Here is a 132,405-nt window from a genome sequence, read left to right as displayed (position 1 = left end):
TAAGGTGTTTTTGTTTTTTGTGAGCAAGAACCAGAGCAGCAATTCTGGCACATGCAGCACCAGGGATCAAACTCAGGGCCTCAGGCTTGTGAGTACAGAGCTCCACTGCTACGCCACCTCCAGGGCTGTAGGCATCTAGATGTTTCTATGCCCTTTGGCAGATGGGCCTGTCCTGCGGACACCTCCCCCCACCTCAAGCCAGGAAGCCAAGAAGCCAGGAAGAACTGTGTGAACCCCTATTCCTGGTCAGGAATTGCCAGGAAGAGGGGTGTGTTGGGTGAACTGACCCACCCCAGTGAACACTAACCTTTCTAGACCCTTCTGGAAACCAACTGAACTGGCAACAATGCCTTGGGTCCACTTGAGGAACAGGCTGAGACAAGACAGCCAGGACCCCAAGAACTTAAGGAGATCTGCCTGTGAGTCCAGGATGTGATCAAGGTTCCAACAGACCCACAACAACAGTAGAGGAAACTGCATGTTGGGATCTACTGGGGTCCACTCTGCACCCCAGGCAACCCCTCCACTCTCCGTATGAGACCTTGGAGAGGGTGGTCAGTGCTAGGGGTAGATGGTGGAGTGGGGCCTGGGCTTGCACCCCTCTCACACCATATGCAGGTCCCAGGTGGGGCCCTTGAAACCCCTGGGGTTCCCAGGAGCACTTATCATGGCCTCATCCCTGCCCCAGAGCCTCTGGATTCATGGCCCTGGGTGCCTGGCATTGAGTGACACAGGGACCCAGGGTCACACCCAGGTCCCAGCTCTGTCTCTCTGAGACCTAGCCCCAAAGGCCACCCTACACCCCCTGTAGCCAAGGACCAATCCAGCCGCCTCCTCTAGGGACATGGGAACAGGAGGGAGGGCAGTCCCAGAAGGCAGCATAGGGGCTAAGAGAGGTGCAGGCGACCCTGCCCCCACCCCAGGTCTGCAGCCCCAAAGCAGAGGCAATATGGCTTCCTGTTTCCTGCGTCTGTGGGTGAATGAGCCCTTCCTACCACCAGCAACACTTTGTCCTGCCTCATTCATCTACTCAGAGCTCAGCCTCTGGGTAGGCCCTTCTCTGGGAGGGCATTCCTGGCATGCACCCCCCCACACACACACAAAACACTACACACACTGGATCCAGCCCCCCAGTGGTCCAGTGTAGAAGGGTGTGGAGGGGGGACTCTCCTGGTGAAGCTCCAACTGAGGAGGTCTAGGCAGGAGAGGAGGAGGCAGTGCAAGGCCAGCCCCACAGGGGAGGTGGGGCTGAGGGGGCTTGGGTTCATTCGTAGGGGGGAGTGCAAAGATACTCCCCACCTTTCTGAACAGCCACTCAGCATGCTTCTGTTCAGAGGATGTGTCCATCAGCTCTCCCCATATAAGGGTCCTGGGATCCCTTTTCAGAGCCCCAAGAGGAATGGTAATACACACACACACGCACACACGCACATGCACACACATACACACAAACACACACCCTCAGTCACATTCAGAGCTCCTGACCCATCCTTCAGAGCCCTGCTGTCCTGTCATGCTGAACAGGGGGTTCAGGGTTTCCCTAGAGCAAGTCCACCTATGAGACAGGGACCAGAACACAGGGTTTTTCAACAGCCTGTAAAGGGGACACCTGGGACTTGGGATTTAGGGGCTTCTAGAGCCCCACAGTGTCAGCAGACCACAGGCCCAGGCTGATTCTCTCTTGCACTGTCTGAGACCTCCTGGAGGGAGCAGGGCAGTGGGAGGGGGGAGGGCAGTGTGGACAGGAAGACATGTCTGGCTGACCTTGGCCTCTGACTGGGCTTCAAAACAGATGTGTTTCACATAGAGACCTGTGAGTCTTTAGGGGCCTCTGGCACAGAACAGCTGCTTCACTGGAAGCACCTCATCTGTTCCCCCACCCCCACCTTATTCCAATTCCTTGGGTTACTTATCCTGGGAAGCCAGCCATACATCCAGCCTCTCAGTGAAAGTCTGCCCACCTCATCTGGCAGCCCTCTAGGTGGTTGTCACAGGCATGTTCAGAGGACTCCACGGAACCCTTCTTCTAATAACTCAGGGACTGACAGCCACAAACACAACCCCTCAGCCTTCAGACATCTCAGGCAGTCAGCAACCCTCAGGTTACCATGTCCCCCCATGCTGTAGGGCAGGGTTATTGATGGGGATCGGTGCCTGCACCACAAATCCTCTGCTCCTGGAGACCATTTTTTCCCCTCTTATTGCCCTTGTTGTTTTATCATTGTTGTGGTTATTATTATTGTTGTTATTGCTGTTGTTGGATAGGACAGATAGAAATCGAGAGAGGAGGGGAGACAGAGGGGGGAGAGAAAGACAGACACCTGCAGACCTGCTTCACCTGCTTGAAGCAACTCCCCTGCAGGTGGGGAGCCGGGGGCTCAAATCGGGATCGTTATGCTGGTCCTTGCACTTCGCGCCACATGTGCTTAACCCATTGCACTACCGCCCAACTCTCATCCCTCCTGTTTCTATTAATAATTCTGAGGAGTCTAGGTGGTGCTGCACCTGGTTACCAAGCACAAGGACCTGGGTTCAAGCTCCCACTCCCCACCTGCAGGGGTAATAGTTCCTAAACAGTGAAGCAGGTCTGCAGGTGTCTGTTTCTCCCCCTCTATCTCCCCTCCCCTCTCAGTTTCTATTGTCCTGTCTAATAAAAACAAAAAGGAAAAAATGGCCTCCAAGAGCAGTGGATTCGTAGTGTTGGCACTGAACCTCAGTGATAACATTGGTGCCAATAAAATAATTCTGAGGTACTGACATACCCCACTGAAGGGCCAAATAATCCAGGAGACTCAGTTGACCCTCACACCCCAGTGTGACTTATTTGGAAGGTTCCTTTCACCCCAAAATGCAGATGTTTCTGTTATGAGTGCCAAGCTCCAGACAGACTGCTCTTACCACAGTCTGGCCATGTCCACAGTTGCTGTTAATCCCCAATAGCCCTCCCTCCACACACACATGGCTCACAGGGATGGGTCACCAGCTTCCTCTGCTCAGAGATGCTGGGGGCTCAAGGGCTCCCACAGACCTTCTGGCCTTCTTGTAAATACACAGAGGGACACGGTCTCCCCTCCTGTCCCCTTCACTTTGGTATGTGGCCGAACCTCCATCCCCACCCCGGGTCTCCCTGCTGTTTCAAGAATGTCCCTTGGGGGCACCAGGCAGTGGTGCATGGGGTTCAGTTTCCATAATTTGAAGTGAAGGACCCAGGCAAGGATCCGGGTTCGAGCTCCTGGCTCCCCATCTGCAGGGGTGTTGCTTCACAAGCAGTGAAGCAGATTTGCGGGTGTCTATCTTTCTCCCTCTCTGTCTTCCCTTCCTCTCTCAATTTCTGTCAGTCCTATCCAACAACAACAACAGCAACAACAATAACAGCAACAACAACAACAATGGGAAAAAGATGGCCGCCAGGAGCAGTGGATTTGTAGACAGGTACCAATCCCCAGCAATAACCCTGGAGGCAAAAAAGAAAGAAAGAAAGAAAGAGAGAGAGAGAGAGAGAGAGAGAGAGAGAGAGAGAAAGAAAGAAAGAAAGAAAGAAAGAGAAAGGAAAGGAAAGGAAAGGAAGGGAAGGGAAGGGAAGGGAAGGGAAAGGAAAGGAAAGGAAAGGAAAGGAAAGGAAAGGAAAGGAAAGGAAAGGAAAGGAAAGGAAGGAAAGGAAAGGAAAGGAAAGGAAAGGAAAGGAAAGGAAAGGAAAGGAAAGGAAAGGAAAGGAAAGGAAAGGAAAGGAAAGGAAAGGAAAGGAAAGGAAAAGGAATATCCCTTGGTGTCTCACTTTCTGTGGCACCATGGCAAGAACTAAGGACCTTGTCTTTGTGCCATCCTGCTGAGCAGCCTCTCTGACCCCATATTTTTATCTAAATTTTAATATACCTTCTTGGGCCAGCAAAATTGCCCACTTGGATAGACTACTGCTTCAAGATCCAGGTTTGAACCTGGCTCCTAGTGTACTGGAAGAAGCTTTGTGCTGTTCTTTCTTTACCTTTCTCTGTCTTGCTGTGTCTCCACCTAACTTTAAAAAATTATTTTATTTTTGCCACAGGAGCTTTACACCATAACTCCTGGTGGACATTTTTACTTCCAGTTAGAGGGTGAGAGAAGAGAGAGACTACAAGTTCTACTGCCTGTAGGGAGTTCCGTTCCCTCCCACTCCTACCACCACCATGCAGTGTCTGGGGGTGGGAGGGGCTCAAACCCAGGTCATCATGCATAGTAGTGTGTACTCTACCCAGTGAGCTATCTCCTAGCCACTGTGATGTGTAATTTCCTATGTCCACTTGGCTGGGCCATGGAGTCCCCAAATGTTGACGAAACACTATTCTAAGTGTGTAGCCAAAGATGTTTCTAGGTGAGATTAACACCTGGCTCAGTGGTTATGACGGCAGGTGATTTTGCTCCCCAGCCCAGCCTTGGATCCTCAAGGCCCCCCACCTCCTGAGAAGCACCCCTTATTGGAGCCTCAAGTAGACCTATCTGACTTATTTCATTTAACATGAATTTTTCAAGGTCCATCCAAGATCGGCTGAAAATGGTGAAGTCACCATTTTTTATAGCTGAGTAGTATTCCATTGTGTATATATACCACAACTTACTCAGCCACTCGTCTGTTGTTGGACACCTGGGTTGCTTCCAGGTTTTGGCTATTACAAATTGTGATGCTAAGAACATATGTGTACACAGATCTTTTTGGATGGGTTTGTTGGGTTCCTTAGGATATATCCCCAGGAGAGGAATTGTAGGATCATAGGGTAGGTCCCATCCCCTCCCTTGATAGTTTTCCTATTCTTTAACCCTCTGGGAACATGGACCCAGGGTCATTATGGGGTGCAGAAGGTTGAAGGTCTGGCTTCTGTAATTGCTTCCCCACTGAACATGGGCATTGACAGATCGATCCATAGTCCCAGCCTCTCTCTCTATCTCTCTTTTTCTAGTGGGGCAGAGCTCTGGGGAAGTGGGGCTCCAGAACACATTGGTGGAGTCATCTGCCCAGGGAAGTCCGGTTGGTATCAAGGTAGCATCTGGAACCTGGTGGCTGAAAAAAGAGTTACCATATAAAGCCAAACAAGCTGTTGACTAATCATGAACCTAAAGGCTGGAATATTGCAGGTGAAGAGTTGGGGTCCCTGTTTTGAAGATAGCTACTAAGCCTATTTTAGTTATATTCAAAAGGGCCCATGACTATATCAGTTTTTTCCTGAGCCTGATATCTGATATGCTGTTGGACCTAAGTTATTGTCTGGGGAGATGATGTCATGGCTGGAAAAAGGGCTAGAAAGCTGGATCAGGGAAGAGAGTAGCTCCTAAATATGGGAAAGGTGTATAAATATGGTTGACTGTAAATCCCATAGATTTGATCTGGGCCCATATTCAGCTTAGGAGGCTATGTGACTTCTGCATCCCTGTAGGTCTGAGCTTGCATTCTGTGGTCATGAGTAGGAACGTTCCAAGCTGCCTTAATTTCAGGACCTGTCTTCCTCAGATGGTAGATAGAATATGTTATCTAGCCTCCCTTTGGAGGATGGAACATTCTCTACCATTGTTTATCCACATTGAGGGCAAGGCCCTATGGGGGCCCACAAAGGGGTCCACTATGTTGTTCCTAATGAAGATGACTAGTGACAATGGAGAGAGGGCTCTATTTGAGGTCTAGGCCCATCATGTCAGTGTGGGAATCTCAGGGATTTTCAAAGTAAACCCAATTGCCCAATAATTTGATTATGACAATAATTATCTATTGCCTTCTTAAACTCTAAAACAGCAGGAACCTCCCGCTTCCTCTATAAAGCCCATAGTTCCCCCAGTCTTGGAACCTCTGGGGGGGGGGCTCACTTTCCTGCATGCTTCTCTCAGTTCATACCAAATGATACTGCATCTGCTGATCACAGCCTAATCAATGCAACAAGTACCACCTTGGTATGCTTCATTTCAGACTATGTCCAGAGACATCAGGCATGGAATGTCAACCCTTCAGCCTCATTACTCGGATGAGACCTTTCCTTTCTCATAGGATTCTCTAATTCCATTTCAGGTGGTTCACTTCCTAACAAAGTTCCAAGACCTAGATATAGACCAGGTTCCATGCGATAGAGCATATGTTCACATGTATCCATAAATCAGGGCAAAATATAGACCTGAAAGCAAAAGTGCACAATAGTTTGCAGTGAGTCAATAAATGAAGCAAGCAAGTAGAAAGACCTAAAAAGACACCATAAAGTTCCTAATGAAATAGTTTCTACATGGACTTAGATACCCTCCTCACCTACTTCCTATTATACCTCCCTCAGTCACTCCAAAGCTAACCTTATCAAAGTAAGGACTGCAAAAGCTGAATAAGGGCAAGAGACTGGCATACTTTAATGATGACTCTTTAGTCACTACCAGGCCACCCCATCATCTCCCTAGTTGGGAAGTCCTGAGATTCCCATGCAGACATTTTTTGTTTGTTTGTTTGTTTGTTTGTTTTTCCTGCCTCCAGGATTATTGCTGGGGCTCAGTACCAACACTATGAATGCACTGCTCCTTGCAGTCATTTTTTTCCATTTTTTTATACGATAGGCTAGAGATAAATTGTGAAAGGAGGGGAAGATAGATGTGGGAGAAAAAGAAAGACACCTGCAGACTTGCTTCACTACTTGGTAAGTGACCCCCCCACAGGTGGGGAACTGGGGGCTCTAACTGGGATACTTGTGTGTGCCCTTACCTTATTCTTCATACTATGTGTGCTTAACCCAGTGTGCTATTGCCCTGTCCCCACCCCCATTTTTTTTTAACCAAAGAACCACTCAACTCTGACTTATGGTAGTGCTGAGGATTGAACCTGGGAGCTCAGAGTCTCAGATATAAAAGTTACTTACATAACCACTATGCTGTCCCCTAGCCTGAAGATTGTTCTTTTAGATAGAGGGTGAGAGGCAGAAAGAGACAACGAGGTGGAGAGAGAGAGAGAGTGAAAGGAGAGAGACCACAGAACTGCTCCACTGCTCATGAAGCTTCCTCCCTGCAAGTGCTCCCATGTGGGGGCCCAGAGCTCAAACTTGGATCTTTGCATGTGGAAATGTGTGAGTTCTACCAAGGTAAGCCACACCCCAGCACTCTAGTTACTTATTTTTATGAAGAAGAGAAAATCCAAAGCACTGCTCAGTTCTGACATGTAGGTGCTGGGGATTGAACCCGAGCACTGAGGGGTCTCAAGCATGCACATCCTGTGCTCCCTCACCCCCTCAGTGGTCTCCTGGTGGATCATGAGGGAGAGCCTTTTCTTTTTTTTAAATTTTTTTATTTATAAAAAGGAAACATTGACAAAACCATAGGATATGAGGGGGACAACTCCATACAATTCCCACCACCAGATCTCCGTATCCCATACCCTCCTCTCATAGCTTTCCTATTCTTTAACCCTCTGGGAGTATGGACCCAAGGTCATTGTGGGATACAGAAGGTGGAAGGTCTGGCTTCTGTAATTGCTTCCCCGCTGAACATGGGCGTTGACTGGTCGATCCATACTCCCAGCCCGCCTCTCTCTTTCCCTAGTAGGGCGGGGTTCTGGGTAGGTGGGGCTCCAGAACACACTGGGGACATCTGTCCAGGGAAGTCTGATTGGCATCATGCTAGCATCTGGAACCTGGAGGTTTAAAAGAGAGTTAACATATAAAGCCAAACAAATTGTTGACCAATCATGGACCTAAAGGCTGGAATAGTGCAGATGAAGAGTTGGCGGGGGGGGGGGGGGGGTCTCCGTTTTGTAGATAGCTAGTAGACATATTTTAGTTATATTCCAAAGGGTCTGTGGCTATATTAGTGCTTTGTTTGTTTGTTTTTGCCTGAGCTTGAGCCTGAGCCTGAAATCTGATATGCAGGTATCTGGGGATATGCAGATATCTGGGGAGATGATGTCATGGCTGGCTGAAGGACCAGAAAGATGGATCAGAGAAGAGAGTAGCTCCCATATATGGGAAAGGTATATAAATATTGTTGATTATATAGGGAGAGCCTTTTCTTTCCCCATCATTGCAAAAAGAACACATTTCAAAAATAGAATGAAAAAAAAATACAGGAAAGGAAAAGAGTCACCCACAGTCCTCTCAAATAGACCCAACTATTTTCACTGTGTGGGTTCCCTTTTCAGCCTGTTCACACATGAATATGGAGCCCACAGGGTGACGGCAAAGATCTGTTCTGCATTCTATCCCTTGTCTGCCCCCCAACAGGCTATGGCCAGCACTCTCCCGGCTGTACAGCTTGCCAGCTGTATTAATAGCTGCCTAATCATGCTCAAATTTGTTGCACCATAATTTGCCTAACAAATAAATGAGCTCATTTCCAACTTTTTTTTTCTTTTTCTTTCTTTTTTCTTTTTTTTTTTTTTTTTTGGCCATGTAGCTAATGCAGCAGTAAACAACCTTCTGGACAAAGTTTCGTGTTGATGGTTGTTGAAAAGGAGCTGGGACTTGGGTATCAGCTTGGGGCTGGCAGCTTGATCCTCCTCCCCTCTCCTGAGACCCCAGGGTACCAGTCAGATAAAAAGCTGCTGGGGACACACCCACTTAAGCAAACATATTAAAATGAACCCAGGTTCACGCCCCAGTTTCCCACCTGCAGCAGGCCACTTTGTGATTGGTGAAGCAGTTCGGCAGGTGTCTATCTTTCTTTCTTTTTTCTTTTTGCCTCCAGGGTTATCGCTGAGGCTCAGGGCTGGCACTATGAATCCACTGCTCTGGGTGGCCATTTTTTCTATCTTATTGGAAAGGACAGAGAGAAATTGAGACAGAGAGGGAGAGAACATGCAGACCCGCTTCACTGCTTGTAAAGTGTACCTCCTGCAAGTGGGGAGCTGGAGGCTCAAAACCGAATCCTTGCACGGGTCCTTGCAATTAGTACTATGTGCTCTTAATCAAGTGTGCCACTGCCCGTCCCCTTCAGATGCTTCTCTTTCTCTTTGTCTTCCCGCTCCTCTCTTAATTTCTGTCTTATACAATAAAATTAAAGATTTTTTACTAGTACAATGAGGTTCTTATTTTCTCTTTTTTATTAGTGATTTAATAATTATTGACAAGATTGTAGGATTACAGGGGTAAAATTCCATACAAGTCTCACTACCAGAGTTCATATCCCATTCCTTCCACTGTAAGTTTCTCTTTTCTTATCCCTCTGGGAGTATGGGCCAAAGATCTTTCTTTTAAATTTTTTTATTTATAAAAAGGAAACATTGACAAAACCATAGAATAAGAGGGGTACAACTCCACACAATGCCCACCACCAGATCTCCAAAGATCTTTATGTGCTGCAGAAAATGGAAGGTCTGGCTTCTGTCATTGCTTCTCCACTGGACATGGACACTGACAGGTCTATCCATACCCCAGCCTGTTTCTGTCTTTCCCTGGTGGGGCAGGGCTCTGGAGAGGTGGGGTTCCAGGACACACTGGTGGAGTCATCTGCCCAGGGAAGTCAGGTTGGAGTCATGGTAGCATCTGCAACTTGGTGGCTGAAAAACATTAAGATATAAAGCAGGACAAACTGTTTAATAATCAGGAACCTAATGTAAGAACATAGCAGATGATATTTGGGGTCTTTATGTTGGAAAAATCTAGGAAGTCTATTTTAGGTATATTCCGTGGGGCCCATGACTTTACTAATTTTTGTCTGAGCCCAACAGCTAATATGCAAGTGAGCTAAAAGTATTGTCTGGGAAGATTGTGTCAGAGTTGAGAATAGGACTAGAAAGCTGTGTCAGGGCAGAGAGTAGCTCCCAAATATGGGAAAAGTATATAGATAACATTAACTGTAAACTCCATTGATCTGATATAGGTCCATGTCTATTCATATTTAGCACAGAAGACGGTGTAACCTCTGCTTTCCTGTAGGTCTTAACTCACTTTTCATGGTCACATTTCATGGAACATTCTAGGCTGCACGCATTTCAAGATCACTCTTTATCGAGTGGCAGAGTATATTGACCCAGCCTCCCTTTGGAGAGTGGGGAAGTTTCTACCATTGCTGTTCTGCATTGAAGGCAAGGTCCTGGAGAGGCCCACAATAGGGTTTATGCTATTGCTCCTGATGGAGATAACCAGTAATGGTGGAGAGAGGGATCTGTTAGAGGTCTAGGCCCATTGTATCTACATAGGAATCCCAGGATTCCCTGAGTAGGGCCCCAGATGATGGGGTAACTTGGTAGTGACCAAAAGGGCCATCTTTAAAGTGTACCAGTCTCTTGCCCTTATAAAAGATAAAATTTTTTAAATAAAATTAAAATTAAAAAAGCTGCTGGATCTCTTGGCTGGCCACAAGTGGACCAGAAGTGGTGTGTACTCCTGGATGGATGACAGATCTGAGAAGTTGGGCTTGCAACAGTTGTGTTCACCTGCAGGAAGTGAGGCCTGTGGGCCATTGCCACTGATAGAACTGCCCACCCCTGTTGGGCATTATGCTAGTTCTCCCCTGCTCCATGCTGCAGTCTATTTACATAATCATTGTTTTGCCTGAGACCCACCCTGCCTGCAGGGTATTGGTTTAATCCCCACTGGTTAGAACCTTCACAACAGCTGCTATGGAAGCTTGCTACCTTCATGCTCTTTTTTCTCTCCACCCCCTGTCTTAGCTATTTCCTTTTCTGACCTGCCACTTCCATTTCATAAGATATAAATGCATTTTCTCTGATCAATAAAGGCATTGCATTGTGTTCCTGCTCAGCCATGAGTTCCTGGTTCCTCTCCCGCGTCGCTGAGTAAGCAGCAGCCCAGGTTGACTCCGGTAGAGTTCTCTCCCCCATGACGCAACCTGACACACCCCCACCCTTCAGCCTCCTGTCCCCCCTAGGCTGTGTCACACCTGGGGTATGACCATTCCCCCTCTATTGGCAACTTTTTAAGATGACAGGATGGCATTTCTCAGATCAAGGTGTGAGCACCTGCTTCAAGCCAGACAAGTGAGATGCTTCTGGAAGAATGCAATGCTGACTCAGTCTACCAGTGAGGTCTGAGGAAGCCATCCTTGGTGCCAGCTTCCCAAAGTCACAAGGGTGCTGTCCTCTTTGAGCCCAGCTCTGTCACCTATTCCTAACTCAGAGGACATGTGGCAGGCATTGCTACCCTCCATGTCTCCTTTTTTCCATACATGCTGGACCAAGCCTGCCTCACCACCTGTCAGCATAGAGCCCTTCTCCAGCTGCCCCAAAGACCACCACTCCAGACCAGCCTGTACCCCAGCAGTGAGACAGGAAGGCTGGACTTCCCAGGCCCACTCAGCCCAGCTGGCGTCTCCCCTCTATGTCATTCATCACTCTCGCCAAACACATCCTGACAAAGGGCGAGGCAGAGCATTCAATCTTGCTGAAATCAGACAGCTTCCCTGGCAGCCTCAGTCCCGGGTCCCACCTGAATTTCTGTACAGAGACTCTGGCTTCCGGGGAGTTGGGCCAGTATCAGGAGCTGCAGGCACTGTCTGAATCCTGAGCCTGGCACCAGTCTGAAGGGGGAAATGAGCAAGGGTCCAGAGAGCAGCTGGGTCCCAGCACCACCTCAAGCTCTTCCTTAGTTCTGGCTGTTCTCTGGACAATGAGCTCACTTTCCTGGGCTTTGTTTGATGTCTCATTTGCAAATGGGTGCAATCATTCCTATAGCTGAGGGCCTGGAAGAAAACTGAATTCCAGTACCTAAATGATTAACCGAGGAAATCAGAGCTGTGCCACAGAACACTGCTCCTGTGTTCCCAGGGTCTCTGCAGTGACACCCCCAGCCCACTATCACAGATGTGGCTTGTGAGCCTGGTACAGAGAAGATCGGCCAGCATGGCAAGTCCCCCTCCCTCCAACCTCTCCAAGAAGAAGGCCAGCATTTGTCTCCTCGAGTAGGAAATCTAGGGGTTCAGAGAAACCAGGGCCATTTCTATTTCCTGAGCTTCCTGGTTTATTAAAAGCAAGGAAGTTTGCATCAACTATAGTGCACACACACATACATACACACACACATACATACACACACTAGAATCCAATGTTTTTGTGTTATTCACAAGGTAGCTGCAGAGCTCAATCAGTTGCTTGTTTAACTCTAGCCCTGTGGTCACAAGGCTGTCACCAACTTCTGGAAATCTGTTGGGACTGCCCTTTTGGTGTCCTGGCTTCTAGAAAAAGACATCGCCCAACCCAGGGTGGAAACTTCCTTGGATCCCACTCAAAGGAAACAACAGGGGTGTGTGATCAGGGAACATTTGTAGATGTTGTCAGCATTTGAACAGGGTGAGATATGGGACAATTTCAAGGACAATTGTCGTTCAACACGCCTGTGGTGGTATAGGAGAATAGCTTGAAGAGTCAGGTGAGGAAAACACACAAGTAAAAGCGACCAAGTGTCAACCAAAGTTGAAACTAAAAGGTGGTTTGTGGGTGATTCATTGTTCTTTCATCTTTTTAAGTTGAGGTCAGATTCATTTCAGTTATTATATGGGTGTCAGATGAACACTATATTGCATTTTGGGATGCAGATCTTCACACCTTTACGAGTCAACTGTTCTTGGTGGACTTTTATTTTTTCTTTTTAGTCAAGATAGGCAGGGAATGAAAGACAAAAATAAATAAATAAAAAAGAGAGGGGGTTGAAAACCCTGACTTATAGTGTTTTCCAGGCTCCATATTTTCCTCTTTCTGTTTTCCCCTTTTACCAGAGGCCTGCTCAACTCTGGCTTATGATGGTGCTGGGTATCGAACCTGGGACTTCTTGGGCCTCAGGCATTTAAGTCTCTTTGTAAAACCATTATTCTGTCTCCTCTTGTTAAATTCTCTGGTTTTCCCTCCTGTGTTCTCATCTCAAACTAGCCTAGAGGCCCTGGGAAAGGGCTAGGGCTGCACACCCTGCGCGGCTCAGGACCCGGAGTCCAGTCCTCGTGCAAGCGGGCGGGAGCGTGCCGGGCGGCGCGCGCATGCGCAGGGGGCGGGGCTGCGCCACTGGCCTACACGTTGCCGCTCGTTCAGCGGGGGCGGGGCGGCGGCCGCCGCCGGCGACAATACTTTGTGCTCGTAGGACCCTCCCCCGGGCGCGTCTTCCTGGAGCCGCCGCCCCCCCTCCCCTCTCCTCTCCCTCCCAGTCCTCCACAGCCGCGGCCTCGCCAGGCCACCACGCTCGGCGGGAGCGGCCTCGGAGGATGGACGGGGCCGACCTGAAAGGCCCAGAGGAGACCAGCGCGCGCGGCCGGTCCCGCCGCCCTCGTCGAGGGGCCCGTGGGCGCGTGCCCGCCGGCGGAGCGCGCACGTGAGCCGCGGCGCCGAGAAGGGCCGTGCTCGTGTCCGGCCGCGCGCAGGTCGCGCGCGCACGCGCGCGCTCCCGCCACAGCGCCGGCCGCGCCCGCCCCACCTCTCGGCGCCGGCCCCGGGAGCCCGGTCCGCGAGCGGCGGCGGCGGCGGCGGCCGGGGCAGGATGGGCGGCGCGGGGCGCGCGGGGGCCCGGTTGGCCGCGCTGGCGCTGCTGACCTGCAGCCTGTGGCCGGCGCGGGCGGACAACGCGAGCCAGGAGTACTACACGGCGCTCATCAACGTGACGGTGCAGGAGCCCGGCCGCGGCGCCCCGCTCACCTTCCGCATCGACCGCGGGCGCTACGGGCTCGACTCGCCCAAGGCCGAGGTTCGCGGCCAGGTGCTGGCGCCGCTGCCCATCCACGGAGGTGAGCGGGGGGACCTGCTCCCCGCCGCCGTCCCCGGCTCCGGCTCCGGCTCCGGGCGGGCTGAGGCGCTTGTTTACCGGGGCGCAGACAAAGGCGGCGGGGGCTGGGGACGGCGGGCTCGAACCCGCAACCCGCAGACCGGCCGCTGCCTCGCGTCTCGGGTCCGGGGGAGCGGGGGGCGGGGTGGTGGCACGGATGACAGGCTGGTGCCCTGAGGTGCAGAGGGCGTTTCTCACAGGGGGTGGGGGGGACACTGGAGGGGGGGCAGGGGCGGCTTCTTCCCCGTTGCTTTGGGCTCCTCAGTCACCCGCGGTCACCTGACAGCGCCCTTCGTGGAGACTCGGTGCCAGATAGAGCTGGTGTCCACAGGGGACAGACAGACAAGACACTCGTCCCGTGTGAACCACCAGATCTGCCCAGCGTGGTGTGAAGGAAACTTTCCCCCAGCCGTGGAGCGAGAGATGGGGGTTGTCTGGCCTCCTGGGAACTTTTGGGGGGGGGGTCTGGTGGTTTCTCTGGTGTTTTCCACCCCCCCCCAAGAATACCTAGGGGGGTATTTTTAAGCAATTATTCACATTAAATGACCTAAACAGGGCAACCTAAATAGATATGGGTGTTTGTTTTTATACTCCAAGATGCTAAAGCTGCAGGTGCCCTCTGAATGTGTGTTGTGTGTGTGTGTCTGTCTGTCTGTCTGCCCGCCCGCCCGCCTGCCTGCCTGGTCTCTTCCCCTCTAGGGCAGTCTTTAAGAAACCCAGAAAGCTCTCTCTGTAGCTTGTCCCCCAGGGAGATGGGCCTTGAAAAACTTCACTCTGACACCAATAACCAGATGCCCAAGGTGCCTTTCCCATCTCTACTCTGCTCGGAAGAGAGGGACAGAGACAGAGACACCGGGACCAGCCTGCCAGGGGGAACTCCTTTGGTTTTTGATTCTTTAGGTAAATATTTGCAGTCAGCTCAGTGCCAGTCACTGTGGCGGGGTGCCCCATGTTGCCAAACTCCGGGCTAACAATGGCAGCTTATTCTCCCGGCAGAGACGAGGGGTCACATGAAAGGGTCGGAAGAGGAAGAGAGCCGCTGAGCAAGGCCAGCTGGTCTGGAGCAAGAGCCGGTCCCAGGCAGGGTTTTGAAATCTGTGGTTTGTCTTTGGGGCCTGGTTCCCCTGAGCACCCTGCATCCGAAGCCCTTCTCTTTAGATTCTTGCCTCCACAGCAATTCTAGGTGCTCTTTGAGCTGGTCTGTCACTTGGTGCCTGTCACCCCCAGCAAAGGCCCCATCTTGGGGCAATCGTGTGTGTGTGTGTGTGTGTGTGCGCGCGCGCGCGCGGGCAGGGAGGTGTTGGGACTGATGTGGGCTGCTGTGTGGCTGAGGCTCAGTCCTGCTCCCCTAGGGTCGCAGGGTCCGAGGGTGATTTGTGGTCCACATGCAGAACATGTGAGTATGTGTTTATGTACTGTTACCCAGGCCTCACACTAGGCGACACTAGGAAATCTGTCCTCTTGCCTTCCATTTCACAGAGGAAACGGAGTCAATTGTATCCTTCATCTGTGAAAAGGAGTGAAATGTAGACCCGACAGGCTTGTGGGAAGACTTAAACATTCCTGTGTACCTAGAAGATGAGACTGTCCCTGAAGGAGTCTCTAGGTTGGTGGGGTTCCAGACAAGGCAGCAGGGGCACATATGGGGAGGTGTGTGAATTATGGAGCCTGGAGATGCTTTTCCTGGGTGTCTGTCTTGTCTTCCCTTCCTGGGGGGTTCTAAGGACTGGGTTTGTGTGTACACAGAAGGAGGGTGCCCCCCATTTGTTGGGGGGGTAGTGGCAGCTGGTGCTGGAATCCTGTTGGTAGATTGGGGGTCCCCTTTGACCCAAGGGGTCAGCACACATGGGTTTTCAGTCCAGCAGGTAAGAGTTGGAACCCTTCTGTGTGCCAAGCACTATTCAAGGTACCAAGGAAATGGGTGACAGCAGTGAGTTAGAGATGGAAATCTCCCCTTTTCCAGAAGCTCACATTCTCGCAGGGGCTTTCTGAGGCAGTTTGCCTGTGATTACTTTCTAAACCTGCGGGCTCTCACGAGATCCAAGTTTTCCCAATTTTGCAGCAGGGATTTAGAAATGCATTTTTGCAGCAACGATGGCAGGAGTCTACTGAAGCTGTTTGTGTTTGTGGTGGAGTATGGGACTTGGACTTGGGTTTCCATCCCTGGCACTGCATCCCGGATTCCTTTCCTTATCTCGCTATCTCTCTTTCAAGCGTCTCCATCTCATATGCATTTAGTAAAAACACACACACACACACAATAAAAAAGTATTGACGTTTAAGCAAATGACTTGAAATTAGAAGAATGTTTGGGACTTCACATCATAGTAGCGTTGATTTAGCAAGTGTCAGAATTTTATGACTTTAGAAAAATGTGTTGCATTTCTTATGATTTTTGATGCTTATGACTTTTTATTGTTTTTAATTCAAAAGGTTTTTTTTTTTTTTTTTTTTTTTTTTTAGTTAGGGCCTCGTGCCTGCACTATCTCACTGTTTTCAGCCTTTTCATCCACTCAGAGAGACTGAGAGGAAAAGACACCACAACACCAGCCCTTCCTCAGGTGCCAAGGCACCTCCCATGTGGTATGAGGACTCAGACTTGGGCTTTGTGCCTATCTGAGCAGGAACTCGATCTGGTGAGCCATCTCTCTGGCCCCCTTTAAAAGAACTAACTTATGTTTACTATGGAAATGTTGATTTACTGTTGTCTCCATGGGTGCCATTTCACATCTCCCACAGATCTATGCCCATACACCTCAACTCCCCCTCCTACCAGAATGCCCTCTTCCTCCCCCACAGGGCATGGGGCTCCCAGGCACTAAGGGGACCTCATAACGTGGATTTTGAGGACTTAGCATGTTTGACACAAAGAGTAATAGTGAGTTATAAAATAAGGGATAAGAGAGAATCTTCCTAACAAAAAGCAGCTCTGGTCAATTGATATCAAACTGATGAAAAGCCATTTTGAGAATAAATGTTTTGGTGGAAGTGAACATAAAGACAGAGGAATGTTACAGTTTTCCCAGAGCTCAACCTGATGACTCATTTTAAATCTGTGACTTGGTTTGTGAAATGAGAAGCCTTCCTTGTTATTTTACAGGCCTGCATGAGTTATAGAATTCATTCACTGTCCTGAACCATAAAGTGAGCATATTCTTTCTTGGGTGTTTTGAAATTGTTTTTTTTTTAAAAAAGTATTTTGGAAAGCATGTCACTTTATAAAACACTAAATAATACTGTTTATTGATAAACATTGGTTTACAACCTTATAGGATTTAAGGGATATAGTTTCACATCTGATACACAGATGTGTGTATAGCTCACTGGGGCTTGATGCCTGCACCATTCCTGGCAGCCTTTTTCATCTTTTCCTTAATTTTTGATTAAAGGTGAGAGACACCTCCAGCACTGCTTAATCATTTGTGAAACTTGCTCCTTGCAAATGGGGACCCAGAATTTGAACCCTGGTCTTTGCTCATGTTCATGTTGATGTGCACTCTGCTGGCTGTGCCACCACCTAGCCCCTGAAAATACATTCTTTGTCATTAAATAAAATGCATTCATGAGTGAATATTCCTTTTTTTTAAATATTTTATTTCTTTTCTTTTAATGAGAGAAACAGAGAGACCAGAGCACTGCTCAGGTCTGGCTTACGGTGGTGCTGGGGATTGAACCTGGGACCTCAGAGCCTTAAGTCTGAAAACATGAAAGTCTTTGCAGAACTATTATCTCTCTCCCCAGCCTAAAGATTCCTTCTGTTTGGTACCAGTGAATTTCATATTTGAACAGATAGAGAATTCATTTGTTGAAATAGACTTTCAGAAGTGTATGCCTTGTGTTTATGCATAGGTCCTATTTGCTTTCTTCTTACTAACTTAAATGATAAGCTTAGAACTAGAAAGAAAATGTACCCTAGCTAGTACCTGACGGGATGCTAGCTGGTAAACATGTTTCATGCCTATGCACACTGACTTGGTGGGGGTGGGGGACACTGGGAGAGTAGACCCTGTGCTAGGGGATGTCATCTGAATGCAGATGTGCAGGTGGGAAGAATTTGGGACCAGCTACTTTTGTGTTGCCCAGAAATGTTCCCTATTGGATGTTACAGCCTTAGAGAACAATTTGAAGAAGTGATAGACCTTTACATTTAAATCTTTCTCTCTCCATTTTGCTGACTGTAGGGAAGCAGTAAATTAAAGATTAGATCTTAGGCTCTTATGCTTAAAAGGTGGCCCTGGGCAAGGGTGGCACGGCTCTACAGATGAAGCAGATGAAGCGTGTGTGAGGCTCTGAGTTCAGTCCCCAGCACCACAAAAGAACAGGACAAATAGCTGTGCGGTACTCTGGAGTCTGTCCTTTGTGAAAGGACATTTTTGAGGCATTTGTGAGTAAGGTGACTACAAACAGGTGATGAGAGTTGACTTTAAAAAGAGAAAGAAGCTGTGGAGGAGGAAGCTTGTTTTTTCCTGTGCCTTTGAGCCCTGTCTTTAGAGAAAGAGGAAGTGCGGTAGTGTTTGGGGCCTTGCTGACAACAGTGGATGGATGGCCCTCTCTCAAGTGGAGCAGCCTTGCTGTTTGTAGAGTGAAGTAGGCTTTCCAGGGTCATGAGCATCTGTTTATGTTCCTTAAAGCATTTTATGGACTAGGCATTTGCTGTTTTCCATAAATAATAAGTGTAGTTTTCTTGACTGTTGGAGGAAGTTACGAATCCTGCAGATATCAAATGGCATAGCCCACCCAGGGAAACCGAGGTGGCTCAATGGGCAGAGCAGGCATATCCTGTGTGCAAGGCCCTGCACCACGTTATGAGAGTACCATGGACAGCACCAAGTGCCAGGACCGGCAGGTGGAATTCAGCACTGGAATATGTGATCACTGTGTTTAATTCCCGGCGCTCAGCCTGGCCACAGAGCTGACAGCAGGCCGGGGATGAATGCCGGAGGCTTCTGTTACTGTGCTCAGTTGTAAATGGTATGGAGACCAGAACAGCAGAGTATCACTTGGATTTGTGGCCTAAAGAGGTTTTGTTGAAAATATGGAACTGCTCCCAACCATAATGGAGTAACTAGCTGCCAGGTTTACTTTCCCACCTGAGGGACTGGGAGAGCTGACAGTTATGAAATGGCAGCTTTAGAAATAGGTCATCAAACAGCACAGGACGGTAATGTCCCAGAGAAATGAAGCAAACAGAAATGTCCTGTCATGGGTCCAGCCTGCTGCCTGGAGAGCAGGGCAGGGGAGTTTCAGCAAGCCTAGGGTCTCCCTGAGTGAGCAGATAGGCCTCCAGGAAGCCAGGATGGCTTGCATGTGTCACATGAAACACCACAGAGGAGATCTCAGCAAGGAATCCCTCACGCCGTCGGCTGAGTGCTGATGTGCACATTGTATGTGAAAGTGCCAGAAGTGAGCAGGTAGAGATTTCCTGGGGTTCACGGGAGACTGGGGATAGTTTGTCTCTTCACTGATGAGAGCTGACAGACCTCCTAGAATCGGAGCATGGAGGAAGGCCAGATGGGCCCTGCAGGAAAGCCTGCCATGGACCCACCTCATCTGACTGGGATGCACACCTAAAAAGGTCAGAAAAATCCCAAGTGACAGACCAGGCTCCAGAACGAAGCCCATCAATATTTAAAAGAATACAGTGAAATCTGACTCCCCAAAGCATCCAATCCAAAACCAACATCCCATCAAAAATTACCAGGCAGGCAAAGAAGCAGGAGTCTATGAGCCAACACCAGACAAAAACCGATCAGACAGGCCCAGAAGCAGAACAAATGGGGTTGTAGATAAGGATGCCAAAGCAGAGATTATAAATACACTCAGTTTATTCAAGGGGACAAAAGCATGATGAAGAGCTGAATTGCGAGGTGGATATAAAAAGACACCTTCTATTTCTAAACAGTGAACTACAAACTGGGAAAACTAGGATTTACATTGGAGGTGAAGAGAAAAGAGTAAGCCAAGGGGCAGTGCTTCTGCTCTGGCCTTCTCAGTCTATCTCGAGCAGTGAGACAGTTGACCCTTACTTGGTACTTCCTGTGTGCTAAGAACTGTGCCAGGCATCGTGCAGGACTGAGCATTTCATCTTCACAACAGCCCATATTTTGTAGCTGGGAATTCAGAGCACTCCAGTCTTGTTGAGCGCCATTCCTCATTAGAGCTCTTAACATTGTCGGGAAGAACATTTTTTGTTTGCTTCGGGGGACAGAGGTACATGTCATCTGTTCTTGCACACTCAGTGCTCAGTAGGGGACCTGGAACACAGTGTGGAAATTTAAGAGAATGAGGTAAACCTTCCCCCACCCCCACATGTGTGGCACTGGGAGTTGGGTGGAGCTGGGACTTTATGGGGCTCTGTCTGACCACAGCGCCCATATTTTAACCACTTCTTTGTACTGCTTCTCAAGCGGGTTTAATAAATTATGACATATCCACTCAGTGGCATGTTACACGGCCATTAAAGAGATGGTTGTGAAAGCTGTGTATATGCTACAAAAGTAAATACAAAGTGATTAAATGGTGACTGAGTTAAATTTGTTTACAGTGGAAGGGACTCAAGGTAATAAACAAAAATAAAAACCATCGTGTTGTGTTACCTTGGTCAGATCGCAGGTGCCACTGGGCATTTGTTTTTCTTTTGCTTGTTTTTGAAGTTTGGGATTTTCTATTTTAAAAGGAGGAAGGCTTCATAGGGGCAAAGTCAGACTGGAAGGAAGAAGTGTATTCAGTAGATTTTCTTTTTTAATCTACTCCTAAGCTTCCAGAAGAATGGGATGAATACCAAGCAATGATTAGTATGAGCAGGGAGGGTGAGACAGTAATAGCTCACCCAGTAGAGTGAGAACCCAGGTTCAAGCCCCGGGCTGCCACATGGGAACACCTGCATGGGGGAAGCTTCAAGAGCAGTGGAGTGGTGCTTCAATCTCTCCTCTCCGTGTCGCTTATCCTCTGTCAGGAGGAACCATGTACCTGAGAAGTCCCGGCCATAATAGATAAACATGATGGCAAGGGAAAAAAAGATTAAAAAAAAAAAAAAAGAGTAGGAAACATGTAGATACTGGGAATCTGTTGAAATGGGCAAGCTTTTCCCTAACAAGAATAGACTGCTTGGTGTTGACACGAAGCCAGCTAAAATGTGTGGTTCTGAGTCGCCAGTGGAGCCCTGAGAGGGGAATGGAAGCACAGGACTCAGCTTTTGTGTGAAGAATGTTTTTATGGCGGGGAGATTAATGCTTCTCTCGGTTTTCACTGTTTAAAATCAACCTGCAGGTGGAGCACGGAAGACCTCACTGTAGTTACAGAACAGAAAGTAAACATTATCTGCCTTATGAAGGATATGAAATATGCCTTAAGGATATGAAACTATAAATAGATGAGAAATGGAGGAATGAAAAGAGAGTTTAGGAATAGTGGTGTGTGTGTGTGTGTGTGTGTGTGTGTGTGTGTGTGTGTGTGTGTGTATAGGGGAACCAGTGTCCTCATCTCATCTCCCAGCGCAAGTATGCATGAGACAGTCTGAAGCTGCAGACACTGGAGAGATCCCTACAGAGGAAGCACTGACATGACAGAATCAGGAGCCTAGTCTGACAGCATCAGTCCTGTAACGTCTGCAGCTGAGAACCTAGGAGCTGGTGGATGGTGTACAGAAGACCTCAGACAGACAGTTAGAGTGTGTCCCCTCCAGGTGCTGGATGTGCCAGGGTGAGGGGGGCAGGTGTCACCAGTGGGTGGATTCTCCTTTTTGTTTTTGTTTTTGATTGCCACCAGGGTTATTGCTAGGATGTGGTACCTACACAATGAATCCAACTCCAGGTGGCCTGTTTCTTTTATTTATTTATTTTCCCTTTTTGTTGCCCTTGTTTTTTTATTGTTGTAGTTGATGATGTCATCATTGTTAGATAGGACAAAGAGAAATTGAGAGAGGAGGGGAAGACAGAGAGGGAGAGAGAAAGATAGACACCTACAGACCTGTTTCACCACCACTTGTGAAGCAACTCCCTGCAGGTGAGAAGCCGGGGGCTCAACCAGGATCCTTCCGCCGGTTCTTGTACTTTGTACCACGTGCGCTTAAGCCACTGTGATACCGCCCAACTCCTGGCCTGCTTCTTTTGAAGTTTTCTATATTGGATAGGACAGAATGAAATTGAGAGGGGAGGGGAAGATAGAGAGGAAGAAAGACAGGGAGACACCTGCAGCACTGCTTCACTGCTTATGAAGCTGCCCCCCCTGCAGCTGGGGAGTAGGGGCTTGAACCTGGGTATGTAATGTGTGCATCCAACAGGTGCACCACCACCCAGCTCTTATGGAGTTTCTTTCCTTAATTTATTGCTGTGGCATCTAGGCATCATGCATGCACAAGTTCACCACTTCCAGGCCACTGTTTCATTCAGGTAGAAAGACAGACACCACCATGCTGGAGCTTCCTCCAGTACCATGGCACCTCTAATGTGGTGCTAGAGCTCAATCTTTGGCTTCACACAGGGCAGGGTGGGCACCCTACCCAGTGAGCTCTCTCTCTCGCCTTGGATTTTCTTTTTTTAATCCACAGCTACAGGTCGGTTCTCACTCCTTCCCCTCCACACCCCCTCAGGTGAGTTTCACCTCCTCTGTCTTTCCCATGAGGAAGCTCCCTCCTGGCCTGTTGCCAGGCCCCTTCTCTGCAGCCAGCAGCCTGCAGGACTCAGCAGAAACTGAGCCATGTCTCAGAATAACTCTCAGGAAACACCGGCATAGACTGTGACATCTGGTAGTAGGACCACTGAATTAAGGGCTTTACTTCATAAACATTGAGGAGAACCTGAGATCATGTCTCGAGGTAGCTCCCACATTGCCTGCCTAACCACTTTTCCCTCTCCTTGGGCAGATTCCATTATCCTCTCACTTGCGGTGATGACTTCCTGGCATCAAGTAAGTGAACTCAGTGTCTGTCACCTGGCCCCCCCCCTAGGCCCATTGGATGGTGTGCCCCATCCCAGCTTCTTGTGCCTTTTCGTGTTTGACATGACTCTGTGGATCTTTTTAACCATTGACTCCCTTTTTTCTCTGTCTCATTTTGTGGTCATTTAACAGAGTTTCAGTCTTGGGCAAATCATACAGCATCATCTTCTCTTAGCCACTCATTAGCAGCTAGCTAAAGTTGTTGGAGAGAATCTTAGAACCCATCTGGCTTGAGGTTTGACCTTATAACATTTAAGCAAAAGCTAATGGGCACTCAGAAATGTCCAGTGACCCTACACCGTTTTTGTTTTCTGAGACAACTGTTTTTCCCTCTCTCTGAGTGCCTCCGACCATCTCTCCGTGTATTTTCTCTTTGGGTGTGTCCTTTCTTCTGTGTACACCTGAGTCATACACATGACTACCTCCTTGGCATCCATGTCTTCAGCGATGCATTTCAAATTGATCAGCCCAAATAAACACATTACCTTCCCGTTTGCTTCCACTGCCCCCCACTCTCCTTCACAGGAAGTGGCACCACCCTCCATTTCTTTCCTTTAAACAAACCCAGGAGGCAACCTTTAGGACACCTCCTCCCAGTGATGGCTTGCTGTGTTCAGAGCTGCCATCTTAGTCCAGACCCCGTTACCTCTACTCCTTGGACTCTCTGCTTCTCTTGTCCTCCGTTGTCTTTTCACACTAGTCAAAACAGTCTTCCAGCTGCCCAGTCATGTCACTCCTTGCTTAAGCCCCTTAGGTAGCATCTCATGGTCCTCTCAGTGGGTAGCTGAACTCTGCTGAGGAAAAAGAGGTACTTCTTGCTCTGGCTCCAGCCACCTCCCTCCTCCTTCCCCACCGTCAGGCCTGAATCTCACCTTCTTGCCCTGCTGAAGCTGTTCTGAGATTCAGCAGCTCAGGGGGCTCTACATTTTCTATATAATGTGTACCTTCTGGCTGGCATCCCACCCACCTCCACCCCTTGCCCCCACCCTTCCCAGCAGTGTTAGCTGCACTGAAGAAGCTTTACAGTTCTCTGGTTCTGTGAGATGACCAGTTAATGAGGCAGAGAGACAGAAGAGAAGGGAGAGACTCTCAGAATGAAATAGCTATCAATGATTGCCTGGTCTAGCCACCCATCTGAGGTGCCACAGCTCAGGCTTGAACAAAGGCAGTGACAGGAAGCTGCCTCTGGCACTTCTGGAAGACAGTGTTAGGAAGCTCTTTTGTCAAGTGAGTTGTTTTCGGTATTTGTAGATGATACCAAACTTGCTTGCCTGACTCAGGTCCACTAGTCTTTAGGGTTATGAAGCCTAGTTCCCTGGACTAGTCTTAAGACTCTGGTGTCTTAACCCTTACCATGCATCTGTCAGAATAGACTTAGAGGAGAGAATTGAAGTGGTTCTCAAAAACCCATGTCCACTTGAAGTATCCAGATGTGACTTTATTTGGAAATGAGTTATTTGCAGATGTGAGTAGTTAAAGAGCAAGATGAACTCCTGCTAGTTGGTGGTAACTAAACCCAGTGACTGTGCAGAGAGAAAGGTCCTGGGAAGGTAGAGGTGGACAGAGACGAGTTCCACTGCCATAAACCAAAGGAGTGGTGAAGTCTGTTTGCAGCCAGCAGAATCTGGGAGCTAGGCATGGAGCTGCAAAGTGAAAATACCTTGTTACAAGCCACCACATTTGTGGTCATTCATTATGAGCAGCCTTAGGAAACAAGTCTAGAGAGAAATCCAAAACTGAGCATAGTATTGCAACCTGATTTCACCAGAAGAGAGTGGAGCTGCTTTCCTCTGTCCTTCTGGAGGACCCTGGAGTCATAGAATTTATTTATTTTTATTAGTGATTTAATAATGACTGACAAGATTGTGGTATAAGAGGGGTACAGTTCCATACATTTCTCACCACCAGAGTTCCATATCCTCTCCCTTCTGTTGGAAGTTTCCCTATTCTTTATCCCTCTGGGAGTATGAACCAAAGGTTTTTATGGGGTACAGAAGGTGGGAGGTCTGGCTTCTGTAATTTTTTCTACACTGGACATGGGTGTTTTCAGGTCGATTCACACCCCCAGCCTGTCTCTGTCTTTCCCTAGTGGGGCAGGGCTCTGGAGAGGTGGGGTTCCAGGTCACATTGGTGAGGTCATCTGCCCAGGGAAGTCAGGTTGGCATCATGGTAGCATCTGCAACTTGGTGGCTGAAAAGCATTAAAATACAAAGCTGAACAAATTTGGGGTCTTTATGTTGGAAGGAGCTAGGAAGTCTATTTTAGGTATATTCCAAGGGGCCCATAACTTTACTAATTTTAGAACTTATTTTAATGTTCCCTTCTCTGGTCATTCGTGAGCTTCCTGATGGTTAAGCTTTGTGAGTCTCTTATAGTGGCCATGCAAGTTTATCTTTACTAGATTCACCTGTTCCTTCCATCCCGCAAGAGAGCTCACCAATCTTGATTTGTCATTCTCCAGTTTTGTTCTTTCTGACAGCTTTGTGTCACTAGTGAATTTGACCCCCATCTTCTTCATCGAATTCAGTGGTTCCTAACTTTTAGCAGTTAGGATGCTGGTGGAAGCCGTTGAACTTTTCTGCCAAAAAAAGGAAAAAAGATACACATTTATGTAGATAAACATCAGTTTTTCAGTAAGGTTCAGGGGAAGAAGGCTTACCTCTTCAAGTCCTGAGTGGTTCCCAAGCCATACTCTAAGTTATTGACAAAAGCACTTAAGGATGTCAATGAGCAGACCCCTGTAGTGTGTTGCTAAAAGCCTTCTAAGATGATTGACATCCCATTAGTCATCAGTATAGAGGGCTGGGAATTTCACAGTTTTCTAATTCACCTTACTGACTGTGTGTTTAGTGTGTATGCCTGTGTCTTATGATATCATAAAATATCATAAGACAATTAAGTGCCTCTGGCAAAACCATAATGATATTTTATTTACTCTGGTCCTGATTTGCTAGCTCAGAAGCTATGGTAAGGAAAGAAAAGACAATCTCATATGACTTAACTGTAGTGTTAGTTTCTTGTTGCCACTGTAACAAACAACCACAAAGTCAGTGGCTTAAAACAACAGTTTTTATTATCCATTTCTGGAAGCCAGGAGTCTCATTGGGCCTAACATCACAGAGTTGGCAAGACTACACTTCTTTTTGAGGCCCTATGGAAGAATCAATTTTCTTGCCTGATTCAGCTTCTAGAGACTGCCCACATTCCTTGGCTTGCAGCCCCTTTCCCTACCTTCAGAAGCAGCAGTTAAATATCCTAAGAGCTCCCTGACTCTAAGGTTACTTCCACCTCTCTCCCCCACATTTAAAAGACATTGTCAACATTGGTCCTGTCCAAAACCTTAATTCTCCCTTGCCTTAGAGGAATGGGTGCATCTTGAACAGGAAAAAGAAAGGCATTATTCCACTTTGTACACATAGTGAACCTATGCTGACAGCCTAATAATTTAAGTTCCTCTTTTTACTGTCTATACGTTTTTCTTTTAATAATAATTTCTGGAAGTTTGTTAATGATTAATAGTATCCTAAGCTACTCATAATTTGCACAGTTCTCTCTTTTACAAATATTGGTGTGCTCTTTATGCAGGTTTGTCTTCTAATATCAGCCTTATGTGATTTCTCAAAGATCAGTGTGATGTATTGTGTCTCTGTCTCCCCCACCCCCCTTTTTCTACTGGTGCTGGAAATCGATTCCGGAGCCTCATATATGCATAGCATACACTGAGCTACATCTCTATTCTCTATTTTCTGTTTTGATGTTTCCAGAAAATCCAGATGTGGGACAACTGCAGACAAAGCTATTAAGCACCTGCCTGAGCAGTAGGGCAAACAGTGCCTGCACGCTGGTTGGTAGGGGAAGCAAAATGAACCAGCATGTGTGTGTTACCTAGTGGTGAAAACACACTAAATAAATAATGACACAAGTGGCAGACTAATAATGATTTTCAGAGAAGGTGTCAGTATGCTAAGAGAAATTGCTCAGTCTAGGATGGCCAAGGGACATTTCTCTGAAGAAATATGTTTGTGCTGAGACAAAAGCTTGAACAAATAAATTAAAGAAAGCACAGAAAGAATGACCATTCCAGGCCAAGGGGAGATATATAAAAAGACACACACACACACACACACACACACACACACACAGACGTGCTTGAGGACAAAGGGTGGGGAAGTGGTGTTTAGTTGAGGTGAAAGAAAGGTACAGGGTCAGTGCTTTCTTGAGTCTTAGGATTTTGGACTTTATCCCACAGGGAAGGGTTTTTTAATTTTTAATTGCAGTGAGATACGTGTAATTTACCATCTGAACCATTTTTAAGTGATAGAACTGCATTTACATTTTTCTGCATTCTCCAGGCATCTTTTCATCATGCAAAAGGGAGACAACTAACTCCCCCATCCATCACCCTCCAGGCTCTGGAAACTCCACTTCTCCTTTCTCTTCCTAATCTTGGAGAAGTGGAATCCGACTATATTCATCTTTTTGCTACTGGTTTACTTCACTTAGTGTCATATCCTCAGTATTCGTCCTTGCTGGAATGCATCTGAACGCAGTTAAGAGGGTTTAACCTAAAGAGTGAGATTAAACCAGACTTTGTAAAATTAACAAGCCTACTTACTGGCTATGACGTATACAGAAAATACACACTAATAAGTCTTCTATTGGATGAATGGCTGCAATGGACACACTGATGTAGCCATGGGCCTGGTGAAGAAATAGGGAGTTCCCCTGATTCTCCTCCAGCCACTCCTCCTTGCCACCCCCCTGCACAAAAGTAAACAGCTTCTTGACCTTGAATGCCACAGACCACAGAGAGTGTTTCAGAATTACATACGTGAAAGACTACATGCATATTAATGAGTAAAGTCATGCTGTTGCCTGCAGCTGTAGCTTTGTCACAGATCCAGTGCATGAATATATCACAGCTTCGTGTGTGGCTGTTACTTACAATGCTGTCATAAACATTTGGTATACATTTATAATGTTGTATTGGTCTGAGCTTAAGAGTGGAATTGTTCTCACCCTCTCATTCTTCTTTCAAGCCCAATGTGTCCTACACAGTTTATCTTCTTTTCTCCAAAAATATGTTCCACTGCCAGTGTTTGTTGTTTCATTCACCTGCACCACCATCTACCCAGTACACTGTGCCAGAAACTCAGGTATCACCTTCTTTAGACCCTACTCCCTGTATTTAGTTAAACTTTGTATTTAGTTAAAAGGGGGCCAGGTCATGGTGCACCCAGTTAAGCACACATAGTACTAAGTGCAAAGACCTGTGCAAGTATCTGGGTTCTAGCCCCTGACTCCCCCACCTGCAGCTTCATGAGCAGTGAAGCAGGTCTGCAGGTGTCTCTCTTACTCTCTTGCTCTCTCTCTCCCCTGTGCCTCTCAATTTTTCTCTGTCCTATCCAATAAAAAATGGGAAAAACGGCCACCAGGAGCAGTGGATTCAATAGTGCCCGGCACAGAGCCTCAGCAATAACCCTGGAGGCAAAAAAAAAAAAAATTTTTTAATGTCTATTTCTCTCCACATCCATTGTATCCTTCTCTAGTCTCTGTCTCTGTCTCTCTCTCTCTCTCTCTCTCTCTCTCTCTCTTTAAAGGTTTACTTATAATGCAAGAGACACAGAGCATCACTCTGACACACACAGTGCTGGAGATCAAACTTGAGACTTCATGCTTTTAAATCCAATGCTCTGGCTTCTGAGCCACCTACTGGGCCACCTTCTCTAGTCTGTCACCTAGACTGTGACTTCCTAGCTGGCTCTCCCACGCACTGGTGACCCCTCTAACCCACTCTCTGCAGTTAGGTTTATATGTGTGTCTCTAGTATATGCATTATACTCATAAATAAAAGCCATATCTTGGTTTTCTTTGATATAGAATCTTAAGATATAGCACTTAATTGTTATTAACAATTAACTTATTATTAATAATAGCTGTAATAGATCATTATTTCTAATAGTCTTTGTGTTAATTTCTAATATGGAGACATTCTGTTTCAAATGTGATTAGCAGGTTTGAGAGTTTATTGTTTTAAAAAGGGTTTGTACAGGAGAAATGTCAGCTCCACCAGATATTTGCTTTACTTTGCAGAGACTTTTTTTTTTTTTTTTTTTTTTTAGTGAGAGACAGTTTAGTTAAGTTAGATGGTGTTTTCTGTAAGTGAGTGTTACTGAATATGTATTGTATTTCGGTAAACTGAAAACACACATGTGAGGGAGTTGCTACCATCCTTTGTTACATCTGTGGGGTTCCACTCTTCATTCAGGATACCTCATACCCCATATGAGATACTCAGCCATAGCCATCTGGTGTGGGATGAGGAAAGCAGCAGTGTGCATCCACAATTAAACTACAGTAAGGCTTAGTTTCTTGTCACATCTCACAGTTATTTTTTAAAAAACATTCAGGTAAACTGGGTCCATACTCCCAGAGGGGTAAAGAATAGGAAAGCTATCAAGGGAGGGGATGGGATATGGAGTTCTGGTGGTGGGAATTGTGTGGAGTTGTATCCCTCCTATCCTATGTTTCTGTCAGTGTTTCCTTTTTATAAATAAAATAAAAATAAGAAAAAGAAAAGTCATTAGATACAAGATCAGTGGGCCCCCAAAATCAATTGTACCTTTTTCTACACCAGGAATTAGAAAAAAAAAAAAAGAAAGAAAAGAAAGAAAGAAAAGAAAAGAACCTTTAAATGGCATTTAAAATAGCATTGGCACTAAAAATGAAAAAAAAAAAAAGTCATGATGTGGGGCAGGGAAATATAGGTCCAAAAAGGATGCTAAAGGACCTAGTGGGGATTGTATTATTATATGGAAAACTGACAAATGTTATGCATGTACAAACTATTGTATTTACTGTCAAATGTAAAACATTAATTCCCCAATAAATAAATTTTTTAAAAAAGTCATGAAAAATTGTAAAAACTCTAGAGAAATGGACAGACTATGTTCATAGATTCAAGTCTTTTCTGTTGTTAAAATGGCAGTACTCCTGAGCTGATTTAATCCGATCTTAGGAAAATGCCAGCCACTTTCTGTATAGCTTGGCAAGCTGATCCAAAATTCACATGGGCTCAGAATTCTCAAGGTTTTCTTGACAAAGGAGGAGAGTTCACATTTCCTGAATTCAAGGACAGTATGATGCTGGCATAGACATAATAAATCAGTGGATGAGAACTGATATCCAGAAATAAACCCACACATTTATGGTCAGTTAATTTTTGACAAAGAAGCCAAGACAACTCAGTGGCATAAAATGATAGTCTTTTCAACAAAGAGTGCTGGGGTGACTGGATATGAGAATGAGAAGGAGGGAGGGAGGACAAATCAGTGTGCATTGTCTCAAAAAAGGCAGCAGTTAGCAGCTCCTGACACTGCCAAGGAGGGTGGCATGCCGAAAGCTAAAAACTATTCTTTGCTCTTGGTGAAGAAAGCAAAATGATGAGAAATTTTGAAGAAAACGTCAGCCTCTCTCTCTCTCTCTGTGTGTGTCTCCATCCACCTATAAATGAATCTGGGGCTTCACACACAGAAAAGCATCTACTCTGCCACTGAGCTCCATCCCCAGCCCCAACAGTGTCATTTTCAGGTTGGCATGTCTTGGGGCAGAAAAATCTAGATAGTTGAAGATTAACTTAATAGGGAAGAAAAGGCAAGAGATGAACAGCAGTCTTCCTGAGGTGGGGTCAAAGTGTGCCAGAGGAGCCTACAGTTTTTCCTCCTCTTCATTGGTTCTCAGGTTCTCTCAGACAGGTAAAAACGCCTGCCATTTTGTTGACCCTGTACAGATTTGTTTCTTTCCTGTTCTTGCTCCGGGAAAACACAAAGTCCTCTGGGAAGGGGAGAAAGAAGCCCCTTCACTTACAGCCTTGAGCTGTTTCCAGGCTTTTTAATTTGGGGGAAATTTCATGAATCTCCATCCTGCATTTGTCTTTATAGCTTTCCTACATGTCTTCTTTAAAGTTAGTCTTGTGCATTCTCACTGGTTTCTTTCCTCATCTTCTCAATCACCAAAAAGATAGATGATTACCCAGCTTTCTCTGCTGCCCTGGATTCTGCCTTCCAAGTAGTCAGTCATTTCAAATGCTGGGTGTGTGTTAGGATCTGGGAGCTTGGTAGACTGCACTTGGTAGCTCTGCTGAGACTTGGTAGACTACATTATTGCTGGCACTTAGGTGGGTTGGCTCTCAGCAAGGAAGGTAAACGACCAGTTCTCCCTTGCTAGTTCAAGGGACTCAACGATATAGGCAAGAGACACCAGAGAGAATTGGAACACTCTCGTTTATTGGAAGTTTGGCTTGGGTTTAAATAGGGATGCAGACAAAGGACATTTTTCAAATATGTCAGAAATTACAGGTTTCTTCTTAAAGGTCAGCTTGCCCCTATGGTAGGGGGCTGGTATGACAAGAATTGATGCAGATACATAAAGGTCTAGATAATTAGTCTCCTGATATAAGCATTTAATTACCCAAAGGCCTTTGAGAGGAGAATAGGGGTTAAACCAATTAAGGTGAGATAGAAGATAAGCAAGGTTTGATGCAAATTAAGGACATCAAAGGGCACTTGTTAGGAGTGTGTGATAAGGTGTGTTCTAAAAGTGAGGTGATTATGTGAACTCTGGGTGACTATGTGAACTCTGAGTGAACCTTAAAGCAGGCAGCCATGTGACCTGCAGTTGGTGGGGAGATACAGTGAGATCTCTGTGGGCTTGAGAGTCTGATAAGGGGAAACTGAGTCTGAGAGACTGTTTTCCCCTTTGCTCATCTCTGTGAGAGAGGCTAACAAGGGGGTGTCTTTCCCAGACCTCCATCCAGGGATGGGGGGAGTTTTCCCTAAGCTCTACCAAGCTTACACATAGTCCCACACATTATAGCTGCACTAGATTTCTCATTTCTGTGGACACTTGAAGCTCCTCTCAGTGCTCTGGCTTGTTTGCTCCTGTGATCTGTCAAGAACTTTCATTATCTACTCTGTTTGGTCAATTGGTCTTGATCTGTTAATGCTCATCAGGATCTTTTTGTCTCTCAGCCATGTCCTTGAGTGCTTTTGTTCATTTAGATGTCCCCAAATGACATACATTGTCTTGGTATAAAAAACCTGCTTCTCCTTTTTAACCTCTGTGCAGTAGAGATGTAGGTAGCATGTACCTTTCCACCACCCTGGGCCAGTCTTGAGACCCATCTCAACAGGTCTCAGTGATTACTTTGTATATTTTGGATAAACTGTAACATTTTTTCCTCTATTCATTAGTTTATGAACACCTTACTTTATGAAAGCTTTAGATCTCCTGCACTAATTTGTTGTCTCCTGAGTAGTCTCTTATGGTGTTATTATTTTTTCTAATTATCCTCCATTGGGACCAGTTACATGATTTGTTCTTGTGGTAGTTTTACTTTCTTCTCAGCCCAAGAACAGGCACTTCTTTGTTCATGTGAGCTACTGTGTTTCTAGCCCATCTCTTTTCCCCATAAAAATGAGTCATTTCTTTTAAGTCATTCAAAGACTAACAGCAATATCACACACTTACCTAGCACCTGTAAATGTTTGGAAGCAGGGAAACTGTATAAGAAATGTGAGGGGTGCTGGGCGGAGATGCACCTGGTTAAGTGCACACATTACCATGTGTAAGGACCTGTGTTCAAACCCCTGCTCCCCATCTACAGGGAGAAATCTTCACAAGTGGTAAAGCAGTTTTGCTGCTTGCTCGCTCTCTCTCTCTCCCTTTCTCTCTCTCTCTCCCTCCCTCCCTCCCTCCCTCTCTGTTCTCCTTCCATTTCAGTCATTTCAATTTATCTCTGTCCTGTCAAATAAAGTTTTTTAAAAATCTTTAAAATAAAACTCGTTAAAAATTTTGCATAAAATATTGACTCTAAGATGGATTTTTTTTTGGTCTTTCTGAGGCCTTTTCCATCTGTGCAATTTCAGTAGACTCCCCACCCCCACCCCCTTTAATTCTAGATAGGGACAGAGGGGAGAGGGTGAAGGAGTGCCACTCCACCCTTCAGGACATTCCATCTAGTGTAGTTCCCATGTGGTGCCAGGGGCATGAACTCAGGTCCTCATTCATGGCAAAGTGGACACTTTGTATATAGACTCTGTTGCGGTAACTTTGGCTTACATCATTGTGTAAGTTTCATGAGTGCCTTTTCACACTTGTTTAAAAATGTGTTGTCAGGGAACCAGGTGGTGGTGCACCCAGTTAAATGCACATATTACCATATGCAAGAACCTGGCTTCAAGCCCCTGCCCCCACCATCAGGGAGGACGCTTCACAAGAGGTGAAGCAGATCTGCAGGTGTTTATCTTTCTCTCTGTCTTTCCTTTCCCTCTTAGTTTCTCTCTATGTCCTAGCAAATGATAGAAATTTAAAAAAAAAAAAAAAAAAAAAGGAAAAATTGGTTACCAGGAGCCTTTTTCTTTCTGTTTTTGATTCATAGGGCTGGCACCAAACCCTAATAATAACCATGGTGGCAAAAAAAAAAAAAAAGCATGTTGTCACAAAACAACCCTCCCCCCCACCCCCGTGTACAACACTATTCTGATTACTATGGCTTTTACTTGTAAGACAAGTAAGTTCTGAAGACTTCATGTGTACCATGGTGATTACTATATTGAATACTTGAAATTTACTAGGAACATAGATCTTAGAGTTCTCACCACACAAAGCAAAATGAAGGTGATTCTGTGAAGGGATCACTAGACTGACTAGACTATGGTTGTCCTCCGCAATCCATATAGGTATAGAAGACCACTGTGTTGTGCCCCTTAGACATGCATGGTTTTCGTTTGTTGATTATCTCTCTGTGAAGCTGCTAGGGTAAAAGTTAAGACTTTCTGTTACTCCTGTGGCTCCTGGTGGCGGTGATACATCTCCATCTGCATCAATAGTCAGTGACTGTCCTGTCTCAGTGGGCCCATGGTTGCAGCCAAGAAAACTAAAGACTATGTACTGAGCTGGGTCTCCTTGTGCCACTCTCTTGCTTGTCAACAGAGATGTGAGAGCTGTGTTTGTAGGCAGCTGATGGTGCCGTTGGCCAGGTGTTTCACACAGGAAGATGACATTTGAGGGAGGAAGGCAGTGAGCTTGCGTTACTCAGCACTCATGAGGAACTGCCTAACAAGCAGCAGAGAATTAGATCTACTACTCAAGAGACATGGACATTGTTTATCTGAAGAAATGGGTGAAGCCATGGGACTAGGTGAGGCTTCCTGCTGAGAAAAGCAGACCTGGAACTTCTTACCTGTTAGGACCTCGTGAACCCTCCAGTAGTTGGTATTGTTGCTCGGATGTTTGCGGGAGGACCTGCCTGATTCTTAGTTACTTGGATTTATAGGTTCTCTCTTGCATGAAACCTCTTTTGTGTCAGTCATAATAGGGATTACTTCTGAACATGACTTTTCATGTGAAGTGATTTGTGTCAGCTGTCATTTGATTACTCTTAAGATGCTTTTTATTATGTCATGGAGAACATCCAGCAGATATATTTAAGTTGTAAGGATGTGAAAAATGATCAAAATCCATTTGAGATGTATAGTAACTAAGCATAGAAGACAAATGATAATGGATAGCTATTGACAATTAGACTTGCTGACAGTTCAGCTACGTATGACCCTTCTGGCAGCGCTGATTGATGTGTCTAGCACTCTGGGTGTACAGAAGATATTTTATGGTGCTGCCTTCCTAAAAAAAGTTCAATCCAAAGGGTGCAGATTTATTGATAGAGTGTAGCCAAAGAAATAAAAATTGCCCCCGGTTCGAACCCCGGCTCCCCACCTGCAGGGGAGTCGCTTCACAGGCGGTGAAGCAGGTCTGCAGGTGTCTATCTTTTTCTCCTCCTCTCTGTCTTCCCCTCCTCTCTCCATTTCTCTCTGTCCTATCCAACAACGACGACAACAACAATAATAACTACAACAATAAAACAACAAGGGCAACAAAAGGGAATAAATAAATAAAATAAAAATAATAAAAAAGAAATAAAAATTGCCAACTAGAAAAAAATTAATATGTTTAATTTACATCTTGTTCTTTAAGTGGGAGGGAGATGCAGAGCATTTGAGAGCCTTCACATTTAAAGTGGTTTGTTCAGCCTCTACCTGATTTGAGAAGCAGAAAACATCTTCAAAGTACTGAGGAGAAAACAACAACCTGCAATTTGTTGCCTAATTTAAGTTGTTATTCAAGAACAAGAGCAAAGAAAGGTATTAGACAAGTTTACCCTAATAAAATGTAAATTTACCATAACAGATCCTCACTAAAAGAATTGCTAATGGGTTCAAATAAGGAGAAAGAAATAATACACAAAAGGAGAAAAGTAGTGGTGAAGAGAGAACTGATGGTTACTTTTATGTGTCACCTTAACTGACTCATGGGATAGTCAAATATTCAGTCAGACATTATGCTGTGTGTTTCTATGAGGGTGTCTGGGGATGATAATTAGCATGGGTCATCAAATAGGGCAAGTTGCTCTGTCCACTCTGGAGGGCATCATCTGATCATTTGAAGGCCTGAATAAAACACAAGGGCTGGCTCTTCTTCCAAAAGAGAATTCTTCTTGACCTGACTGCCCTTAAACAGGGACACTGACTTCATTCTGCCTTAGTACTCAAACTGAAACTGTAGCTCTCTCTCCAGTTAGCTGCCTTGCCCTGCAGAGTATGGGACCTGTCAGCCTGTACAGATGAAAGAATCACCAGCTTTCAGTTAGTTTGGGGAAACTAAATTCCTCTGACCTCATGAATTCTCCCTACAAAGCCCTCAAAACCACTGACAAGTTGTCATTCTCCAGATTAAACTCTCTTTCCCCAAATAGCTACCGCTTCCCTCAAGTGAGGACACGACTCAGTGCTGTAGCGTCAGTGAACTTCTCCTGAAGGTTGGTCTTCCTGAGGAGCAAAGCCCCATGGCTGCAAGTCTCACGCACAATGCATGGAGATCTGACAGCAGGTCTTTGCCTAGATGACTTGCAGATGGAAGCTCTCTGTCCTATCTTAGAATGGGAGCCTCAAAGGTCACTCTCAAGGCCCAAGGGCTCACCACCCAGCTATGCCATCAGGGAGCTTGTCCCTTTTGATCACTCCCCCCCTTGCCATCCTAGCTTTAACTTCTTTCTCAGGTCACTCCCCTCTTTGTCTGAAGGTGACTGCCGGTGACTATAGTCACACATTTCCCTTCCTCACATCCATTTGGTGACAGAGAAAAGGCCACTCCATCAAAAGCAGCTGGAGATCTTGGCTTTGGTGGCTCCTCTGAGATCTCCTGTCTCTTCCCCCCAGAGATAGGACTCACTTGAATCCTGTGTCTGTGTGGAGGTGAGCTGCAGATGCCCAAAGTAAAAACAGCCTAGGCTTTGGGTTTTGGTTTTTGGGCAGCCAGCAGAGTTCAGTTCAGACCCCAAGGTGACCCATATCCCTCCCCAGAAGTGGAGTGGAACTGCTGAGAAGCAGGCAGACCTAGGTGACCACCCCACACCTGTCTGTAGCTTCAGTCCTGTAGCCCTTTGCGGGGCTGTGAGGGGAACTGCAAGGTCATCAAGGTCAGCAGCAGGAGGGAGCACGTCCCTCCCGTGTGTGTGTGTGTGTGTGTGTGTGTGTGTGTGTGTGTGTGAGAGAGAGAGATGCTCTGTGCTCCTCTCCTGAGGCTTCGTATGTTGCTATCCTGATTTATGATGTACTCTGGGAACTGGGCTTGTGTAATCAATACATGAAACTGGTTTCATGTATTGAAACCAAAGGGCTTCTGGGCAGGAGAAGCCAATAGGCATCACTGTTCTTCAGGAAAGCCTGTGCCATCAGCAGAGTTCTAGCTGGGAGAGCCTAGACCTGTGGGTACAGGGGTCCCACGTCAGGGAGCATCAACACTGAGGACTGGGTGATGGGAGAGGAGGCAGCACAGAGGATGAAGGAGGAGGCTCAGGGCTGAAGGGGGAGTCCCTGAGTGCTGGGGGAGGTGGGGGGGGGTGGCCTTGGCCAGGGCAGGTTGAAGGACAACAAAATGTGTCCTGGGATTTAGCGACACTGAAGTTACTGATTCCTCTTTGTCAGAGCCATTTCAGCAGTGGTTAGATGCAGAAAATAAAGTGAGGAGAGCTGACCCCAAGGAGGGGGGCAGCAGGTGCATGCAGCTCTAGAAAGAGTGTAGGAGAGGGAGTCTTTTGTCCTATCATCCTTTTTATTTTCTAATTTTAAAAATTTAGAGGCCAGGAGACTGTTCTGGTGGTGACAGGAATTGACCCTGAGGCCTCAGGTGTGAAAGCTTGGTGTGCTATCTACCTAGCCCTTTTACTCTTTAGTCTCCTAACAGAAGAGACCAGATGGTTCGAATGAGAGGAAAGTTTTTAAGAAGAAATGATCATGAATACAAGGTTCTTGAAAAGTCAAGAAAGGTTCAGTCCAGATCACTTTCACTGGCTGTTATAGCAAAGCAGAGAAATGTGACCAAAATAAAGGGGTGAAACAAAAATGAGAGGAATAAAGTTAAGAGAAAATGGAAACTTACAAATAAGTTGGCAGGGAACTGAGAATTTAAAGAATAAAACATTATCAATGATAATAAACAGTTGATGAAGATAAGTAATGTGAAGAAATATGTAATAAGAAGAAAAGAAGCAGTATTTTAAAAGATGTTCAATCTAGGGGCAGTGAAGAGAATATGTTATATCCTTGGAAGCATAGGTGAGAATTGTACCTTTTTCCTATGAACCATTGTTGTTTTCGATGGGTTATGTTGTTTTCGCCGGGCTAGCTTCACGGGCGGGTAACAGACGACCAGGGATTCATGGTTGAGCTGTAGGCAGTATCTCTTTATTCATGCAGGACACAGCACAATCTAAGCCGAGCTAAGCTAAACTAAAGTACAGTACTCTAAAACTCACAATGCTGTCTTTATATATACTTGCGAAGTAGGGTGGAAACAGGATGTGACATAGAGAGGGTGGAGAGAAAAGTGACTGGTGAAAATCAGAGTGTGACAAAGAGGGGGCAGAGCAGGCGAGAATCCTATCACTGAACCACCAATGCCCTGGAGGGAGGGTGGTACTTGTTAACAGCGGTTATGTAAATAGAATGAAGTGGTTATGAAAATAGATTAGTGTTAAGCAGGGGGGGATTTAAACCAAATGAAACAGAAGGGGTCTCATGCATACCAACAATTCCCCCTTTCTTTTTAACTAATGGCCATTGTGGGGTGAACAGAAACCTATATCGTACAGGCGTTTTCAAAAGAACTGGCATAAGACATGGAAAACAAAATAGGCGAGCAGCAATAACCAGTGTGATGCCAAGGGGAACGTTTCTTGCCTCAAAGGGCAAGGCCTAGCAGGCGAAAGGGCATTTCTTGCCTCTGGGAACGCTTCATGCCTCTGGAGGCATCTCTTGCCTCAAAGGGCGTTTCCTGCCTCTGTGGGCATCTCTTGCCTCTTGGGGTGCTTCATGCCTCTGTGGGCATAACCTAATAAGGAGGGGGAGTTTTCTGCCTCTGGGACAGAGCCTGCAGGCGAGGGGACATGGTCTATAAAGTCTCAAGGCAATTGGCTGAAGTTAGTCTTTGAGAAACACAGCAGCATGTACCAGTAAGTCCGATGGAAGTGTCAGTTCAAAGTAGATGACCACGGAAGAAAATGCCAAGGGATGAAACGCTGCATGTCTGTCTCGATGGGAAATGTCGGCCACCAGAATTCTGCTTTTCTGTAGAGAGTGATCTTTGGAGTCTGTGAATCTGTTTTTTCAGGTCGTGCCAGGTCTCATCATTGGTTTCTGGGGGTGTGTTGTAGTCATTCCATCTTGTGGGCGATGTCAGAGAACAGGGGTCCAAATGGATTTCCAGAAATTTTCATTTGAGTAGATGCTTTTTCATGTGAAGACTTTGACAGCTGAAATTCACTTACTTGTCAAACAAAACTTGTAGCAGATTAGAAGTTTACTATAATTGATAATTCCATTATAATTGGAAGTCCTTTCTAGTATGATTTTAAGGTTGTTTAAACAGTTTAAACTCAATAAAATGTGGAAAGGTAAACAGAAGAACCACAGTTAAAAGCCTCAGGCATGAGAATAATTAACATAATCATTGCACTATCTGCCCCACCCATAACTCATACCGTTTTGAGGATTAAACATTTCAGATTTATGCCAAGATAAAAAAAGAAATCAAAGGAGGAAAAAACAATTTTTTGGATTGTTTCTGGATGTCTCTAGAAATCATGGCTGCGTCCAGCATTTTCTTTTTTACGTCAATGTCAAACAAAAATTCAGTCATTCAAATCATTCTCTTATGAAACGCAACTTGAACTAGATTATCAAGATCTCACCATGTAGGATTAAGAATCCCCAGAGGGCGTCCTAGTTCAAAAAGGTCCTCGAAATTCCATTTAGGGTGCTTCTGACTGTTCTGGCTGGATTGCTTCAGGCACCCATTTTTAAAAGCGTCTTCCCATCGAAGAAAGAATCCAATCAGGAGAGTAGAACTATCCACGTGTCTCCATACTTGGGAACTGCCAGGGTACTGGAGAATGTTCTTCAAATTAGAGTAGTCCTTCTCCATGGGAAACATTCGAGAAGAAGTCCAGAAAGTCCCAGGGGAAATCCCCATGCATATCCCAAGGTCTACGATCATCGTCATAAAGAACCAAACTGTGGCCCGGAGCAAAATGTAGTCCTTTTCCTCAGGAAACATGGGAGAGGGAATCCAGAAAGTCCAAGGAGAAATCTCCGTGCATCTCCCAAGCTCTATGATCCCGGTCATAAGAAACCAAAGTTCCCGGTCAGGGAACCGAAGTGTGGCCCAGAGTAAAATGTTCCAGAGACAGAGTAACTGTCTCATGATGAAACAGTAGAGGCTTTGGCAAACCTCTTCATAAGTAGAAGAGAAGACCATAGTGCATAGGTAGGCAAAGTCTTCACTTATCTGGGAGTTGCGCAGGTCTGGTCCCACGTTGTGGCGCCATATGTTGTTTTCGACGGGCTATGTTGTTTTCGCCGGGCTAGCTTCACGGGCGGGTAACAGACGACCAGGGATTCATGGTTGAGCTGTAGGCAGTATCTCTTTATTCATGCAGGACACAGCACAATCTAAGCCGAGCTAAGCTAAAGTACAGTACTCTAAAACTCACAATGCTGTCTTTATATATACTTGCGAAGTAGGGTGGAAACAGGATGTGACATAGAGAGGGTGGAGAGAAAAGTGACTGGTGAAAATCAGAGTGTGACAAAGAGGGGGCAGAGCAGGCGAGAATCCTATCACTGAACCACCAATGCCCTGGAGGGAGGGTGGTACTTGTTAACAGCGGTTATGTAAATAGAATGAAGTGGTTATGAAAATAAAATAGTGTTAAGCAGGGGAGATTTAAACCAAATGAAACAGAAGTTGGTCTCATGCATACCAACAAACCATAAAATTTAGTGAATCATAAATAAAGCAGGATAGAAACCAGAAATCTAAAAATTATAGAGATTATGATCTGGAGCCAGATGGTAGCACACTTAGTAAAGTGCATATGTCGCCATACACCAGGACCTAGGTTCAAGCCCCGGTCCCCACTTGCCAGGGGGAAGCGTCACAAGCCATGAAACAGTGCTAGAGGTGTTTCTCTCTTTCTGTTACTCCATCCCCTCCAGTTTCTTTCTGTCTTTTTCATAAAAGGAAATAATAGCAACAATGGCCACCAGGACTGTGGATTCTTTATGTGCAGGCACCAAGCCCCAGCAATAACCATTGTGGCATTTTAAAAGTTATTTTCTTTTTTTATATATATTTATTTTATTTATTTATTCCCTTTTGTTGCCCTTGTTCTTTTATTGTTGTATTTATTATTGTTGTTGTCATTGTTGGATAGGACAGAGAGAAATGGAGAAAGGGAGGGGAAGACAGAGAGGAGGAGAGAAAGATAGACACCTGCAGACCTGCTTCACCGCCTGTGAAGCAACTCCCCTGCAGGTGGGGAGCCGGGGTTCGAACCGGGATCCTTATGCTGGTCTTTGTGCTTAAAAGTTATTTTCTTAAAAAAAGATTATGGGGGGCCAGGCTATAGTGCGGCGGGTTAAGCGCACATGGCGCCAAGGACTAGCATAAGGATCCCAGTTCAAGCCCCTGGACTCCCCACCTGCAGGGGGGGTCACTTCACAAGCGGTGAAATAGGTTTGCAAGTGTCTTGTCTTTCTCTCCCCCATCTTCCCCTCCTTTCTCGATTTCTCTCTGTCCTATCCATCAGCAGTAACAGCAAGGGCAACAAAAATGGAAAAAAGAAAAAACAGCCTCCAGGAGCAGTGGATTTATAGTGCAGGCACCAAGCCCCAGTGATAATCCTGGAGGCAAAAATAAATAAATATATGAGGCTTAAAAAAAAAGTTTATGATCTAATGTGGAAATAGGAAAGCTAGTAACCAGCACATATCTGACTATGGGAACTTCTAAATATAAGGTCACTAATTAGATTATCATTATTATTATTGTTATTATTATTATTATACTTCTTTTGTAAAAAGCAGTGGCTAGAGCATTACCCAAGTCAGAACATGAACCTACAAAAGAGTGGGGTCTTTGGCACAAGCATCTCCTCTACCCTTCTTCCTCCCTCCCTTCACCAAGTAAGCGAGCGAAGCATCTGCTGTGTGCCAGACATGTCGGGGAGACACTAGATCTTACACTCGGGAGAGACTGAATAAACAACCAGTCACTGATATAGTGGGAGGGTTGCTAAATCAGCTGTGCTCTCCGGGTGCCATGGAAACGCGAATAAAGAAGAGCACCAGCTCAGCCCGGGAGGCTGGCAGGGTGTTCTTGGAAGATGTTTTGGCAGAATCCTGAGACTCAGGAGGTGGACATCCAGGATCGACAAGGTTGTCATGATGGACAGAGGGAAGAAGCCACAGGCTCTGGGAGCAGAAGGCGCGCTGGGGTAGCAACCCTGAGCCCTCGAGCAGTTCGCCTCCCACCACAGGCTGACTCACAGCTCTCAGGCCAGGGGAAAACACCATCCACATGGTGGCAGTGATGACGATGCTGCCCCTTGGGAGATGGGGTGTTATAAAATGCAAAGAAAGCAATGAGTTTCAGGCTACTGGAAGAATAGAGAGTTTGGTTTTTTTTTTGTTTGTTTGTTTACTTATGCTCACAGGAACCCCCACCCCTGAAATATTGATATATTCTTTTTTAAAAAACTTTAATTTATTTATTCCTTTTTGTTTCCCTTGTTTTACTGTTGTAGTTATTATTGTTGTCGTTGTTGTTGGATAGGACTGAGAGAAATGGAGAGAGGGAGAGAGAAAGATAGACACCTGCAGACCTGCTTCACTGCCTGTGAAGCAACTCCCCTACAGGTGGGGAGCCAGGGGCTTGAACTGGGATCCTTATGCTGGTCCTTGCTCTTTGCACCACCTGCGCTTAACCCACTGCACTACAGACTCCCAATATTGATATATTCTTGGTCCCAGAATATTCTTCTCTTCCCAGTACCACTGGGAGCTTCTTTTCAAAAAGTGGTAACTTGAGGGCTGGGGAGATTGTGAAAGGACTTTCATGCTTGGAGTGCCCAAGGTTGCAGGTGCAGTCCCCAGCACCACCATAAGCCAGAACTGAGCTTATCATAAAAATAAACAAACAAGTTTGATAATTTGAGATGTGCGGAGTGCTGTAGCCTTGCTTGGGCACCATCACAAGTTGAACAGAAGCACTACATCTTCCTTCTGTGTTCTCTGCACCTCCTCCCCTTCTGCTTGAGCAGCTTCCGGGGGATCCTTTTCTAGAAGGGAACCTCACTGTGTTGCTCTACGCCTCTCTGAAATGCCTAAGAGTTCTTCATGGTAGCACTTTATGCCATCTTGTTGATATCTGTGTGTGACACACCTCCCCAATTCATTTAGAAGGTTTGTTTTTGTTTTATGATTCAAGACCAAGGTGTTTGGTTCCATTGTATCCCCCTGTGCAGAGTATGTAGTATGTTAACAGATGTTTAAATTAATATTCATTGAAGTGGAGATTCCATGATTATTCCTGTCAAGAATTGTTTTGACTTTTGTCAAGGAGTCAATGAAGTCTTGGGAGTACTCCTCGGCTTAACAGGAGAGGCTGTACAGGAAGAAAATTGAAGTCTTTCTGTAATGTTTTTTTCTGATTTGTTGAGTTATGGTTAAATAGCAATAAAATTGGGAGATGCTGTCATATGATTGTCTCATGTCATCTGAAATTTCACATTTCATTATAGCTTCTAGTTAGTTTTATCCTCCTAGCAATAAATGTAAAGAAGTCAAGAGGTGACATTCACTTCTGCTCTTGATAACTAAGAAAAATGGGTGTCAGTTTTTATAGAGTAGGCACAAAACTGCCTTTAACAAATTTTAATGATTGAAATTACACACATGGCTTGTGCCATGCTAGACGTCTTCGCTGAATAATCTGCCTCAAGTATAAACAACTGGATATTAGATTTTGAAGTAGTGCCACTTGAGCCAGTCATCAGTCCTCTGGGGAAGTTGATTTATAGCTGTTAAAGATTATTTTTGTTGTCCCTGGGTGTTTTTTTTTTTCAATTACAGGAAGGATTAACTAGACAAAATAAGCAAACCAGGGTATTAAACAACTATGAAAGACCTCTTATTTTCTTTTTTTCTGAATAATGGAAACAACTTCCTTGAATAGGAACTTAAGCTGCTGCTTCTTGCTCATTGTTTCACACACACTCTCCCTGGCACAGAAGCTCTCAGATCTCAGAAGCTTTGTGAAGATGGTGACTTGGGTGAATTTGGAAGAACAGGAACATCCTTTTGCTCTTATACAGTCTGTTGTTGGAATTTGTTTTGACAGTGCATTTGTTCAGAGAATCTGTTCTGAGTGGGCAGGGACTCCTTTAGGAGAATTTTCCATCCCTTCCTCGGAATGTCAGATAGTCATTGCTCTGTGGTCGCATCCCCTGCTGTATATGTTCAGTCTTCAGGCATCGTGGCTCTGACTGGACTAAGTGGACAGTGGTGCTGTCAGAGCAGTGGGAGAGAAATTCAGGCCTGGGAGTTGGAGCAGGGTGAAAGTCTTCACCGCTGCACAGTGAGTCCCCAGAGCAGCAAGCCAGAGGCCCAAGATAAGATAGAGGGACACCCATACAACCATACAAAGGGTTTCTTTCTCTCTTTTTCAGTCACTCTAGAGAAATTGTTATTGGATTTGTTTAAAACATACATTACCCTTGTGAGGTAAGAATGGTATCTGTCTTTAATAGAAAGTTTGAAGGTCAGAAATTTAAACCTGTGACAGTTGTTCAGCTAGGGAGCAACTGATCTAGAATTCGGCACCTGGGTGTTGCTGATGCCATAGCGGGCTTGTTCCTTTGCTGCCCTGTGAACACGCTGGAAATCAGCAGCTGCACAGACTAAGTCATGGGAAAATGAAGGGCTGTTGTGTTCAGACACTTCATTCTTTTTAAAGGCCTATTTACTGTTTACATGGAAGGGGAGAAATGAAAGAGCACAAACCAGAGCATCACTGTCATCTGAAGCACCGGAGGCTAAGCTCAGGACCTCACACCTGCAGGTTCTGTGCCTGCCCTGCCACCCCACCACCTCTCCAGCTGCTACTTCAGGTCACCCTGACACTGCATTCTCTTCCAGAGTGTGTGCAGCAGTATGTTTTGGGAAGGAAAAAAAAAACACTTAAAACCAATTCTCTGATTGCTCCCTGTTTGGATACAGAATTGGAAGTGTTCCCTAGACAATGAGGTTATCGTAACATGTTGCCTAAATGCTTACATTTTTAAACAGCATAATCATCTGTGAAACAGATAGAATTGAAAGTAAACAGTCTGCTTCAGGATTTTAGAGTTTCACAATGCCTTGTCTGTATCTTGCAATTGGTTGATGGCTAAAATTGTGACATGGGCTCTACCCTCCCATCCCTTCCCCTAGCCCCCCCCCCCCATTTTATTTGTTTGAGAAGGCACCAACATGCCATAGTGCAGAATTTAAGGAAAAGAGTAATAATAGACCACATTGGGCAGGGGGAGATAGCATAATGGCTATGCTAAAAGACTTCTTAATTTTATTTGATAGAATAGAGAGACTTGAGGATGGAAGAGAGGGGAAGATAGACATCTGTAGACCTGCTTCACCAATTGTGAAGCTTCCCACCTGCAGGAGAGGACTGGGGCTTTAAACCTGGATCTTTATGCATGGTAACATGTGCACTCAACCCAGTGCCCCATAAGCCCCACAGAAAATCTCTCAGGCCTGAGGCTTCAAAACCCAAGGTTCAGTTCCCTGCACTAACTACCATAAGCCAGAGCTGAACAGTGCTCTGGTAATAAAATATGTATTTTTTTTCTCCTTTTGTTGCCCTTGTTGTCTTTTTTTATTGTTGTTGTAGTTATTATTGTTGTTGTTATTGATGTGGTTGTTATTGGATAGGACAGAGAGAAATGGAGAGAGGAGGGGAAGACAGGGGGGAGAGAAAGATAGACACCTGCAGACCTGCTTCACCGCCTGTGAAGCGACTCCCCTGCAGGTGGGGAGCCGGGGGCTGGAACCCGGATCCTTACGCCGGTCCTTGCGCTTTGCGCCACCTGCGCTTAACCCACTGCGCTACCGCCCGACTCCCCAAAATATGTATTTTTAAATAGATAACACCAATCATGACCAATTATGAAATCATGTATTTCCAAATGAGGCCTCTTGTAGCAAATATGCTCAGATGGCAGTCAGTCCCTCCACATGGTGATAAGCGAATATGGGAGTAGATAATATTTATGTGTATGTGAGGAAGGGAAGGAGAAGAGTTGCTGATCAGAGCACACTTTGACATTTGTTCTGTTCTGTATTTATCTTTCTTGTTTTTGGTGGTGCTGGGAACTTACCCCAGGATCCCACTCAGCCGGGCATGCCAGGCTCCACCCTGAACCTTTCCTAGCCCTGGGGAAAGATAATATTTAAGTGGAAATAAAAGAAGTCCTACTTCTCTGCAGTTAGAGGCATCTCTGCATTTTACAGTTTAAGTGGTGAACATTTCAATTAGTTTGCTAAGTAGTGTACTTCTAGGGTTTGGCAAGCAAGAACTTCCCCGCTGGGAACTGGGCTGCAATCAGGCTTTACTCATTACTAATAATTAATATTCGTATTAGGTATTTGCTTCTAGTGTTACACTGCAGGGTCATGTGCCTGGTCCCTCTTTCTTCCCAGCCCCCGCTGGCAGTGGCTGCTCCCAAAAGGCCCAGCACCGCCCCCCTCAGGCACTGGGCATGACAGTGTTTGAACACACATTTCACAGCACCATCCACCTTCCTGGCAGCCCTTCCCTTTCATTATAACCTATTAAAATGTGAGCCAAGGGCATGGGAAGAGCATCCAGCACTGTGATGACTATATCCTGCATGATCAAAAATGGAGGGCATGGCTTACAAATTTGTGTTTACTTGGGTAACTGAAACAAACTTTCCCCCCAAAATCCAAAATTGTGGCCATGTGTACAGCAGTCCCAAGTCTTTAGTGCCTTTTTTGCAGTTTGATAGACAGGTGGATGGTGTGTGTGTGAGTGAGTGTGTGTGTGTGTGTGTGTGTGTGTCCTAATGTGGAATTGCAGGGTAATTATTACCAATAAATTGATATTAGGAGAATAGTCCGTTTGTTCTAATTAACTTTTTTTTTAATTTCAAAACTGGGCCAACTAACTTTTCTAGTTTCCTTAGACACTTAACTAAGAAATTGATACAAGGGCCAGGATTGTAGCTCAGTGAATGTTTTGAACCCTGGGTTTGATCCTGGCACATGTGTGTGCACGTGTATGCATACACACAAGTTTTTGCTCAGACATGCTTGAAGTAACAGTCAATAACAAAACCAAAGATTACTTGAGCTTTTTATTCACCTCAAGTGAAGTCAGTCTCCTGTTTTCTCATTGTGGTGGTGTATTGGAAGGTGACTAAGGGGATGGGTCACCTGACTTCTAGGCTTTTTTGTTTTAACCTTCTTCTCCTCCTTCCCAACCTGTACTAATTATTACCAGCCTTTTTGTAAATTTCTGTCAATCTACAAAGTTAAGCAGTATAAAGCTAATCTGTGGTAGGAAACTGGTTAACTCAGAGTCTCTCCCTCCCTGTGTGCTGTGGGCTGCTGGTCTCCATGCTGTGCTGTGGCTGTGCCCACAACTCTGCTGGCAGGGAGCCATGTGGCATTCAGGGAGCTGAGGACTGAGCAGGGTGATGACAGCATGGCCTGTTTCACTTGAGAAAGAAATTAACATGCGCCTGCTTTTCTTTTTCTGTCCAGTTGCTGATCACCTGGGATGTGACCCTCAGACACGGTTCTCTGTTCCTCCCAACATCAAGCAGTGGATCGCCTTGCTGCAGAGGGGGAACTGCACATTCAAGGAGAAGATATCACGGGCGGCCTTCCACAATGCAGCTGCTGTGGTCATCTACAATAATAAATCCAAAGAGGAGCCAGTCACCATGACTCATCCAGGTAATCAAAAAAGGTTTCGTAGATGTTGTCTTTCCACCTTGAGATCACTGCTTTATCAACTGGCATTCTCCCTCTGCTGTAACCACATCATCTGCGACATCACTCCCTAAGTACATTTACTGTTATCAATTGTTTTTGTTTAGTAGAATTTTTTTCCTTTTTTTTTTTTTTTTGTCTCCAGGGTTATTGCTGAGGCTCACTGCCTGCACTACGAATCCACTGCTCCTGGAGTCTATTTTTTCCCTTTTGTTGCCCTTGTTGTTTATCATTGTTGTTATTGCTGTCTTCGTCGTTGTTGGATAAGACAGAGAGAAGTGGAGAGAGGAAGGGAAGACAGAGAGGAGGAGAAAAAGATAGACACCTGCAGACCTGCTTCACTGCCTGTGAAGAGACCACCCTGCAGGTGGGGCGCTGGGGGCTTGAATCAGAATCCTTAACACAGGTCAGTGCACTTTGCACCATGTGTGCTTAACCTGCTGCGCTACCGCTGGCTCCTCTCTTTTTCTTAACTAATGATCACAAGAGCTTGTAAAGTTTGCATTTATTAAGTAACTGACTGTGGTTGACTCCTCCGTCATTTTGAATTTCTACATTGTTCATAATAACTTCAAAAGATAAAGTGTCTGGTTTCACATCATTCTTCCAGGTTGTGTCCTAGATGTTCAAGTATTACCTGTTTGATAAGAGTTGTTTTAAGGAAGAATTTTGACTATTTTATTTATTAGATAGAGACAGAAATCAAGAGTGGAGAGGGAAACAGAGAGGGAGAAGGAGAGAAACCTGCAGCCCTACTTCGTGAAACTTCCCTCAGCAGGTGGAAACCGGGGGCTTAAACCCTGGTTCTTGCTCATGGTAATGTGCTAAATTGGTTGCATCATCATTTGCCTCCCCCCCCCCCCATAAGATTGTTTTTTATCTTATCAGGATAGGTGTCAAAACTGATTAAGTAATTAGTATAAGTTACAATAGTGACTTTCACTTCTGTGGAAGCAGTTAGAATCCTGTCTTAACTATTAACAGTAGTTGCAATTTATTGATCACTTAATGTATACATACCAGGTATGGTGCTATGGACTTTTCTTGTTTTTTGCTTTAATAGATTTTATTTTTAGAGCAGTTTTAGAGTCCCAGAAAACCTGTGTAGGAAGTAAAGAGATTTTCCATTTTCCCCTGGCCTCGCCCATGTAGACTACTGCCATTTGTTATGATTGATGACCCTGAATTCATTCAAGGTCAGTACTCCAAAATCCATAGCTGACATTAACATCCACTCCTGGTGTTTTACATTCTGTTTATTTGTCTATTGTCTTGATATAATGATCTCTATCCATTGTTGTGGTATCATACAAAACTTTTAAAAGTTATATTTATTAATGAGAGACAAAGAGGAGGTGGGAGAGAACCAGAGCATCATTCTGGCACATTCTAAGCTAGGGATTGAACTCAGAACCTCATGCTTAAGAGTACAACACTTTAGTTGTTGTGCTATCTCCTGGAATGCAGGCAAAGTAGTTTTACTACCCCAAAAATCCTCTGGTCCCTGCCTGTTCATCAATCGCACTCCTCTCAACTTCCAACCCTTACCACACTGATGTTTTTGATATTTTTGCCAGAATGTCCTCTAGATGGAACCATACTGTATGTAGCCATAGAAAGCTGGTTTTACTTTGACTAACCAATGTTTTCCCAAGTTTATTTGACCATTTGACTTTTATCAGCTTCACATCTAACAACCAAAATAAAGAAATTTAAGACTAGAGTTTGAGAATATCGTCTTAAGAAATGAAACTTTTATAAGACAAGTGGAATGAAAAAATACAAATACATTAGAAAGTGCCTTTAAGGGAGTCGGGCAGTAGCTCAGCAGGTTAAGCGCAGGTGGCGGGAAGCACAAGGACTGGTGTAAGGACCCCGGTTCGAGCCCCCAGCTCCCCATCTGCAGGGGAGTCGCTTCACAGGCGGTGAAGCAGGTCTGCAGGTGTCTATCTTTCTCTCCCCCTCTGTTTTCTCCTCCTTTCTCCATTTCTCTCTGTCCTATTCAACAACAATAAAACAACAAGGGCAACAAAAAGGAAAATAAATAAATAAGAAAGTGGCTTTAGTGGTCCAGGAGGTGGCACAGTGGATAAAGCATTGGACTCTCAAGCATGACATCATGAGTTCAGTCCCAGGCAGCCTATGTACCATAGTAATGTCTGGTTCTTTCTCTCTTCCTGTCTTTCTCATCAATAAATAAATAAATTATTTTTAAAAAGTGTCTTGGGGGCTGGGCGGCAGCTCAGTGGGTTAAGTGCACATGGCACGAAGTGCAGGGACCAGTGTAAGGATCCTGGTTCAAGCTCCCCACCTGCAGAGGGGTCAATTCTCAAGAGAGGTGAAGCAGGTCTGCAAGTGTATCTTTCTCGCCCCCTGTCTGTCTTCCCCTCCTCTATCAATTTCTCTCTGTCCTTTCTAACAACAGCAGCAATAACAACAGTAACAATAACAACAAGGTCAACAAGGGCAACAAAAATGGGGAAAAAAATGGCCTCCGGGAGCAGTGGATTTGTAGTGCAGATAACCCTGGAAGCAAAAAAGAAAAGCTTTACATTGTCATCAGATACATAGAAAACTTTAAAAAAGAATCATGTGAGATGTGAGGAAAGTGAATTGGTATGATATTTTGGAGAGAAGTGTGGAATTGTCTAATATTGTTAGAGAGTTACATATGCATTGTAATACTGTAGTCTCACCTTGAAATGTATACTGTAGACTTCTTTTCAAGCTTTAGCAGGCATACATATCACCCGAGAATCTTGTTAAAATACAAATTCTGATTCAGGAGTCTGGGGCATAGCCTGAGATTCTATATCATTAGCAAGTGTCCAGGTGATGCTGATGCTGATGCTGATGCTAATGCTACAGGGCCAAGCCTGCCTTTGAGAAACAAGGAAGTAAAGGCAGTGGGCTGCGTGTCAGCCCTAGCTTTCCCACTGGCTCACTCTGGCAAGTGTGGGACGGCCTTATGTGACTCTGAATCTAGATTCCATGGAAGCCCACGACTCCTTATTGTGGAGAACAACCCCTTGTTCTTTCTGTGAGAACTCCCACGCTCCACCTCCGACAGGATAGAAGCCAATGGGAAGATTTTGTGTACTCACATTGCCCCTCTCTGTTCTTCTTAGTCTCCTGTTCTCTTGCATATTTGCAAGGATGCACACAAAAGAGTATTCATTGCAGTATTGTAACAGCAAATTATTGGACACACCCATGGGTTCATCACAGGAGATGGATTTATATATCAGCTAGCTGTCCATGATACAAAGACATAGGTATTCACATAAATCCATTAAGCACTACTGAGAACTCTGAGCATCCCCCAGACTTGGAATTTAGCAAGGACTATACAGCAAATAATGTGAACGTATTCTGAGAATTAAAGGAAATAGCATTTACAGTTAAAGGGAAGTGTAGCAACAATGAATCTCAGCAAGGAGAGGTTCTCAGTAGAGGATGTCAGCATTATGGAAAAGAGCAGAATGGAAAGGGTGGAACTGAAAGAGTACTTTGTGAGAAATGAAAATTTCATTCAAGGAATTCAACAGCAGATTCAAAATGTCAAGAGAGAAGTAAACCCGTGATTGAGTAAATGCCAAGGCACTGTGATATTGGTGCAAGAATAGGATGTAGCCCAGTTGATCAGAGCTGAGGATCTAGAAAAAAATACTGCATTTTTTATTTTCAGCAGTGGTGCCACAACAGTTAAGTTGGAGGAAAATTGTCTTTTCAATAAATGCTGGTAGAACAAGTACTAGTCGCAAGCCAAAAAGAAAGAAGTAAGAGCCTTATATTATCCTGTGTAAAGATTACCTCACAATGGCTATGAGACAAAATGTAAGAAGTACAACTACATAAACTCCTAGAAGAAATCATCAGAGAAAGTCTTTATGATTTTGCACAGAACTTCTCATATTTGGTTTCAAAATTATTGTGCACAAAAAAAAAAAAAATAGGGACTCGAGCAGTAGCACAGCAGGTTACGTGCACATGGCGCAAAGTGCAAGGACCTATGTAAGGATCCCTGTTCAAGCCCTCGGCTCCCTACCTGCTGGGGAGTCACTTCACAAGTGGTGAAGCAGGTCTTTCTCTCCTCCTCTCTGTCTTCCCCTACTCTCTCCATTTCTCTCTGTCCTAGCCAACAATGAAGACAGACAACAATAATAATTGCAACAATAAAAAAAAAGGGCAACAAAAGGGAATAAAAAAATGTTAGAGTTTATTAGAAGTTTTATTTTAAGGCCTTTGCACAGTTATTCTTTAAATTCAGCGGTACTAAAGTATAAATCCCACTGCAATAGACTCTGCCAAAGATGTTCAGAAAGCCCAAAACTTCTTTTTGCTGTGAAAAATATTGCTTCTGTAACATTTTCAAATGAGCCAAATTTTTCTTCTCCTCTCCAAATTTTTATACTTCTCTCTGGGAGGATGTATTCTGGGCAACAAAAACAGTTCAAAAATGAAAAATTCTGCTATTGAAATGAAGGAGGAAAATATAATCAAGAGCTACATATGATTCACATACACATTATGTTTATTTTTAAACTGAAACATATGTGACTGTGTGATCCATCTCTAATAACTCCATTTTAGAAACAACCATTATTTTAATTTATAACTGATCCCAAGGCACAAAAAATATGTAATTTTCACATAATTGTTTCAAAAGTATTCAGAACTATTCAAATAAAAATAGTTAAAGAACTATGCAGATGTATAATATTCATTAAATAGTGCTTATATGTAAAACAAGATTTTCTTAAAAAAAAAAAAAAACCCAGGCAGTAGTTATCAGAAGACACCATAAGAAAATGAAAAGATGGGAGTTGGGCATAGCACAGTGGGTTAAGCACACGTGGTGCAAAGCTCAAGGACCGGTGTAAGGATCCCGGTTCGAGCCCCCGGCTCCCCACCTGCAGGGGGGACCCTTCACAGGCAGTGAAGCAGGTCTGCAGGTGTCTCTTATCTTTCTCTTCTCCTCTCTCCATTTCTCTCTGTCCTATCCAAGAACACCGACATCAATAATAACAATAATAATAACTACAACAATAAAACAACAAGGGCAATATAAGGGAATAGATAAATAAATATTAAAAAAGAAAGAAAGAAAATGAAAAGACAAGTCACAAATTGAGAGAAAATGATCTTGAATTATCTATCTGATGTAGGATTTATGTCCAGAATATATGAAAATCTGATAAATCAGTGAAAGATTTCACAATGAGCAAAGGATTTAATGATGGGACATTTCATTAGCCATTAGAAAATGCAGTTGGGAGCCAGGCGGTGGTGCAGTGGGTTAAGTGCCCATGGCATGAAACACAAGGACTGGTGTAAGGATCCCAGTTTGAGCCCCCGGTTCCCCACCTGCAGGGGGGTCGATTCACAAGCGGTGAAGCAGGTCTTCAAGTGTCTGTCTTCCCTTCCTCTCTTGATTTCTCTCTGTCTTGTCCAACAACAACAACAGCAATGGCAACAAAACAATAATAACAGAAAAACAATAACAACAAGGGCAACAAAAATGGAAATAAATGGCCTCCAGAAGCAGTGGATGCATAGTGCAGGCACCAAGCCTCAGTGATAACCCTGGAGACCACGGGGGAGGAGGGGGGGGGCAGAGGAGAAAAGGAAAAAAAAAGAAAAAATGCAATCAAGGCACTGGGATATAGTTCCCCAGTAGAGTAGTGCACACATTACCACGTGAGAAGAGCTGGGTTCAAAGCCCAGTACACCACATGGAAGTACCTGCAACAGGGAAGCATCACCAGCATCCAAGTGGTGTTGCTGCATCAGTGTCTCCCATTCTCTATCTCTGTGTCCCTCTCTGTATCTTGCCCTCTATCTAAAAGGAAATAAATGGCCCGAACAGTGAGGTTGTGCAGGCACCGAGGCCCAGCAGTAACCCCCTGTGGCAAACAAGAAAAGGAAAAGAAAATACAGCCAGGGCGTTGAGATACTGTTTCCTACCCAGTAGAATGGCTACAGTTTAACGTTTCAGATAATAACAAGTTTTCTTAATGATGTGAATGAACTGAAACCCCCTTCCATGCCTGGAGAAGAAGGATCCGGGGGGGGCAAATGGTAGGAAAATTGGCTGGGTCAGAGGACTGCAAACAGGGATTTGGATTCTATACTCTCAGATGTTTTTTGAGCTCCTGTTAGGTCTTCAGATATAAATAGAATACACACAACAGTGAAGAAAAACATTGAGTCACATCATAACTGCCATAAGATTATGAAGAAGACTTAAGGGGTCAGTGGGGGCTGCCTTGAGGAAATGTCAGGAATTGAATCTGATAGAAACTGAAGAATCCCCATACAGGAGGACTCTGAGGTGGGGAAGAAGCAAGGAGTTTGGTGGCACTGCACAGGGAGTGACACCCTCTGTTCCAGCGCTCTGACATCCAGTGCCTGCTGCAGCTGAGGAAGTAGGCAGAGAGGGATGAGGGCCCAGAGAGTGAGTCCAATAAGACCTGGTCCCCACAGGTGAGGAATGGGTGCAGGACTGCCCTGGGAAATGGGCTTGCTGCCTGAGTCTTTTCATGAAAGCTGTGCTCAGGGTCAGAGAGACAGACAATGGTTTGAGAAAGATCCCTTTCAGTCAGGCCCAGCCTAACATTGAGTCTCCAGAGTCCTGGTCCTCCTCTAACTTTGCCCTGCTTTTCTGTTTGGACTGGCACTTGGGAGAAAGAGTCCAAATCCACAGAGGATCACTTGCTTTCCTGGCACGTGGATGTGCCACTTCATTCTCCCTGTGGGCAATGCCTCGCTCCCTGCCACCGCCTGCCACTCTCACCTCAGAGGGTGGGCCCGAGATCCATGTTTGCCTCTGCCTGTTCACATGGTGGTGGTGCCCCCTTCATTTTCAATAAAGAAACCTCTGTGTTTTGTACTGTCATACAGACTAGTAAGAGTGGGTAATAAAAACCCCTGCATTCCACTTTCTGTACCTTTTGATAGCCTCTATGTCAGTACTGTCCTTTTTTATGTGGTCATTAAATGCTCATTGACAGACTGGGTGGAAAAGAGTACAAGGTTCTTCTATATAAAATCTGTTCACTCTCTCATTCTCTGTAGTGCCCAGCAAACACCATTTAACCTAGCAAATAGGTGTATAAAAACTAGACAAATGGGAGTCGGGCAGTAGCGCAGTGGGTTAAGCGCACGTGGCACAGAGTGCAAGGACCGTCGGAAGGATCCCAGTTCGAGTCCCCGGCTCCCCACCTGCAGGGGAATCACAGGCAGTGAGGCAGGTCTGCAGGTGTCTGTCTTTCTCTCCTCCTCTCTGTCTTCCCCTCCTCTCTCCATTTCTCTCAGTCCTATCCAACAACGACATCAACAACAATAACTACAACAATAAAACAACAAGAGCAACAAAAAGGAAAATAGATAAATAAATATTAAAAATTAAAAAAAACTAGACAAATACATAAGTGCCACACTGAAATGATTTCACTAAGATACCTTGTCATGTTGAGCTTTCCACTTCAGGATCATTTATAATTAATTTTAAAACTCTACAGTGTGAGGTAGAAGTTCTCAGTCTTCTTGCCTTGTCAGCAGTGTTTGAAGAGCAAGATCTTGTTTGCTGTATTGAGTGCCCTTCATCTGGGACCGAAGGACATCTTTCCCAATGCAGTGTCTGTGACATCACTGGCAGGAAAGACCACTCAGTTTGTGGTTTTGTTTGTTATCTCTAGTTAGCAGAATGAGTTCTCTGTAATGTAGTTAGCGGTATGTGGTAGTAAAAAGGGGGAAGTTATGGGCTCTTGCATAGTTTAAAATAATGCACATTTATCTGAAAACCAAGGATTTATTTTCCTAGCTTTAAAAAAGTGATTTGACTGGGGGTCGGGCGGTGGCGCAGTGGGTTAAGCGCATGTGACGCAAAGCGCAGGGACCGGCGTAAGGATCTCGGTTCGAGCCCCCGTCTCCCCACCTGCAGGGGAGTCGCTTCACAGACAGTGAAGCAGGTCTGCAGATATCTATCTTTCTCTCCCCCTCTCTGTCTTCCCCTCCTTTCTCCATTTCTCTCTGTCCTATCCAACAATGAACAACATCAGCAATGGCAATAATAATAACCACAACGAGACTACAACAACAAGGGCAACAAAAGGGGGAAAAAATGGCCTCCAGGAGCGGTGGATTCATGGTGCAGGCACCGAGCCCAGCAATAACCCTGGAGGAAAAAAAAAAAGTGGTTTGCTGTATTGTTATTGTTTTACCAGATTTGAAATATAATAGATCGTGGTCATATTGGAAATATCTTCCTAAAGTTTTATTTCCATGTCTATAAGAGTCTGTGGACTTTCCATTGTTAAAGGGAAGATGAACTCTCTCAAGTAAAAATGTGATGAAACTACATTCTTTTCAGAACGTAACAGCAGTGGCAAGTGCTTCTTATTGTTCCTTGGACTGGCTGCTCGGTTTAAAGGACTCTTCACTGTTTCCCACTGTGTCCTTACCCCACCACTTCACCAGAACTTTGCTAGGACTTTGCACCTGCTCAGTTCCACCACTCCTGGCAGCTCACCACCACCCTGAACTTTCTTTTCTTTCTTTTTTTTTTCCAGAAAAAAGATCTGCGACAGAGAAAGGGAGGGAGAGACAGGAAAGGAGAGACAGCACAGCACTGCTACACAACTTGCAAACCTTCCCTGTACTTGGTGTTCCCATGTGGTAGCTAGGGGCTCAAACCCAGGTCCTTATCCTCTTGTATGATAAGGTGTATGCTTTTCCAGGTGAACTACCTCCTGGCCTCCTGCAATCTCTTTTTTAAAAAGAAAAAGATATAAATTTGCATCTGTATAATAAGTAGGAAAAAATCAGTTTGTAAAATGAGAAATTTCATGTTAACTTTTTAAATCACACCATGAAAAATGAATAAAGACTAACCACACATTGTAAAATACCTCCAAGTATCAAAACTTTGGGTCACTTAATATAGATCTGTTACTCAAAAATGAATATGGTAAACCATGCTTTTTTCTTTCTTTTTTTTCTTTCTTTTTTTTTCTGTTTAAAGTTTTATGTTCTGAGTATGGATTTAATTACCTCAGAAAAGATGGAGCCTGTCGTTAGTATAAATGTACTTCTGTGACAGAAAAATCAGTTTAAATTATGAAACTTTTTTTGCCTGAGTTTGCAAATATTTCTCCTTTTTGTTTCATGGGATCTACACAATTTTAAAATTCATAATTATCAAGAGGGTTAAAGAATAGGAAAGTTGTCAGGGGAGGGGATGGGATAGAGAGTTCTGGTGGTGGGAATTGTGCGAAGCTATACCCCTCTTATCCTATGGTTTTGTCAATGTTTCCTTTTTATAAATAAAAAATTTTAAAAAAGAAAAGTCTAAAACTAAAACACTGAAGCAATAGCTTTTAAAAGACTAAAAATAGCTTTAAGAAACAACAACTGATGGTTCCATTTATACACTTGTACATTAGCTCTCAGTTTTTTCCTTTATTTCTCTAAATCCTAAGTGGAAATGGCAGACCCTCTTGTTACATGAGACAGTTGCTCTATTAACCTTCCTAGCTGGTAGGCTCATTTTTCTCCCCTCTTTAATTTCAACTAGAGACAGTGGGGCAGGGAGGTGTGGAGAGAGGAGGAAGGGATAATTACAGCACCACTCCACCACTCATGGCACTGCCCCTCATGCTGTGCACAGTGCTGGAGGCTGGGTACTTAAACCCGGGTCCTCCAGTGTATTAGGGGGTATGCTCTACCAGGTGAGACACTCCCAGCCCCTCTTTCAGTTCTTTTAAGATGTCAGTTTCTTTTGTTTTCTAGCCTCCCATTTTGTCTGATGAAATGTTTATCACACATCTTCCTTTTTCAATAAAACTTACCTTTAGAACAGCTTTACCTTTCTAGAAAAATCACGATGCTAGTACAAAGAATTCCCACAAACCTTGTTTGGTTTGTTATGACTATCCTATCTTAGTACAGTGCATTCTGTTATAGTGGACCAGTGCTAATACATTATTACTAACTGAAAGTCCACATTTCATTCAGGTCTCCTTCATTTTTATCTGGTGTCCTGTTTCTGTGCCAAGGTTCCATGCAGGACACGACATTCCTTTTAGTCACTCTCCCTCTTTAGGCTCCTTCTGGCCTTGACAGCCTCTCAGACTATCCTTGCTTTCTAATGCTCTTGACAGTTCTGAGGACTGTTGTTCAGGTATTTTGAGAATACCCTTGAACTTGGATTTGTCTGATTTTTTTTTTCATGACTAGACTTTGGCTATGGATTTTGGTGGTGGAGAACAAGAGAGAAAGCACATGGCCCTCACCTCATGATCAGGGTACCTACATGCCATCAATGTGAATACTCACAGGTATTGACCTCGACCCCCAGGTGAAGTGGCATTCGTCAGACTTCTCTGCTCCATAAACTTCCCCTTTTCTCTCAACCATAAAATGCCATGGGAAGGTACATGCACAGCCCACACTTCAGCACTGGGGAGCTGGTCTCCCCTCTTCAGGACAAACTGACAAAACTTACTTGAAGCCACTCTCCATAGTGGATTTCTTTCTTCACTTGTTAATTTATTCAGTTATTAATTTATTTATATCAAGTTGTACTCATAGCTGCTTATTTTATCCATTTGGATTATAAATAGTGCTGATTTATTTGATTGCTCAGATTCCTTTTTTTAGCTCAGGCCATTGGGAGCTCTTTGGGAACTGTATCCTTTGATAAGTTCCCACTACTGTGGGTGCCGAGTTTGGGGATTATCGGTTTTGCTTTTTGACCCCTTCTTCACTCTCTGGTGCTGTGAGACGCTTCAGTCTCATCTTGGCCCAGTCCTAGAATCAGCAGTTTCTCCAAGGAGTCCTGGTTTCTACCTACTGGCAGATGGTATCAGATACCAAGCTCCGTGTATTATCTGTGTTGCTGTTCTTGAGGCTTTGTTGCTTCTGGGTCTTCTCAGCTGGCAGAACAGAAATTGTGTGTGTGTGTGTGTGTGTGTGTGTGTGTGTGTGTGTGTTTGTGTGATGCATACACACAGAGACCTGTAAATAGTGCTGTACATAGCTATGAGTTATCTAAGAATCTATGAGTTATCTCAAAAGTTATTTAAGAATGAGTTCAGAGTCTCCAATTCTAACCTATTATCATACGATCATTCTAGCTTTCTCCCCTTACTGATCTATGAACTACTCCAAGAAGGGAGAATCCTGACTCCTACCATCTGTTTTTCTTTTTCTCTTTATTTATTAATGAGAGAGAATGCACATGGACATCACTCTGACACATGGTGATATGGGAGATTTAACTTGGGACTTGATACATTATAGAGTCCAGTGCTTCATCTAATCAGCCACTTCCTGGGCTGTCTTTATCTCCCCTCCTGTCTCAGTTTCTCTCTGTATCTATCCAATGATAAATAAAAATATTTTAAAAAAAGAAAATTTTAAACAATAAGAATGGAAAAATGGCCACCAGAAACCATGAAGCTGTATAGACACCAAACCCCAGCAATAACCCTGGTAGTAAATAAATTTAAAAAAAAAAAAGTATTTATTGAGCCAATCTGCAAATGACTTCAAAAAATCTAATAGCAAGGATTACATAGAGTCCTAGCTTAGGTCACAGTTCTTGTAGAAGATTCCTGGAGAGTATAGTTATAGAAGTCCAAACTCTTAACATGTGCTGTGACTATTAAAACTATATATATTGGTATCTTCGTATACCTGTGAATTCAGATGTAGGGAGATTCTGGTCTCATGCTACTCTTGATATTGGGGATATCTCACTGTGTCCTTTTTTTTTCCATTGTTTTTGTTTAATATAATTCCAGGGAGTGATTCAAGAGTCTTATTCATGTGTGATACTGCTGAGCAGTCACGTTGACTCAATTTTTAAATTTTTATATCCTTAGGGAGTGACACCAAAGTACCACTCAACCAGCATTAGGGTGCCCTCCTCCCATGCTGTGCATGGCACCCTGTGTGATGCAGGGAATCAAACACGGGGCCTCAAACACAGTAAGGTAGGTGCTCTACCCACTGAGCGTAGCCCTGGTTTAGCACTGTATTTTATCTTTTTCATATTTTATTATTTGGAAGGGGAGTTGAATGGTGGTACACCTGGTTAAGCACACATATTATTAAGCACAAGGACTCAGGATCAAGCCCACACACACACACTCCCCCTGCAGTAGGGACACTTCACAAATGGTGAAGCAGGTCTACAAGTATCTATCTTTCTCTCCCTCTCTCTATCTTCCCTCCCTTCTCAATTTCTCTCTATCCTATCCAATTTTTAAAAAGTGGAACAAATGGGAGATGGCTACTAGGATAGGTGGATTCATAGTGCCAGCACCGAGCCCCAGTGACAACCTGGTGGCTTAAAAAATAAAAACAACTTTTGAGCCCCCAGCTCCACACCTGCAAGGGAGTCACTTCACAGGTGGTGAGGCAGGTCTGCAGGTGTCTATCTTTCTCTCCCCCGCTGTCTTCCATTTCTCTCTGTCCTACCCAACAACGATGGGTAGGACATCAGTAACTACAACAGCAATTAAAAAAAAACAAGGGCAACAAAAAGGAAATAAATAAATATTAAAATAAAGAAATAAAAATAAAAACATCTTAGTGTTTTTAATTTCCTAGAACAGAGAGAAATTGAGAGGGGAAGGAGTAATAGATAGGAAAAGGAGAAAGACTCTGGTAGCTCTGCTTCATTGCTTGTGACACTTCTTCCCTATAGGCGGGACTAAGGGCATGAACCTAGATCCTTGTGCACTCTACCAGGTATGTCATCATCAGGCCCCATGTCCAAGAAAATCTGTAAACTATGTCTTTTTGGTGGTCATCACAGTTCTTCATTTAAAGAACCTACAGCTACTACTAGGAACGTGGCTCAGCAGGAAGTGCACAGGACTTGCAGGAAGCCCCAGGTTCAATCCCAGATGCCACACATGCCTCTCTTACTCATGCTTTCTATCTTATGAAATAATTTTTAAAAATAGAATAAGAGCCTCAAGATTCATACTGATCTAAAAAGTAGAAGAGTAAACAAAGGTTTGAGGAGGCAGGAGATATTTACCTAGTCTCAGAGTAACACTTCACAGGGTACTTGTTAATAACCAAGGGGAGAGGGGTCACTTCACAGCAGAAACACCTGGAGAACACCACTTTCACCAGCTGATCAAAGTGTGCTCCATCTGTAAGGGTAGGCATCAGAATTGGAAAGTTAAGAGAGCACAGCATCACCTCTGTGATGCTGCTGCCTGAGATGCAGGACCTGAAGCTAGCCCAGGGTACACAACCAGATGAATCCTGAGTAAGGGACGTCTGCAAAAGAACCAGCTGTCCAAGAAAATCCAGAGCTTGTTGCAGACATGCAGAGACTAAAGCTGTTCTAACCTATAATGTCTCCCTTGGCTGGTTGGCTTCCCCCAGGTGCGTGCACCAAAGCTACTGCCCTGGACCTCCTTGTCTCTAGGAATTGTTCTCCCTTGAGTCTCCTCTCTGGTGTCCTCTTCCCTGACCACCACCCATCCCCTTCATCTCCTCTTTCCCCTGTCATTCATTGGCTTTTGTCCAAACTTCCATTTCCTCAAGCCCACTCTTCTCCCTGCCCCCATCCTCCTCCTCCTCCTGACTTCACTCCTTCATCTACTTAGCCACATGAGACCTGTGACAGTCTCTGCGACCAGCAGTTTCTAGAGTGTCTGTCATCATGTTGCAGAGTTATATTGTTAGGTCCATTATACTCCCCCAGATGTCTTGGATATCAGATTAAGGAGTTTGGACTCTAACTTACTTAACAGAAGAGACACATAGGAGACTTTTGGGCACAGGACTGACATGACAAGTGTGTGTTTTTAAAAACCAACGACAGGTCTCAGCGGGAGATCTATAATTGATAGAGCCTGTCATCTGCATCTGTCCGAATCATTGCAGTATCCACTTCCGAAAAGAACACAGTGATTTCACCTCCCCCCCCCATGCTTAAACAGGTGAATGAAGAGAAAGATGAGAGCTAGATTTGAGGAGGTGAAAGGACTGTGGCTACACATTGAGGTGGATTTGAATCACAGCAGAAGGCAGGGGCAGGTGAAGAGACAGCCTGGAACCACAAGAGAACCCCCATTGAGACAACACACACACACCTGAACCCAGGGGGTGACCCCTGGGCCACCCCAACTCTTCCCTCAGCAGGAGCCTTTCTGGAATATGCATGAAGTTTTAGTCTCTTTCTATCTAAGTGTGTGGTGTTCGGCTTTGCTTACAGATAGGTCATTCAGTTCTACAGTTGCAACTAATGTCATTGCCAGTTACCTACCAGGTATTAGAATGTATCCCAGGGGGCTGGGTGGTAGTGCACTTGGTTGAGTGCACATGTTACAATGTGTTAGGACCTGGGTTCAAGCCCCCGGCCCCCACCTGTAAGGGGAAAGCTTTGTGAATGGTGAAGCAGGACTGCAGGTCTGTCTCCCCTACCCTCTTGATTTTTGGCTGTCCGTATCCAATAAGTAAAGATAAAAAAATATTTAAAGAAAAAAAAGTGTCCTGGAACATGATAGCAGAGGAGGACCTAGTGGGGGTTAAATTGTTATGTGGAAAACTGGGAAATGTTATGCATGTACAAACTATTATATTTACTGTTGACTGTAAACCATTAATCCCCCAATAAAGAAATTTAAAAAGAAGAAGAAAGAGAAAGAAAGAAAGAAAGAAAGAAAGAAAGAAAGAAAGAAAGAAAGGAAGGAAGGAAGGAAGGAAAAGAGAAAGAGAAAGAGAAAGAGAAATACCGCAGCAGACACACAACGTGGGAGGGCAGCATCACCCTGAGTGCTCTTTTATGGGAAGTCCCCCAAAGAAATTTTGCCAGTTGATCTAAACAGCACAAATAAGCTTGGCCTAAGATCTCTGCTTGGGGAAATTTTACACAGGGATCTTGTTTTTAAACAAAGCAGCTTAGAGTTAAATCATTGAAAAAACTGACAGTAAAACCAGCTCTCCCCACGTGTAACTGGTGTCTGACCAGCTCACTGTCTTCATGGCTCTGGCTTTCTTTCTGGTCATGAGGATCAGCTGGACTGAACTCATCCTGCATATCTATCAGTCCAGGAGAGTGAGGCTTGCTGGTATGTCCCAACTAAGGCAGGCTCGTGGGGGGTGGGAGGTGGGGGGAGCTGGGCATCCAGGAGGGTTGTGTTGGTCAGCAGATTCCTGAACATTTCCAATGTAGTGGAGAGGAATTAGACAGAATCAGAATTCCAAAATCCTATGGCAAAAACTCCATTTCGTCTGAGAAGGCCTTCCTTTATGCTCCATGAGCAGTTACAACAGGAGGAGGAGGAGCCCATCAGCTTAGCATCTGCTGTGAATCCTGCAGGTCACAGCTCAGTTGTTGAAAGGAGAAACTGAGGTTCGGGGAGGCTAAGCACTGCACTGGAATTTAAACCTAAACATTTTGACTCCAGAATCCAAATGAGGTTTAATTCTGAGATTCCTTCTGTTGACTCCAGAGAAATGATTTTGTGGTCTGCATTATAGCAGCACTACCATATTTTTTTCACTTACCATTTAAAAAAATATTTCTATTGTAAAATGGAAAATCCTGAGGGATCTGTTAATGTCTCTGATGACAGAATGCCACTGCAAATGTAGAAGAAATTACAGCAGTAGAAAAATCTCCATTTTCACAGAAGCTACTGAAGTCACTGATTCAGGTGAGCATCAGGGGAGTGCTCAGAGCACTGAGTGAAAGCTTATTGGGGAGCTGGATGGTCTGAGAGTATCACCTCACCTGTCCCCCAAAAAAATCTGCTTAGGGGAGCCAGGCGGTAGCACATCAGGTTAAGCGCACATAGTGCAAAGTACAAGGACTGGTGCAAGGATTCTGGTTTGAGCCCCCAGCTCCCCACCTGCAGGAGGGTCACTTCACAAGCGGTAAAGCAGGTCTGCAGATGTCTTTTTCTCCCCCCTCTGTCTTCCCCTCCTCTCTCAGTTTCTCTCTGTCCTATCCAACAACAGCAACAACAACAACAATGGAAAAAAGATAGCTGCCAAGAGCAGTGGATTTGTAGTGCAAGCACCAAGCCCCAGTCTTCCTAGGAGATCTGATCATAAGAAAGCATCAGACAAGTCCAGATTGAGGGACACTTTCAAAACACCTAGTTTACATGTATGAAGATCAAATGACCAAAAATAATGAAGAGGCCACTTTAGATCAGAAGAGACTGATAGAGGCCAGCCGCGTGGTGGTGCACCTGGTTGAACACACATTCCAGCATGCGAGGAGCCGGGTTAGAGCCCTTGGTTACACCTGCAGGGGGAAGCTTTGTGAGTGGTGAAGCGGTGCTGCAGGTGTCTCTATTTCTCTTCCTGTCAGTCTCCCCCTTTCTTCTCAATTTCTTTTTTTCCCCTCCAAGGTTATCTCTGGGGCACAGTGCCCCGCACTACAAATCCACTGCTCCTGGAAGCCACTTTTTCCATTTTTGTTGTTGTTGGATAGGACAGAGAGAAATTGAGACAGGTGGGGAAGATAGAGAAGGAGAGAGAAAGATAGACATCTGCAGACTTGCTTCACTGCTTGTGAAGTGACCCCCCCCCCCCAGCTGGGGAGCCAGGGCCTAGAACCGGGATTCTTGAGCCAGTCTTTGTGCTCCATACTATGTGTGCTTAACCCGGTGTACCACCGCACACCACCATCCCCCCTCTGGATTTCTGTCTCTATCCAATAAATAAATAACTGCCGGGCTAGCTTCGCAGGCGTGAGAGAGACAACCATGGACTCATGGCTGAGTGGGACGCAGTTCAGTCTTTATTGAGTGGGAATGCAGTGTGATCTAACTATCTCTAATCACAAGCTTGTCCTATATATCTCCTGAGGCAGAAGTGTCAGGTCAGAAGAGGATGTACGTAGGATAGGGGGTGGGGAGAAGGAAAAAGCCCAGGAACCAGTGGGGATTAAACCAGTGCCGGCAAAACAATGATTATGTAAATAGACCACAGCGGCAAGCAGTGCAACAGAAGGGGTCTTAGAAGCAGAATTTAGAAGCAGATCAACAAATAACGATAATAAAAATGTTTTAAATTTTAATTAAAAAGAGAGAGAGACTGGTAGCTACCCACATGACCTCTGGTTAGATGCTGTAAACTAAATAGTTCTGAAGTCACTGTTAGAACCAGCCTGAGACATTTGAACCAGGATTGTCTATTAAAGAAGAATGATCTGTTAGTTGTTTCTTAAGTGTGATCGATGACTTGTGTGTCCCTGTTCTTAGTCAATCGTGCTGAAGTATTTAAAGAGGAAGTGACATCATGCTTGCAACTTAACTGTTCCAGCAAAAGTAAACAGACACAGGAAAGGCAAAATGTCACTGTTGACAGGTCTAAATGAAAAAGTGCACATATGACCATGTAGTAATCAGACTGACTTGTGGGCCTGAAAATTCTCAAAAGGTGAAGAAGCATACCATTAGCCAAACTGCAGTGCAAGGCTAGAGTCACACTGAAATAAAATGACAGGAAATTTTTTTAAACACAAGAATTTTTTTTTTAAACTAAGTGAGAGCAGTAGTTTTCATTTTATCATCATCACTGTTGAGTTAATGACTGGGGAAGTGATGCTGGGCATATGGAAATGCTTGGGGTTCTGAGTGTCTTTTCTTTATTATGCCCCGAGGGCAGGGACTGTGCAGGTGGTGATGGATGTTCCACATATTTGTTACCTCTTCTGGCCTACATCATTGCAGTCTAATTAGTCCTTAACTCCTCTATTAGTCTTAGTCTTATCCAGAAGCTTCCCCCCCCCTTTAGAGATAAAATGTATAAATGAGATCATAGCACCAAAGTTGGCTGGGGCATGCTTGACCTTGGGCTGGTCCAAGTGAGCTGTTCGCCAGCCTCTTGAAGCTTGTGTTTTCTCTGCATTGCTGTCCCGCTAGGGCAGAACCTCAGCAGGTGACACATGTGCCTGCCTTGTGTGAGGCCCTGATTTCCCCCCACTGGAGCAGCAAGAACAGAGATGGACAGAACTCCACTGATGGTGGGGCAGTGCTTTGGTAACTCTTATTTTCCCACTCCCTACACTCACTCTCCCTCCCCCCTCTCTCAGAAGAAGAAAATAAAAAATAAAAAAAAAGAAATTCCTCCAAAGCTCTGGGCCAAGGATTCACAATCTCTAAATGTTAAGTAGTTTTTTTTACCAGATAGTTTCATATGTGGAATCTAGAGAATTGAAATGCATGAACTTGAACAAAAGAAAAAAAAAACAGACATAAGCATACTGTTGCTAAAACTTTGTGAGAACTATGGTGGTTGGGAGGGTAGAGGCACAAAACTGGGGAGATAGCATAATGGTTCTGCAAAATCATTTTCATGCCTGAGGCTCCAAAGTCCCCAGTTCAATCCCCAGCACCACTATAAGCCAGAGCTGAACAGTGTGTTGTGCTCACTTCAACATTGCATAGACTAAAATTGGAACAGTGTGTGTGTGTGTGTGTGTGTGTGTGTGTTGCTCTGAAGCTGAATCTTTCCCTCTGTATTTCTCCCATTAAAATAAATAAATAAATTTAATAAAGCATTAAATAAAATGTTTCATGAACCTGAGACCCAGGAGGTAGTGCTGTAGATAAGGTGTTGGACTCTTCATCTCTCATGCATGAGGTCCTGAGTTCAGTTCTCAGCCCAGAGTGATGCTCTGGTTCTCGTTCTTTCTCCTTCTCTCCCTCTCCCTCTCTCTTTCCCTCCACCCTCTCTCTCCCTCCCCCTGTCTCTCATTAATAAATGACACTAAAGAGAGTGTGAGAGAGAGAGAGAGACATGAACCCCTCCTGAAATTAGCAGTGGAAAAGTTTTTTTTTTGCCTTCAGGGTTATCCTGGAGGTCATTTATTTATTTATTTTATTTATAAAAAGGAAACATTGACAAAACCATAGGATAAGAGAGGGACAACTCCACACAGTTCCCACCACCAGATCTCCATATCCCATCCCCTTCTCTGATAGTTTCCTATTCTTTATCCCTCTGGGAGTATGGACCCAGGGTCATTATGGGGTGCAGAAGGTGAAAGGTCTGGCTTCTGTAATTGCTTCCCCACTGAACATGGGCTTTAGCAGGTTGATCCATACTCCCAGCCTGTCTCTCTCCTTCCCTGGTGGGGTGGGGCTCTGGGGAAGCAGAGCTCCAGGACACATTGGTGGGGTCGTCTGTCCAGGGAAGTCTGATTAGCATCATGCTAATCATCTGGAACCTGGTGGCTGATGAACCTCCTAGGGCAGATGAAGAGTTGGGGGGGGTCCTCCATTTTGTAGATAGCTAGTAGGCATATTTTAGTTATATTCCAAAGGGCCAATGACTATACTAGTTTTTTTTTCCCCTGAGCCTGAAATCGGATATGCAGGTGGATCCAAGTTATTGTCTGGGGAGATAATGTCGTGGCTGGAAAAAGGACCAGAAAGCCGATCAGGGAAGAGAGTAGCTCCCAAATATGGGAAAGGTGTATAAATATTGTTGACTATAAACCCCATCGATTCGATCTGATCTGGGGTCCCATATTCAGCTTAGGAGCCTATGTGACCTCTGCATCCCTGTAGATCTGAGCTTACATTCTGTGGTCATGAGTTGGAATGCTGCAAGCTGCCCCAATTTCAGGATCCATGTTCCTTGGGTGGAGCATAGAGTATGTTGTCCAGCCTCCCTTCAGAGGATGGAACATTTTCTACCGTTGTTCATCCAAATTGAGGGAAAGGTCCTATAGGGGCCCACAAAGGGGTCTATTGTGTTGTTACTGATAGAGATGACAGTAACAATGGAGAGAGGGGTCTATTCAAGGTCTAGGCATGCCATCATGTCTGTTTGGGAATCTCAGGACTCCCCGACTAGTGCCCCCCTGATGGGGTGGCCTGATAATAACTAAAGAGTCATCGTTAAAGTATGCCAGTCTCTTGCCCTTATTCAGCTTTTGAAGTCCTTGCTTTGGTAAGGTTAGCTTTGGAGTGAGTGAGGGAAATGTAATAGGAAGGTAGGTGAGGAGGGTATCTAAGTCTAAGTAGACACTATTTCATTATGAACTTTATACTGACTCACTGCAGACTATTGTGCACTTTTGATTTCAGGTATATATTTTGCCCTGATTTATGGATACATGTGAATATATGCTCTATCTCATGGGGCCTGGTCTATATCTAGGTTTTGGGACCTGGAGGCCATTTTTCCCATTTTGTTGCCCTTGTTATCATTGTTACTGTTACTGTCATTGTTGCCATTGCTGCTGTTTTTGGATAGAACAGAGAGAAATTGAGAGAAGAGGGGAAGACAGAGAGGGAGAGAGAAAAACACCTGCAGACCTGTTTCACTGCCTGTGAAGTGACCCCCCCCCAGCAGATGGGGAGCCAGGGACTTGAACCCGGATCCTTATGTCAGTCCTTGCGCTTCGCGCTATGCACGCTGGACCCCCTGTGCTACTGCCTGGCACCCGGAAAGGGTTTCTAAGAGAAGTCTCCTGTGTAACATCCACCCCCTTCTCAAGGGTTTTATGACCTAAGATGGTTATAAACCTTGTGCTTTTGCCAGAATCCTCATGATCTGTACTGGATTTATTTATTTATTTATTTATTTTGTTTAGCATAGCCTGTGTTTTAGCCTCCTCTTTGCACTAGGTGATGAGATGCCCCTGCCCCACCCCCTGCCCCATATTTGGCTCTTGTCCGCTCTCTGGCCTCCTTAAAATTCTTCTCTGCCCTTAGTGGGCAGATTTCATTTTCATGTCATCAAGAGCAGATGTGGAGGCAAAAACACTCCCCTGTGTGTTTCACCTTGACTGTTCATACAATACACTTCGCTTATGATGCTTCTGGTTCTCAGTGGGGGGGGGGAGGGGCTGATTCCTCTAGGCCACACCAGCTGTGTGCCCTGTAATTCAGTTTGATTATGACACTCTGTATCAGAATTAGTGCCCCACCCCCAGAAGCTAAGCCTCAGTTCCACAAGACTCAAAAAGTCAGTTGCAAGTCCCATGTTGCCACCTGTATTTCTGCACAGCTGACCATAACGTGAGGCTTGAGGATTTGTTAGAAGAGGTCAGAGAGCTCACTATCTTCTCCTCCCCTATCAGTTTCTGTCTCCATCCATCTGTCTGCTGGTCTATGAGGATGTAGTGAGGATACAGATGAACAGCCAGGCAGAGACGGTCCTGGTGAGAGGTGGGAAGGGAGTACAGGGCTTCCCTGCCTCTCTGAGCATCTAGTCCCCCAACACCCCCATGTCCACAGATCTGGAAACTCTGAACTCTGTGCCCTTGGAATGATGGCTTTACCACATAGGTGTGATGGATTCTAACTCAGACCCCAGTTCCTTCTCTCTGTCCCAGAGAATGGGGGGGGGGGGGCAGGTTCTAAGCTTCTAATCATGACTTAGTCTGTTTCAGCTCCATCCTGAAGCCATTAAGGAGCCCACTAAGGGTGACCTGTAATTTTACCAGGACTGTAGAAGCACTGTGTCAGGAACCGGGGTCAGAGACCAAAAATTGAGACAAAAGGTGTTCTCATGGCTCATAGCACTTCCAGAAACCCCAAGGATATTAGGAGCTCTGTGCAAGGAGCCAGGGCAGAGACTAATATGTATGTTTTTATTATTTAAAAATAGCAGTGGTTAATATTGTATGTCAAAAGTGGGTGTTTTTGTTAATTTGCAGGGTTTTAATATTTTATTTTACTTATTTATTGGATGGAGGCAGAAATTGATAGGGATGGGGAAATAAAGAGGGAAAGAGGAGGAGAGACATCTGCAGCCCTGCTTTACACTGTGGAGCTTCCCCTGCAGGTGAGCACCAGGGACTTGAACCTGGGTCCTTGTGCATATCAAGTGTGCCACCACATGACCCCAAAAAGTGTTAAAAGATTTAACCACCCACGCAAGATCCTGGTTCAAGCCCCTCACCTGCATGGGGCGGGGGCTTTGCTTCACAAGTGGTGAAGCAGATCTGCAGATGTCTATCTTTCTGTCTCCCTCTCTATCTTTCCCTCCCCTCTCAATTTCCTCTGTCTTATCCAATTAAAAAAAAAAAAACTGGTGAGGAGCAGTGGATTCGTAGTGTAGGCACCAAGCCTCAGCAATAACCTTGGAAGCCAAAAAAAAAAAAAAAAAAAAAATTTAATCATAGCATGTGCTCAGTACATATTATTGAATGGATGAAATAACTGGTTGAAGTAATTCAGCACTTCTTCTCCCAAACAGCTTTCCCATTGAAGTTAGATGTCACCCACTTGAATGAATGAAATTGCATGCTCCTGGTTCCCTTAGTAACCTTGCCTACATCTTCTGTAGCTTGAGTCGTCAAGGGGGAACCTCAGGTCTAATTTCTAAAACTGTACCTGGTGTGATTATAAAGCAGCGAGACTGTGTGTCACTGTGGGATCCGTCTCAGTCACTGTCCAGCCATACCTCGTGTCTGACCCCACAGACCATTGCCTGGTGATCAGCATTTTAAAAGCACAACCCCAAAGTCTTGGAGTGGAAATTCTAAATAGTTTAGCCTGGTTTTCTCCAGCTCACTACTCAGAACTCTATTTCACAAAGATAATTAGATGTATGCTTTGTTGCTTGTTTCATTTTGCAGTTTTTGTTTTTGGGTTTTTAATTAGTGTTCTAAAAAAGTAGCTGGCACAAAATTTAAAGTAATGCAAAGGCCTGTGAGCTCTTGGGCTAAATGTTTTCTAAGATTTTTATTATCAATGTCTCTTCAATTGCAGTCTTTTGACTTCACATGATATAATGATGGTCCTTTTGGCTCTGGTAAATGTAAACCAGGGTGGGGGCCAGGTGGTGGTGCACCTGGTTGAGCACACATATTATGCTCAAAGACCCAAGTTCAAGCCACTGGTCTCCACCTACTGAGGGGATGCTTCACTAGCAGTGAAGCAGGTCTGCAGGTCCTGTCTCCCTGTCTGTCTTCTCCTCCCCTTTCATTTTCTCTTGGTTCTAGCAAATAAAATAAAAAAATGGAAAGGAAAACTGAAAAAACGGAAAAAGGGGCCACCAGGAGTGGTGGACTCGTAGTGTTGACACTAAGCCCCAGTGGTTGATAAAGCTGGGAGCAACAACAAAAGAACATTCTCATAGTTAAGTAATCTGTGGATTTGGTACAACCTCGGGACAGCCGTTAAAAGTTAAGGGGGGGTGGGGAGAGCAGGTGGTAGTGCACCTGGTTAAGCACACATAGTGTAAAGCACAGTGACCTGTGCAAGGATCCCGGTTCAAGCCCCCAGCTCCCCACCTGTAGGGGGGTGGCTTCATAAGCGATGAAGCAGGTCTGCAGGTGTCTATCTTTCTCTCTTCATCTCTATCTTTCCCTCCTCTCTCCATTTCTCTTTGTCCTATGCAACAACAACAACAACAACAACAACAAAATGGAAAATTTGGCCCCTAGGAGCAGTGGATTCGTAGTGCAGGCACCGAGGCCCAGAGATAATCCTTGAGGGCAAAAAAAAAGTTAAAGGTATTCCAGTGCTAGCTAATGAAGAGTGTTGATGCTCTGCTTTGTAGAAAGTGTTGGATTTCCAGAATACTTCTGGGATCAAATAGAAGGGAACCTTCCTCCCATCAGATGTTCACCAAAGTTAGTTCTGAATAAAACATACCACCATTTGGCATTTGCTGCTGTTGTTGAATTTGTATTCTGTCTCACTAATGATCTAAAACTGCATATCTGTACTTTTTCCTTCTATGCCTTGTACCAGTTCCACACGCAATAGATCCTTGATAAATGTTTCTAAGAATGACTGGTACAAAAAGTACCGACTAATAATATATGTGTGTGTGTGTGTGTGTGTGTGTGTGTGTGTGTGTGTGTGTGTGTGTGTGTGTGTGTATGGAATTCCTCCTTTGTCTTAGGAAATTGGAACTTTCTAACGAGCATTTTAAGATGGGAAAGATTTTATAACAAAAATCTGCCATGAGCTTTATCATGTTTCTACTGCTCTGTGATATATTTTGTATTGCTTATGTCTGGCTGACCTAGTAATCTTCTTTTTAAAACGGAGTGGTAAGACAAGCTAATATGGTCCTTAACTCTGCCATTGTATTATGCTTGAACCTTGTTTAAGTCTTAAACACCACACAGCCAACTTCATGTGCCCATTTGGTGTCTGTTTACCCAACTGCAGCTTCATTTCACTTGAGTAGCCAAACTTACAAGCCCTTGCCAGGAACAAAAAGAAAAAAAGCTGCAGGAGTTCTAAGTAGCATTTTTATATATCTGATGTTCCTGTAAATATCACTCGAGTTGCTATCTTTCTATCTCACTTTGCAGGCACTGGAGATATTATTGCTGTCATGATTACTGAACTGAGGGGTAAGGACATCCTGAGTTACCTGGAGAGAAACATCTCTGTACAGATGACAATAGCTGTTGGAATGCGGATGCCACCCAAGAACTTTAGCCGGGGCTCCCTTGTCTTCGTGTCAATATCCTTCATTGTTTTGATGATTATTTCTTCAGCATGGCTCATATTCTACTTCATTCAGAAGATCAGGTACACAAATGCTCGTGACAGGAACCAGGTGAGCTGCCAGGGCCCTATGTACTTGTCACCAGCCATGACTCTTAGACTTCCTATGGGTAGACAAAAGACTGACATTTTTTTCATGGGAAGAAAGGGGGAAAAAAAGGCAGTAGGGCTGGGGAGACAGCATAATAGTTAAAAGACTTTCTCGTGTGAGGGTTGGGCTGTAGCTCAGTGGGTTAAGCGCATGTGGCACAAAGTGCAAGCACCGATGTGAGGATCCCGGTTCGAGCCCCCGGCTCCCCACCTGCAGGGGAATCACTTTACAGGCGTGAAGCAGGTCTGCAGGTATCTATCTTTCTCTTCCCCTCTCTGTCTTCCCCTTCTCTCTCTATTTCTCTCTGTCCTATCCAACAATGACGACATCAATAACAACTATAGTAATAACCACAACAATGGTAAAACAACTAGGGTAACAAAAGGGAAAAAATGGCCTCCAGGAGCAGTGGATTCATGGTGCAGGCACCTAGCCCCAGCAATAACCCTGGAGGCAAAAAAAAAAAAGTCTTTCATGCTTGAAGCATGAAAGGCCCCAAGATCAATTCCTACCACCACCATAAACTAGAGCTGAGCAATGCTCTGAAGAATAAATAAATAAATATTACTATAACTCTCAGTCATTTTAATATGGTTAAAACATCTACACAGGTGTTTTAAGTGGCTCAGTCAGGAAATTAGTAAATCTGTAGTGATCACCTGGCGTATTCTAGGGTAATTGGTTAACTTACTACCAAATCTAATCTAAGTAATTGGTTTTTTAATGGCTTCTAGATTGTGTTTTCTAAAATACTTATTTATTTCCTTTATTTGAAAGGACAGAGAGAAATTGAGAAGGGAAGTGGAGATAGAGGGAGAGAGAAAAAGAGATGCCAGTTTCAGCATTCATGAAAATTCAGGTGGGGGCCAGAAGCTTGAACACAGATCCTTGTGCATGGTACCATGTGCGCTCTACCAGGTACACCACTGCCTGGCCCCCACTAATTGTAATAGTTGAAGAACTAGCTCACAGATGTATTTTGATTTGGTAACATTGATTGTCAGTAGTAAGGGAAACTGGGAGACTGGAGGGACATACTTTTGCCTACCTATTCTTTTGTGCCATGTGAATTTTGCCAGTGATGACTTTGAACTAGTTCTTAGTAGTGTATTCAGGAAGAGTTAGTTAACTAAAAGTTTCCTTTCCTATCTGGGTGCAAGGTGGAGAAGGACCTGCAAGCACTCTTGATAAGAAAACCCTACTGTGGGGGGCCAGGTGGTAGTGCAGTGGGTTAAGCACACGTGGCACAAGGACCAGCACAAGGATCCCGATTTGAGCCCCCGGCTCCCCACCTATGGGGGGGGGGTTGTTTCACAAGCGGTGAAGCAGGTCTTTCTCTCCCCCCTCTGTCTTCCCCTCTCTCTGTCCTATCCAACAACAACAACAACAACAACAATAATAATAATAACAATGATAAACAACGAGGGCAACAAAAGGGAAAAAATAGCCGCCAGGAACAGTGGATTCGTAGTGCAGGCACCGAGTCCCAGCAATAACCCTGGAGGCAAAAAAAAAAAAAATCCTGTTGTAGCACTGGGTTGAGTGTAGCACATCCCAAGGACTTTTGTGGAAGGGGGAAAATAAAGTGGATGGGGGCCAGGTGGTAGCGTACATGTTACAGTGCTTAAGGACCCGGGTTTGAGTCCCTGGCCCCCACCTGCAAGGGGAAAGCATTGCAAGTGGTGAAGCAGGGCTGCAGGTGTCTCTGTCTCTCTTCCTATCACCCCTTCCCTCTCAGTTTCTGGCTGTCTCTATCAAATAAATAAAGATTTAAAAATTAAACCTTTAAAAAAAAAAGAAAAAGAAAATAAAGCAAATGTTTGCCCCAGGAGACTGCAGATTAGCCGGTAGTTCTTTAATTAGTACCTAGTGTGGCTCAGGTGTAATGGAGCAGTCCAGCCCTCACCATCTGGTACAGGCCCTAACCAGAGCTCACTTCCTAGCATTTGGTTTGTGGCTCACTGTGCTCTGGCTTACAGAGATTTCTCCTCTAGACACTGCTGTAGCTGAAAGTGCTGTTCTGACCTCCCACCCCCACCCCTTCCGTTTTTCCTAAGGTTGAGAAACACTTGATGAAATTTTTATGTGACTTAAAAAGCTTAGCTTATTAAAGTTTAATAAGAAAGTGGCAGCAGCTCAACTGGTTGAAACCCTTGGCTATTTTAAAAGCAAAATCAGAACTATTAGCAAAGGAAAAACAGAGTTTAAGGAAAGACATTTTCTCCCACAAACCGTCATCATGAAGGGTTCTTTCTGCCTTATATGCTACCAAAGGCAGCAGTCATAAATAATGTCCTAAGCATAGTATAATGCACATAATTCAGACCATTTTATATGGGGAATTAAAAAAAAAGCTGCTAGTACCTGGTCTACTTTTCCTGAAAAGCTGTTAGCCTGCATCGAAATACAGTGTTTAAGTGCCACTAGTTCAGATGTTGACTGATAGTAAACTTCATTGTTATCTTACTAATAAGTCAATGATTGACTTACTAGTAAGATATCTTACTAATAAGTCAATGATTGATAGTTACTTCACAGAAGTGACTATTTGGTATATTTATATATTTTTTACTTTCTTTACTGGGGAATTAATGAAACAGTAAATACAATAGTTTGTACATGCATAATATTTCCCAGTTTTCCACATAACAATATAACCCCCACTAGGTCCTCCTCTGCCATCATATTCCAGGACCTGAGGCCCCCCACCCCCACCCCAGAGTCTTTTACTATGGTGACGTATACCAGCTGCAGTCCAAGTTCTGCTTAGTGTTTTCCCTTCTGATTTTGTTTCTTCATCTTCTGTCTAGAAGTGAGATAATCTCATATTCATCCTTCTGATTCTGACTTATCTCACTTAGCATGATTCCTTCAAGCTCCATCCAAGATGGAGTGAAGAAGGTGAAGTCACCATTTTTAATAGTTGAGTAGTATTCCATTGTGTATCTAGACCACAACTTGCTCAGCCACTCATCTGTTGTTGGACACCTGGGTTGCTTCCAGGTTTGGGCTATTACAAATTGTGCTGCTATGAACATAGGTATACATAAGTCTTTTTGGATGGTTAGGTTCCTTAGGATATATTCCCAGGAGTGGAATTGCAGGATCATAGGGTAGGTCTACTTCTATTTGGTGTATTGATACTATTCCCTGTGAAAGGTAAAACTCTTTTGCAGTTACATGATTAATATTGCACCTTAGTCCCTAAGTCATTTGATTTCCAAAATAATAAAATGTTAATTCACTAAAAACTCAAAGACCTAGTTGATTCTTGGGCTCAGAACGCCTTCTTGAGAACATTCCCTATGAAGATGATTACAGTTTATAAAGCCTTTAAAAATCTGCTAGATTCCTTGCTAAAGTGTGCATGTGAAATGTTCTTAGGTTTTGTAAATTCCTCAGGGTCATTGAAATGAAGCATGCCTCTGTTATCTTGGGACATAGTTAGCTGGAGAATTCACTTGCACAACATTGTGGAAAACTGAGTGTTCTTCAAAGGAAAGCAAGTGTGTTGTGTGTGTAGTTCATTTTTGGGAAGTAGTGGGTTCAAAAGGTTTTTGCTTCCTAATTTTGCAGAAAAGAGGATTGTGTATACTGTTGTGATTTCTCACCTAGTAAGATCATGTAGTCAGAAGAGACAGACTTCTCTTGTCATTGTGAGATGGTAGATTGAATTTTGGTTTTGCTGTTTGTATTAGAGATTAACAATTTCAAAAGAACTTGGAAAGGAAAATGTACAATTGTGCTGAAATTTATTATTTTACCAGTGTTTTAACCTGCTGCAAAGACTTTCCTCTTTCTCATTTCCTGCCAGTATAGTCAATTTACATAAATATCAGTCTACTCAGAGGCTGTAGCCCCTCTACGTATTTTACACAAGGAGCTTAAGATTTTGTTTTTCTAGTACAAAATGAATTCTTATGATCAAAGTGTCTCTAAGACATTCATTTCATGCTCTTGGTTTAGCATAGGGCCCAACATGTCACACTGACTCAGTAAATGTTTAAATGAGTTGAAAGGATGAGCAGACAGGTGCAACCAAAATATGATGTATTCTGAGATTTATCCTACTCATACTTTAGGTGAATCAGCAGAGGAGGTAGTGACATTTGAGCTGATTTTTAAAAGATGAGTAAAACTCATCAGAAGAAAAGTCAGGCAAAGGGATCATTTTCCACAGAGCCTTGTGGAGATGAGAGAGAGAGGAAGGGTGAGGGAGGAGGAGGGGGAGGGAGAGGGAGATGGAGAGAGATGGAAAGATATGAATTCTTGGGACACTGGGAGGAATAGCAGAGGAGACCTGAGATTAGGAGTTTATACCAGGGGTGTAGATTGGCAGGAAAGATGAAGGGTTTGGATCTCATACTGAAGAACTTAGACTTCTCTAAGCAATAAGGAGCTATCCAAGGGTTTGGTGTTTTGTTTTGGATTTTTGGTAGTGAAGCTAAATGAGATGGTCTGATGAGAGAAACTTACGGGGATGGAGAGATTTAAAAAATTATTAAAGGTAGAGGAAGATAAGATTAATAGAGCAAGGCTGTGTAGATGGAAGGAATCAGGCACAGGCAGATAGATATGCCTTAGAAAAACATTGGAAATCTTTTTTTTTTTTTGAGACAAAAAGAGAAAAGTGTGGGAGTGATGATGAGAGTGAATGAAAGCATGCGGACTACAAGGCTATTCCAATCAGGGACTAATCAGATTCACAGCATCTGGACTTTAGCAATGTTTAAGAAAGAAGAAAACCCTGTTACAGGCTGATGTAGACCTAATGCTGTCTGTGCAAGTGAGTCCTTATGACTGAAGGAGAATTGGAGGGGGGGCTGGGTGGTGGCACACCTGGTTAAGCACACATAGTGGTAACCTCAAGGACCTGTGCAAGGATCTAGGTGCAAGCCTCTGACCCCCCCACCTGCAGCGGAGCAGGTCTGCAGATGTCTCTCTTTCTCTCCCCCTCTCTATCCTCCCCATCTCTCTCAATTTCTCTCTGTCCTATTCAGTAAAATGGGGGGAGGCTGCCAAGAGCAATGGATTCCTAGTGCTGACATTGAGCCCCAGCGATAACCCTGGAGGCAGAGAGAGAATTCTGACTGAAGTGTCAGTGGGATGTGGCTTCTCTTCAATAGTCTGTGCACCACCTGGCTTTGAACAAATTATTCCCACTAAACAAAGCAGTATTTCCTACCAATTTAAAACTTTTGAATACTTTGCATCCAAAAGAATATTGTTTGAACTGGTGTTATTGGTGGCTTTAATCAGGCAAAGTAAGAAAATTGAGCCCCTGACTATCATTATCCCTTCATATTTTGTAACACAGGAAGTCTTTGGAGCATTGATTGTTGAAAAAATCTAGACAAGTCAGGAGTCCTCTGTTTTCAGTCCCAACACTTCCACAAATTCTAGAGAGATCACTTCAGCTTTCTCTAGGTTTGGGTCTTCTCCTTTGTTAAAGGATGCATCCCTATGGTTTGGGGGCCTCAGCCCTCCAGTCTGATTCTGGAGGTGAGACAAGGACGTACTTCATCAACTTTAAGTCAGGGCAGGTTACTTGATGTCTGTGGATCTCAACCTCCTCTTCATAAACTAGGAGGGATGCAGTTCCACTGTCTGCATAATGATTGTGAGGAGTCTGTGTGAAGGGCTTAGTGTGAATATGGAAAAGTGGGTAAAGCACTGGACTCTCAAGCTTGTGGTCCTGAGTTTGATCTCTGGCATTGCATGTGTCAGGTGATTCTGTCTCTTTCTCACTCTCACTTTCTCTCAAATTAAGAGTGGTAGCTAGCACACAGTGTGCACGCGGCATGATTTTAGTGGCTATAAAATTCCTCATTTCAATTATTATTGGGCACCAGGTTAAATTGAATATGTTTGTCCCTTGGACCATGCCTTGAAAAACAGTGACTTGAGTAAAAGCTTTCTTCACAAAAATGAATTGGTGCTTCAGCTTTGAAGTTTGAAAATCAGCTGTGACTTCCATCGCAACTCTCCTGGCCCCGCCTGCCCCGTGGTCAGCAGTCAGTCAGTCATCAGGTTCTGTCAGTTTCATCTCCTGCACTTTGCCCACTCCTCTGTGACCATCACAGGTTGCCTGGTCCATAGGTCAGGCCCTTGTCTCCCTGAAGTACAAGGTGCCACCTGGCCTTGCTTTCCCCAGCTTGACTTTCTCGTACATCTAACCTGGCCAAATAAATATCCCTCAGAGCTCAAATCTCATTCATGGACTCTTCTTCACATTCAGATTCTTCACTAGAATTCTGACCTGAGCAAGTTCAAAGAGTGGAATATATTTTCATCTCCCTAAATAAATCTCTCATTTTTTTAAAGATTTTATTTATTAATTAATGAGAAAGATAGGAAGAGAGAAAGAACTAGACATCACTGCTGCCAGGGATTGAACTTGGGACCTCATGCTTGAGAGTCCAATGCTTTATCCACTATGCTACCTCCTGGACCACATAAATTTCTTTTTAAAAATAAGCAGAGAGGGAGTCAGGCAGTAGTGCAGCCGATTAAGAACACATGGCACAAGGATCCTGGTTCAAGCCCTTGGATCCCCACCTGCAGGAGGTCACTTCACAAGCGGTAAAGCAGGTCTGCAGGTGTCTGTCTTTCTCTCCTCCTCTCTGTCTTCCCGTCCTCTCTCCATTTCTCTCTGTCCTATCCAGCAACAACAACAGCTATGACAAAAATAACAACTACAACAAACACAACAACAAGGGCAACAAAATGGGAAAAATAGCCTCCAGGAGCAGTGGATTCATAGTGTAGGCACCGATCCCCAGCAACAACCCTGGAGGCAAAAAAAAAAAAAGCAAAGAGCTACTAGGAGAGCCAAAGGAAACACACACATGCACACAGCAGCTTCAGTGGTGTCTTGCAGTAGGGGACCCACCCCCTTAAAAAGTCAGTAGGCAGGACTCCCCACTGCAGATCTACACAGTAGCTCCCAGGGAGGGAGAAGGTTAGATTCAGGTGGTTCTAAGAATCAGATACCAAGAAATCAGATGTAGGCTTTACCCTGCAGGGAAATCTCTGCAAATAGTTCTGAGAACAACTGATGTAGCAGAGACAGCACCACAGTCTCTATCATCTGTGAACTAATGGTGGGGGAGACCTTGAAGATCCACTAAGGGGCATCTGCGAGCGAGCACAGGAGTGATGGCAGCCTCCACTCCAAGGCGCTCAGAGCACTCGGCACATGCACACTCGGCCTGGTGGCCCCATCTTACCCAGATAAGTATGTAGACATTCCAATGCAAACCAATACCAGGAAAACCCTGCAACATTAATTATATTTTAAATAAAAGCTTTTTTGGTTGTCTCCAGGGCATCACCGCCCCAGGCTGTCTATTCAGATAGAAAGAGCAAGACAAAAAAAGCAGAGTAGGAAGGAAAGAAACCACAGCACCAAAGCTTCCTTCAGTGTTGCGGGGCCCAGGCTCAACCTGGGTCACACACACAGCAAAGCAGCCTTTGAAATTTTAAGAAAAATATCAGCTATTTGCCTACATAGTGAAGACATTTCCTGTTGACAATACTTCCCTTAGTGCGCTTCCGATGACACTGCTCCACTTCTGTCTGAAAAGTCTCTCCTTTAGCACTGGTATCCTAGGCCACATATTTTCAGAGTACAGTATCATTCGTCTCCCTAGTATGTGTTACCCCCACCCACCTCCACTCCCAGAGGACCAGTAACCCTCCACCAAAGTCTTCTGGATCCCTGCCATCCCAACAACTGCCTGTCAGACTGTTGAATGAATACAGCCTTAGCGATTGTATGACTAGCTCCTGCCTAGGCAAGCGATAGCACCTTGCTAAGGCCAGGGAACTCAGAACCACACCCCTTGTCCCACACCTGGTCTTGGGAAGGTGATTTTGACGAGCACCAGAGGGGTCTTCTGCTGAGACAGAGTGTAGACATCTGATAGTACCCCTAAGAGCAAAACCAAGATGTTATTAGAACAGTAGTAAACATTCTGACAGCTCCAAGAAATCAGTCTGGATAATGCTGTACCTTAGATGTCTGTTAAATACAAGACACAACACTGATTAAGATACCTGACTTTTTTACTATGTGCCTTTTAATTATTCAACCAGAATGCTGAATCTATAGGGAAACTGCCCATTTTTCTAATTTGTCAATAGTTTGTTTTTTTTTTCCTCCCCAGAATCCTTTTTTTAAGTATTTTATTTATTTTATTTTTGAGAGAGATGCAGAGAGAGAAAGACACAGAGAGGAACGCCAGAGCACTGCACAGCTCTGGCTTATTGTGGTGCAGGGGATTGAACCTGGGATTTGGAGCCTCAGGCATGAGAGTCTCTTTGCATAACCACTATGCTATCTACCCCCACCCCAGAATCCTCTTATATGATGTGACATGGAGAGTGATTAGGATAACAGAGGCTTGGTACATTTACTTATTTTAAAACGATGATTGCCACCCAGAGATGTTGCACTTAATGTCAGTTTTTCTCTGTGATTTTCATAGCGTCGCCTTGGAGATGCAGCCAAGAAAGCCATCAGCAAATTGACAACCAGAACCGTGAAAAAGGGTGATAAGGTACAGTAATGGGAAAAATCTCAAATGCTGTGAAGATAATTTTGTCTTGTTTCTTAGCTGGTGGGAAAGAATATACTCTAATCACTTATATTACTAAATAATAGCTTTGCTATTATTTTTCTCCACATCTGCTTCCTAGAACTGTATTTCAGACTCTTTAACATCTTATTTTTACTTTAATACCTGTTGTTTGAACCCCCTCCTGACCTTAGTAAACCCCCCCCCTTTTGTTTCTTCAGTGGAGGTCATTTCTTAGGGCCGTGTTTAGGAGAGAGAGAGGAAATGCTAGGAGGGAGAGGAGAAGGGTTGTGGATTGTACTGCACAAGAGAAATGATAAGAGCGCACTCCCTTTTTACCTCTGCCGGTTCACATGGTCTTGCTCAGGACATGCATGCCACATCAGCCTCTCTTCCTAAAGTGTCCTCCCAGTCTGTGGGCATATCCACAGCCGTTCAATTGCCAGAACCAAGTCTGCTTCAGACATTCTCACATGTATGACATTCTCACAGGAGTGAAGTAGTATCTCATTGTTGTCTTTATTTGCATTTCTCTGACAAAGACTTGGAGCAGTTTTCATGTGTTTCATATGTGGCTTCCCATTTCATTAGAAACAGTCAATCACCACAATAGTCTCCCACCCCAGTCATCACTTCTGGTTCCAGTGCTGTCTCAAAGCCCCAAGCAATGTCATTGCTCTGGTTTTTGTTTGTTTGTTTGTTTTTGTTTTTATTAGTAGTACTGTTGGAGAAGTTGGATTTGTTCTTGTTGCTTTCTGACTTCTCCCTGGGTTTGTTATTTTTCACCCTCTTTCATCTTATTCCTGTTCCATAAACTCAGAAATTTAGCCCAGGGCAGTCCGAGTTTTTCTCAGGTTCCCAGGTACAGAGCTCCTCAGAAAAGCCCTGGTACTTCCCTAGATTGTCCCTTAGCCTCACCTTAGTCCAGCACCTTCTCCATGATGTGTGCCGTCAGATCCTCTGGAGCAAACCCACTTGGCTTACTCTCACATCCTGTGCTCTGTTCCACCTGAAGGACTCAAGCCAGTGAATTCCTTACAGTTGCCCTGGAGCTGGGCAGTTTGGGTCAGAGCTGAGGGGTGAACTGCCCCAGGCTAATACATGCAGCTGAGCTTTATGGCTGTGCCCCTCCCCCCCATCTCCGAGGTAAAGAAGGTATTTAAATGTGTTCTTTGGTTTGAAGGAGCCCTGAGGAAAGTCTCCCTTTATACCTTCATGCAGAAGGGGAGCCCCAAAAGTAGACACATGGCAGTCCCCCCCCTTTTTTTTTGCACCTCCAGGGTTATTGCTGGGGCTGGGTGCCAGCACATCACTATGAATCCATTGCTCCTGGTGGACATTTTTCCCATTTTACTGGATAGAACAGAGAAATTGAGAGGAGAGTGGGAGATAGAGGGAACGAGACAAAAAGATACCTGCAGACCTGCTTTGCCACTTGCAAAGCATCCCCCCTCCAGGTGAAGAGCAGGAGGCTTGAACCTGGATCCTTGCTTGGGTCCTTGCACTTAGTATTGTGTGCGCTTAACCAGGTGCACCATTGCCTGGACCCTTCTTTCCTCCTTTACTATACCATTTCATTACCAGGAGGGGCCTCCCCTCCCAGCTCTGGAGTTTGGTCAGTTGGCAGCACCCCCAAGCCCACCCACCTACCACAAGGCACCCCATTAGTCCCAGGCTAAATGCCTTTGCCTTCCTTAGCTTCACTGGATGGCTTTACAGTTACCTTGACTTTGGGTTTCAGCTTGGTTTTCATCTGCTGAGACCTAGCAGACCTTTGGGAAGAATGCAATTTATACACCGAGTACCAGGGATACACCCTCTCTCCCTCTCATAGGACTTTTGTTGAATTCCCTTGTGTTCTTTACCAGCTAGATGGAGCATTGAAAACCTGGATCTCAAGGCCTCATCACTTTACAGGGCAATTTCTGAATAGCAGGCTAAGTGGATTGAAAGGAGAGCACCCCTTGTTGGGGTTGGATCTGCAAGCTTAGGGAAATCTGACTCAAGCCCCCTTGAGTTAGACCTCAAGTTATGGTAGAGCCCTGCTTCTGCCCTAAGAGGGTAAAACAGGTCTAGTATGAGACTTTACACTCAGTGGACTCAAGGTTATCCAGAATGAATAAATGGCACCAGCAAAGGCATATTGCCAAAATGCTTTCAGTGCCACACTTAACCTCGAGTATTTTCACACACAACTCTGGGAGGGTTGTTTCAGATGAATTATCCATCCTCTGGAGTTTTCCCTCATGCTTGGACTCGCATCATGTTCATTCGCACTGCCTTCACATCACCACATCTAGTTTTCCTTGACACAACTCTCAGCAGTGGAGGCATTTAAGTGAACTTCATTGCTTACAAAGGGAGAGAAAACTAAATAAAAGACTGGTAGAAAGTGTAAGCCCATCAAAACAGGTGCACTTCACCTCCAGAGGAGTGGTCACCTATATAAATGCTTTCTTGGCCTGACGCCCTTCAGCAGCCATATTCATACAGCGGGTGGAATCTACTCAGCCTCCTTTGTCCTGCAGGCTAGCAAGAAACCACCTTTCCTTGTTAAAAGCCAGTACCTCAAAAAAAAAAAAATTACTTTTGCTCACTCTGCCCTGAATCTTCCCACTGGTTTCAAATCAGGTGACAGTGATGCAGCAGTCTCACCTTCCCAGCCTGCTGTTGGGTAACAAGCTCGGGGAAGTCCATCCCAGAGGAGGAAGCTATCCTGGATGGTCAAATACCTGGCTTCCTCTTGCTGACTTTAAAAAAAATTTTTTTTAATTTTAATTTATTTATCATTTGATAGAGACAGAGAGAAATTGGGAGGAGAGAGGGAGATGGTGAGAGAGAGAGAGTGAGACAGAAAGACACCTGTAGCTCTGCTTCAACACTCATGAAGCTTTCCCCCTGCAGGTGGAGACCAGGGACTTGAACCCGGCTCCTTGCACATATAGTGTGTATGCTTAACCAGGTGCACCACCAGCCAGTTTTTTAAGGTGCAGTAGTGAGTTGAGCCATGAGAAATCTTTACCCCAGGGCACAGTTCCTATCCTCAGGGAAGATCCTAGAGAGCAGTCTCACCATGCTTTCTACCTGTGCTTAGATGCTTGGTCAGGTGAGCCTCCTGAGCAGGGACCAGACTGGACATTGTGCTGCGTCCACACAATACATGGTGAGAGCCAACTTGACTCTAGAAAAGCTAGACTGTGACTTCCAAGACTTTACACAAGTTCCTGTTCATTCTCCTAGTATCGTTTACTGACAAAAACAAGTGGTTTAGATATAATTTGGGTCAGTATAGTTAAGCAATTGGAAACAATGAATTTTTTATAACCTCTCCCTTCATAATCATTTGCTTCTGGTATTTGCCATGGGAAGAGGTTTGGCCAGACCGGTCCCTCTCTGCTGTGCGCATCCTTCCAGCATGTGACTCTAACTGCCTGTACTTTCCATTTCAGGAGACAGACCCAGACTTCGACCACTGCGCAGTGTGCATTGAGAGCTACAAGCAGAACGACGTCGTCCGTATTCTCCCCTGCAAGTATGTCCACATTCTTTTGTTTAGAAAGAATGACACAGGTATTACTTGTGTGTGTGTCATTTCAGAGTGAGTGTCCCAGGCTTTTCTGATAGGGGCCACTATGCACATGGCCGGGGGGGGGGGGGGGGACGGTGCAGTTAGCAACCTCTGAGGATGCTGACTGTACAGGTGCTTCTCTAGTTCCCAGACTCATCCATAATCCCAGAGCGCTGAGGCCAAGACTTGTTCATTCTGTGACGCCTATAGGTTTCAAGACTAGCCATTCGTTCTACTCTTCCTTGAATGAAAGCACATCAGTAGGCCTTCCAGTAAATAAAGCTTCAGGAGCACAACGTTATACAAGAGACTCATGCCTGAGGCTCCAAGGTCCCCGGTTCAACCCCCAGCACCACTATTAAGCCAGAGCTGAGCAGTATGCTGGTAATAAATAAACAACTAATCAAACAGATAAAGCCTCAGCTCTGTTCACCTGGCACTGGGCCCAGACCACTAGGACTCAGTGAAGTCCACTTCTGAACCTGGGTCTTGCAGAGTGGGAAGCACAGCTGTGTACTGCATGCCAGCCCTGAGTCAGGTCTACCCTCTGCAGTCGACAGAAGCACTCGCCCACGAGTGCTGTTTCTTGCCCCTCGTGCAGTGAAGGATGGGCAAGTCAGTAGTTCCTGCCAGGGCCGCACAGTTCGTAAATGTCGCCATTACACCAGCCTTTGTCTCACAGGGCTACATCCCTCCTGCCAAAAGGAGGTTGTTCCTCTCTGCCTGGTGCCCTAAAGCATTCTGACTCCTATCATAGTGCTGCCCCAAGCTAGAGGATGTGAAATACTGTCATACACAGTTCTGAGTGTTAACTTGGAAAATATGAGATCACCTAGTAAGAGGCCTAAACCAAAGGTCTCCTTTTCCCTATGCCCTTTAAAGCACATCTACTTATAACTTGACCTTCTAATAACAACATAGAACGTGTGAATGAGTGAAATAACTAATAGTGACTTCCAGAAGGCTACTAGTATTACTTCATTTTATTCACAAAATTTTAAATATTTGAACCTAGAAAGATCTTTTTTTATCATGGAATGTAGAAATAGTTCCATAAAATGGAGCAGAAAGCCAGGATTCTGAAAGCCAAGTCATACTGATTTTCATGTAAAGGAAAATCTATGAAATTAAATGTAACAGGACAGCCCAGTAAGTACTCTATCCAGGAGTCATATACACCTAAGGTTGTTGGTAATCTTGCATCTAAAAGTCTTATCTTTTAGGGGTTAAAAAAAAACAACAGGGAGCTGGGTGGTAGCGCAGCAGGTTAAGTGCACATGGCACAAAATGCAAGGGCCCCTGGCATAAGGATCCCAGATTGAGCCCCCAGCTCCCCATCTGCAGGGGAGTCACTTCACAAGCAGTGAAGCAGGTCTGCAGGTGTCTAGCTTTCTCTCCCCACTCTGTCTTCCCCTCCTCTCTCGATTTCTCTCTGTCCTATCCAACAACAACAGTAAAAATGACAACAATAACAACTACAACAAGTGCAACAACAAGGGCAACAAAATGGGGAAAATGGCCTCCAGGAGCAGTAGATTCATAGGGCAGGCACCAAGCCCCAGTGATAACCCTGGAGGCAAAAAATATATATATTACCAGGACTGGGTGGTGGGCACCTGGTTGAACACACACATTACAGTGCGTAAGGACCCAAGTACAAGCCCCTGGTCCCCACCTGTATGGGGAGAGCTTTATGAGTGGTGAAGCAGGGCTGCTGGTGTCTGTCTGTCTCTTCCTCCCTCTATTTCTTTCTGTCTCTGTCCAATAAATAAAGATAATACAAAAAAAATTTAATAAAGGATGTTTTTTAAAAAATCATATTACTAGGAGTCAGGCAGTAGCACAGCGGGTTCAGTGCAGGTGGTACAAAGCATAAGGACCGGCATAAGGATCCCAGTTTGAGCCCCCGGCTCCCCACCTGCAGAAGAGTCACTGCACAAGCAGTGAAGCAGGCCTCCAGGTGTCTATCTTTCTTTCCCCCTCTCTGTCTTCCCCTCCTCTCTCCATTTCTCTCTATCCTATCCAACAACAATGACAGCAATAACAACAATAATAACTACAACAATAAAACAGCAAGGGCAACAAGAGAGAATAAATAAATAAATTTTTTTTAATTCTAAAAAAAAATCATATTACCTAACTACCGGTTTTCCTTCTGCTGTCATCATCTGCAGTCTAAAAACATGATCTTAAAGGAAATACACATACATATTTTCTAGATGAAAATCTAGAAAAAGAGGGGGCTGGGCGGTAGCACAGTGGGTTAAGCACACATGGCGCAGAGCACACAGAATGGCATAAGGATCCTAGTTCGAGCCCCCTGCAGGAGGGTTGCTTCACAAGCAGTGAAGCAGGTCTGCAGGTGTCTCTCTTTCTCTCCCCGTCTTCCTCTCCTCTCTCGATTTCTCTCTGTCCTATCCAGCAACGGCGACGGCAATAGCAACAATGATAGTAACAGCAACAACGATGAACAAGGGCAACAAAAGGGGAAAAATGGCTTCCAATTCTTGGGAGCAGTGGATTTGTGGTGTAGGCACTGAGCCCCAACAATAACCCTGGAGACAAAAAAAAAAATCTAGAGAAAGATCAGTAGGGCACATGATAAAGCATAGTCAGCTGTGGCCTGCTTTTTACAAATGTTCTTACCTGCCAGATTTCTTTTGACAACACAGTGACCAGGAGGAAGCTAAGTATTCCTCTCCTAATAGTAGGCCCCACACAGTCAGCACAGAGGCCTCCTGACCCATCTAGGGTTCTTAATACAGTGAGAGTGTCTTCCTCAGGGGACCCCAGCCAAAAAGAGACCATTGCGGGAGGCTTGCCACTCCCCTCTCTCCCCTACGCACTGGTTTTTCCAAAGCCTCATTCTCAGTTCTCCTAAACTCAGTATAGTGCTTTCCAGAGCTGAGTGTACGTCTGAATTGGGGGTGGGGGGATGCTTCTGAAATGTAGCTCAAGTGGAGCCCAGGCATGTTTGCTTTTGGTGAACTCCCTGGGTGAGTCCACACTGCTAGCCCATACTTAGATGAGGTGAGGTGTGAGCCCACTCAGTCTTCCTTGAGCTCTCAACACAGGCAATTCAGAGCACTGCCTGGGACCCTCCTGTTTCCCAGCTTGGTGCACTCAGTCCCCCAAAGACTTCACTGACCTCAGCCATTGCTATAGCTCCAACACACACACACACACACACACACACACACGCACGCGCGCGCACGCGCGCCATAGAGGAGGTGTGATCTCACCTTTTTTGTGACCTGCCTCTGAGTATTCTGATGTTGCATTTCTTTTGTACCCACAGAGCAGCATTTCTTTTGTACCCACAGAGACACGCTTGTCCTGTGTGTCTCTGTCCCCATCCAACTAGATAAGACATGCCCACTGTGCCAACATCAGGATCCTCACATCCCCCTCCCCCCATTATCATTAGGGCTCAGTGCCTGCACTATGAACCCACTGCTCCTAGTGGCCAGTTTTTCTTTTCTTTTGGATAGGACAGAGAAATTAAGAAGGGAGGGGAAGATAGAGAGGGAGAGAGAAAGATAAACACCTGCTTCACCACTTGTGAAGCAACCCCCTGCAGGTGGGGTACAGGGGGCTCGAGTCGGAACCCTTGCACAGGTCCTTGCCTGTTGTACTATGTGCACTTAACCTGGTGCACCTACCTGCAGGACCCTCACATCACTGCATGTGGTAGCCATCTCTAAACTATTTTGCCTAGCAGGACGTTTCCCCTCCCTGAAGTGGCAGTGCCACCACATTCTCAGGTGTGGTCAACCTTCACTTTGACCATCAAGCCGCATTCTATAGGACCCAAACTGACAGTGTTTGACCTCAGATGGGTTTCTCAGCCTTGGCATTGTTGACTTTTGGGACCAGATCATTTCTCCTTTGAGGGGCTTTGGGTGGGGGGGGGCTGTTCTATGCATGGCAAGGTGTTCAGCAGGACCCCTGGCTCCACCCACAGGACATCAGAAGCTCCCCCATGTACAGCAATGGGAATCAACAACCTGGAGGATGACTACACACAAATTCTTATCTTCTCCCTGAATCCTCTCCAAGGCTCTCGAAGCAGTGGCTTCCTCTCAAGGGCCTTTGACTGACTCTTGCCTCTTGCTGCCTCCTTCTTTGTTCCCTCTGCCCAGCACACCCTGCCCTTCCTCTTCTGACTGTGGGTCTTAGAAACCTAGATGAGGTGTGAACCCACTCAGTCTTCCTTGAACTCTCAACACAGGCAATCCAGAGCACTGCCTGGGGCCCTCCTGTTTCCTGGCTTGCTGCCCTCACTCCCCCACAGCAGCACTTCCAGATGTATTCATGCTCCTCAAACATCTCAGCTCATCCCTTTCTCCCTCACTCTGAGCAGAAAGCCCCCCCAACCCATCAACTCCACAGAGAAAACTTGGCTCCCTGACAGGTGGCTGCCCTTTGCTCCCTGGCCCCACACCTTTGTGGGGATGGGCTCCACACCAGTCTCTCATCCTCCCCCCCAAGGCTCTGCTCTGCTCTTTCTAGTCTGTGTGCTGCCTGCTTTCCTTCCTGGGAGACCTTCCCTATTGACTAGCTCTCCCTCCAGTCTTTGTTCTGTGCTCTGCAGCGTTCCTGCAGGCTGGGACCTTCTCTTATTCCAGCTTCCACAGCTTCCTTTGTTCTACCTCCAGAGGCCACCCTCCAGCTTCTTCCCTTCTCAGCCCAGCACTGGCGGGGTCTACATGCTTGTCCCTTCCTCCCCTCCAGAGGGGAGAGAAAAGAGCTTCATGTCTTCATGTCTTCCTGTTCTGATGTCTGTCCATAATTTTTAACAAGCCTGTCTGGAGCCTGAACTCAGACTGTCTATCACTGGCCACCCACCTTCTCTGTTGGCTTTCTGTAACATGACCTTTGCTTTTTCCTCTTCTGTCGCTCTATTTACTGTGGACAGATGGCACTTGGCATTGCTCTGAGACCTCCTACTTGGGTCAGTTGATCACAGTTGATCATCCTTTGGCCGTGAGCCCACCTGTCTCAGAAACTGAAAAGCCGTCCTCTTATTTAGACCTCTTTCATTTAAAGGTCAGCCAGTCAGAGCTTTCATGGCTGCTGCTGCCTCTCAGAGGTGGAGCGCCACAGCTTGAAGAGACGACGCCACACCTTGAAGAGACGACACCCCAGCTGCCACCTCAGGAGCTAAAGTGGGTCAGTCCTCTGGTGGCTGGCATGTCCCTGTCCCCATCACCGTCACTACAGTGGCCCCATCTCACAGGCTTCCATCGTACCCTACTCCTGTTTAGACAGAGTCTGCCATGCTCTCTGCTAGGGAAAAAGAGTTCTTGTCTCTGTCCTTTAATAATCCTGGATCCTTTTATATTTGCCAGGTTCTTGCATGGTACCAAGAGGCTGCAGAACTGTGACAACAATTCACCTCCATTGTAGACTCCTCACCCACCCAGCCCTGCTCCATCACCCTAGCTTACGGCCCTTGTGGGAAGTAGGAGAGGGTGGCACCGGGTCTCAGTATTGCAGTTGCTGTGTCTTTCATGTTCTCCATGGTACCCGTTCTGTATTCCAAAGCACTGCCTATAGGAATAAAGGACTGTTTTTGTCAAAGCTCTGATATGCTTGTCCTGTGCACATTTCACTGTTAAGCAACATGCCACCTTCTTTCCATCCCACTGCACCACAAGTCCTGAATGTGCTGTTGGACTCTTTCCTGTCTTGTGTTTTATAACAGCAGGGAGTTGCTTCTCTTCAAGGTCTCAAGGACCATAGTCTCTGCACAGGCTGCAGCATCTGCGGGTCACCGCAGTCTCAGGGTGGGGTGGGGGGTCTGGGGCATGGCTGCTTGTGGGGACATGTGTGAAATGTCCACGTCACTGTGTGAGTGTGCATACATCATTCCTTTCATGTGCACAGCCAGGTGCTTTTGCAGCCAGTCCACATACAAGCTCACCCCTCTCCAAGCAGCCTGGGGTGGGGAGGTAGATGCTACATATCCCACCCCCTCCCAGCAGCTGTATTAGCAGAACTGTCCTCAGGAGGAAGGGACAGCTGAGGAGCTAGAAACAAAGAAGGCTGATACAATAGGTGACCAAAGAAACAGGGCAGTTACTGACCACACCTGCACCCACGGCCCCAAGGAGCTTGACAGGCTTGTCTCTGGCCGGTGGGCAGAGAGAAAGCTGATCAGCTTTGTTTCCTGGGAAAAACAGGCTGTAGAATCAAACTGAGGATCCCTGGGTAGGCTTTTGGGGACCAGGCAGGAGGCTGTCAGTGGAAAAAGGAGAGGGAATGAGCTCCGTTTGCTGGCTGGGGTGGGCTGAGACCAGAAAGTAGTGGGGTGGATGAATGACCTAAAGTGTGGATCAGACCTCACCCTCTAATTGTCAGCTTCCTCCTCCATTGGCTACCTGGTCCCCAACTCCAAAGGAAAATTTTATTTTTATAGGAAATTGTCAAAGGCTGGGGAAATAGCACAATGGTTATGCAATAAGATTCTAATCCCTGAGGCACCAAAGGCCCCAGGTTCAATCTCCAGCACCACCAGAAACCAGAGCTGAGCTCTGATGTAAAGGAAAAAAAAAAAAAAAAGGCGGAGGGGGGGGGCGGGGGGGCAAAGAAAAAATGTCTTTGGGACTTTGAGTTAGCCAGGGAAGACGGCTTTCTCAGTGTGTGTCTAGAGAGCCAGCTAGCTTCCCATACCCGCCATTATGTGCCCCTCCCCACCACCAGCAGGAGATTGTTTGGTTAAGAAAAGAAAAAAAAGGGGGGTCGGGCAGTGGCGCAGTGGGTTAAGCGCACGTGGCGCAAAGCGCAGGGACCAGCGTAAGGATCCCGGTTTGAGCCCCCAGCTCCCCACCTGCAGGGGAGTCGCTTCACGGGCAGTGAAGCAGGTCTGCAGGTGTCTATCTTTCTCTCCCCCTCTCTCTCTGTCTTCCCCTCCTCTCTCCATTTCTCTCTGTCCTATCCAACAACAAAGCAACGTCAACAATGGCAATAATAACCGCAACAAGGCTGCAACCACTAGGGCAACAAAAAGGGGGAAAAATGGCCTCCAGGAGCGGTGGATTCATGGTGCAGGCACCGAGCCCAGCAATAACCCTGAAGGAAAAAAAAAAAAACCTACTTTCTGTAAATCACCAAACCTGCAGGGAAACAAGAAACCCAACTTAAGCAAAACCCATTTTTAACTAAGGTTAAAGAGACAAGCAGAGAACACTCAGCTTGTGTAGCTTTAAATGATCAATATGGGATCATGGCACTTTGCTTTTCTGAGTATCCAGCAGTAGGAAAAAAAAGGCAGGATGAGAAGAAAGGGGTGGAGCTAAAGCACTGATGGAGGGGCATTTGCCCTCAATCTCTGTCCCAGCTTAGCCCTGCTCTCCACAAGCAGCTGCTTAGTCAGCTGCCCCCCCCCCCCCCCGCAGCACCTTCATGGAGAGCATGACTCTTCTGCCACCTGTCTGCCAGCCAGAGGCCATTGACCATCAGCCATCATCCACAGACCCCCAAGACCCCGGCCAGATGTTAACAGGTGCACCCTCGGTGGAGGAGGAGCTGTCATTTATGCCAGGCCTTAAGGGGTGTACAGCCCCTAAAAGGACTAAGAGTTTTGTTAAACCACAGCCAGCACCACACATGGAACAGCTACTGGGCAAGAAAACTCTGCAAGAAAACGCCCTGTGCTCGCCCCAGAGCACTTACACCAGGAGTGACAGAAGCAGCCAGGCAGACGCCTTGTGTACACAAAGTGAACACAGACTGGTGCCGTTCACCCCATAGGTCAGAACCTGCAGGTTTCCATAAAGGCCTTCAGGGCAGATTCTGGTCCCTTGCACTCTTTGCCAGCTCCAGACTAGATTGATAAATTCCACTAGCGTGATCTTTATTCTCATTTCAAAGAAATGGCTACCAGGCCCCCAAGTGGTGATAAGTAGGCCTATTCAGGCTGAAGCTGATATTGCTTCCAGCTGAGAACTGAAAGTTTAGACCTCTTCCTTTGAAAAATCAAAGCCACACTTGAACCCACTCTATATAACCATTTACAAGACATATATAAATTAGCAAAGTTTTAAAGGTGTGCCATGGTTCAGAGTAGTATCTTTTCTGAAGTTTCTTTTTTAAAGATATATTACTTATCTCATGAGATAAATAATATATAATTATATAAATATATGTTTATTTTTTGTTTTTATTTATTTTTAAATAAATATATAAATTATATCATTTATATATAATATATATAATTATAAATATATAATGAAAGAGAACCAGAGCATTGCTCTGACATACACCATCCAGGGGCTGACTGAACCCAGGATTCACATGCAAGTCCAATGCTCTGCTGCTGAGCCACTTCCCTAGCTGCTCGAAATTTCTAGTATCTCACAGTTCCCTCCAGTAGTGTCAGCAGCATCTCTCCTAACAGCTGTCCCTTCCTAGGTTTTGATAGTTTCTCAGAGCTGCCACAGAGTAACTTCCATTTCCAGGCTCCTTCCTGCAACTCCCTCAATGTCTCCTCTCCATTCCAGAGGGTACAAGTTGCTTTGTATTGTGGGGGGGGGGGCGGGGGGGGTTGAACCTGGGGGACTTTGAGAGACTCTTTGCATAACCACTGTACTACATACCTGACTGCAAGTTTCATTTCTAAGAGCCTTTTATGTCTTGTCTCCCATCACAAGGATGTTGACTGCCTCCCAGATGAGAGAGAAAATCACCCATTCTTTGTGTGTGTGTATCTGTCTGTTTTTCTTTCTCTCACTCCCTTTCACATTTCCCTGAAAAAATGCTAGCTAAGAGTTATCTGGCTCTAAAGCATCCTAAAACTAGCCCCAGTTACCCTGTGACTTTTACAAACATTTAACTTAAGTTACTTAGAAGTCTTCTTAAATGGTGGTGTTAATGGCATTTAAACAGAGTTCCGTGAAACTAAGTAATGATTACATAGAGAGCTCCTCTCCCTGAACCCCTGCCATGCCTTCTTTGAAACGCCATGTTTCTGCGTAAGCTGATATAGAAAGCCACTGACTTGGGGGCTGTAACTGGCTGTCTTCATTCTTTTTTAGTCTGTATTTTACTTCTATGTCTCTGAGTGAGAGAAGAACCAAAGCATTGTTCACATCACATGCAGTGCTGAGGACAAACCTAGGCCCTCACACACGCAAGGAATGCACTCTACCAGAAAGCCACCATCCCGGGTGCCATTATCTTCATTTGTTGTTGTGGTTACCAGAGCTCTGTTCAGCTCTGGCTGATGGTAGTGTAGGGAATTGAACCTGGGACCTCAGAGAATGAGAGCTGGTTGGCATAACCATCATGCTACCTCTGTTGCCCCATTATCTTCATCATTTTTTTTTCCCTCCAGGGTTTTTACTGGGGCTTGGTGCTAGCACGATGAATTCACTGCTCCTGGAGGCTATTTTTTCCCTTTTGTTGCCCTTGTTGTTTATTGTTGTTGTTGTTGTTGTTATTGCTATCGTTGTTGGATAGGACAGAGAGAAATCAAGAGGATAGGAAGACAGAGAGGGGGAGAGAAAGACAGACACCTGCAGATCTGCTTCACCACTTGTGAAGCGACCCCCCCTGCAGGTGGGGAGCTGGGGGCTCAAACTGGGATCCTTATGCCAGTCCTTGTGCTTTGTGCCATGTGTGCTTAACCCGCTGCGCTACTGCCCAGCTCCCTATCTTCGTCATTCTTAATGAACTTCCTAAGTTTCCCCAGTTTTTCTCTTTATTTTCTGGGGGGGGGGGGGTGTTGGTGGACTATAAACTCAAACAGCCAAATGTTCCTTATTTCTCATCACACAGCACTAGCAACACTTAATATTGGTTCAGAAGAGTCTTGCCACCTACATTTTAATATGTTCCCAATAGTTGCCTCTCAGGACTTGAGACTATGTCCTAAAGGAGGCTAAGGAGGAGGAAGCAGACTAACTAAAATTTCCATTTTTTCACATTTTAGACTCACAGTTTTTCAGTATATTACTTGTGATGCAATTCTCTGTTTTTTCTAATATAGGCATGTTTTCCACAAATCCTGTGTGGATCCCTGGCTTAGTGAACATTGTACCTGTCCTATGTGCAAGCTTAATATTTTGAAGGCCCTGGGAATAGTGGTAAGACTCCTATTTTGCCACTGCTTTTGTACAGTGTGATAGCTGGGTGTGACATGGCATAAGGCTCAGGGAGTACTTGTTCTAGGTTACATCCTGTAGCTCACCATTAATAACAGAGCCAAAGCCTTGCAGTTTGCACTGTGTCGGCTTCATAAGGATGGTCAGGGCTCCCTCTGCCTCAGTGTCACACCCACAAACAATTGTTACTTCTCTGTAAAGATTGCATAGCCAACTTTCTGTTCTGCTGTGAACCTTGGCTTTCCTGTATGCCATTTTGGAGAGGAAATCATCAATGTCTTTTAAAGAAAAACTCTATGAAAGAATGGGAAGGGTGGCTGGGGAAAGAAATGAGAGGCACAGAAAAGCTGGTGGAGTCTTTCCAGCCATGCCAGATGTTCAGAATTCTCTCAGCCTGTCCCATTCTGGGGGGTGGTGTGGGGTAGGTAGAGCACTGCAGTGTATAAGGTATTAGATTCTCCAGCATGTGATCTTGAGTCCTATCCCTGACATCTCATTCTGGCACGCGCACCCCCCTTAAATAAGTGAATAAATAGCTTTTTTTTCTAAGCTAGTAAAGGGGCTGGGTGGTGGAATACCCAGTTGAGTGCACACATTACCATGCACAAGGACCTGGTCCCCACCTGCAAGGGGCAAGCTTTACAAGCAGTGAAGCAGTGCTGCAGATGTCTCTATCTCTCCCTTTCTGTCTCTTCCTCTCCTCTTTACTCTCTATCCAATAAGTAAAGTGAATACATTTTTTAAATATTTTGTTTATTTATTAATGAGAAATATAGGAGGAAAGAGAGAAAGAACCAGATATCACTCTGGCACTTGTGCTGCAGGAGATTGAACTCGGGACCTCATGCTGAGGATCCATTGTGCCACCTCCCAGACGACATGAATACATTTTTTTTAAAATATTTATTTTATTTATTTATTCCCTTTTGTTGCCCTTGTTGTTTTATTGCTGTAGTTATTATTGTTTTTGTCGTTGTTGGATATGACAGAGAGAAATGGAGAGAGGAGGGGAAGACAGAGAGGAGGAGAGAAAGACACCTGCAGACCTGCTTCACTGCCTGTGAAGCGACTCCCCTGCAGGTGGGGAGCCGGGGTATGAATACATTTTTTAAGCTGGTAAAGTAGCTCACTTGAATAAGCACACTGCTTTGCCATGTGTGCAACCCAGCTTCAAGCCCAACTCCTCAAGACATTGAAGAAAGCATTGATGCTATGGTATCTCCCCACCACCACCACCTCTGTTGCAAGAAAAGGAAAAAGCTGTTGTCATGAGTGCTTTTACTCTGGACCTCTTTTGCAGCCCAATTTGCCGTGCACTGACAACATCACATTTGACATGGAAAGACTCACCAGAACTCAAGCAGTTAACCGGAGGTCAGCCCTGGGCGACCTGGCCGGCGACAACTCCCTGGGCCTCGAGCCCCTTCGGACTTCAGGGATATCGCCTCTTCCTCAGGATGGGGAGCTCACTCCCAGAACAGGAGAGATCAACATTGCAGTGACAAGTAAGCGGGCGGATGGGCAGCGCATGCGTGGCATGTGGGTGACAGCTCAGGAGGAGACGTGGGGCACCACCGGGACCAGCGACACAGCCTGTCCCTAAGGTGAATGAGGAGCCTATAGCTAACAGAAATAACTGCCACTTAGTGAGCAATGAGCAGTCATTCAGAGGCTATCTCTCTTGCTGTCTGAAGACCTTTTAAAATACATATATATGGGAAGTCGGGCATAGGACAGCGGGTTATGCATATGTGGCACAAAGTGCAAGATCTGGCGTAAGGATCCCGGTTCGAGCCCCCAGCTCCCCACCTGCAGGGGAGTCGCTTCACAAGGAGTGGAGCAGCTCTGCAGGTGTCTATCTTTCTCTTCCCCTCTCTGTCTTCCCCTCCTCCATTTCTCTCTGTCCTATCCAACAACAATGACAGCAACAACAATGATAAACAAAAGGGCAACAAAAGGGAAAATAAATAAATATGAATATATATATCACACTACAGACAGGCATGTTAATGAGCTGTGGTGGGCTGGTGCCCGGGGCAGCCTCTCTGGTGTGTGGTATGATTGACCTAGTGCAAAACCAACCCAGCATGTGGACCTGAAAATTCACAACTTTGAGCTGGCCTCTTTCTGCTCACAGTGTCACTGGCATTTCTTAGGAAGTTGGGTGCCTGGGCCCTTAACCCTTAGCTGCACCGAGTGGGAGAAAAGCTAAAAGCAAGAAGACAGGAATTCCCAAGTGTGTGACGGCCCCCTGAGGCCCAGTGTGAGTGGGCTGGCAGGTGTGTGTGTGTGTGTGTGTGTGTGTGCGCGTGCGCGCATATGTATGTGTGTGTGTCTGTCTTGTGGGCATTCACACAGATGAGCCACCTGTGTCCTCCAGTTCCATTCTTTTTGTGTTATTCTCACCTAACACCCTCAGCCCTATCTTCCTCATCACCATCCCCATCTGCCTTGTCCAGTATGTCCTTCTGCTGCTTGCCTCAGTGCCTGTAGCTTCTGGCCTCAACCTGCTGGGCTCCTCTCACCTCTGGGAGTCAGGGAAACGGGTAAAACTGCTCAGTTTTCCCTCTGCAGAGTGAGACCCATGTCATCTGGTCAGTGGAAGCATGTGTTTTTTCAAACCAACCAGATCCTGTTAACTAGATTTGAGTCTCTTACTTATCTAAACTCCAGGAGACGTCATTCAATTAGAAAACAAGTAGGTGGTCCAGAGGTGGAGTGGTGGATAAAGCACTGACTCTCCAGCACAGGGTCCCGAGTTCAGTCCCTGGCAGCACATGTACCAGAGTGATGTCTGGTTCTTTCTCTCGCTTCCTATCTTTCTCATTAATAAATAAATAAAATCTTTACAAGAAAAAAAAAAGAAAAAGAAAACAAGTAGAACTGCTCGCTGATAGCATTTGGCTCATTGCTCACCATTTCCCAGCTACACGTCTTTCAAATGTTTCGTGTTTTCCTGCTTTGGCATTTAGACTTTGCAATGTAGCTGGTTTTTTGTTTGTTTGTTTGTTTGTTTATCATTGATCTAGTAGTAAAGAAGACAAAGGCTGTTTATTAATGAGTTGTATCAGTCCTTCATTGATCAGCATTTATTGAGCACCTACTACTGCATTAAGCACTGATCCCATTATAATTTATGTAGAAATCCCATTTTCAAAATCGGATGTTTTGATAAAACTCTAAAAAGGAAATGCTCCTTTGGGTATCAGTTACCTCTAGCAGTCTACACTGATGTGTAACATTAATAAATAAAGTCTGTGCTACTCAGTTCGAGCAAAGCTACCTCTGCTCTTCTCTCCAAGCCCTGTAGCGCCTTAGCAACCGTAGTGCCCTCAGCCAGAACCCACTGTGCTGAACACACTGAGGAGTACAGTGGGTTGCTGCCAGAACACTCCGGGGCCCACCAGGCACTGGCACGACAGCACCCACTCCTTTGTGGGCACTATCTTCGGCTACTTCGACACCATGCAGATACAAGTGGTAGAATCAGAACCAGGGAACACAGGCACCATTGAGGTGCTAAATATCAGTCTGCTGGTCACGTTCAAGTCTCTAAGAAGACGGAAAAAAAGAGAGGATGCTGCTGTGTGTGAAGCTTCTTGATACTGATGACCAGTGGCCTTTTGGTTTTTTGCTTTATTCTGTTTTGTTTCAAAACAGAATAAAGCAAAAAAAAAAAAAAAAAAAAAAAAGCCGATATACCTTCTCCCTGACTTGAAATCTGTTTGGTGAAAGTGGTGGATTTTGCATAGGTTCTCAAAGGTTTGGACAAAATATAAACCTTATTACACTCTACTGAGGAGGACTTTGCTATCCAAGAAGCAATGGCTGATGTCATCTGATGAGAGATTTTGTTAAGCATGATAATGACATCAGCAGAAGGGGCAGAGAAGCGCTCATAGAATCCTGAAGAACAGTACTTGGTAACCTTTTGAAGCTCACCATCTTGAAATCTAATGGAAATATAGCACCTTTTCCCAGAAATCTTCTTAGGCACATGGTTTTTCACAGTAGGGCTTTTGCATATAGATATTTGGCACAAACATAAATATTTCTCCTTTCTGCCTTATTGCAGACATACAGGGATGTTTTTGTGTAACTTTGTTAAGCCTTGTCTACTTAAGTCATATACTTGAGGGCTGTTTTAGAGGTAAGGCTATTCAGGAAATAAGATTGGTCCTCAGCTTACTTTTGAAGTTCTCATTAATTATTTCTTTGGACTGTTTCCTTGGCAGCCCAAGCTTTGAAAAATTAAGAGAAAATACTGACTTCCTGGGTCTAGAGAGAGACTAGATCAAATAAAACCATAGCTTTCCATATACTAGAATGTCAAATACCTGTGAGTCAATCACCTGCCCTTCCTACTTCAGCTGAACAACAACAACAACAACAAAAATAGAAAAGCCAGTTGCTGCTGCCCAGAAGTAGAGTCATGAAGGGTAACCCTTTCTCCAAGACACCATGAAGTGAAGACTCTTAATAAACTCTTACCCAAGAGAAACAACTATAGCTGCCAAGTGCCATGGAAACCCAACCAGCAGACTGCTTGGAGTACCCAAGAGAAGTTTGGGAGCCTCTGCAGCCATGCCAAACTGACAAGTGAAGAACAAAGAAAGTTTATAAATATGGCTGGTCCACTGTACTGCCATCTAAACTTGCAGTTTTAAAAAAAAAAAAAAAGCAATGCCCACGGGCATCTCTCTAGCCTTGTGTTCCCAGCACTCTCTCTGGTGGCCACACTCCTCACAGATCTCAAGATGTAGCCAGGCCCTGCTTTCCTTCCTCCCTGCAGCTCTCGCCACTCCTCCCACTAACCTCCTCCAGCTAGTAGCTCTCTGGCAAACCTCCTCCTGCTTCACTTCCTTGGGCCAGTCTTGGCTCCCACCTCTGCTGATGTCTGCTGCTACTGCGTGGTATTTGAGGGAAATGTTGGCCTCGATTTGACTTAAGCCTTCTCCCCAGAGTGATTTCCTCCCTTTCCTTTGTCAACAGAAGAGTGGTTTATTATTGCCAGTTTTGGCCTCCTCAGTGCTCTCACACTCTGCTACATGATCATCAGAGCCACAGCTAGCTTGAATGCTAATGAGTAAGTAACAACTTGTCTTTTGGATTGCATGTACCAGATGACCCCGTGAAACACGGGTAGAGTCATGTCCGTGAAGATGGTGAGAAGTGGCCTCCACCCCTTTCACGGTGATCCTGATGGGATCAGACCTAGCAAAACACCAAGCATACGAACACACATTAGAAACAGAGACTGGGAGCTCACCTTGCGCAGCAGCCGCAGCAGCAGCTCACCTGAGGAAAAAATCCAGGTTTTGCTTTAGCCTCAAGCAGAGAATCAACGGTGTGGTGCCGGTGTCAGGGGAAACACTCACGGTCTGGAGTCTAGAGTGTCCCTGTCCAACCTGACTGTCTTCAGGGGTAGCTCATCAGACCTGGGGTCTCACATATGTAGCTCCTGGGGTAGCACTGCACCTGTCTGTGTGTGCACCTGTCAGCAAGAAAGAAATGATGAGGAAAAACCCCTTGTCCCCAAACACTAGGAAGACCATCAAGAGGGAAAGAAAATAAGTATGAACATTAATTCCATAGGGCAAGATGAGAACCAAAGAGTAGGTCCCAGGAAGGCACATCACCTTATTCAAAGGAAGAACATCTGTCAGGCTGCCCACCAGTGACATGCTTTGCCTGGGGAGTGGGGAAGACTAGGCCTCACCCAGGACTAGCAGTGCAGGTGGAGATTGGATGTCCACTGTCAGGGATGCTGGTGGGGAGAGATATCTTGGAGGATGCGAAATGGGGCTGGATGGCCATTAGGTTCATCTTGTTCCAGTGATCTTCTAACTGTAGCTTTCCACAGACTAGATAAGATAGAAAGAGGCATCTCTCCCTGCAGAGGGGAAGCTTCATGAATGGTGAAGAAGGTCTACAGGTGTCTCTCTCTCTTTCTCTCCTTCTCTGTCTCCCCCTTCTATCTTGATTTCTCTCTGCTTCTATCCAATAAATAATAAATAAATAAAAGATTAGAGAAAGAGAGAGAAGCACCAATCTGCCTCTTGGACTTTAGGCCCAGCCTAGCTCTGAGCTGTAGCCAGCAGAGAAACGCTAAGAGTGGGTTTGAAAAGTGTGAGGAGAATCTGAAGAGTCCAAAAGAATGGAAGGAAGCTATTCACCTGTGGCAGACAATAAAAAATAATAAAATAAAATAAAAATAAATCACAGCTTTTAAAACAAAGATAGAAAAGGCTCGGGAGAGTCGGGCAATAGCACAGTGGGTTGAGCGCACATGGCGTGAAGCGCAAGGACCGGCATATGGATCCGGGTTCAAGCCCCAGCTTCCCACCTGCAGGAGTTGCTTCACAGGTGGTGAAGCAGGTCTGCAGGTGTCTATCTTTCTCTCCCCATCACTGTCTTCCCCTCCTCTCTCCATTTCTCTCTGTCCTATCCAACAATGACGACATCAATAACAACAATAATAACTATAACAATAAAACAACAAGGACAACAAAAGGAAATAAATATCAAAAAAATTAAAACAAGGTAAAAAAAAAAAAGGAATAAATAAATATTTTTTTAAAAGAAAGAGGCTTGGGAGGAGGGTGTTTTATTTTAAATCCTGGGCATTTGTAATAGGACATCACTAAGTCCTTCCATTAGCCAATAGCCAGACACTGCCCACATCGAACCCAGATTGGCAGTTTATTGGTGGAGCTGGGCCCTGGTATCCTGCTTAGCTCACACAGTCTCTATCGTCCAGCTGCAGACACAATGAGCAGTAGCCCGCACTCCCAGTGACATGACTGCATTCTTGATAGCCTGACCTGTTGACTGCAGAGTCGTGAGAAATCCCTTTGGGCATTCCCTGACTTGTCCTCTGACACATCCCCTGACACATGGGAGGCTGTCTGGGCCAGTTGACATTCTCCAACCTTCACATGAATAGTCACAACATGCAGCTGGGCACTAGCTGGATGCTTCTGTCAGACCCACCTGTCGCAGTGTTCTGTCAACACAGCACGGCGTTAATTGCCCAGCTTCTAGAGCCAGGCAGACCAGGACTCCCCATCCCTCCATATTTTGCTCATGAGGCCTGGGCAGTTATATTTATCCACAACTCATTTCCATCCGTCTGCCAGTCACAAAACAGGGTAACTGAAGTGGTGTGTCATAGAGTGGTTGTGAGAAATTAGCATGTAGAGTGCTTAGCACAGTGCCTGATACATAATAAGTGCTCAATAAATGTTAGCCAAGCAATTCTGCTGAGATTCTTTCAGAGTGCTGTGAATCAGATGGCCATCTGCCTTCATCATTTCACAAGTGGATGTAATTTCCTTCCCTGAAATGGGATACACAATCAGAGGCATTCTGTGAACGCCTGTGGTTCCCACCTCAGTTCAGAGGAAAGTATAGTGATGTCACCTGCAGCCACTTCTTTGCTTCTTCCTGTGCTGATTCATCAGGCTAGATGAGAATGTCAGCCCACCTCTTTAGAAGGTCAGGAGTGAGTAGAAATCAATCAGTGAGTAAGAGGCACTTCTGGGCATTTTCAGAAAGTTCTTGATTTCATGCTGATCCGACTGCCAGGTGCTGAGTTCATGCATCAGATGTTTCAGAGACTGTTCATTAGACCTGTGGCCTCATCACCATTGGGGTGTCTGGTTTATAGCATCTCAGTCCCATTCACAGATGCCTGCATGCCTGACAGTCTAAGTCATAGATCTGAGATCCATGTCTTAGTCCAACCCTCTGCCCATCAGCCTTTACTCCTGGCTGGCCACTGCCATTTAATTGATGTATTCATTCGGATATTATTTCTGTGCCTTCAGGGAAAATCACTTCAAAGGACAGTTTTCATAATCCCATCCAGAGAGAGTGAGAGAGAGCGTATGCGTGTGCTCACACATATGGTTGTATGAAAGGATGGTTACCAAAATATTAATGGTTGTCTTAATTTAGTAGAGCAGGCAATGTTTTTTCTGTCCTCTTGTGCTATTTTTATATGGTAGGTATTTGAAATAATAAACATGAATTTGTTAAAGGTCATTTTTATTGTAGTGGATTTAAAAGGGGGGATAATAGTCATATTTACTGTCACTTTCCCAAAACATTGATGAAAATTTCTTATTTAACTCCAGAGAAAAGTTTGTTTTAGCAAGTGCATTTATAATTATTCTTCATTGAATTCATTAATGAATTCCCTCACCATCCTCTGTCCACTGCACAGGGCTTAACTCCCAAGTTAAATAAAATCTCTTGTATTTTGGGTCTCTTCTGTTGCAGTGAAATACTATTTATTTAAGTACTCAACTTTGACTAATTGTGCTTTAATTCTAACACTGTACTCACATCTAGTGATTTTTGAGACTTTGCAACTGCAGACAGAATAGTAGTCAAAGAAGCAAACAGATGCATGGAGAATATATTTGTTCATAGGGGCTGGGCAGTGACATGCCGAGTAGACCTCACTGGTTACCATGTGCAAGGACCCTGGTTCAAGCCCCAAATCCCCACCTGCAGCAGGGAAGCTTCACAAGCAGTGAAGCAGTGCAGCAGGTGTCTCTTTCTCACCTTTTCTGCTTCTTTCCTTCTCTGTTTCTGTCAGAAAAGAAAAAAGACAAGAAAGATTTAGCTAGGTGTCCCCCACAGCTCCTTTTCAGATCCTCAGTTCTCACTCTTAGAAATCATGTCTGAAGATCTACAGGAGTGCAACCCAAATGTTCAAGTTCAAAACAGCCTTATTAGTAGAAAGGGGCTTCCGTGTGGTTAAATTGCCGAAATCTTCGAATCCACAGTAAAGGCCCAAAGCATGACCCAGGGAGCCCTGGCTCTCAGCTATTGCTGGCATCCCTCCTTCTGCTGGCATTCTCCAGAGCCATCCTCCTCCAGGGAATAGGAGCAGAAAGTGCATAGACCAAATACAAGGAGCTAGTGTCTCTGTTTTATTCTTGCTATTATCCTACTTGGATTCTCTAAGAAAAACAGTGGCACATCTAAATAGAAAAGTGAATAAAAGCTTCACTTTTTGATGTCTTGGGGGTGACTAGAAAAGCTAAGTTGGGGTAGGGTGCTCAGTATCTCCAGGTGTTTGTAGGATGCCCCTTGATGAGAATAGCCACTCTGCCTCCCTGCAGCTTGCTCCTGTACTGGCCTCCTGTCTGCCCTCACTGCCTCATCTACTGCATATGACAGACAGCCCAGTGCACACATGTGACCCTGGCTCTGGGGACATCTGCAAGGAGCTAGATTTCCACCTGATGTAAGAGAGAAGGTCCAGTCAGAATGCACCAGCTTTCACCACGATACCATGCAAGCTGGAGCACCCGTCAATCCTGGTTATTCAGAAAGAAGCTGCAGGACCCACACTGTTCAGAGACAGGCCATGGTCAGCTGTGGGTCTCTAGGGTTCTTTACAGTTCTGACTGCTCCCCTTGGGCTGTGTGACCCAGTGGTCCCTTGGAATGAAGGAAAGAGGAAAGAGGAAAACAGGAGGGTGCCTTCTCTTCTGGCTGCCTTCTTGAGACCCTTGCAGCACAGTGTTTTGTTTTGCTTGTAAGAATGCTTTTCAGGGAGTCGGGCAGTAGCACAGCGGGTTAAGCGCAGGTGGCACAAAGCGCAAGGACCAAGAGAAGGATCCCGGTTCGAGACCCAGCTCCCCACCTGCAGGGGAGTCACTTCACAGGCAGTGAAGCAGGCCTGCAGGTGTCTGTCTTTCTCACCCCCTTCTCTCTCCATTTCTCTCTGTCCTATCCAACATCGACGACATCAATAACAATAATAACTACAACAGTGAAAAACAAGAGCAGCAAAAAGGGAAATAAATAAATATAAAAATTTAAAGAGAAAAAAAAAAGAATGCTTTTCAAAATTCTTTCCCATCTCCCACTGCAAGAAACATATTTCATACTGTGTATAGTGCTCCTCCGTGTATAGTGGAAGTAGAAGGACATGCAGTTTTCTCTGATCTCTTCTCCTCTATACTTTTTTTGTTGGTGGTGGTGGTGTCAGTGCCAGTCATGGAGGCCCAGACTGGTTTTACAGTCCATTAATAGGTTGTCACCTTCAGCTTGAGAAATGCTGACCTGAAGAATATTGACTTTCCAGCGCTCAGTGCAGCACCTTCTACTCACATTAGCACTTCTCTCTGTTTTCTTCAGGCAGCCTTTCTTGTAGCCATTGCAGCAATGATTTGAACTTGCCTTCAATGTGAATGGTGAAGCCTCCTCTTTCTCTTAGCAATTACTTCTCCCATCAGCCAGTCTGAGCCCGAGAGGTAGACACAGGGATAGCCGACCCAAGGCTCAGAAGGACTGAAAGATGTCCAGGATTTCTGCTTCCCACTTTCCCCTTTCCACTTCTGTCTTCAACAACTCCAAAGAGTCTTCAGAGGACTCCAAAGAGTGTGGTTTAAGAAGGCAAATTTGGTTTTCAGCTAACATGACAGTAAAAGGGCGATTAGATGCAGTAGGACCTTGGATGAGAACTTCTTTGACAGTAGTCATTTCTTTTCAAAAATGCCTCTAAAGTTAAAACTGCACTCGTTACTTATAGTTTCTTAGAAAGGCAGCAAAATTAAGTAGATCAAAAATCTCCCTGTGCAGTTCAAGCCCCTGGCTCCCCACCTGCAGGGGAGTTGCTTCACAAGCAGTGAAGCAGGTCTGCAGGTGTCTGTCTTTCTCTCCCCCTCTGTCTTCCCCTCCTCTCTCCATTTCTTTCTGTCCTATCCAACAACAACAATAATAACTACAACAATAAAAAACAAGGGCAACAAAAGGGAATAAATAAATAATTTTTTTAAATCTCCCTGTGCCCATTAAAAGTCCTGATAGCTAACATTCAGATTTTCTGAGGGAATAGTATAAAAATAACATGTTATCGGGAGTCGGGTGGTAGCACAGCAGCTTAAGCACATGTGGCGCAAAGCACAAGGACCGGCAGAAGGATCCCAGTTCAAGCCCCCGGCTCCCCACCTGCAGGGGAGTCGCTTCACAAGTGGTGAAGTAGTTCTGCAGGTGTCTATCTTTCTCTCCCCCTCTCTGTCTTCCCCTCCTCTCTCCAATTCTCTCTGTCCTATCCAATAACGATGACATCAATAACAAAATTAACTACAACAAGGGCATCAAAAGGGAATAAATAAATAAATAAATAAATATAAAAAATAACATGTTATCTTAATTCTAAAATACATAAGATCTAGAGCTGGAGGTGATGTTACTCTCAGCCCTCCTCCCAAGCCTTCTATTCATGCAGATACTGTCCCCGCCAGGCTCCAAGCCTTGCCCTGTAGAATCCTGGGGAGAAGGGGCCTCTCCTGTGGAGGAGACAGCCAAAACAGTCGTCAGGCAGAGCAGACATGTGCCTCTCCTACTGCGGGGCTTCCTGGTGAGAATGGCTTGATAACCAGACGTGATTAGGCCCTGAGACAAGGAATCCCAGAGCAAGTCCAGGGCATTTGCGTGATTTGATGTACCCACGATTGGTGGTGATAGCAGTAGATGACAGAGCTGGGCCTCTCTGCTTGTAAAACAATGTGTGAGGTCCAAGACCTTTTAGCAAAAAGCTGATTCCAGGAGGCTGAGAAGTGGCTTTGCCACGATAGACTGGAGGCAGGAAGATGGGTTAGATGAAAACATGGAATCGAAGGAAAAAATGGGGGTGAGTCCCAGGGAGGAGGCGAGACCAAGTGGACTAGCTTTTGTGTGACAGCCAGGAGTTAGGTGGTGTGAGTAGGCGATCTGGAACTCAGCAGAGAGATCAGAACTAAAAACATAGTTTGGGAGTTCTGGAAATGAGCTAGACTAGACAGACATTCCAGAAAGCAGTGCAGTCTCCGGCACTGGGCGGCAGAGGAGGCAGTGTTAACCTGAGGGCAGTCAGTGCAGGGAACTTCTGCGAAGACTGCAGGCCACTTCAGACACCTGGTACAGACACACAGATGCACACATGGTCTGAGGAGAGAATGATACACCCCTGAAAGTCTTGGCTCCATGTCTTATTTCAGAATAAACAACCTTGTCTGAGGCAGAAAGGGGGGCATGCATGTTTTATAGACAGTAGTACAGATTTCAGGACACCCAGCATTTAGACCATGTCCAAACCAGGAAAAGTCATCATTGTAGGACCATCGTCCCTGCATTTTTAAACAAGATGCTACTTCCTCTGCCTTTTCCTGCTTTCCTTTTGGGGAAAAAAAAATGGACTGAGCCCCTCACCCACAAAGCTGAAACTGAAGAGTTCAGAGGAACATGAACACCGTCATGAAAAGTAGGAAAGGAAAGTGGCTGGGGTCAGTCCACCCTGACCCCACCCTGTAGTTAGATCACCCTGTAGTTAGGGTCACTTTTCTCTGGTTTTTAAAACACTGACACTTTTTTTTTTCCTTTTTATTCCTTAGGGTAGAATGGTTATGAAGAAGGAAAAAAAAAACTGCTTTCTGACTGGTTGCCTTGAAGGAAAAAAAAAAAAAAAAAGAACCTATTTTTGTGCATCATTTACCAATCATGCCACACAAGCATTTATTTTTAGTACATTTTATTTTTTCATAAAATTGCTAATGCCAAAGCTTTGTATTAAAATAAATAAATAAATAATAAAATTTTAAAAATACCTGAGCTGTCGCGTGTTATTCACCCCCTTGTGCATGGGAGACCCGCAGACCCGTAGCCAGATGCCATCGCCTGTGTCTCAGCGATGGGCCCAGCCCTGGCTCCTCGTGGAAGGTGCCGGTTCCCTTGGTATTTTCACATGGGCTCCTGCTGTGCCCAGCCCACATGGGACCCAGGCTCAGGGACAGGCCTGGATGGCCTTGATCCCTTGGTCACTCAACTGAGCTACTTCATCTTCATTCACTTACTTCAGGGTCGCCGTCTGCTCTCTAGCCATTTCCTGTTCATCAGTTTGTAGCCAATGTGCCTCCACCAGAATGTCAGCTTCACAATAACAGGGACATTTAACTGTTACTTGTCACTGTCTCCCTAGACCTAAGAGTGCTTTGTACATAGTAAGTGCTCAATAAATATTTGTGAGATAAAGGGATGCGTATGAGAAAGAAAATTCCCAAAACCTACGCTGATGGATATCTGTCCAGGATTTTGTTTAAACCACATCTCCCTGTACACTGTTCTTTTTAAAACAGCAAATTCTGTAGAGTTGGGTGAGTGTGTGTGTGTGTGTGTGTGTGTATGTGTGTGTGTGTATGTGTGTATGTGTGTGTGTGTGTGTGTGTGTGTGTGTGTGTTTCTTTTGCTTCACTGGAGAAAATCTTGAAATATTTTGCTATATGGAGTTATATGTACATGAAGGGTTGGTTGTAAGTATGTGTGAGCCTGAGCATGAGTCCTTGCCCTTCTGCCTCAACCTAGTGAGAACATACCCCATTGGTGAAGACTTCACCATTGCCATCAAAATCAGAGAAGTAGCAGAGTGGAGTTTTTTTTAATATTTATTTATTTATTTATTCCCTTTTGTTGCCCTTGGTGATTTATTGTTGTAGTTATTGTTGTTGCTGTTATTGATGTCATTGTTGTTAGGACAGAGAGAAATAGAGAGAGGAGGGGGGAAGACAGAGAAGGGGAGAGAAAGACAGACACCTGCAGACCTGCTTCACTGCTTGTGAAGCGACTGCCCTGCAGGTGGGGAGCCGGGGGCTTGAACCAGGATCCTTGTGCCAGTCCTTGCGCTTCACACCATGTGTGCTTAACCCACTGTGCTACCACCCGACTCCCAGAGTGGAGATTTTTATCTGGGTTTTCTGATTGAGATATAATCCACATACTCTAAAAATTTGCCTATTTAAAGCATAAATCATCACAATGGATCTTTGTATAATCTCACAAATTGTACAGCCACTACAAATAACCTAATTCCAAAGCATTTGCATTACCCCCAGACACCTGCAGCCCTGCTTCACCACTCAGGTGAAAACATCCCCCCTGCAGGGTGTGTTGGGTTCCTTAGGATATATCCCCAGGAGAGGAAATGCAGGATCATAGGGTAGGTCCATTTCTATCTTTCTGAGAGTTCTCCAGACTGTTCTTCACAGAGGTTGGACCAATTTATATTCCCATCAACAGTGCAGGAGGGTTCCTTTGACCCCACAACTTCTCCAGCATTTGCTGCTGCCGTTACCTTTTCTGATGTATGACATCCTCACAGGAGTGAAGTGGTATCTCATTGTTGTCTTTATTTGCATTTCTCTGACAATCAGAGACTTGGAACATTTTTTCATATGTTTCTCGGCCTTTTGGATCTCTTCTGTGGTGAATATTATGTTCATGTCCTCCCCCCATTTTTGGATGGGGTTATTTGTTTTCTTGTTGTTGAGATTGGCAAGCTCTTTATATATTCTGGTTATTAGCCTCTTGTGTGATGTATGGCATGTAAAGATCTTCTCCCATTCTGTGAGGGGTCTCTTAGTTTGGGCAGTGGTTTCTTTTGCTGTGCAGAAGCTTTTTAATTTGATGTAGTCCCATAGGTTTATGCTTGCCTTAGTCTTCTTTGTAATTGGATTCATTTCATTGAAGATGTCTTTAAAATTTATATGGAAAAGAGTTCTGCCAATATTTTCCTCTAAGTATCTGATGGTTTCTGCTCTAACATCCAAGTCCTTGATCCACTTGGAATTTACTTTTGTATTTGGTGAAATAGAGTGGTTCAGTTTCATTCTTCTGCATGTTTCAACCCATTTTTTCCAACACCATTTGTTGAAGAGACTCTGCTTTCCCCACTTAATAGTCTGGGCACCTTTGTCAAAGATCAGATGTCCATAGGTGTGGGGGCTTACTTCTGGGCTCTCAATTCTATTCCATTGGTAAGTGTGTCTATTCATGTTCCAGTACCAAGCAGTTTTGATGACAATGGCCCTATAATACAATTTGAGATCTGGGAGTGTGATGCCTCCAGTTCTGTTCTTTCTTCTCAAGATTGTTTTGGCAATTCTAGGTCTTTTCTGGTTCCAGATAAACATTTGTGGCATTTGTTCTATTCTCCTAAAAAATGTGGTTGGGACCTTGATGGGGATAGCATTAAATTTGTAGATGGCTCTGGGTAGTATATTCATTTTGATGATGTTAATTCTTGCAACCCATGAACATGGAAAATCTTTCAACGTCTTTGTGTCTTTTTCAATTTCCTTGAGTAGTGACTCATAATTTTCAGTATACAAGCCTTTCACTTCTTTGGTTAGGTTTACTCCTAGATATTTTATTGTTTTTGTTGCTATAGTAAAAGGAATTGATTTCTGGATTTCAACTTCTTCTAACTTAGTGTTTGCATAGAGGAATGCCACTGACTTTTGAATGTTAATTTTGTAGCCCGACACCTTACTGTATTGCCTGATGATATCCAAAAGCTTCTTGCTGGATTCCTTAGGTTTTTCTATGTATACTATCATGTCATCTGCAAATAGAGAGAGTTTGACTTCTCCTCTTCCAATTTGTATTCCTTTAATTCCTTGCTCCTGCCTGATTGCTATGGCAAGAACTTCCAACACTCTGTTGAATAGTAATGTTGCTAGTGGGCAGCCCTATCTAGTACCTGATCTGAGGGGAAATTCTTCCAGTTTTTCACCATTGATTATGATGTTGGCTGTAGGTTAGCTATATATAGACTCCACTATCTTCAGGAATTTTCCATCTATTCCTATTTTTGTAGTGTTTTGAACATAAAGGGATGTTGTATTTTGTCAAAGGCTTTCTCTGCATCTATTGATATGACCATGTGGTTTTTGGTCTTGCTTTTGTTGATGTGGTGGATCATGTTGATTGATTTACATATATTAAACCAACCTTGCATGCCTGAGATAAACCCCACTTGGTCATGAACAATCTTTTTAATATACTGCTATATCTGGTTGGCTAGAATTTTGTTCAATATTTTAGCATCTATGTTCATCAGAGATATTGGTCTGTAGTTTTCTTTTTTGGTTGTGTCCCTGTCTGCTTCTGGTATCAAAGTAATGTTGGCTTCATAGAAGCTGGAAGGGAGTGTTCCAGTGTCTTCAATCTTCTGGAAGACTTTGAAAAGTTGAGGTATTAGTTCTTCTTTGAAGGTTTTGTACAGTTCATTTGTAAAACCATCTGGTCCAGGACTCTTCTTTTTGGGAAGAATTTTGATAACTGTTTCAGTTTCATTAGCTGTGATGGGCCTGTTCATGTTATCTACTTCCTCTTTACTTAGTTTTGGAAGTTGGTAGATATCTAGGAAGTTGTCCATTTCTTCCAGGTTCTCTAGCTTGGTGGCATATAGTTGTTCATAGAAGACTCATGTGGTATGTTGAATTTCTGCGGTGTCTGTTGTGATATCTCCTCTTTCATTTACTATCCATTACTATTTCATTTATTATTATTTGGGTCTTCTCCCTTTTTTGTTTTGTGAGTCTGGCTAAAGGTTTGTCGATTTTGTTCACTGTTTTGAAGAACCAACATTTACTTTCGTTGATCTTTTGTGTGGTTTTCTTATTTTCTTTTTATATACATATTTATTTATTTATTTATTTTCCCTTTTATTTCCCTTGTTGTTTTATTGTTATAGTTATTATTGTTGTTGTTATTGATGTCATCATTGTTAGATAGGACAGAGAGAAAAGGAGAGAGGAGGGGAAGACAGATTGACTGATCCTCTGAGCTTTACGTGGTGTCCATCCCTATCTTTTTTAATTTTATTTATTTTAAAGTCTATCATGTCAGATATGAGAATAGCTGTTCCTGCCCTTTTTTGTGGGCCATTGACCTGTATGGTAGTTTTCCATCCTTTCACTTTAAGTCTGTGTTTGTCTTGTGGAGTTAGGTGGGTTTCCTGTAGACAGCATATTGTTGGGTTGTGTTTTCTGATCCATCTTCCTACTCTGTGTCTTTTAATAGGTGAATTCAGGCCATTGACATTTATTGATATCAAAGGTTGAAGATATTTTAACGCCATTCTTGTAGAGTTTTAGAGTGTTTTGATATATGGCCTATTTATGGTGGTCTGTTTATAGGAGACCTTTCAGAACTTCTTTCAGGGCAGGCTTGGTGATAGTTGATTCCTTCAACTGTTGCTTGTCTGAGAAGGTTTTGATGCCTCCATCTTGTCTGAATGACAGTCTAGCAGGATACAGTATTCTTGATTGAAAGCCTTTCTCATTGAGTACTCGATAGATATCTTGCCATTCTCTTTGGGCCTGTAGTGTTTGTGTGGAGAAGTCTGCTACTAATCTTGTGGGTTTTCCTCTGTAAGTGACTCTTTGTTTTCTCTTGCAGCCTTCAGGATCCTTTCTTTATCCTTATTCCTTTCCATTCTAAATATGATGTGTCTTGGTGTCTTTAAGTCTGGGCTAATTCTTTTTAAGTAAGGTAATTAAAGGGTTTACAGTTGTGGAAGTTGACAGTTGTTTCAATAGTATTTTAATCCCTGATTTGGAGTTTAGTAGCTTAAAAGCCTCTTTTGTGCTTTTCCTTCCCTGTAGGCTATGGGAGCCTGAGGGCTTTTAAACTCTTATGTAGGATTCTTAGCTTAGTCACTGGCTCCTGACCAAGAGATAAAGCAGGGTGGGTGTTGGCTGACTCCACGTGGTCTGAACCAACCCCCCCCATCCTATAATGAAGATTTGTGTACCCCTTTGCTCTGGACGTCCACTCTCTTCTCCGCAGTGCAGCCCGACACCAGACCGCTTACTACAACAGGTGGGGCAGAGATAATCCAGTGGTTATGCAAAGACACTTTCACAGCCCCACTTCTATGCCACAGAGGTAAAAGTCTTCTCCTGAGTTTCCTGGTTAATTCTCTGTCCCCTGGTGTCAACCTAGGGCCTCCCTGCCGCTGCTCCAGATTCTGAGGGCAGTAGCAGTGGAGACTCAGAGTTGCACTTGGTGAGTCTCAGGGGAGTCCTCTCCTCCCTTCAGCTGTCCCCTTGTTGGTGAAACAGACTGGAGGTGGTGTCTCAACTGGTAAACTGCCGGACTGTTAATCTCTCCCTAGGCTCTTCTCTGGCCACGAGCCACATGTGTTTGCACTCACCGGTGGTTTGGTGGGTTCCTGAAGTCGTTCTAGTCCTGTCTTGTTGCGGTCCCAGGTGGTCTCCTTTGGTATTCCTAGTTGATCCAGGAGAGGAACGGAGAGGAGAGGAGAGAAACAGATCTGTTGCTGCTCGTAGCCCTGCTTCCGGAAGTCTCTCCAGTTTACTGGTATCTTACTGAGGATTTGTTTATCTATTATTCATAAAGGATCTTAATCAGGTTTTTGTTGTTGTTGTTCTTGCGATGTCTTCTTCTGGGCATTAAAATCAGTGCAATGCTGGCCTCATAAAATGAATAATTAAGTGTCCCTCTGGGTTTTTTTTGTTTTTGTTTTAGTTTGGAAATGAAAGGTTGCTGTTATTGTCCCTCTAACATTTGTAGAATTCCCCAGTGACACCAGAACTACACTTTGGTACATATTATGCCAGGGGATGAACTTAGGGCCACACATGTATAAGTCCTGTACTCCGCCACCCCACCACTTCCCTGGACCATTAGATTTCTGTTTCCTTTCCAGTGTAATTAGAGAAAATACTTTGTATTTTCAGATTTGATCCTTTTTTCATTGAGACTTATTTTATGTGATAATGTGTTGGTGTGTTTTGGAGAGCATTTCATACTTATATGAAAAATGGTTTAGGGAGTCGGGCTGTAGCACAGCGGGTTAAGCGCAGGTGGCGCAAAGCACAAGAACCAGTGTCAGGATCCCGGTTTGAACCCCGGCTCCCCACCTGCAGGGGAGTCGCTTCACAGGCGGTGAAGCAGGTCTGCAGGTGTCTATCTTTCTCTCCTCCTCTCTGTCTTCCCCTCCTCTCCATTTCTCTCTGTCCTATCCAACAACGACGACAACAACAATAATAACTACAACAATAAAACAAGGGCAACAAAAGGGAATAAATAAATAAAATAAATATTTTAAAAAATTTAAAAAAAAGAAAAATGGTGTTTAAATCTTCCTTTATTTGTTCTCTATCTAGTTCTATCCATAAGTGAGGTTTGGAAGGCTTAAATGACTATTATCCAATTGTCTATTTCTCCTTTTGTGTCCACTTTTGTTCCAGGCATTGAGAGTCTATATTATTAGGTCTATGTAAAGTTTGAAGAGGTTTTAGGAAAACTACCACATGATTTCACTCATTTGTGAATATAGAGAATTGAAACATATAAACTTGAAAAATATATGTATGTATATAATCAACCTATATCTGTGACCTTGGGAGGACTATGGTGGTTACCACCAGAGGGCAGTGGGGACACAGAGCTTTGGTGGTTGAGTGCTGTACAATTATATCCCTATTTTCTTATAATCTTGTAAATCACTATTAAAAATATTGTTAAAAGAGTTTTTAAAAGCTGCAGAAAGGTGGGGGAGCCAGCATAATGGTTATGCAAGTAGACTCTCATGCTTGAGGCTCCAAGTTCCCAAGTTCAATCTCCTTCACACAGCCAGAACTGAGCAGTACTTTGGTTTTAAAAAAAAAAAAATGCAGTTTACTGAAGCCATCTCTAATGAGACGTGCTGAGTTAGTGGTCCTCCTGACATTTCTAGCCAGCTCCAAATGCTACAGAGCTCACTGAGTATTTGGCTTTGTTCTCTAGAATAAAGTCCATCACATAACATCATTCTTTTTTTTTAAAAGGATAATTTTTAATTATTTATTTATTTTTTAATTTTATTTATTTATTCCCTTTTGTTGCCCTTGTTGTTTTATTGTTGTAGTTATTATTGATGTCGTTGTTGTTGGATAGGACAGAGAGAAATGGAGAGAGGAGGGGAAGACAGAGGGGGAGAGAAAGACAGATACCTGCAGACCTGCTTCACCGCCTGTGAAGGGACCTGCCTGCAGGTGGGGAGCCGGGGGTTCGAACCGGGATCCTGACACCGGTCCTTGAGCTTAGCGCCACCTGCGCTTAACCTGCTGCGCTACAGCCCGACTCTCATAATATTCTTAAAGCCTGATTTTTTTTTTCCTGGTAATGTTTTTGTGCAGTAGTGATGTATTTCCTCTTCACCTTGCTCTCCTCCAGTGGCAGTTATATTAGCTCTTCCCTGACTTCCTGTTAAAGTGATCGATTAGGATAAATAGTGCAGAGATACAGGGACAGCTTAATGACTGTGTGTCACTGTTTCTGTTCATCTAATATTCCTTCCTTCTTACCTTTCTCCTATTATCTCAACTCCTAGAAGACCATAATATTTTTTTTGTTAATAGGTGCTATTCAAAGCCAAATAGAGAATTTTTACTAGAGCTTAGAAATAAAATGAACGAATTAGTAGGGTGGGACTGAGGGGAGATTTGTCATCCACCACTGAAATTTTAGCCTGCTATTCTGTGGTTCTGAGATGTAACACTGCCATCGTTAAATTTTTATATTTCTATTATTCCTGGCCTCAGCAACCGTGGAAGTGGGGTGTGTGCACATGCGTGTGTTCTGTGCTCTGTAATGTGTGAGACTTGTTCCTTAGTGCCAGAGTTAGAATTGGCATCAAAATAGAGGTTCATCCATAATGATACTACTGACAACTATACTGTAAGCCATTACCCCCCCCAAGAAAGTGGGAGGGAAAAGAAGTCAACTTTATGAATAGAAAGACTGTACGGTGTTGAATGGTTTCTTTGCTTACTTTTCTCTCCCCTTACCCCCTTCTGCAACTCTGCAACCTGCTGCATGCACAGTTTCACTGCCCTGGGAATGATTTTATTATTATCATTTTTATTTCAGAAAGCGAGACTAAGAGAAAGAGATGCAGAGACAGTAAGAGAGGAAAAGAGGGCACACCAGAGAAACACCAGAACTTCATCCACTGCCCTGGCACACTCGTGGTGTCAGGGTTTAAGCATAGGCTCTGCTCTTAGCAAAGTATGTGCCCTACCAGGAGAACTTGCTCCTGGCCCCGTGTTTACTTTTTTTAAAAAAAAATTATTTATTTTCCTTTTTTTGTTGCCCTTGTTGTTTTTATCATTGTATGGTTATTATTGTTGTTGTTATTGATATTGTTGTTGCCAGATAGGACAGAGAAATGGAGAAAAGAGGGGAAGACAGAGATGAGGAGAGAAAGATAGACACCTGAAGACCTGCTTCATCGCTTGTGAGGCAACCCCCCTGCAGGTGGGGAGCCAGGGGTTCGAACCAGGATCCTTATGCCAGTCCTCGAGTTTAGCACCATGTGCACTTAAACCCGCTGCACTACAGCACCCCCCCCCCGTGTTTACTTTTTAAAAAAAAACTTAGAAAGTGGGGAGTTGGGCAGTAATGCAGCGGGTTAAGTGCAGGTGGTGCCAAGCACAAGGACCGGCGTAAGAATCCTGGTTCGAGCCCCCGGCTCCCCTCCTGCAAGGGAGTCACTTCACAAGTGGTGAAGCAGATCTGTGCAGGTATCTATCTTTCTCTTCCCCTCTTCTCTCCATTTCTCTCTGTCCTATCCAACAACAATGACAGCACTAACAACAACAATAACAACAACAGTAATAACCACAATAATAAAAGCAACAAGGGCAACAAAAGGGAATAAACAAATAAATAAATAAACTTAGAAAATGGCCACAGATTCGTCTGGAACCACTGTGTTGTTTCCGTCTTAAATCCTTCTTGGACAAACTTTGATAATGCACAAGGCATAGGTTTGTTTTCTAATAGACACATAACTTTTTTTTTTCATTCTTTGTTCATCACTGGGAACTTGCTGCTCTAACCCAATTTTTAAGGAGAGTGAGGTGGGAAGAGAGAGAATCATCACAACATGGAAGCTTTCCCCAGTTTGGTGAGAGGGTCAGGCTTGAATCCAGGTTGCCTGCCCACCACATGTTGTTTTTTTAAGAGTTATTTGTTCTAAAGAAGCTCCAATAAGCCCAAAGTTAGTAAGAATATATTTTGTGGAGGATGTTGACTAGGTAGTCAATGTTGGAACACGGGACTTGTATGCTTAAGGCTCCAGAAGTCCCAAGTTCAAGTCTCAGCACTGAAAGGTACCAGAACTGAGAAATTCTCTGATTGTTCTTTCTCCCTTTCTTCCTCATTCTCATAAAAATAAGTAAATATTTTGAGTAGAGTTTGAGATACTCCACAGAGCCTCGCTAGAAAAGCAGTTCACCCACTCCTGCCTGGCAGCTTCAGGCCTGATAGAATTAAACCTGAGTTGTTCCCTATGGCCAGCTGGGTTGTAACTGTAGACTTTGCAAACAGAGAAAGGATCCTGTGGGTTCCTTGTTTTTTTTTTTTTTTTTTTTTATCTACCAAATGAATTGGTTCCACTGAATTCCTTTATCAAATCAGATCAAGAGAATTTTGTGGCAACAAAGCACAGGGACTCCAGTTCAAACAGGAGCTGCCCTTCCCCTCTCTGCCTGGAAGCCAGATGGGGCCTGTTAACAATAGATGCCAGCTCTGTGCCAGGATGCCCTGGTGAACAGACTGCAGAGCTTGTCCTCTGAATCTGAGCACATCCCATGGGAGAAGGTAGACTTATGTCCCCCTTTCACTAATGAAGAGACCGGCTTAAAGAAGATCAAGTAACTTGACCAAGATCACTCACTGAATCTGAGCACATCCCATGGGAGAAGGTAGACTTATGTCCCCCTTTCACTAATGAAGAGACCGGCTTAAAGAAGATCAAGTAACTTGACCAAGATCACTCACTGTTAAGTGGCAAAGTCAGAAATGAAGCCAGAGACAATATTCTTTTTCTCTCTCTTCTTTTTATTAGTGATTTAATAATAATTAACAAGATTGTAGGATAAGAGGTGTACAATTCCACATAATCCCCACCACCAGAGTTCCAGATCCCATCCCCTCCATAGGAAGCTTCCCAATTCTTTATCCCTCTGGGGTTATGAACCAAAATTCTTTATGGGGAGCAGAAGGTGGGAGTTCTGGCTTCTGTAATTACTTCTCCACTAGACATGGATGTTGGCAGGTCAATCCATACCCCCAACCTGAAAGAAACTATATTAACCACTAACTGGCCTCTGCTGGGGGCAGTGGGAAGAGGAACATTTGGGTCCCAAAGGAAAGAGGGGATGTTTGGACCAGAATTTGCTAAATTTGGTACAGTTCTTACCCTTGAGGAATTTGGAGTCTCGGGGGAAAAAACATGAGCAGTGGCAACTATTTGAGAACTGAGCTTTCATGTTGTCAACTTTTTTTTTCACTGAACAGAGACAAAGAGAAATTGAGAGGGGATGGGGAGATAGAGAGGGAGAAAGACACCTGCAGCCCTGCTTCAGCACTCATGAAGCTTTCCCCCTGCAGGTAAGCAACCAGGGGCTTGAACCTGCATCCTTGCACACTGTGTTGTGAGTGATTAACCATGCGCACCACCGCCTGGCCTCTCAACTTTTTTTTAAAGATGTATTTAGTTGTTAAAGCAGGGAAGGGGGGAACCAGAGTAGACCATCAAAGAGAAATCAAGAGATGCAGGGCAGAGCAGCACCCTGGCATATGCAATGCCAGGGATGGAATTCAGAGCATCATGCTTAAGGATCCACTGCACCACCTCCCAGGCAACAGCTGTCAACTTTTCTTAAAGGAGGTAGCTCAAAATTATAATAAATAAGTGCATTTATTTGGAAATAGCACTGAAATTTTATCTCCAGCTGAGCAAGCCTGTACGAAGCTCTACAGGGGGGAGTCGATGGACATTTTTATTAGAAAGACACAGGGGAGGCTCTTACAACAAAAGTTCACTGGAAGAGAAGGTGAGTTGAGGAAGGCTACAGAGGCTCACTGCCGGATGTTTTGCTTACTGAACGGGGAGAACTGCTTCCCCCTTTCCAGTGTGTAAAGCTAGCCAACTACAGAAGAGTGCCCTCTTCAGGCCTTGTAGCTCCATATGAAGTAAGGGTTCCTTTATCTTTACAATTGTGTATATGTATATAAAATGTTTGTACCTAAGTATACATGGTGTGTTTTTTCTAGATAGAGCATGTGGGTATAACTAGAAAATGAACAGAAGGAGCTATTTGAGAGATGAACTCACACTCTGAATTGACACAAGAACATATGCACTTTTTTTGTGTGTGTGTACTTTTTTCTAAAGTCAATAAGTAACAATAATTGCTGAGGGGGGTGGGTGGCAGTGTACCTGATTGAATATACACATTATAGTGCACAAGGACCCAGGATCAAGTCCTTGGTCCCCACCTGCAGGGGGGAAGCTTCATGAGCACTAAAATAGTACAACAGGTGTTTTGTTTTGTTTTTGTTTTTGCCTCCTGTGTTATTGCTGGGGCTTGGTGCCTGCACTATAAATCCACTGCTCCTTGAGGCTTTTTTTTTCCCCTTTTGTTGACCTTGTTATCATTGTTGTTACAGGTATCTCTTTCCATCTTAATTTCTCTGTCTCTATCTAAAATAAACAGATAACTTCATAGTTATAATAATAATAATGATTACTGACATAAAGTGCTTACTTGATAGGCAGATGGATAAAAGAGAGTGGAAAGAGAAATTTATCAGTAGTGTGTTTACCTTCTATATGTGAGGGATGCCCAGAAATTCTCCACAACTCACCATGAGTCTTTTTTAAAGACTTAGCTAGGGCTGTAGAGACAGCATAATGGTTCTGCAAAAGACTTGCATGCTAGGGTTGGGCGATGGTATGCCAGGTTAAGCATACATAGTACTAAGCACAAGGACCCATGAAAGGATCCAGGTTCGAGCCCCCTGGCTCCCCACCTGTAGAGGGGATGCTTCACAAGCAGTGAAGCAGGCCTACAGGGGTCTATATTTCTCTACCCATATCTCCCCCTCCTCTATCAATGTCTCTCTGTCTTACCCAAAAAAAAAAAAAAAATGGGGGGGAGGCCACCAAGAGCAGTGGATACTTTGTGTAGGCCCTGAGCCCCAGCAATAACTCTGGAGACAATTAAAAAAAAAAAAAAAAAAAACCTCACATGCCTGAGGCTCCAAGGTCCTAGGTTCAGTCCCCAGCACCACCATCAGCCAAAGCTGAGCAGTACTCAGTACTCTGGTCTCTCTTTCTCTGTATCTTATCTCTGTGTCTCTCACTAAATGGGTAAAGGAAATATTTTTTAAATTTGTATTTAAAAAATGACTTAGCTAACACAGAGGCCTTTGGGAAGAAGAAAGGAAGTTTCAGTTAAAAAGGTTACCCAAGAGGTACCAGGAACCAGACCTAACTTCTGCCTTCTTCATGAATTGGATCTTCCCAATGAGGCCCCTTATCTCAAAGGTGACCTCCATTCTGCCTTCAAGGCCCCTTCCAGGAAATTAACTATTAACCAGAGATGGGTTTGGCAGGTTGTTGTTTTTGCTGGGCTATGTTGTTTTCGCTGGGCGGGCTTCACAGGCATGGGCGGGTAACAGACGACCAGGGACTCATGGTTGAGCTGTAGGCAGTATCTCTTTATTCATGCAGGACGCAGCACAATCTAAGCCGAGCTAAGCTAAACTCAAGGTACCGTAAAACTCACAATGCTGTCTTTATATATACTTGCCAAGTAGGGTGGAAACAGGATGTGACATAGAGAGGGTGGAGAGAAAAGTGACTGGTGAAAATCAGAGTGTGACAAGGAGAGGATCAGGGTGTGACAAGGAGAGGGGGGTGGAGCAGGCAAGAATTCTATCACTGAACCACTAATGTCCTAGAGGGAGGGTGGTGCTTGTTAACAGCGCTTATGTAAATAGAATGAAGTGGTTATGTAAATAGAATAGTGTTAAGCAGCGGGGATTTAAACCAAATGAAACAGAAGGGGTCTCATGCATACCAACAGCAGGTGGCTCCCCTGTTCACTATACATGACTAGAACAAACAGCCTAGACACACAGAAAAGCACAAATGATTGATTTCTCTTCAGACCCAGAAAAGTGAGTCCCTGTACCTTACTCCGCTCACACATTTGTCTTAGAGACTTGGGATATAAAGACAAAAATCAAAATGTAATCCAGCTCACATTCAGAAATCCCCCAGTGCACACTTCAAGGAAGAGAGGCGCTGGGACATCAGAGTCCCTTCCTCCAGCTGTCTTCTTCTTCTAGCGTTTGCCCTTCTTCCGTAGCCAGTCAACAGCGTCAGGTTGAGCCTGATGGAAAGATTCGAGACCTCCTTTGAATCTGGAGAGGTGGCAGTCATTGACTATGTGGGTCATAGTCTGTCTGGAGCCGCAGGGGCAGTTCGGGTCGTCTCTGGCTCCCCAGCGATGGAACATAGCGGCGCACCGGCCATGGCCTGTTTGATAGCGATTGAGGAGGACCCAATCATAATGTGCTAGGTCAAAGCCGGGTTGACGCTTGCAGGGGTCTGTGATGAGGTGTTTGTTCTTTACCTCAGCTGACTGCCAACTCTGTTTCCAAGAGACTGGAACAGAGAAGTTCAGTGTAGGCATAGGGGACCAGACTGGGTGACGAGACGTCAAGCGTTGGACAGGGTGGGCGAAGATATCCGCGTATATTGGCAGGTCCGGTCGAGCGTAGACGTGGGAAATGAACTTAGATGATGCCGCATCCCGACGAATATCTGGCGGGGCAATGTTGCTAAGAACTGGCAGCCATGGAACCGGGGTGGAACGGATGGTTCCAGAAATTATCCTCATGGAGGAATATAATTTGGAATCGACCAAGTGGACATGGGGGCTACGGAACCACACTGGGGCACAGTATTCTGCAGTGGAATAGCATAATGCCAGAGATGATGATCGTAGTGTGGAAGCGCTCGCGCCCCATGAGGAGCTGGCCAGTCTTGCAATGATGTTATTCCTCACGCCCACCTTTGCTGCAGTTTTTATGAGATGTTTGTGAAATGACAGAGTGCGATCGAGAGTAACGCCAAGATAGACTGGCTGGGCTTCATGCCGGATTCTCGTACCGCCAAGCTGCACCTTAAGCTCACACGAGGCCGAGGCATGGTGTAGATGGAAAACAGATACCATTTTTGCAGTGCTAGGGATTAGTCGCCATTTTTTACAGTAATCAGATATCAGAGACATGTCTTTCGTGAGTGTTTCCTCGAGGATGTCGAACTTGGATGCCTGAGTTGCACAACAGATGTCATCAGCGTAGATGAACTTCCTTGAAGAAGTTTCTGGGAGGTCATTGATGTAAATATTAAATAGCGTAGGAGCCAGAACAGAGCCCTGGGGGAGGCCACTTGAGACAAGTCTCCATCGGCTAGACTTGTCACCCAGATGCACCCGGAATCTTCTGTTTTGGAGAAGAAACGATATAGTGTTGGCCACCCATGGAGGCAGGCATCTTGAGATCTTGACTAGGAGACCACAGTGCCAGACCATGTCATAGGCTGCTGTGAGATCAACAAAGACAGCACCCGTCTTTAAATTCTTCTGGAATCCATTTTCAATGTAAGTTGAGAGGGCCAGGACTTGTTCGCAGGTAGATCTTCCTGGGTGGAAACCAGCTTGGGTGGGTGATAGGAATTTCTCTGTAAGATGAGAAATACGTGACAGAAGCAGCCTCTCAAGGAGTTTGCAACACACGGAGAGGAGAGAAATTGGTCTATAGCTGGCGGCCAGTGTTGGGTCTTTCTTTGGTTTCAAAACCACTATAATCTTAGCACGACGCCAGACTTTGGGCATAGACTCAGATTCCAAGATGTGGGACAGGAGTGCAGCGAGCCACTTCTTTGCCGCGGGACCCAGGTTAAGAATGAGTTCTGGGGTGATGTTATCATAGTCAGCAGCTGTTCCCGGTTTAACCCTCTTCAAAGCATCTTCCAGCTGTCATTCAGCAGAGCAGGGAGCAACAGACACTCACCCCCACTGCTTAACTGTCCCCCCTCCTTGTTCTCACATCTTCCCGTTACTTATCATTGAGTGGGTTTGAATATATGTGGAGACTCAGACCTTCATGCTCTGATCTCTGTCCAGACTGAAGCCAGTTTGGTGGAAGTGGGCTGGCAACGTTCAGGCTGGAAGCAGTATGTAGGGACCATCGGAGACAGTCCAGTGCCACTAAGCTTTGGGGGGAGCGAGTGGAATTTCCATTGTCCCCGAGAGTGTCTTACATGTGGGCAGTGCCCTGTGTACCCTGGACCGATGTGACCCCCACACTGGAGTGTGCACTTGGGCCCTGGGCATGGACCCAGGCCAGCCCCTTCCTGATCCTGTCAGTCCCTTGGCCTCTCCAGCCTCAGTTTCCAACCATGGGATGAAAGTGACGCAGCTGCCACGCAGAAATGAGAGGATGTGAGAGGACTCTGTTCCTGCCCAGCATAAAAAGACTGGCTGACCCATGAAAGTCCTCCCCAGCCCATCAGAGATATTGGTCTGTAGTTTTTCTTTCTTTTTTTTTTTTCCTCCAGGGTTATTGCTGGGCTCAGTGCCTGCACCATGAATCCACTGCTCCTGGAGGCCATTTTTCCCCCTTTTGTTGCCCTTGTTGTAGCTTCGTTGTGGTTATTATTATTGCCATCGTTGATGCTGTTCGTTGTTGGATAGGACAGAGAGAAATGGAGAGAAGATGGGAAGACAGAGAGGGGAAGAGAAAGTTAGACACCTGCAGACCTGCTTCACCACCTGTGAAGCAACTCCCCTGCAGGTAGGGAGCCAGGGGCTCGAACCTGGATCCTTACACCGGTCCTTGCACTTTGCGCCACATGTGCTTAACCCACTGCACCACCGCCTGACCCCCTGTAGTTTTCTTTTTTGGTTGTGTCCCTGTCTGCTTCTGGTATCAAAGTAATGTTGGCTTCATAGAAGCTGGAAGGGAGTGTTCCAGTGTCTTCAATCTTCTGGAAGACTGAAAAGTTGAGGTATTAGTTCTTCTTTGAAGGTTTTGTACAGTTCATTTGTAAAACCATCTGGTCCAGGACTCTTCTTTTTGGGAAGAATTTTGATAACTGTTTCAATTTCATTAGCTGTGGTGGGCCTGTTCATGTTATCTACTTCCTCTTTACTTAGTTTTGGAAGTTGGTAGGTATCTAGGAAATTGTCCATTTCTTCCAGGTTCTCTAGCTTGGTGGCATATAGTTGTTCATAGAAGACTCACATGGTATGTTGAATTTCTGCGGTGTCTGTTGTGATATCTCCTCTTTCATTTACTATCCGATTTATTTGGGTCTTCTCCCTTTTTTGTTTTGTGAGTCTGGCTAAAGGTTTGTCAATTTTGTTCACTCAAAGAACCAACATTTACTTTCGTTGATCTTTTGTATGGTTTTCTTATTTTCAATGTTATTGATTTCTGCCCTAACTTTAGTGATTTCTATCCTTCTGGTTGCTTTAGGATTCCTTTATTCTTCTTCTAGATCTTTAAGGTGTGCAGTCATGTTGTATATTTGAGCTTTTGTACTTGTATGGCTATGAACTTCCCTCTAAGTACTGTCTTAGCTGTGTCCCAACTATTTTGATAGCTTGTGTCTTCATTTTCATTGAACTCTCAAAACATTTTGATTTCTTCCTTTATTTCCTCTTTGACACAGTAGTTGTTAAGGAGTGTACTGTTGAGCTTCCACATTTTGGCACTGTTACTAATCTTTTGTTGATTATTAAGTGTTAGTTTAATTCCACTGTGGTCTGAGAAGATGCTCAGGATGATTTCAATGCTCTTGAATTTGCTGATGCTGTCTTTGTGGCCTAACATATGGTCTGTCCTTGAGAATGACCCATGTGGACTTGAGTAAAATGTGTATTTCAGTTTCTTGGGATGAATACTCTGAAAATGTCCATTAGTTCTAGTTTATCTATCTCCTCATTTAGCTCCCTTATGTCTTTATTGATTTTCTGCCTGGATGATCTGTCAGGTTGAGAAAGTGGGGTGCTGAAGTCCCATATTATGACTGTGTTGCTGTTAATATATTGCTGTGGCTCTTTCAGCAGACGTTTAATGTATTTGGATGCTTACTCATTGGGTGCATAGATGTTAATAATTGTTAAGTCCTCTTGATTGACTGATCCTCTGAGCATTAAGTAGTGTCCATCCCTATCTTTTTAAATTTTATTTATTTTAAAGTCTATCATGTCAAATATGATAATAGCTGTTCCTGCCCTTTTTTGTGGGCCATTGACCTGTATGGTAGTTTTCCATCCTTTCACTTTGAGTCTGTGTTTGTCTTGTGGAGTTAGGCGGGTTTCCTATAGACAACATATTGTTGGGTTGTATTCTCTGATCCAACTTCCTACACTGTGTCTTTTAATAGGTGAATTCAGGCCATTGACATTTATTGATATCAAAGATTGAAGCTATTTTAATGCCATTCTTGTAGAGTTTTAGAGTGTTCTGATATATGGCCTATTTATGGTGGTCTGACTGTTTATATAGGAGACCTTTCAGAACTTCTTTCAGGGCAGGCTTGGTGATAGTTGATTCCTTCAACTGTTGCTTGTCTGAGAAGGTTTTGATGCCTCCATCTAGTCTGAGTGACAGTCTAGCAAGATACAGTATTCTTGATTGAAAGCCTTTCTCATTGAGTACTCGATAGATATCTTGCCATTCTCTTTGGGCCTGTAGTGTTTGTGTGGAGAAGTCTGCTGCTAATCTTATGGGTTTTCCTCTGTAAGTGACTCTTTGTTTTCTCTTGCAGCCTTCAGGATCCTTTCTTTATCCTTATTCCTTTCCATTCTAAATATGATGTGTCTTGGTGTCTTTAAGTCTGGGCTAATTCTGTTTGGGACCCTCTGGGCTCCTTGAACCTTTATGCCTTTGATGTTGTCTAGACTAGAGAAGTTTTCAGCAATTATGACCTGAAGAATGCTTTCTTCCCCTCCCTCTCTTTCTTCCTCTGGTAAGCCAATAATATATTATTATTGTATATTATTTCTTTTGAAGTTATCCCATAGGTCTCTGTTGTTGTTTTCAGTATCTCTTAATCTCTTTTTGAGATTTTTTACTTCTTTTTTTGTTGTCTCTAATTTGTCCTCAATCTTGCTAATTCTATCTTCAGCCTCATTGATTCTATTCTCTCTCCCCTCTACTGTTTTCTGGAATTCATCTGTTTTGTTACCCTGTTCTGATACTGTTTTAGCTTGTTCAGCTAGTTGTGTTCTTAGCTCAGCTATTTCAGCTTTCAGCTCTCTAATAACCTTGAGATACTTAGTGTTTTCTTCCAGAGTCTCATTTGTTGTTTCTGCATTTCTGATGACAATTCTTTCAAACTCTTTACTCACTCCTGTGATTATTTCCTTAACTAGTGTTTGGATGTTGACTTCATTATTTTGTGCTTCAATCTTAGGGGGGCTTTTAGCTGGACTCTTGTCCTGGTTCATTTCTCCAATATTTCTTCTTGTTGGTTTTACCATTTTATATATTATGTTATGAGTTCCCTCTCTCAGTACTTTTCAAATTACTGATCACTATTGCCTGGATTGACTTGTGTCTAAGTAAGGTAATTAAAGGGTTCACAGTTGTGGAAGTTGACGGTTGTTTCAATAGTATTTTAATCCCTGATTTGGAGCTTAGTAGCTTAAAAGCCTCTTTTGTGCTTTTCCTTCCCTGTAGGCTATGGGAGCCTGAGGGCTTTTAAACTCTTAAGTAGGCTTCTTAGCTTAGTTACTGACTCCTGACCAAGAGATAAAGCAGGGTGGGGCAGAGATAATCCAGTGGTTATGCAGAGAGACTTTCACAGCCCCACTGCTGTGCCACCGAGGTAAAGTTCTTCTCCTGAGCTTCCTGGTTAGTTCTCTGTCCCCTGGTGTCAACCTAGGGCCTCCCTGCCGCTGCTCCAGATTCTGAGGGCAGAAGCAATGGGGACTCACAGTTGAATTTGGTGAGTCTCAGAGGAGTCCTCTTCCTCCCTTCAGCCATCACCTTGTTGGTGAAACAGACTGGAAGTAGTGTCTCAACTGGTACACTGCCAGACTGTAACCAGCCGCTTAATCTCTCCCTAGGCTCCTCTCTGTCCACAAGCCACATGTGTTTACACTTACCGGTGGTTTGGTGGGTTCCTGAAGTCATTCTAGTCCTGTCTTGTTGTGGTCCAAGTGGTCTCCTTTGGTGTTCCTAGTTGATCTGGGAGAGGAGAGGAGAGGAGAGAAACACAGCTGCTGCTGCTTTGTAGCCCCGCCTCTGGAATTCTCCAGAATGTTCTCTTTAGACATGTGTTTCATTGTACATCCATTAGACCTCGAGCCATAAACATGAAACAGAGATGCTAAGAAAAGGATATGAGCATGGCTTAGCTCTGAATAACACAGTCAAACAAACACTGATTTTCTTATCAAAGTACTGTTCTAGTGGGGTGATAGAAATTGTATGGGGGCGGAGGGCAGGTATTGACGCAAACACTTAAGCACACATAGTATCAGACGCAACAACCTGTGCAAGGATCCGGGTTCAAGCCCCTGACTCCCCACCTGCAGGGGGGAGGCTTCACAAGTGGTGAAGCAGGTCTGCAGGTGTCTGTCTTTCTCCCTATCTCCCCATCCTCTCTCAATTTCTCTCTGCCCTATACAATAAAATGGGGGAAATGGCCACCAGAAGTGTAGTGCGAGCACTGAGCCCTAGCAATAACCCTTGAGGCAAAAAAAAATGTATATGAAGGTATAGGAAGAGGAGAGTGAAGCTCAGGAAAAAAATTTAAAAAAAATTTAGGATCAACCCATGTCTATTATTTGGGGTAGTGGGGGTCAAAACTACAAGGATCAGAGTAGCCATCTCAAAGAGAGCTGGGGGCTTAACAACACACGTGGAGTTCATTACTGACACCACCTGCCAGTGTCTGTGATAAGAGACGGAGCCTGTGCACATATTATCCGACTGCTCAGCCCATAAAGGGTTCTGTTCCCGCCCCAGCCCTGGGCTCAGCCCAAGAACAGATGCTTAGACTGGAACCCCAGGCTGGAGGCAAAAGTGAGGTCAGTGGGGTGTCCCAAAGGAGCGTGTGTCTTCAGATTTCTAAAAGGAATCATTTCAGGAGTGCCAGGGAGCTTTGCTCATGCCCAAGACCCCAAATGGACAGCCTTGACTCATAGCCTCAGGGCTATGCTCTCTGAACTGTGTGGCCCCCTGCTAACTAGGTCACCCACTAAGTCTCCTGTCTCCTGTTCCTCTTCCAGGTGGTCACTTCTTCCATCGCAACTCCTTGTCCCCCCGAAGCCTGGTGTACGAGAGTGAATTTTCCACCATCGAACCCTCCTTGGACCTGTACGATGAGAACAAAACCTGATTTCCCGGTGGGCTGTGGGGGGTCACCACTTCCGTGATTTGGTTTCCGATCACCTTCCTTATTTTGTATTCTCCTGTCGGCATCTGTTTCGGGAAGAATGAACGGCAGCGCTTTCTAAGCACAAGGTCGGGGTTCAGGGTTCAATTGCAAAGTGCCCCTGGGATGAGGCTTAGAGGACAGCGCAGTGTATGGCCCAGGCGACTTTGAGGCACCCAAGCTGGGCAGTGGTGGAGGGGCCCCAGCAGAAGCACGGCCCCGGGGTTCATGTCATCTCTCAAATAACCACACACTCTTCTGTGTTGGGGTGCTGGCGGGGCTCCTGAAATACCTTTCCTGCTCCCCACTTGTGAATGCATCCTCACGCTTCTTAGGACACGGGCTCGGTTGCTGCTGCATGCCCGCTCTGTCTTACTCTGCTCCTTGTGAAAGGCCCTCTCTTGAAAGGTCCTGGAGAGAAAAGCCTTGCTGTCTGTCTGTCCCCCTACACCTCCCCTGCTGAGACTGACCACCCAGAGCACGGGAACGGGGCTGCTGGCCTGTGGGAGGAGCAGTCGTCCCCACTGTCCCTTCCCAGCCTTCTTCGATGAACCTGCCATTAGGTGAAATATGTGGTGTCCTGTGACCACCTGATGCTGAGGCCTGAGGTGGGGGTGTCCAGGAAGCCAGCCTGGTGGTCTGGGGGTGCCAGCTAACAGATCAATGTCTCCAGCAGAGGGAGCCACGGACATATTGTTAGATGCCTGGTCAGCCCCATCCCTCCCTTCAGCCCCTGCAAGCAGGTGAGGAACTTACAGAAAGGTCTCAAGGGCGTTGGGATGGGGGTGTTGTCTTTTGGGAGTGGCTCACATGTGATACACGTGTGCTTTCCCTACTGAGTTCATACTTTGAGAGATGTGTACCGAGGAGTGACCCCAACACGGAAACCTGAGTGTCCACACCTTCTCTGCGCCGTTCTGCCTGCTCCTCCAGATGGTGTAGACACCGTCCATCCCCCGTCGTGAGAACCATCTCCATTTGCCCTCGCACCCACCCTGTGAATCTTCCTGATTGTGGGACAGAAAAACCAGGAGCGAGCACCAGCCACCTCCCCGTGCGCCTGGCTAACTCTCTCCACAGCTCACCTCCTACTTCCACAGAGAGGCAGCTACCCCCGAAGAAAACCCTCAGAGAAGCAAACTGGTGGCAGGCTAGGTTCCAGGCCGGACAGCCTCCAAGTGACTTGTAGCGTTTGGCTGGAGAACACCTGAGGTTGGAACATCAAATCAGACGGTCAGCAGCCTTTCATTTCTACCTGCAAGCAAGGGCTTTTGTTGGTCTCTTCTTTCCCCTTTTATAGTCTTTGTACTCTACAAGTATTTTTGATAAACAGCTTCCTGAGAGCAATGCTCAAAGAGACAGACAGCTCAGCCTCACTGGCTCTGCCACGACAGCCTGGGTTGCAAGGAGGAGGGACACCCGTCGGCCAGAGCCCCCCACATCCCCACTCCTGTGGTCCACACCACAGCCTTGTATTCCAGAACCAGAACTTGGAACATGTTCTTCTGCCCTTACAGAAGCAGGTCGGCTAACTTGCCCTGGAGAAGTCCTTTTAAGAGAGAATGTGCAGTGACTCGGGAAGAAAGCTCAAAAGCCCAGAGCCCTAAGACACAAACACAGTAACCCACCTCTGAAGATGACTCTCACATGTCCAGCCAATCCAGGGCACCCCTTCACCATCATACCAGCCACACAGCTGTTTCCTACAAGGAAAGTTTCCTGCAGGGCAGTACACTTGGAACAGAGCTCTAGCTAGTGAAGTCAAGGCCACTCCTACTCCATGACAGCATGTCCTGCCTTCCCAGGCAGGCCACTAACTTCTCTGTGAAGGTCACCTCCTTGGAGAAGAGGCAGGATGGCATTATTTGTCCCAGACAGCGATCTCTTGTCTGGCAGCTATGCTGAGGGACCCTAGCTGGGTGAGAGGGAGGCAGCAATGCCAGGGCAGCTTCCTGAGACCCCTGCTTCTGTCTGGACCTGGGTCCAGACAGCAGCGTTGAGTCCACACTGACGTGGGTGGGACACAGAGGCATTTCTTCCACAGTGGCCGCAAGTCAGACAGGAAGTGTTTTCTGGAGGGGCTGGAAATAGAGGGCAGCTTGAAAGAATGGGAGGGACAAAGGGGTGAACTTCATGCACACACCCTACAGCTCTGATAGACTGTCCTGTCTGGGTGCGAGCCCTATAGTCCTTAGCCGGAGCAAGAACATCAGAACACAGGAACACTGAGTTAAGGAATATTGGGGTACAGGAATATCAGAGAACACTATAAGATGCCAGGGAGTGAGAGCATCTGCAGGGACCAGGCTTGGGGTCACTGCTGAAGGGAGTGGGCAGCATGTCTGTCCAGGGACACTCATCTGCAGTCCTATCCCCCACCTCTCCAGGCCTGGCTTGTAGGTGTACCCACAAGGCACCTCCCTGAACAGCATTCTGGATCTACAGCCAAATTCCTACCCACTAGCTGCCCAGGGAAGACAGCTGCCCAAGTTCCAGAATATTCTACCAGACAGGGTTAGACACTGTAAGATGTCTGAATTTGGCCCACTTGACATTTCCTCTGGGTTTTATAATCCCTTCTCCTGTTTTATTACCCACCCGCCACCCACCACCTCCCACCCCCAAAATCCATTTCTTAGTTCACACGTTAAAATGAAACTGACTTGAACAAGAAAGAGCTAAATGTGCTTGTGTTCTTGGTCTGCATTGTTAGGGCAGTGGCTCTGCTAGTGGGGAACGAGGCAGCAGCAGCATTAGGTCACCTTGCTCATAGATGTCACAAGGAAAAACACTGATTCCAAGGAGGTGACGCAGAAAAGGGAAAATGGGTCAGCAAATGAGTCTCCTCAACAAACTTTTATTGAGCCCTCACAATGTCCCTCACTGAGTTCCTCACAGTGTCCATCGCTGAATTCCTCACAGAGTCCTTCACAGTGTCCCTCACAGTATCCCTCAGAGTTCCTCAGTATCCCTCAAATCCTTCATAGTGTCCCTCAGTGAGTTCCTCAGAGTCCCTCAAGTGTCCCGCAAGTGCCCCTCACAAAATGCTGGGAGACAGGTGAACCCTGTGGTTTGGGCTGATAGAAGAAAGCCATTGAGACACCAACCTACTAGGTCATGAGACCAAAGAGATGGAACAGTGAAGAGGATGGTTTCCCAGGCACCGAGGGGACCTCAGATGACTGGAGATAGTTTGCTGCTCAAATAGTCTGTTACTTTGCAATGTATACAACCCAGGGTTCAAACCCAGCCGCTACCACATTGAAGGAAGCTTCAGTGCTGTGGTCTTTCAATCTCTGTCTCTGCCTCTCCATCTCATAAATAAATAAATAAATAAATAAATAGTTCCCCTATGATCACAGGCCTTCAGTAGCCAAATCTATCCCCCCTCCCCTCCCTCCCTCTTTTTTCTTCCCTTCTCCCTCCTCCCCACACACAGAGGCATGCAACACACAACCCCACACGTGCCCAGAGATAGAAGCTCCCAGAGTGGGCGTCCCCAGTCCTGATGTCCCTCAGTTCAGCTGATGGTGGAAGCAGGAGTGGAACAGAAATTGCCCCACACTGGTAGAACCAGACTGGGGAGGAAGCCCAGGGAACCGACAAGGAGGCAGAACCAAAGGAACTACTGCCAATGACAGCAGAAAAGCTATAGTCTCCCCACTGGAGAGCACAGGTGTCATCTCCCCACGGGGCCCAGGCACACCGGCAGCCCCTCAGTTCCCACAAAAACAGAGCTTAGAGTGACTGTGCTTCCCCATGAGAAAGGGGGCAGGGGGGAGAGCCTTAAAAGACATACGCTCCTGAACAGGGGGATTGAAAGACATGTGCTTCTGGTGTTGAAAGTGGGCTGTGTCTGTTTTGCCATTTCTTTTGACCTCGATGGTAGATTAGCCCAAAGCCTGCTGTTGAGTGTGCATGTTCCTGTCATCTGTATAGATTTCGAAGATCCTTTCAGGAGGAGCCAAATATTTGAGTGACAGAGAAGATGCAGAAAGGGGCCAGAGGTGTTTGCTGGTGGAATCAAACTTTCCTTGCTGTACTGCAGAGCCGTGGACAGAACGAGGCATCAGAGCCCACAAGGCCACCCCTTGAGGGAAGGTCTGCTGCATAGTTGTCCCCCTTGCCCCTGATGGGGGTCTCCTTGTGGCCAGATCATATGGGTCTGCTGAGGGGAGTGGATGGGGTTGTGAGGAGCCACCTTGTAGCTCCTCTGGGGCTTTCTTGGTCCAGTGGGAAGGTTGATCCTCTGTTTTCAGGGTGTCCAGGAAGATCCAACTGAGCGTTGGAAGAGAGATGGGTGGGTCTCCAGCAGACACTGGTCACCTGCCATCTCAGGTCTGTGTCCTTCCAGCCTGCTGTGCCTGTGATTATAGAGGGAAGATGACATGTCCCCACCCCGTGGGGCCCCCACCCCAGTTCTGGGACTTTCCTCTGGCATTTCACCCGAGCTAAAGCCATGTTTCCTTCACTCTGACCTAGGCAAGAGAGAAGATAGTTGTGTTTGTGGTTTGTTTGTTTTTTTTTTTTTTGCCTCCAGTGTTATCACTGGGGCTCAGTGCCTGCACTGTGAATCCACTGCTTCTGGAGGCCACCCTTTCCATTTTTGTTGCCTTTGTTATTGCACTTAATTGTAGTTGTTATTGTTGTCAAGCTGTTGTCATTGCTGGATAGGAGAGAGAAGTCAAGAGGGGAGAGGAAGACCAAGAGGAGAGAAAGACACCTGCAGACCTGCTTTACCGCTTGCGAAGCAACCTCCTGCAGTTGGGGAGCTGGGGGCTCGGACCAGGATCCTTATGCCAGCCCTTGCGCTTTGCACCATGTGCGCTTAACCTGCTGTGCTATCACCCAGCCCCCTTGTTTTTGTTTCAAAAATGAATGACGGGAAAAAAAAAAAAAGACAACTTTACTTTCAGAAGGACTCAGTGTCGCTAGAGTGACCCAGCTGGCAGCCTCTGAGCTCCGGCCAGGATAGTGGATCACTTGGCAGCCAGCAGCTGTTCCCCTCCCAAGCCAGCCCTCATTTAGCTCCTGACAGTCCCCTACCCCCACGGGCCCAAGCTGTCTTCTGCAGGCTGCACCCCACACAGCAGATTCTAATTTGCCTTTGGAATTACCCTTCATCCACAGTTCATCCAGGAAGATTCACACTGTGACATTAAAGGGATTTTTTAGTAACCAAGCTGTCCTGATCCCAAGTGTTAGAAAGAAAGAAAGAGAGAGAGAAAGTCAAGAGGCTGACTGGCTGGCACATCCTAGGCCACTTGTCCTCCTTCAAATGATTGAGCAGAAACACTGACCAGTTGCCTGCTGGCTGCCAGTGTGCCATGTGACCCAATCAGAGGGAACACTTGCCACCCTGGAGGGAAGCAGAGGGCACCATGTCACTTC

The 132,405-nt window shown here is 45.1% G+C and overlaps 1 protein-coding gene across 6 annotated transcripts; it reads left to right on the top strand.

Moving 5' to 3' along the window:
* The first annotated feature begins 13,105 nt into the window (after positions 1-13,105).
* Positions 13,106-127,076, top strand: RNF130 (ring finger protein 130). 6 transcript variants are annotated; one of them, XM_016190037.2, is made up of 9 exons: positions 13,109-13,650; positions 46,865-47,059; positions 71,370-71,620; positions 80,149-80,220; positions 83,688-83,770; positions 93,798-93,894; positions 95,213-95,417; positions 98,905-98,998; positions 106,307-106,518. In XM_016190037.2, the coding sequence occupies exons 1-9, from the start codon at positions 13,407-13,409 to the stop codon at positions 106,320-106,322; spliced, it is 1,257 nt and encodes a 418-aa protein (XP_016045523.2). In that variant the 5' UTR covers positions 13,109-13,406; the 3' UTR covers positions 106,323-106,518. The 6 variants fall into 6 exon arrangements, 5 of the variants coding, with proteins under 5 accessions (XP_060053321.1, XP_060053324.1, XP_060053323.1 ...); XM_060197338.1 differs by lacking the exons at positions 98,905-98,998; positions 106,307-106,518 and adding an exon at positions 126,869-127,076 and having other exon boundaries at positions 13,106-13,650; XR_009551500.1 differs by lacking the exon at positions 93,798-93,894.
* Positions 127,077-132,405: the final 5,329 nt, after the last annotated feature.

Source organism: Erinaceus europaeus, chromosome 9 (assembly GCF_950295315.1).
Source record: "Erinaceus europaeus chromosome 9, mEriEur2.1, whole genome shotgun sequence".
Lineage (NCBI taxonomy): Eukaryota > Metazoa > Chordata > Mammalia > Eulipotyphla > Erinaceidae > Erinaceus > Erinaceus europaeus.
Note: the sequence above shows the minus strand (reverse complement) of the source record. Positions and strands in the feature narration are given on the sequence as shown.

What these genes read in the sequence shown, in the direction of transcription:
- RNF130 (XM_060197338.1), top strand. Translation starts at nt 13,407, where the DNA reads ATGGGCGGCGCGGGGCGCGCGGGGGCCCGGTTGGCCGCGCTGGCGCTG. An exon ending in AGTCACCATGACTCATCCAG is followed by an intron (nt 47,060 to 71,369) that starts GTAATCAAAAAA and finishes CTCACTTTGCAG; the next exon opens with GCACTGGAGATATTATTGCT. An exon ending in ATGCTCGTGACAGGAACCAG is followed by an intron (nt 71,621 to 80,148) that starts GTGAGCTGCCAG and finishes TGATTTTCATAG; the next exon opens with CGTCGCCTTGGAGATGCAGC.